Source organism: Oncorhynchus nerka, linkage group LG24 (genome assembly GCF_034236695.1).
Source record: "Oncorhynchus nerka isolate Pitt River linkage group LG24, Oner_Uvic_2.0, whole genome shotgun sequence".
NCBI lineage: Eukaryota > Metazoa > Chordata > Actinopteri > Salmoniformes > Salmonidae > Oncorhynchus > Oncorhynchus nerka.
Window position 1 is genome coordinate 97,512,458 of NC_088419.1, and position 144,179 is coordinate 97,656,636.

Consider the following 144,179-nt stretch of genomic DNA (forward strand, 5'->3'; position numbering starts at 1 on the left):
GAAACAAAACCCTGACCTTTTTTTTATGTTTAACCTTTTGTATGACTTAAAATGACACATAAATAGCAGAGCATCCTTGATAGAAAAATACAGTTTCTTTGCCTGTTGAATATTCATAATTTGAGCACCATGTGGCTCCGCCTCCTGGCAGACAGCACGGTTGATTTTCTCCTGTTAGCGTGAACTGTCTGTCTACTGTCTGTCTGTGGTGCTGAAGATACCACAGAAAGGGGCTTCTAAAAGTCACTCACAAATTCTCTACTATTTGTATTACAATTGGGATTGTGATTTGTTTTTGGGGGGGTCAAAGAAGACAGAAACCAAACGACCGTAGGATTACAATTATTTTAAAAGGAATTATCCAATGTCAACTTGAACTGAATGACTTCTGCTGTCGCAGCGTGAGGAGAGAACACAATAGGCTACAATCAGGTGGGTACAATTGCTTTAGTGGTCTCCATAGGATAGATAGTTTTAGTGTTATCTGTCACTAATCCACAGGTAGACGTGTTAACAGTAGTGGTCTCCACACCACAGATCATATATGTTAACAGTAGTGGTCTCCACACCACAGATCATACATGTTAACAGTAGTGGTCTCCACACCACAGATCCTATATGTTAACAGTAGTGGTCTCCACACCACAGATCCTATATGTTAACAGTAGTGGTCTCCACACCACAGATCATATATGTTAACAGTAGTGGTCTCCACACCACAGATCCTATATGTTAACAGTAGTGGTCTCCACACCACAGATCCTATATGTTAACAGTAGTGGTCTCCACACCACATAACATATATGTTAACAGTAGTGGTCTCCACACCATCTATCATATATGTTAACAGTAGTGGTCTCCACACCACAGATCCTATATGTTAACAGTAGTGGTCTCCACACCACAGATCATATATGTTAACAGTAGTGGTCTCCACACAATATAACATATATGTTAACAGTAGTGGTCTCCACACCACAGATCCTATATGTTAACAGTAGTGGTCTCCACACCACAGATCATACATGTTAACAGTAGTGGTCTCCACACCACAGATCCTATATGTTAACAGTAGTGGTCTCCACACCACAGATCCTATATGTTAACAGTAGTGGTCTCCACACCACATAACATATATGTTAACAGTAGTGGTCTCCACACCACAGATCATATATGTTAACAGTAGTGGTCTCCACACCACAGATCATATATGTTAACAGTAGTGGTCTCCACACCACAGATCCTATATGTTAACAGTAGTGGTCTCCACACCACATATCATATATGTTAACAGTAGTGGTCTCCACACCACAGATCATATATGTTAACAGTAGTGGTCTCCACACCACAGATCCTATATGTTAACAGTAGTGGTCTCCACACCACAGATCATATATGTTAACAGTAGTGGTCTCCACACCACAGATCCTATATGTTAACAGTAGTGGTCTCCACACCACAGATCATATATGTTAACAGTAGTGGTCTCCACACCACAGATCATATATGTTAACAGTAGTGGTCTCCACACCACAGATCCTATATGTTAACAGTAGTGGTCTCCACACCACAGAACATATCAGGTACACATATTAACAGTAGTGGTCTCCACACCACATATCAGGTACATGTGTGAAGCATGGGGGTGGCAGCATCATGTTGTGGAGGTGCTTAGCTGCAGGAGGGACTGGTGCACTTCACAAAATAGATGGCATCATGAGGGAGGGAAAATTATGTGGATATATTGAAGCAACATCTCAAGACATCACTCAGGAAGTTAAAGCTTGGTGGCAAATGGGTCTTCCAAATGGACAATGACCCCAAGCATACTTCCAAAGTTGTGGCAAAATGGCTTTAAGGAAAACAAAGTCAAGGTATTGGAGTGGCCATCACAAAGCCCTGACCTCCATCCTATAGAAAATGTGTGGACAGAACGTAAAAAGCGTGTGAGAGCAAGGAGGCCTACAAGCTGACTCAGTTACACCAGCTCTGTCAGGAGCAATGGGCTAAGATTCACTCAACTTATTGTGGGAAGCTTGTGAAAGGCTACCCGAAACGTTTGACCCAAGTTAAACAATTTTAAGGCAATAATACCAAATACTAATTGAGTGTTTGTAAACTTCTGACCCACTGGGAATGTGATGAAAGAAATAAAAACTGAAATAAATCATTCTCTCTACTATTATTCTGACATTTCACATTCTGAAAATAAAGTGCTGATCCTAACTGACCTAAAACAGGGAATTTGTTACTAGGATTAAATGTTAAAGAATGATGAAAAACTGAGTTTAAATGTTTTTGACTAAGGTGTTTGTAAACTTCCGGCTTCAACTGTAGGTCTATGTACTTGTCATGTTAGTTGAAGCTAACTATTAGTTTTACACAACGATTGTTTGCTAAGGTGTAATATTTGATTGGCTTTGCTATCTAGCAAGCTGAGCTCTCATTGCTCAAATTGGTAATCCAATGTTTTGAAAACAGCTTGCTAGCCCCCTTCTCCAGTACATAACATGCAAATATCTAATGTATATATAATATATATATATATATATATAATAAATATTTAATGTTATCCTAGCTAATGTTACTTCTCTGTACTGTTTCTTTAGGCATTGACCTGCTCTACTAGTACCAGTTTATTCCCTGATGTTGTCCATGTTCTGTAATGGACACCCTCTGTTTATACATTCAACTGATTACTCATTCATTCTCCCTTCCTTCGATGTATTCCACATTGCCCACTTCCTCACCAGACAGTATCAAAATAACGAATATTCACTCAACCTTTATTTCCTTTGTTTTTGTCATTATTTAGTCTGGTCAGGGCGTGAGTTGGGGTGGGCAGTCTGTGTTTGTTTTGTCTTTATTTAGTCTGGTCAGGGCGTGAGTTGGGGTGGGCAGTCTGTGTTTGTTTTTGTCATTATTTAGTCTGGTCAGGGCGTGAGTTGGGGTGGGCAGTCTGTGTGTGTTTTGTCTTTATTTAGTATGGTCAGGGCGTGAGTTGGGGTGGGCAGTCTATGTTTGTTTTTCTATGATTTTGGGGTATTTCTATGTTTCGGCCTAGTATGGTTCTCAATCAGAGGCAGGTGTCATTAGTTGTCTCTGATTGAGAATCATACTTAGGTAGCCTGGGTTTCACTGTTTGTTTGTGGGTGATTGTCTATGTTGATTGCTTGCTTGATTTTGTTCCTCATTTCGTTGTGTTACAGCCTGAATTTAAAATGTATTCAATTGAGATTTTGTCTCACTGATCTACACATAATACCCCATAATGTCAAAGTGGAATTATGTTTTTAGAAATGTTTTCAAATTAATAAAAAAAAATAAAAGATAATCTCTTGAGCCAATTGGTATTAACACTTTTGTTATGGCAAGGAGCCTAAATAAGTTCAGGAGTAGAAATATGCTTAACAAGTCACATAATAAGTTGCATGGTCTCATTTTTAAATGAAACTAATTAATTAAACCCCATCTCTGTACCCCACAGATACAATTATCTGTAAGGTCCCTCAGTCGAGCAGTGAATTTCAAACACAGATTCAACCACAAAGACCAGGGAGGTTTTCCTATGCCTCACAAACAATGGACCTATTGGTAGATGGGTAAAGGAAAAATAAGCAGATTTTAAATATCCCTTTGAGCACGTCGCAGTTATTAGTCTTACACTTTGGATGGTGTATCAATACACCCAGTCACTACAAAGATACCGGCGTCCTTCCTAACTCAGTTGCCGGAGAAGAAGGAAACCGCTCAGGGATTTCACCATGAGGCCAATGGTGATTTTAAAACAGTTACAGAGTTTAGTGGCTGTGATAGGAGAAAACTGAGGATGGATCAACAACATTGTAGTTACTCCACAATAGTCAAAACATTCCAAATAATGCACCCTGTTTGTAACAAGAAACTAAAGGAAAATTGCATAAAATATGGCAAATATATATTTTTTCTGGATCCAAAGTGTTATGTTTGGGGAAAATCCAACACAACACATCACTGAGTACCACTCTTCATATTGTCAAGTATAGTGGTGCCTGCATCATGTTATGGGTATGCTCGCCATCAGCAAGGACTACACAGTTTTTTAGGATAAAAAAAGAGCTAAGCACAGGCAAAAACACAGTGCCTCACATACAGCAGTCTACCCACAGTGCCTACCCACAGTGCCTACCCATAGTGCCTACCCACAGTGCCTCACATACAGCAGTCTACCCACAGTGGCTACCCACAGTGCCTACCCATAGTGCCTACCCACAGTGCCTACCCACAGTGCCTCACATACAGCAATCTACCCACAGTGCCTACCCACAGTGCCTACCCATAGTGCCTACCCACAGTGCCTACCCACAGTGCCTCACATACAGCAGCCTACCCACAGCGCCCACCCACAGCGCCCACCCACAGTGCCTACCCACAGTGCCTACCCACAGTGCCTACCCACAGTGCCTACCCAGAGTGCCTACCCAGAGTGCCTACCCACAGTGCTTACCCAGAGTGCCTACCCACAGTGCCTACCCACAGTGCCTACCCATAGTGCCTACCCACAGTGCCTACCCAGAGTGCCTACCCACAGTGCCTCACATACAGCAGCCTACCGGATATTTTAAAACTGCATTAGTGATCTCTCAGAGGGTCGGAGGACTGATCCTGTGTTGTCACACTTGTCTACAGCCTAGCATCTGATTGGATCTCGTGATGGAGTGACTGGATAGTAGTGACGACACACCTTCCAAAACCATACAGGTCTCGCTTTCATTATAACTAGCAGCTTCTGTATAGACAGACAACACTGCTTGTCCTTGATATTTTAGTCTGATGGGATTTATAGAAAAGACCATTGAAAGACTGATGAATGAATGGAACCATTCACAGACATAAGAGATAAATGCCTAGCTGTCCGTTACATTCAGATGCAGGGTTAAGGTTTCAAAACTAGGGGTTACTTTTCCAAAACGTCCAGGTCGTCCAGAAATCCCGGTCGGAAGATGCCTATGCCTCTTTTTAAGGGCCTATATCCTGATCACTGATTGGCTAACCTCTGACCTCTTACAGTGTTTGTTTTTTTCTTTCTTCGGAGTGTGGAGTCCCCTGGCCAGCAAGGTCTGAGAAGTCAGCATGGCAAAGATCTGCACAGACCAGTCCTACCCGGCAACGATCAGGCAACAGCCGCTTCTCGGCACGTCCGATGATGACCTGGACTCCATCGAGAACGGAACCTCCAGGTGACAAGTCAAGACTCCGTTGCTTATTGTCTGGCTTTGACAACGAGTAACACGGATTTGGCACGATAGCACAAACAGAGAGGCAGTCAGGCTAGGAACACACAGGCTGTCCCAATCCAATGATCTAGCTACAGTCAGGCTAGGAACACACAGGCTGTCTCAATCCAATGATCTAGCTACAGTCAGGCTAGGAACACACAGGCTGTCCCAATCCAATGATCTAGCTACAGTCAGGCTAGGAACACACAGGCTGTCCCAATCCAATGATCTAGCTACAGTCTGGCTAGGAACACACAGGCTGTCTCAATACAATGCCAGCTGCCTGTTGTCTAGCTGCCATAAAAGTCAGCGTCCTTGTGGATTGTGACTCTCACAGCGTCCTTGTGGATTGTGACTCTCTCTCTCTCTCTCTCTCTCTCTCTCTCTCTCTCTCTCTCTCTCTCTCTCTCTCTCTCTCTCTCTCTCTCTCAGGGCCAACTCAGAGTGTGAAGACACATTGTCAGAGGTTCAGGGTGCTGTCTCTGTGTTAACCAGCAGACACACAGAGTCTCACAGAGATTCTTTTACAGGGTCAGGAGCCCTGGCCAGGTATATCCCACCTCACAGCACTTGTTGCCTGGCCAGGTATATCCCACCTCACAGCACTTGTTGCCTGGCCAGGTATATCCCACCTCACAGCACTTGTTGCTTGTCCATTGTCACTTGTTGCTTGTCCATCGTCTCTTGTTACTTGTCCATTGTCACTTGTTGCCTGTCCATCATCACTTGTTGCCTGTCCATCGTCACTTGTTGCTTGTCCATCGTCACTTGTTGCTTGTCCATCGTCACTTGTTGCCTGTCCATCGTCACTTGTTGCCTGTCCATCGTCACTTGTTGCCTGTCCATCGTCACTTGTTGCCTGTCCATCGTCACTTGTTGCCTGTCCATCGTCACTTGTTGCCTGTCCATCGTCACTTGTTGCCTGTCCATCGTCACTTGTTGCCTGTCCATCGTCACTTGTTGCCTGTCCATCGTCACTTGTTGCCTGTCCATCGTCACTTGTTGCCTGTCCATCGTCACTTGTTGCCTGTCCATCGTCACTTGTTGCCTGTCCATCGTCACTTGTTGCCTGTCCATCGTCACTTGTTGCCTGTCCATCGTCACTTGTTGCCTGTCCATCGTCACTTGTTGCCTGTCCATCGTCACTTGTTGCTTGTCCATCGTCACTTGTTGCCTGTCCATCGTCACTTGTTGCCACTTGTTGCCTGTCCATCGTCACTTGTTGCCTGTCCATCGTCACTTGTTGCCTGTCCATCGTCACTTGTTGCTTGTCCATCGTCACTTGTTGCTTGTCCATCGTCACTTGTTGCTTGTCCATCGTCACTTGTTGCTTGTCCATCGTCACTTGTTGCCTGTCCATCGTCACTTGTTGCCTGTCCATCGTCACTTGTTGCTTGTCCATCGTCACTTGTCCATTGTCAGTTTCACATCATGCAAAGTCATCCGCTCCTGATTCTCTTGGTCACAACCTGTGTGTTGTTTTCTGTGATCGTCTAGGCTCTCTCACTTCCTGTTCATGCTGCGGACCTGGGCCTCTCACAAGATGCACCACGAGGTGGAGAGACCGGACTCCTTTCTGGAGCGCTTCAGGGGTCCTGAGCTCAAAGAGGCCTCCAGCAGAGAGAGCAACGCACAGTCACTGGGATACCCCGACAGAGTCCGCAAGAAGAAGTAAGTCTGGACTAGAGATGGGGATGGTCAACTGGGGTTGAAAAATTTCCTGAATGTTTTCAAAATTCCCTGATTTTTTTGCAAAAATCCCGATTGGAGTAATTCTGGACTTCCTGCTTATTCTGGGAGTCTTGGAACCCAAACCGTTATTTACGGTAAATTTGGGAATTTGGGGAAAATTCACGGAAGTTTGCCACTCTATGCTCAATGAAAAACGTTGTCTTCTTTCAAAAGAGATGTTCTGATCTCAGCGGGTCTAACCGGTTAACCTCTTCAGTCGACCCTCTACTTTTTTGAACATTCTGTTAAAAATCGCGCAACATTTCAGCGCCCTGCTACTCATGCCAGGAATATAGTATATGCATTTGCTTAGTCTGTGTGGATAGAAAACACTCAGACGTTTAAAAAACTGGTTAAATCACTGCTGTGGCTTTACCAGAACGGCATTTACATCGAAAAGCACAGGAAAAACTGATCACTGAAAATGGGGAAAATATATCCATGCGCTACTTGAACCCATTGATAAACGTGAACCACAATTAATTGACTGAGGTTGCAGTACCTACAGCTTCCACAGGGTGTCTAGAGTCTTGTCATTTCCCTTCGAGTTTTTTCTTGGTCAAACACATACAGGACACCGTATCTAATCCGGTCTAGGACCGGATATTTTCGTTGAGTTTCTAGCCGGACATTTTTCCAGACGGACAGCTAATAATCTTTACATCGCCTCCTGATGAATTTTATCGCTTATTAACGTTTACTAATACCTAAAGTTGCATTACAAACGTATTTCGAAGTGTTTTGTGAAAGTTTATCGTCGACTTTTTGAATTTTAAAAATGACGTTACGTTTTGAAACGATGTTTTTTCGTTTATCACACAGTCTACATATAACGATATCTAGGCTTTATATGGACCGATTTAATCGAAATAAAGACCCAAATAGTGTTTATGGGACATCTAGGAGTGCCAACAAAGAAGATGGTGAAAGGTAATGAATGTTTTCTATTTTATTGTGCGGTTTGTGTAACGCCGAAATGCTAATTATTTTGTTTACGTCCCCTGTGGGTCTTTTGGGGTGTTGCATGCTATCAGATAATAGCTTCTCATGCTTTCGCCGAAAAGCATTTTAAAAATCTGACTTGTTGCCTGGATTCACAACGAGTGTAGCTTTAATTCGATACCCTGCATGTGTATTTTAATGAACTTTTGAGTTTTAACTAATACTATTAGCATTTAGCGTAGTGCATTTGCATTTCCAGAGCTCTAGTTGGGACGCAAGCGTCCCGGGTAGAAGCAACAGGTTAAATGAAAACAAACCGAAAAGTTCTAACTTGGAATATCCTTGAATATACATGTGAAGATGAGTAAGTGGAACTAGAATAGAAGTAGCTCTATAGAGAGAAAGTAGAAAGTAGGAAGTAGCCTCCGATACTAGTTTATACTGGACACTGGAATTCTGAATATTATTATTATACATTTTTTTTTTTACCTCAGTTTCAACAATCTCCTGCAACCCGCCTCAACCAATGTGGTACGGATCTGGTATTTTCTATACTTTAGAACCGGAACCCCCAACAGAGGCTAGCCAGGTAACTAGCTACTAGCTAGTAGTCAGTTAGCCACTGCTAGCGGTAATCAGCTAACCTTAGCCTGATCAACTCCTGCCAGTCTGCACAGCACGTTTCAACCCAGAGCATACCGGACTGCTCTTTCTCCATCTCCTGTTTCCTACCGCAAGCTTTGAACCTTTTCACCTGAATCAGTGCAGCTAGCTAGCTGCTATCCATTTACATTACATTTAAGTCATTTAGCAGACGCTCTTATCCAGAGTGACTTACAAATTGGTGCATTCACCTTATGACATCCAGTGGAACAGCCACTTTACAATAGTGCATCTAAATCTTTTAAGGGGGGTGAGAAGGATTACTTTATCCTATCCTAGGTATTCCTTAAAGAGGTGGGGTTTCAGGTGTCTCCGGAAGGTGGTGATTGACTCCGCTGTCCTGGCGTCGTGAGGGAGTTTGTTCCACCATTGGGGGGCCAGAGCAGCGAACAGTTTTGACTGGGCTGAGCGGGAACTGTACTTCCTCAGTGGTAGGGAGGAGAGCAGGCCAGAGGTGGATGAACGCAGTGCCCTTGTTTGGGTGTAGGGCCTGATCAGAGCCTGGAGGTACTGAGGTGCCGTTCCCCTCACAGCTCCGTAGGCAAGCACCATGGTCTTGTAGCGGATGCGAGCTTCAACTGGAAGCCAGTGGAGAGAGCGGAGGAGCGGGGTGACGTGAGAGAACTTGGGAAGGTTGAACACCAGACGGGCTGCGGCGTTCTGGATGAGTTGTAGGGGTTTAATGGCACAGGCAGGGAGCCCAGCCAACAGCGAGTTGCAGTAATCCAGACGGGAGATGACAAGTGCCTGGATTAGGACCTGCGCCGCTTCCTGTGTGAGGCAGGGTCGTACTCTGCGGATGTTGTAGAGCATGAACCTACAGGAACGGGCCACCGCCTTGATGTTAGTTGAGAACGACAGGGTGTTGTCCAGGATCACGCCAAGGTTCTTAGCGCTCTGGGAGGAGGACACAATGGAGTTGTCAACCGTGATGGCGAGATCATGGAACGGGCAGTCCTTCCCCGGGAGGAAGAGCAGCTCCGTCTGCCGAGGTTCAGCTTGAGGTGGTGATCCGTCATCAACACTGATATGTCTGCCAGACATGCAGAGATGCGATTCGCCACCTGGTCATCAGAAGGGGGAAAGGAGAAGATTAATTGTGTGTCGTCTGCATAGCAATGATAGGAGAGACCATGTGAGGTTATGACAGAGCCAAGTGACTTGGTGTATAGCGAGAATAGGAGAGGGCCTAGAACAGAGCCCTGGGGGACACCAGTGGTGAGAGCACGTGGTGAGGAGACAGATTCTCGCCACGCCACCTGGTAGGAGCGACCTGTCAGGTAGGACGCAATCCAAGCGTGGGCGCGCCGGAGATGCCCAACTCGGAGAGGGTGGAGAGGAGGATCTGATGGTTCACAGTATCGAAGGCAGCCGATAGGTCTAGAAGGATGAGAGCAGAGGAGAGAGAGTTAGCTTTAGCAGTACGGAGCGCCTCCGTGATACAGAGAAGAGCAGTCTCAGTTGAATGACTAGTCTTGAAACCTGACTGATTTGGATCAAGAAGGTCATTCTGAGAGAGATAGCGGGAGAGCTGGCCAAGGATGGCACGTTCAAGAGTTTTGGAGAGAAAAGAAAGAAGGGATACTGGTCTGTAGTTGTTGACATCGGAGGGATCGAGTGTAGGTTTTTTCAGAAGGGGTGCAACTCTCGCTCTCTTGAAGACGGAAGGGACGTAGCCAGCGGTCAGGGATGAGTTGATGAGCGAGGTGAGGTAAGGGAGAAGGTCTCCGGAAATGGTCTGGAGAAGAGAGGAGGGGATAGGGTCAAGCGGGCAGGTTGTTGGGCGGCCGGCCGTCACAAGACGCGAGATTTCATCTGGAGAGAGAGGGAGAAAGAGGTCAGAGCACAGGGTAGGGCAGTGTGAGCAGAACCAGCGGTGTCGTTTAACTTAGCAAACGAGGATCGGATGTCGTCGACCTTCTTTTCAAAATGGTTGACGAAGTCATCTGCAGAGAGGGAGGAGGGGGAGGGGGAGGAGGATTCAGGAGGGAGGAGAAGGTGGCAAAGAGCTTCCTAGGGTTAGAGGCAGATGCTTGGAATTTAGAGTGGTAGAAAGTGGCTTTAGCAGCAGAGACAGAAGAGGAAAATGTAGAGAGGAGGGAGTGAAAGATGCCAGGTCCGCAGGGAGGCGAGTTTTCCTCCATTTCCGCTCGGCTGCCCGGAGCCCTGTTCTGTGAGCTCGCAATGAGTCGTCGAGCCACGGAGCGGGAGGGGAGGACCGAGCCGGCCTGGAGGATAGGGGACATAGAGAGTCAAAGGATGCAGAAAGGGAGGAGAGGAGGGTTGAGGAGGCAGAATCAGGAGATAGGTTGGAGAAGGTTCGAGCAGAGGGAAGAGATGATAGGATGGAAGAGGAGAGAGTAGCGGGGGAGAGAGAGCGAAGGTTGGGACGGCGCGATACCATCCGAGGAGGGGCAGTGTGGGAAGTGTTGGATGAGAGCGAGAGGGAAAAGGATACAAGGTAGTGGTCGGAGACTTGGAGGGGAGTTGCAGTGAGGTTAGTGGAAGAACAGCATCTAGTAAAGATGAGGTCGAGCGTATTGCCTGCCTTGTGAGTAGGGGGGGAAGGTGAGAGGGTGAGGTCAAAAGAGGAGAGGAGTGGAAAGAAGGAGGCAGAGAGGAATGAGTCAAAGGTAGACGTGGGGAGCTTAAAGTCGCCCAGAACTGTGAGAGGTGAGCCGTCCTCAGGAAAGGAGCTGATCAAGGCATCAAGCTCATTGATGAACTCTCCGAGGGAACCTGGAGGGCGATAAATGATAAGGATGTTAAGCTTGAAAGGGCTGGTAACTGTGACAGCATGGAATTCAAAGGAGGCGATAGACAGATGGGTAAGGGGAGAAAGAGAGAATGACCACTTGGGAGAGATGAGGATCCCGGTGCCACCACCCCGCTGACCAGAAGCTCTCGGGGTGTGCGAGAACACGTGGGCGGACGAAGAGAGAGCAGTAGGAGTAGCAGTGTTATCTGTGGTGATCCATGTTTCCGTCAGTGCCAAGAAGTCGAGGGACTGGAGGGGGCATAGGCTGAGATGAACTCTGCCTTGTTGGCCGCAGATCGGCAGTTCCAGAGGCTACCGGAGACCTGGAACTCCACGTGGGTCGTGCGCGCTGGGACCACCAGATTAGGGTGGCCGCGGCCACGCGGTGTGGAGCGTTTGTATGGTCTGTGCAGAGAGGAGAGAACAGGGATAGACAGACACATAGTTGACAGGCTACAGAAGAGGCTACGCTAATGCAAAGGAGATTGGAATGACAAGTGGACTACACGTCTCGAATGTTCAGAAAGTTAAGCTTACGTAGCAAGAATCTTATTGACTAAAATGATTAAAATGATACAGTACTGCTGAAGTAGGCTAGCTGGCAGTGGCTGCGTTGTTGACACTACACTAATCAAGTCGTTCCGTTGAGTGTAATAGTTTCTACAGTGCTGCTATTCGGGGGCTAGCTGGCTAGCTAGCAGTGTTGATTACGTTACGTTGCGTTAAAAGAACGACAATAGCTGGCTAGCTAACCTAGAAAATCACTCTAGACTACACAATTATCTTTGATACAAAGGCGGCTATGTAGCTAGCTATGTAGCTAGCTACGATCAAACAAATCAAACCGTTGTACTGTAATGAAATGAAATGAAAATGTGATACTACCTGTGGAGCGAAGCGGAATGCGACCGGGTTGTTGAGTGCGGAAGTTCTATTCGGTAGACGTTGGCTAGCTGTTGGCTAGCTAGCAGTGTCTCCTACGTTAAGGACGACAAATAGCTGGCTAGCTAACCTTGGTAAATTAAGATAATCACTCTAAAACTACACACTCTAAACTACACAATTATCTTGGATACGAAGACAGCAAAGACAACTATGTAGCTAGCTAACACTACACTAATCAAGTCGTTCAGTTGAGTGTAATAGTTTCTACAGTGCTGCTATTCGGTAGACGGTGGACGTTTGCTAGCTGGCTAGCTGCTGGGCAGATAGCAGTGTAGACTACGTTAGGACGACGAAATACGATAATTACGCAATTATCTTTGATACAAAGACGGCTATGTAGCTAGCTAAGAAGAAAAATTGCTAAGATTAGACAAATCAAACCGTTGTACTGTAATGAAATGTAATGAAAAGTTATACTACCTGCGGACCGAAGTGCGGATGCGACCGCTCGCTCCAACCCATTGCATTGCATCTAGTGGCTACCCCCCTGGCTAACGTCTCTGTCCAGAAGCAAGCACCAGTGAGCCTGGAACTCGACTCGTGCTAGGCCCATCTCCCAGCTAGCTGAAGAGGTCCATCAGCCACTCCTTGGGCTACAATACATATTTTGCCAATTGGCCTCGACCCCTTTTACTGCCAACACGGAGCCCCTCCGATTCCACCACGACCACCCAGCTAGGCCAGTTGAGAATAGGTTCTCATTTACAACTGCAACCTGGCCAAGATACATTCCATGTGTAACTCTGTGTTGTTGTTTTTAGTCGCACTGCTTTGCTTTATCTTGGCCAGGTCACAGTTTTAAATGAGAACTTGTTCTCAACTGGCCTACCTGGTTAAATAAAGGTGTTCTCAACTGGCCTACCTGTTTAAATGAAGGTGTTCTCAACTGGCCTACCTGGTTAAATAAAGGTGTTCTCAACTGGCCTACCTGGTTAAATAAAGGTGTTCTCAACTGGCCTACCTGGTTAAATAAAGGTGTTCTCAACTGGCCTACCTGGTTAAATAAAGGTGTTCTCAACTGGCCTACCTGGTTAAATAAAGGTGTTCTCAACTGGCCTACCTGTTTAAATGAAGGTGAAATAAAAAATAAATACAAAAAAAGCCATTTTGCCACAACTTTGGACGTATGCTTGGGGTCATTGTCTATCTGGAAGACCCATTTGCGACCAAGCTTTTTAACTTCTTGACTGATGTCTTGATATGTTGCTTCAATATATCCACATAATTTTACTGCCTCATGATGCCATATATTTTGTGAAGTGCACCAGTCCCTCCTGCAACAAAGCACCCTCACAACATGATGCTGCCACCCCCGTGCTTCACGGTGGGGATGGTGTTCTTCGGCTTGCAAGCCTCCCCCCTTTTCCTCCAAACATAATGATGGTCATTATGGCCAAACAGTTCTATTTTTGTTTCATCAGACCAGAGAACATTTCTCAAAAAGTATGATCTTTGTCCTCATGTGCAGTAGCAAACCGTAGTCTGGCATGTTTATGGCGGTTTTGGAGCAGTGGCTTCTTCCTTGCTGAGCGGCCTTTCAGGTTATGTCGATATAGGACTCGTTTTACTGTGGATAGATACTTTTGTACCTGTTTCCTTCAGCATCTTCACAAGGTCCTTTGCTGTTGTTCTGGGATTGATTTGCACTTTTCGCACCAAAGTACGTTCATCTCTAGGAGACAGAACGCGTCTCCTTCCTGAGTGGCATGACGGCTGCGTGGTTCCATGGTGTTTCTACTTGAGTACTATTGTTTGTACAGATGAACGTGGTACCTTCAGGCGTTTGGAAATTGCTCCCAAGGATCAACCAGACTTGTGGGGGTCTACAATTTTTTTCTGAGGTCTTGGCTGATTTCTTTTGATTTTCCCATGATGTCAAGCAAAGAGACACTGAGTTTGAAGGTAGGCCTTTAAATACATCCACAGGTACACCTCCAATTGACTCAAATTATGTCAATTAGCCTATCAGAAGCTTCTAAAGCCATGACATCATTATCTGGAATTTTCCAAGCTGTTTAAAAGCAAAATATACACTACATGACCAAAATATACACTACATGACCAAAATATACACTACATGACCAAAATATACACTACATGACCAAAATATACATTACATGACCAAAATATACACTACATGACCAAAATATACACTACATGACCAAAATATACACAACATGACCAAAATATACATTAATTGACCCAAATATACACTACATGACCAAAATATACACTACATGACCAAAATATACACTACATGACCAAAATATACACAACATGACCAAAATGTACATTATCAAAATATACACTACATGACCAAAATATACACTACATGACCAAAATATACATTACATGACCAAAATATACACTACATGACTAAAATATACACTACATGACCAAAATATACACTACATGACCAAAATATACACTACATGACCAAAATGTACATTACATGACCAAAATATACACTACATGACCAAAATATACACTACATGACCAAAATATACATTACATGACCAAAATATACACTACATGACCAAAATATACATTAATTGACCCAAATATACACTACATGACCAAAATATACACTACATGACCAAAATATACATTAATTTACCAATATATACACTACATGACCAAAATATACATTACATGACCAAAATATACACTACATGACCAAAATATACACTACATGACCAAAATATACACTACATGACCAAAATGTACATTACATGACCAAAATATACACTACATGACCAAAATATACACTACATGACCAAAATATACATTACATGACCAAAATATACACTACATGACTAAAATATACACTACATGACCAAAATATACACTACATGACCAAAATATACATTACATGACCAATATACACTACATGACCAAAATATACATTACTATACATTACATGACCAAAATATACATTACATGACCAATATACACTACATGACCAATATACACTACATGACCAAAATATACATTACATGACCAAAATATACACTACATTACCAAAATATACATTACATGTACACTACATGACCAAAATATACATTACGTATACAAAGTACTGTATATGGACACCCCTTCCAATGAGTGGATTTGGCTGACAGGTGTATAAAATCAAGCACACAGCCATGCAATCTCCATAGACAAACATTGGCATTGGAATGGCCTTCCTGAAGAGCTCAGTGGCTTTCTATGTGCCACCGTCATAAGATGCCACCTTTCCAACAAGTCAGTTTGTCAAATTTCTGCCCTGCTAGAGCTGTCCTGGTCAACTGTAAGTGCTGTTATTGTGAAGTGGAAACATCTAGGAGCAACAACGGCTCAGCCACAAAGTGGTAGGCCACACAGGCTCACAGAACAGGACCACCGAGTACTGAAGCGTGTATCGCATCTGTCTATCGGTTGCAACATACAATACCGAGTTCCAAAAATGCCTCTGGAAGCAACGTCAGCACAAGAACTGTTCATCGGTAGCTTCATGAAATGGTTTTCCTTGGCCAAGCAGCCGCACACAAGCCTAAGATCAGCATGTGCAATGCCAAGCGTCGGCTGGAGTGGTGATAAGCTCGCCGCCATTAGACTCTGGAGCAGTGGAAACACGTTCTCTGGAGTGATGAATCACACTTCACCATCTGGTAGTCCGGCGGAAGAATCTGGGTTTGGCGGATGCCAGGAGAACGCTACCTGCCGGAATGCATAGTGCCAACTGTAAAGTTTGGTGGAGAAGGAATAATGGTCTGGGGCTGTTTTTCATGGTTCGGGCCCCTTAGTGAAGGGAACTCTTAACGCTACAGCATACAATGACATTCTAGACGATTCTGTGCATCTAACTTTGTGGCAACAGTTTGATTTGGATTTATTAGGATCCCCATTAGTCGATGCCAATGGCAACAGCTAGTCTTACTGTGGTCCGACACATAACGAAAAAGACATTAGAGACAAAATGCTTTACAATTTACATACACTACATGTTAATGTTTTTAAGTGTTTTTGTGTGTGTGTGTGTGTGTGTGCGCATCTATCAATTACACATATACAGTGCATTCGGAAAGTATTCAGACCCCTAGACTTTTACACATTTTGTTATGTTACAGCCTAGTTCTTATGGATTAAATTGTTTTATTTCCCCATCAATCTACACACAATACCCCGTAATGACATCACAATACCCCATAATGACATCACAATACCCCATATTGACATCACAATACCCCATAATGACATCACAATACCCCATAATGGTAAAGCAAAAACAGGTTTTTAGAAATGTTTGCAAATATCACATTAACATGAGTATTCAGACCCTTTACTCAGTACTTTGTTGAAGCACCTTTGGCTGTGATTACAACCTCGAGTCTTCTTTGGTATGCTGCTTCAAGCTTGGCACACCCTTATTTGCAGATCCTCTCAATCCCTGTCAGGTTCGATGGAGAGCGTCGCTGCACAGATTTTTTCAGGTCTCTCCAGTGTCATGACTGTCCTGTGAGGATCCAGATAGGTCAGGTCAGATTTACAATGAAGGACTTCAACCAGACCCCCTCTCACCTGCAGAGGGGGGAAGAGGGAACTGGTGGGGGCTAACAACTCACGCCCTGTTGTAAAATCAAACAGAGAAGAGTCAGGTATCCCTCTCCAAATTCACCAAAGGAATGTGCTTTGTTTCAAAAATACTTTTTCCCGTCGAAACTCTAACAGATTCTAAAGTGAATACTGGAACAATATTTCTAACAGAACGTGGGGAATGGTCAGAGGCGATCTAAAGAACACTAATGTCATTTTGATTGTTATGTTGTGATGTCATTAAAAATGTTATTAAATAAATACTGTAACTTGGAAAGTATACCCACTACATGTAAGAAGTGTCCATCCTATGCGTTGTGCATGAAATATGAACAATTATGAAAGTGTTTTTGTTAAGAGAGGGATGTGATTTGACAAACGATAAGAGACATTTGTTTACATAGACTTTGAGTGAGGTCAGAGAGAGTGTCAGCCCCATTTGAACAAACTGTATAAAATGATGGGTCAAAACGTAACATATCAGACCAGAGAGATGTAGAGCTGCAGCTTTACATTTAAAGTGGTTTGGACTCTGAATCTCAACACGAGGTAGAGACGATAAACACATCTCCCGGACAATCACTGGCATGGCTGATTAGATGTCCTGAGTAAAGTATCTTCGAAAGTGAATTTAATTCTACTACTCTGTTCAAACCATCGTATTACACTACTCTCATCACCCCACTGGGAACCATTGACACGGCTGGCTAGCCTATCTTCAAAGTAGCATCTTCCAGAGCGAATTGTAGGAGAATAAACTCTGTAGTTCTGTTCAGGACAACGCAACAAGTCACTGATACCGGACAACTGCAGAGAAAAACAACAGTAGAAGACTTCCTGGAACCAATCAGAGCCTTACAAGCGTGCCGCGAACAGGCCCAACCCTCTTTCTAAGGCGGCCCGGTTCCGAGAGAGATACACGGCGAACCAAGCCATTTCACATAAATACATTCATGACTTCTTACTCCAAGCGAGCCGCAGTTTGATTTTTGTCAGAGGGTCAGGAGGCCCGGAAAATAGACCTCGTAAGTATCATGGTAGTCCATGAGGTAGTCTGCCCCGAGATGCGAAGGACAAGGTGGAGCTCCCGTAAGTATCATGGTAGTCCATGAGGTAGTCTGCCCCCGAGATGTGAAGGACAAGGTGGAGCTCCCGTAAGTATCATGGTAGTCCATGAGGTAGTCTGCCCCCGAGATGTGAAGGACAAGGTGGAGCTCCCGTAAGTATCATGGTAGTCCATGAGGTAGTCTGCCCCCGAGATGTGAAGGACAAGGTGGAGCTCCCGTAAGTATCATGGTAGTCCATGAGGTAGTCTGCCCCCGAGATGTGAAGGACAAGGTGGAGCTCCCGTAAGTATCATGGTAGTCCATGAGGTAGTCTGCCCCGAGATGTGAAGGACAAGGCACACCTGGCATCATGCTACATTAACATGAAACATAGCTCTATTCTGGTTGGAAGGGTGGGAGAGTAACACTATGTGGGTGTCGGTAAGAACACACGCAGTAGACAAGGGTAACCTTTGTACTACCAAGTCCAGGGTTTTGTCACCATTGTAGCCATTGATTTTACAATGTCAAAACACACATGAACAATGTGTTCATTGTAATGAACAGTATATGAAAGATGGTGGTCATTCTGTTACTTGATCATAATTAAATACTAGCCCTTTTGTGATGACTGAACAATCTGTGAAAAATATTTTTAAAACCTTGCTTAAAAATGAATCCGAAGTCATGTTTCAGGAAAGAGATTTGGATCATGGACCCATCAGCAGACAGATACTACAGATGGCTAACCATCATCGCAGCACCATGCTTCTACAACCTGATGATGCTAGTGACCAGGTCTGTTCTCATAGAGTACAGTTCACTTCTTCATTTATTTTTGTTGCTGAATGTTGGTTGTCTTTCTTTTGAATGTTTGTTGTGTTTAATGTTGTACATTGGTTGTTGACTATTTGTCATCCCACAGGGCATGTTTTAATGAACTCCAGAGCACGTACATAACTCTGTGGATTGTCCTGGACTACACCTCAGACTTAATCTACTACACAGACACATTCGTCAGGTCTAGAACAGGTGAGGTTCCATGTTTCTTCTACTCAAACATTCTAGAACAGGTGTGGTTCTACTACTCAAACATTCTAGAACAGGTGAGGTTCTATGTTTCTACTACTCAAACATTCTAGAACAGGTGAGGTTCTGTGGTTCTACTACTCAAACATTCTAGAACAAGTGAGGTTCTATGGTTCTTCTACTCAAACATTCTAGAACAGGTGAGGTTCTATGGTTCTACTACTCAAACATTCTAGAACAGGTGAGGTTCTGTGGTTCTACTACTCAAACATTCTAGAATAAGTGAGGTTATATGGTTCTTCTACTCGAACATTTTAGAACAGGTGAGGTTCTGTGGTTCTACTACTCAAACATTCTAGAACAAGTGAGGTTCTATGGTTCTTCTACACACACATTCTAGAACAGGTGAGGTTCTATGTTTCTACTACTCAAACATTCTAGAACAGGTGTGGTTCTACTACTCAAACATTCTAGAACAGGTGAGGTTCTGTGGTTCTACTACTCAAACATTCTAGAACAAGTGAGGTTCTATGGTTCTTCTACACACACATTCTAGAACAGGTGAGGTTCTATGTTTCTACTACTCAAACATTCTAGAACAGGTGTGGTTCTATGACTCAGACAGTCTAGAACAGGTGTGGTTCTACTACTCAAACATTCTAGAACAGGTGAGGTTCTATGTTTCTACTACTCAAACATTCTAGAACAGGTGTGGTTCTACTACTCAAACATTCTAGAACAGGTGAGGTTCAATGGTTCTACTACTCAAACATTCTAGAACAGGTGAGGTTCTGTGGTTCTACTACTCAAACATTCTAGAACAAGTGAGGTTCTATGGTTCTTCTACTCAAACATTCTAGAACAGGTGAGGTTCTATGGTTCTACTACTCAAACATTCTAGAACAGGTGAGGTTCTGTGGTTCTACTACTCAAACATTCTAGAATAAGTGAGGTTCTATGGTTCTTCTACTCGAACATTTTAGAACAGGTGAGGTTCTGTGGTTCTACTACTCAAACATTCTAGAACAAGTGAGGTTCTATGGTTCTTCTACACACACATTCTAGAACAGGTGAGGTTCTATGTTTCTACTACTCAAACATTCTAGAACAGGTGTGGTTCTACTACTCAAACATTCTAGAACAGGTGAGGTTCTGTGGTTCTACTACTCAAACATTCTAGAACAAGTGAGATTCTATGGTTCTTCTACACACACATTCTAGAACAGGTGAGGTTCTATGTTTCTACTACTCAAACATTCTAGAACAGGTGTGGTTCTACGACTCAGACAGTCTAGAACAGGTGTGGTTCTACTACTCAAACATTCTAGAACAGGTGAGGTTCTGTGGTTCTACTACTCAAACATTCTAGAACAAGTGAGGTTCTATGGTTCTACTACTCAAACATTCTAGAACAAGTGAGGTTCTATGGTTCTTCTACTCAAACATTCTAGAACAGGTGAGGTTCTATGGTTCTACTACTCAAACATTCTAGAACAGGTGAGGTTCTGTGGTTCTACTACTCAAACATTCTAGAACAAGTGAGGTTCTATGGTTCTTCTACTCAAACATTCTAGAACAGGTGAGGTTCTATGGTTCTACTACTCAAACATTTTAGAACAGGTGAGGTTCTGTGGTTCTACTACTCAAACATTCTAGAACAAGTGAGGTTCTATGGTTCTTCTACACACACATTCTAGAACAGGTGAGGTTCTATGTTTCTACTACTCAAACATTCTAGAACAGGTGTGGTTCTACTACTCAAACATTCTAGAACAGGTGAGGTTCTGTGGTTCTACTACTCAAACATTCTAGAACAAGTGAGGTTCTATGGTTCTTCTACACACACATTCTAGAACAGGTGAGGTTCTATGTTTCTACTACTCAAACATTCTAGAACAGGTGTGGTTCTACGACTCAGACAGTCTAGAACAGGTGTGGTTCTACTACTCAAACATTCTAGAACAGGTGAGGTTCTATGTTTCTACTACTCAAACATTCTAGAACAGGTGTGGTTCTACTACTCAAACATTCTAGAACAGGTGAGGTTCTGTGGTTCTACTACTCAAACATTCTAGAACAAGTGAGGTTCTATGGTTCTTCTACTCAAACATTCTAGAACAGGTGAGGTTCTATGGTTCTACTACTCAAACATTCTAGAACAGGTGAGGTTCTGTGGTTCTACTACTCAAACATTCTAGAACAAGTGAGGTTCTATGGTTCTTCTACTCAAACATTCTAGAACAGGTGAGGTTCTGTGGTTCTACTACTCAAACATTCTAGAATAAGTGAGGTTCTATTGTTCTTCTACTCAAACATTTTAGAACAGGTGAGGTTCTGTGGCTCTACTACTCAAACATTCTAGAACAAGTGAGGTTCTATGGTTCTTCTACACACACATTCTAGAACAGGTGAGGTTCTATGGTTCTACGACTCAGACAGTCTAGAACAGGTGAGTTTATATGGTTCTACTACTCAAACATTCTACAACAGGTGAGGTTCTACTACTCAGACACATTCTAGAACATATGAGGTTCTACTGCTCAGACTCATTCTAGAACAGGCGAGGTTCTACTACTCAGACACATTCTAGAACATATGAGGTTTTACTACTCAGACTCATTCTTGAACATATGAGGTTCTACTACCCATACACATTCTAGAATAGATTAGGTTTTATGGTTCTACTACTCAGACATCATCAGATTCAGAACAGGTGAGGTTCTGCTACTCAGACACATTGTCAGGTCTAGAACAGCTGAGGTTCTTCAACTGTATTTGATCAATTGTGATTTGTAAAGGAAGAGAGGCATGGCACTGAAAAATGTTATTCATGTTTTATTTGTCACATGCTTGGTAAACAACAGGTGTAGACTAACAGTGAAATGCTTACTTACGGGCCCTTCCCAAGAATACACAATAATAGAAAAATAATAATATGAGGAATGAATAGAAAATGAGTAACAAGAACTTGGCTATATACACGGGGTACCAGTACCGAGTCAATGTGCAGGGTATGAGGTAATTTTGCATATTTGGAAAAAAACAACAAAATAAATACCTTATTTACATAAGCATTTAGACCCTTTCGTATGAGACTCAAAATTGAGCTCAGGTGCATCCTGTTTCCATTGATCATCCTTCAGATGTTTCTACAACTTGATTGGAGTCCACCTGTGGTAAATTCAATTGATTGAACATGATTTGGAAAGGCACACACCTGTCTATATAAGGTCCCAGAGTTGACAGTGCATGTCACAGCAAAAAGTAAACCATGAGGTCGTAAGAATTGTTCGTAGAGCTCCGAGACAGAACCATTCTGCAGCATTGAAGGTTCCCAAGAACAAAGTGGCCTCCATCATTCTTAAATGGAAGAAGTTTGGAACCACCAAGACTCTTCCTAGAGCTGGCCGCCCAGCCAAACTGAGCAATTGGGGGAGAAGGGTCTTGTTCAGGGAGGTGACCAAGAACCCGATGGTCACTTTAAGTGAGCTCCAGAGTTCCTCTGTGGAGATGGTTGTCCTTCTGGAAGGTTCTCCCATCTCTGCAGCACTCCACCAATCAGGCCTTTATGGTAGAGTGGCTGGACGGAAGCCACTTCTCAGTAAAAGGCACATGACAGCCCACTCGGAGTTTGCCAAAAGGCACCTAAAGGACTCTCAGACCATGAGAAACAAGATTCTCTGGTCTGATGAAACCAAGATTGAACTCTTTGGCCTGAATGCCAAGCATCACGTCTGGAGAAAGCCTGGCACCATCCCTATAGTGAAGCATGGTGGTGGAAGCTTCATGGTGTGGGGATATTTTTCAGCGGCAGGGACTGGGAGACTAGTCAGGATCGAGGGAAAGATGAACGGAGCAAAGTAAAAAGAGATCCTTGATGAAAACCTGCTCCAGAGCGCTCAGGACCTCAGACACGGGCGAAGGTTCACGTTCCAACAGGACAACGACCCTAAGCACACAGCCAAGACAATGCAGGAGTGGCTTCAGGATGTGTTTCTGAATGTCCTTGAGTGGCCCAGCCAGAGCCCGGACTTGAACCCGATCGAACATCTCTGGAGAAAACTGAAAATAGCTGTGCAGCGACGCTCCACATCCAACCCGACAGAGCTTGAGAGGATCTGCAGAGAAGAATGGGAGAAACTCCCCAAATACAGGTGTGCCAAACTTTTAGCGTCATACCCAAGAAGACTCAAGGCTGTAATCGCTGCCAAAGGTGCTTCAACAAAGTACTGAGTAAAAGGTACATTTTCTAAAAACCCGTTTTTGCTTTGTCATTATGGGGTATTGTGATGTCATTATGGGGTATTGTGATGTCATTATGGGGTATTTTGTGTAGATTGATGAGGGAGATTATTTGTTTTAATCCATTTTAGAATAAGGCTGTGACGTAACAAAATGTGGAAAAAGTCAAGGGGTCTGAATACTTTATGAATTCATTGTATAGGTAAAGACTAGAACACAGGACAGATTATATCAACCAAATTCAATCACATTAATTTATAAAGCCCTTTTTACATCAGCCGATGTCACAAAGTGCTACACAGATACCCAGCCTAAAACCCCACACAGCAAGTAATGCAGATGTAGAAGCACGGTGGTTAGGAAAAACTCCATAGAAAGGCCAGAACCTAGGAAGAAACCTAGAGAGGAACCAGGCTATGAGGGGTGGCCAGTCCTCTTCTGGCTGTGCCGGGTGGAGATTATAACAGAACATGGCCAAGATGTTTAAACGTTCATAGATGACCTGCAGGGTCAAATAATAATAATCACAGTGGTTGTAGAGGGTGCAACAGGTCAGCACCTCAGCAGCATTCAGAGTTAGAGACAGCAGGTGCGTTAGAGAGAGAGAGAGTTGAAAACAGCAGGTCTGGGACAGGTAGCACGTCCGGTGAACAGGTCAGGGTTCCATAGCCGCAGGCAGAACAGTTGAAACTGGAGCAGCAGCACAGCCAGGTGAACAGGTCAGGGTTCCATAGCCGCAGGCAGAACAGTTGAAACTGGAGCAGCAGCACAGCCAGGTGAACAGGTCAGGGTTCCATAGCCGCAGGCAGAACAGTTGAAACTGGAGCAACAGCAAGTCCAGGTGGACTGGGGACAGCAAGTCATCAGGCCAGGTCGTTGTGAGGCATGGTCCCAGGGCTCAGGTCCTCCGGGATGTGAGGGAGAGAGAGAATTAGAGGGAGCATACTTAAAATTTCACAGGACACCAGATAAGACAGGAGAAGTACTCCAGATATAACAGACTGACCCTAGCACTCCGACACATAAACTACTGCAGCATAAATACTGAAGGCTGAGACAGGAGGGGTCGGGAGACACTGTGACCCGTCCGACGATACCCCCGGACAGGGCCAAACAGGCAGGATATAACCCCACCCGCTTTGCCAAAGCACAGCCCCCACATCACTAGAGGGATATCTTCAACCACCAACTTACTATCCTGAGACAAGGCCGAGAATTGACTAGGAAGATCTCCCCCACGGCACGAACCCAAGGGAGGGGAAGCGCCAACCGGGGCAGGTTGGTAGGTAGGTATGTTTGGCAGGACCAAAACAAAAAGATAGGTCGGAGCAAGCCCATGTAATGCTTTGTAGGTAAGCAGTAAAACCTTGAAATCAGCCCTTGCCTTAACAGGAAGCCAGTGTAGAGAGGCTAGCACTGGAGTAATATGATCACAGTTTTTGGTTCTAGTCAAGATTCTAGCAGCCGTATTTAGCACTAACTGAAGTTTATTTAGTGCTTTGTCCGGGTATCCGGAAAGTAGAGCATTGCAGTAGTCTAATCTAGAAGTGACAAAAGCATGGATGAACTTTTCTTCATCATTTCTGGACAGAAGGTTTCTAATTTTGCAATGTTACGTAGATGGAAAAAAACTGTCCTTGAAACAGTCTTGATATATTCGTCAAAAGAGAGATCAGGGTCCAGAGTAAATGCTTTTAGGAGGGGTCAGGAGACACTGTGACCCGTCCGACGATACAGTTTTATTTGAGACGACATCAAGATGAATTGTCAGATTCAACAGAAGATCTCTTTGTTTCTTGGGACCTAGAACAAGCATCTCTGTTTTGCCCGAGTTTAAAAGTAGAGCATTTTACATTATGTTTCCGAATGACATCACCAAGAAGTAAAATATATAGTGATAACAATAGTGGTCCTAAAACGGAACCTTGAGGAACACCAACATTTACAGTTGATTTGTCAGAGGACAAACCATATACAGAGACAAACTGATATCTTTCTGACAGATAAGATCTAAACCAGGCCAGAACTTGTCCGTGTCGACCAATTTGGGTTTCCAATCTCTCCAAAAGAATGTGGTGATCGATGGTATCAAAAGCAGCACTAAGGTCTAGGAGCACGAGGACAGATGCAGAGCCTCGGTCTAATACCATTAAAAGGTCATTTACCACCATCACAAGTGCCGTCTCAGTGCTATGATGGGGTCTAAAACCAGACTGAAGCGCTTCATATACATTGTTTGTCTTCAGGAAGGCAGTGAGTTGCTACGCAACAGCCTTTTCAAAACCTTTTGAGGGGAATGGGAGATTCGATATGGGCCGATTAGTTTTTTATATTTTCTGGGTCATGGTTTGGCTTTTTCAAGAGAGGCTTTATTATTATTGCTGCCACTTTTAGTGAGTTTGGTACACGTCCGGTGGATAGGGAGCCGTTTATTATGTTCAACATAGGAGGGCCAAGCACAGGAAGCAGCTCTTTCAGTAGTTTAGTTGGAATAGGGTCCAGTATGCAGCTTGATGTTCAACATAGGAGGGCCAAGCACAGGAAGCAGCTCTTTCAGTAGTTTAGTTGGAATAGGGTCCAGTATGCAGCTTGATGTTCAACATAGGAGGGCCAAGCACAGGAAGCAGCTCTTTCAGTAGTTTAGTTGGAATAGGGTCCAGTATGCAGCTTGATGTTCAACATAGGAGGGCCAAGCACAGGAAGCAGCTCTTTCAGTAGTTTAGTTGGAATAGGGTCCAGTATGCAGCTTGATGTTCAACATAGGAGGGCCAAGCACAGGAAGCAGCTCTTTCAGTAGTTTAGTTGGAATAGAGTCCAGTATGCAGCTTGAAGGCTTAGAGACCCTGAAGGGGGTCCAGAGTAGGGAAGGGAAACAAATGAAAATATAAAGCGGTCATTAAAAAGTTAAAACCGTAAAGTTGGCAGGAAGCAAAGTAACGTTAGCAAAACATACCCTCGTAAAACTGACCATCCTACCGATCCTTGATTTTGGCGATGTCGTTTACAAAATAGCTCCAAACACTCTACTCAGCAAACTGGATGTAGTCTATCACAGTGCCATCCGTTTTGTCACCAAAGTCCCATATACTACCCACCACTGCGACCTGTACGCTCTCATTGGCTGGCCCACACTACATATTCGTCGCCAAACCCACTGGTTCAAGGTAATCGAGAAGTCTTTGCTCGGTAAAGCCCGGTAAAGCTCGGTAAAGCCCCGCCTTATCTCAGTTCACTGGTCACCATAGCCATAGCAGCACCCACCCATAGCATGTGCTCCAGCAGGTATATCTCACTGGTCATCCCCAAAGCCAACACTTCCTTTGGCCGCCTTTCCTTCCAGTTCTCTGCTGCCAGTGACTAGATCGGATTTCAAAAATCACTGAAGCTGGAGTCTTATATCTCCCTCTCGAACTTTAAGCATCAGCTGTCAGACCAGCCTGTACACAGCCAATCTGTAAATGGCACACCCAACTACCTCATCCCCATTTTGTCCTCTTGCTCTTTTGCACCCCAGTATCTCTACTTGCACATCATCATCTGCACATCTATCGTTCCAGTGTTAATCTGCTAAATTGTAATAATTTTGCCACTTAGGCCTATTTATTGCCTTACCTCCCTACTCTTCTACATTTGTACACACTGTACATATATTTTTCTATTGTGTTATTGACTGTACGTTTGTTTATGTGGAACTCTGTGTTGTTGTTTGTGTCGCACTGCTTTGCTTTATCTTGGCCAGGTCGCAGTTGTAAATGAGAACTTGTTCTCAACTGGCCTACCTGGTTAAATAAAGGTGATCTCAACTGGCCTACCTGGTTAAATAAAGGTGTTCTCAACTAGTCTACCTGGTTAAATAAAGGTGTTCTCAACTGGCCTACCTGGTTAAATAAAGGTGTTCTCAACTAGCCTACCTGGTTAAATAAAGGTGTTCTCAACTAGTCTACCTGGTTAAATAAAGGTGTTCTCAACTAGCCTACCTGGTTAAATAAAGGTGTTCTCAACTAGTCTACCTGGTTAAATAAAGGTGTTCTCAACTGGCCTACCTGGTTAAATAAAGGTGTTCTCAACTGGCCTACCTGGTTAAATAAAGGTGTTCTCAACTAGTCTACCTGGTTAAATAAAGGTGTTCTCAACTAGTCTACCTGGTTAAATAAAGGTGTTCTCAACTGGCCTACCTGGTTAAATAAAGGTGTTCTCAACTGGTCTACCTAGTTAAATAAAGGTGTTCTCAACTAGTCTACCTGGTTAAATAAAGGTGTTCTCAACTAGCCTACCTGGTTAAATAAAGGTGTTCTCAACTGGCCTACCTGGTTAAATAAAGGTGTTCTCAACTAGCCTACCTGGTTAAATAAAGGTGTTCTCAACTAGTCAACCTGGTTAAATAAAGGTGTTCTCAACTAGCCTACCTGGTTAAATAAAGGTGTTCTCAACTAGTCAACCTGGTTAAATAAAGGTGTTCTCAACTAGTCTACCGGGTTAAATAAAGGTGTTCTCAACTAGCCTACCTGGTTAAATAAAGGTGTTCTCAACTAGTCAACCTGGTTAAATAAAGGTGTTCTCAACTAGTCTACCTGGTTAAATAAAGGTGTTCTCAACTAGTCAACCTGGTTAAATAAAGGTGTTCTCAACTAGTCAACCTGGTTAAATAAAGGTGTTCTCAACTAGTCAACCTGGTTAAATAAAGGTGTTCTCAACTAGTCAACCTGGTTAAATAAAGGTGTTCTCAACTAGTCAACCTGGTTAAATAAAGGTGTTCTCAACTAGTCAACCTGGTTAAATAAAGGTGTTCTCAACTGGCCTAACTGGTTAAATAAAGGTGTTCTCAACTGGCCTAACTGGTTAAATAAAGGTGTTCTCAACTAGTCAACCTGGTTAAATAAAGGTGTTCTCAACTAGTCAACCTGGTTAAATAAAGGTGTTCTCAACTAGTCAACCTGGTTAAATAAAGGTGTTCTCAACTAGCCCACCTGGTTAAATAAAGGTGTTCTCAACTAGCCTACCTGGTTAAATAAAGGTGTTCTCAACTGGCCTACCTGGTTAAATAAAGGTGTTCTCAACTAGCCTACCTGGTTAAATAAAGGTGTTCTCAACTGGCCTAACTGGTTAAATAAAGGTGTTCTCAACTGGCCTACCTGGTTAAATAAAGGTGTTCTCAACTGGCCTACCTGGTTAAATAAAGGTGTTCTCAACTGGCCTACCTGGTTAAATAAAGGTGTTCTCAACTAGTCTACCTGGTTAAATAAAGGTGTTCTCAACTGGCCTACCTGGTTAAATAAAGGTGTTCTCAACTGGCCTACCTGGTTAAATAAAGGTGTTCTCAACTGGCCTACCTGGTTAAATAAAGGTGTTCTCAACTAGTCTACCTGGTTAAATAAAGGTGTTCTCAACTAGTCAACCTGGTTAAATAAAGGTGTTCTCAACTAGCCTACCTGGTTAAATAAAGGTGTTCTCAACTGGCCTACCTGGTTAAATAAAGGTGTTCTCAACTGGCCTACCTGGTTAAATAAAGGTGTTCTCAACTGGCCTACCTGGTTAAATAAAGGTGTTCTCAACTGGCCTACCTGGTTAAATAAAGGTGTTCTCAACTGGCCTACCTGGTTAAATAAAGGTGTTCTCAACTAGCCTACCTGGTTAAATAAAGGTGTTCTCAACTAGCCTACCTGGTTAAATAAAGGTGTTCTCAACTGGCCTCCCTGGTTAAATAAAGGTGTTCTCAACTGGCCTACCTGGTTAAATAAAGGTGTTCTCAACTGGCCTAACTGGTTAAATAAAGGTGTTCTCAACTGGCCTACCTGGTTAAATAAAGGTGTTCTCAACTGGTCTACCTGGTTAAATAAAGGTGTTCTCAACTGGCCTACCTGGTTAAATAAAGGTGTTCTCAACTGGCCTACCTGGTTAAATAAAGGTGTTCTCAACTGGCCTACCTGGTTAAATAAAGGTGATCTCAACTGGCCTACCTGGTTAAATAAAGGTGTTCTCAACTGGCCTACCTGGTTAAATAAAGGTGTTCTCAACTGGCCTACCTGGTTAAATAAAGGTGTTCTCAACTGGCCTACCTGGTTAAATAAAGGTGTTCTCAACTGGCCTACCTGGTTAAATAAAGGTGTTCTCAACTGGCCTACCTGGTTAAATAAAGGTGTTCTCAACTGGCCTACCTGGTTAAATAAAGGTGTTCTCAACTAGTCTACCTGGTTAAATAAAGGTGTTCTCAACTAGTCAACCTGGTTAAATAAAGGTGTTCTCAACTAGCCTACCTGGTTAAATAAAGGTGTTCTCAACTGGCCTACCTGGTTAAATAAAGGTGTTCTCAACTGGCCTACCTGGTTAAATAAAGGTGTTCTCAACTGGCCTACCTGGTTAAATAAAGGTGTTCTCAACTGGCCTACCTGGTTAAATAAAGGTGTTCTCAACTGGCCTACCTGGTTAAATAAAGGTGTTCTCAACTAGCCTACCTGGTTAAATAAAGGTGTTCTCAACTAGCCTACCTGGTTAAATAAAGGTGTTCTCAACTGGCCTCCCTGGTTAAATAAAGGTGTTCTCAACTGGCCTACCTGGTTAAATAAAGGTGTTCTCAACTGGCCTCCCTGGTTAAATAAAGGTGTTCTCAACTGGCCTACCTGGTTAAATAAAGGTGTTCTCAACTGGCCTAACTGGTTAAATAAAGGTGTTCTCAACTGGCCTACCTGGTTAAATAAAGGTGTTCTCAACTGGCCTCCCTGGTTAAATAAAGGTGTTCTCAACTGGCCTAACTGGTTAAATAAAGGTGTTCTCAACTGGTCTACCTGGTTAAATAAAGGTGTTCTCAACTGGCCTACCTGGTTAAATAAAGGTGTTCTCAACTGGCCTACCTGGTTAAATAAAGGTGTTCTCAACTGGCCTACCTGGTTAAATAAAGGTGATCTCAACTGGCCTACCTGGTTAAATAAAGGTCAAATTAAAAAAAGGAAAAAAAAAATCACTAAATAAATATAATACAATTAAAAAATAATAATAATACATAAAGAATGTTTTTTTTTTTTTTTATCAGTATATTTGAGTTTAACCATGACATTTGTTGTAATATTTGTTCTATCTTTTCTGGAGGATAAAAGTGAAATTGTATTGTTTAAGAATGGGCGATACTTTAAACAAAATGTCCTTTTCAATTAGTGGGAAATGAGAAGCTGTATAAAGGCAAAAAGCCATTTAAAGGATGAGCCTTTTTTAATCCACTGGAGAACCATTTTGGGGTTCAGTATAAATGATGTATGAGTGAAGCTTTTAGTGAGAGGTTTAAAGCTTTAATATTTAATAGTTTTAGCCCCCCTAACTCATGTCCATTATATTAATAGGATGTTTAATTTTGTCTCGCTTAGCGCCATTTGTAAGTAGGTAAACTGTGATAAGGACCAAAGAGTTCGTCGATATGATTTTCAATAAACAGACAAGTATTTACCTCTCCATGGTTGCAGAATCTTTTCTATTTTTACTAACTTTCTATTGAAATTGATTGTGGTAATTTTGTGGTAATTCTTTTAGATGTGAATACCAAAAGTTTGGGGTCACTTTGAAATGGCCTAGTTTTTGAAAGAAAAGCACATTTCTTTGTCCATTAAAAGAACATAAAATTGATCAGTGTAGACATTGTTAATGTTGGAAATGACTATTGTAATGAGAAACGGCTGATTTCTTTTAATGGAATGTCTACATAGACGTACAGAGGACCATTATCAGCAACCATCACTCCCGTGTTCCAATGGCACGTTGTGTTAGCTAATCCAAGTTTATAATTTTAAAAGGCTAATTGATCATTAGAAACCCCTTTTGCAATTATGTTAGCACAGCTGAAAACTGTTGAGCTCATTAAAGAATCCATAAAACTGGCCTTCTTCAAACTAGTTGAGTATCTGGAGCATCAGCATTTGAGGGTTTGATTACAGGCTCAAAATGACCAGAAACAAAGGACATTCTTCTGAAACTTGTCAGTCTATTCTTGTTCTAAGAAATTAAGGCTATTCCATGCGAGTAGTTGCCAAGAAACTGAAGATCTCTTACAACGCTATGTACTACTCCCTACACAGAACAGCGCAAACTGGCTCTAACCAGAATAGAAAGAGGAGTGGGAGGCCCCGGTGCACAACTGAGCACGATGGCAAGTACATTAGAGTGTCTGGTTTGAGAAACAGACACCTCACAAGTCCTCAACTGGCAGCTTCATTAAATAGTACCCGCATAACACCAGTCTCAATGTCAACAGTGAAGAGGCGACTCCGGGATGCTGGCCTTCTAGGCAGAGTTGCAAAGAAAAAGCCATATCTCAGATTGGCCAATAAAAAGAAAAGATTAAGATGGGCAAAAGAACACAGACACTGGACAGAGTAATAGTTACAGGGGAGATAAATGAGCCAATTGTAAGCTGGGGATGATTAGGTGACCATGATGCTATGAAGGCAAGATTAGGAATTTAGCCATGACAGCAGAGTAAACACCCCTACTCTTACAATAAGTGCCATGGGATCTTTAAGACAACAACCTACGCAGGGCAATGTCCCCAATCACTGCTGTGGGGAATTGGGATATTTTTTGGGACCAGAAGAAAGAGTGCCTCCTACTGGCCCTCCAACAACACTTCCAGCAGTATCTGGTCTCCCATCCAGGGACTGACCAGGACCAACCCTGCCTGGCTACAGAAGCAAGCCAGCAGTGGGACCCACTACTGATCCTTATCAACTGTCCAGAGTAGACCCACTACTGATCCTTATAAACTGTCCAGAGTAGACCCACTACTGATCCTCATCAACTGTGGAGAGTAGACCCACTACTGATCCTTATCAACTGTCCAGAGTAGACCCACTACTGATCCTTATAAACTGTCCAGAGTAGACCCACTACTGATCCTCATCAACTGTGGAGAGTAGACCCACTACTGATCCGAATGGAATGAAACATTCAAATCACAGGGCTTTTGCGCCATTATTCAAATGTCATTTTCACTGCAGTTTACAGCCTAGAGTAGAATGTTGTACTCATTAGAAAACAATAATGCAGTTATTCATTGCCTTGTGGTATTGTAGGCTAGTCTTGGCAGGATCATTGTATTGTCCCTTAACAAGATAAATAGGGGAGTTTTTTGAACAGCGTGTCCTATTGTCTTCACTGTTCTTTCATACGCAATGATGCACCTGGCTTCTCCTCTGCCTATCAGCTATTCCTATTGGTTCTTGTGGATTCATATTGAAAATTGATGCAGCTTTGAATGCTTTTATGTGTGGTATGATTGCTAGTTCGCCTATTGCAGATCTGTACAAACGATCCACCTACCACTATGGATGGTGGATAGAAGGCAGAATAGACAGTTAGATTGGTAGACTATATTGACCTGTCGTATATAGTACAAGTTAGAGTGCAGAAAAAGCACAGTGCATAAGGAATAGACCAAAACACCTTGATTATAGGGGAGGTGCGCATGCAAGCAGATGAGACAATTTGGCTAGGATGGAAGAAATGATATAGTAAAACCTGCAAAAGAGGGAATTTAAATCAGGGAGAAATTTCACTACCCTCCCCTGTGCCCAATAAAAAAAGCACAACCCTCCCGAAAGCAAAAAGTAAAGTTAGACAACCCTCCCCTATTTTAGCACCCCCCCCCCAGTAAATGTAGAACTGTCCCTTATTTGGTATCACTAATTTCTCTTGAATTATTTCAACAGGTTTTCTGGAACAGGGACTGCTTGTGAAAGACGACAAGAAGCTTAGAGACAAATACAAATCAACGCCACAGTTCAAATGGGACATGATTTCAATGATACCCACAGACCTTCTGTTTCTGAAAGTGGGTTTAAACTACCCCGAGCTCCGACTGAACCGACTCGCAAAGATGAACCGTCTCTTTGAGTTCTTCGACCGCACTGAAACCAGAACCAGCTTCCCCAACGTTTTCCGAATCAGTAACCTGGTACTTTACATCCTGATCATCATCCACTGGAACGCCTGCATCTTCTTCGCCATCTCCAAGACCATCGGGTTCGGGTCCGACACCTGGGTGTACCCAAACATCAGTCATCCTGAGCACGGCCGCCTTGCCAGGAAGTACATCTACTGTCTCTATTGGTCGACCCTGACCCTGACCACCATCGGAGAAACCCCGCCACCAGTTAGAGACTTCGAGTACCTCTTTGTGGTCGTCGACTTCCTCATCGGTGTGCTGATTTTCGCCACCATCGTTGGTAACGTTGGTGCCATGATCTCCAACATGAACAAAACCCGTGCGGAATTCCAGGCTAAGATCGACTCCATCAAGCAATACATGCAGTTCCGTAAGGTCTCCAAGGATCTGGAGGTCAGGGTCATCAAGTGGTTCGACTACCTCTGGACGGAAAAGAAGACCTGCGATGAGAAGGAGGTCCTGAAGAACCTGCCAGACAAGCTGAAGGCCGAGATCGCCATCAACGTCCATCTGGACACCCTGAAGAAGGTGCGTATCTTCCAGGACTGTGAAGCTGGTCTTCTGATTGAGTTGGTACTGAAGCTGCAGCCTCAGGTGTTCTCCCCAGGAGATTACATCTGTAAGAAGGGAGACATCGGCAGAGAGATGTACATCATTAAGGAAGGGAAGCTGGCTGTGGTGGCAGACGACGGGGTGACACAGTTCGTGGTGCTCAGCGATGGAGCGTACTTCGGAGAGATCAGTATCCTGGGCATCAAGGGTTCCAAGGCTGGCAACAGGAGAACGGCCAACATCAGGAGCATAGGTTACTCTGACCTCTTCGCCCTGTCGAAAGACGATCTCATGGAGTCCCTCACTGAGTACCCCGACGCCAAGAAGGCTCTGGAAGAAAAGGGAAAGGCTATGCTGATGAAAGACAACATGATCGATGAGGACGTCGCTAACGCGGGCGCCGACCCTAAGGACATGGAGGAAAAGATCCAAAGGTTGGATAGTAATATTGAAATCATCAAGACTAAGTTGGCCAAGATCATGGCTGAGTTCACATCCAGCCAGAGCAAGATCAAACAGAGGATCACCAACATAGAGTCAACAGTCAAGTCAGTCCGGCCCGAGGATATATCTGAGGTGGTGGCCGACAACAAGACTCATTAGTCTCACAATGCAATGTATTTACCCAGAGACTTTTTCTATTGAACCTTTATATTGACAGGGAGCCATTCTGAGATCAATGATGAGCATGTAAAAAGTATACACATCAATACATAAAAAGCGAATTATACAATTATAGAAAACAAACACATTCTTCAGAAATGCCTTAGAGGCACCAACTCATCACATTTTAGAGAGTTTGGGAGATTATTATATTCCACAAATAAGGTGTAAAAATCTGTCGTTCTGTCCCTGAACAAGGCAGTTTACCCACTGTTCGCTGGTAGGCTATCATTGTAAATAAGAATTTGTTCTGACTTGCCTAGTTAAATAAAAGTAACAACAATAGATTGTTAGCTAGCTATAGCCATTTATCTTTAGCTAGCTAGCTTGACTGGCAGCAGATTGGGTGGATGTTTGTTAGCTGATCAATTTCAGTATGGCTCTGGCAGTCAACAGGTATTAACAAGATATAGTCGATTAGTAAATAGAAATAGGGAATTGATTTTCATATGAAGTCTATTATTCATGTCCGTGTTGCAATACTCCAGTGTCTCATATCCTTTACCAGCAACATTGTTTCTTTGATCACATCAGATATCATCCTCAGAATATCCAAAATACAACAGCCACAGGACAACTTTGTTAGGAAGTCGTAAAGGACCATTCGCCGAAACTGAAAAGATATAGCTAGCTAACAATCTCCTTTTCCACATGGAAAAGATGGTGTACAAAGACTTGCTAGCTACGTTAGCTGGGGTTTTCCACAAGGAATCTGCCTCCAGAGAGAAAAAAATGCTTCTCCCAAGTAGGTGTGACCCTGACCTCCTACTCCTGTTGCTTGCTTCACAGCTGCTTGGATCCCACCTGGCAATCTGTTCACTGGCCTGTCTCCCCCTGACTGGTACAGGTACCCCCGCCACACTCCCCCCTCTCTCCCGAGCTTTCGCTCACCTCCAGCACACACATACTGTTGGGGCAAATGACTCTGAACTTACAATGGCTATCCCCAAGTCGTTATATCTTTATGCTTTTTGCCTCATGACTCCTGGTTGCTTGGTTAACTATGAACTTGCTTGTTTACCCAACGTGGGACAGATTATGTTTGTTCCCACACTCGATACTCTGACTCTCTATTGGTGAAACAGACTCTTGGCCTCCCATCCTCTCAGCCGGCTTTGTATTCATGTGATGAAATTGCTGTACAATGTGATCTTGTTGCCATCAAATGCAAATTCAAATGTTATAGCTCTCCCTGTCCTCTGCCATACCCTAATTGTATTTCTGCTGATTATATCTGGAAATGTGCATGTACACCCTGGCCTATCTAGCCCCAATTCTGATTTGTGCTCTGATATCGGCTTCATGCTTGTAAAAGCCTGGGTTTTCTGCACGTTAACACTATAAGCTTTTTATACCTAAAATCTATTGAAAGTGTGGGTTCACAGCTCCAATCCAGATGTGTTGGTCATTACTGAGACGTGGTTAAGAAAGAATGTTTTGAACACTGGTGTTGACCTGTCTGGTTATAATATCTTTCAGCCAGACAGATCATCAAAGGTGGTGGAGTGGCAATCTTTACCAAGGAACACCTTCAGTGCTCGGTTGTTTCCATCAAGTCTGTCCCCAGACAATTTGATTTGCTGGTTTTACGCATTACACTTTCAAATAACTCTTTGTTGACTGTTGCTGGGTGTTATTGTCCATCATCAGCCTGTACCCTACCTGCCCTGAGCTCTCTCCTGGCCCCTTGCACTAAGTCTGAATTTGTCCTGCTTGGTGACCTAAACTGGGACATGTTTAAATCACCTGACCAAGTCCTAAAGCAATGGGACTCCCTAAATCTTTCTCAGGTTATTACCAATCCCACAAGGTATGACTCCAAACACCCAGAAAAATCTACTCTCCTCACTCCTCCTCAACCTCACAAATAATCCTGATCGGTATCAGTCTGGTGTTTTCTGTAATGACCTTAGTGATCACTGTTTTACAGCCTGTGTTTGTAATGGCTGCTCAGTGAAACAACCTGTCCTGATTTGTCATAGACGCTTGCTAAAAAAACTTTCATGAGCAAGGCTTCCTTCATGAACTGGCCTCTGTAAAATGGTATAGAATCAGCTTGATCCCTCTGTTGAAGACGCTTGGACCTTCTTTTTTTGATATTTTCAGTGATATCGTCAACAAATACGTGCCCATAAAGAAAATAAGAATTTAAAACAGGTTCAGCCCCTGGTTCGCCCATGATCTGATAGAGTTACTCCAGCTCTTGGCAAATCGCTCTGCACACGCATATTCAGGCTGACTGGCTCTCGTTCAGGCAAATTAGAAATAAGACTATCTGGAAGGCCAAGGTTAGTTACTTTAAGGAGCAGTTCTGTCTCTGTGGGTCTAACCCCAAGAAGTTCTGGAAAATGGTTAACGACCTGGAGAATAAACCCTCCTCCTCACAGCTTCCCGTGTCCAACATTTCCTCATCTCCCACCCCTTCTTATGTCTATTATCCCCGATGCTCCTCCCTCTATTTCCCCGCTACAAAATGTCTCCCTGCACGCGGTCACTGAGTCCGAGGTGCTAAGGGTAGCTCCTTAAACTTAACCCCATTATCTGGGTCAGATGGTTTAGATCCTTTCTTCTTGCTGCCCCCATCATCGCCAAGCCTAATTCTAACCTTTTTAACCTGTCTCCTCTCTGGGGAGGTTCCCATTGCTTCGAAGGCATCCATGGGGATTTAAACGGGGAGATCAAGCTGATTGTAACTGTTATAGGAATGGTTCTATTTTGCTCTGTTTGTTGACAAGTTTTTCCAACACTTTTGATAATCAACTGACTGCAGTTTATAAAGTCAGAACATCTGCTGTCTCAGCCACTGCCTCTCACCAAGGGAGTACCCCAAGGCTTGATCCTAGGCCCCACACTCTTCTCAATTTACATCAACAACATATCTCAGGCAGTAGGAAGCTCTCTCATCCATTTATATACAGATCATACAGTCTTATACTCAGCTGGCCCCACCCCGGATTTTGTGTTAAACGTTCTACAACAAAGCTTTCTTAGTGTCCAACAAGCTTTCTCTGCCCTTAACCTTTTTCTGAACACCTCCAAAGCAAAGGTCATGTGGTTTGGTAAGAAGAATGCCCCTCTCCCCACAGGTGTGATTATTACCTCTGAGGGTTTAGAGCTTGAGGTAGTCACCTCATACAAGTACTTGGGAGTATGGCTAGACAGTACACTGTCCTTCTCTCAGCACATATCAAAGCTACAGGCTAAGGTTAAATCTAGACATGGTTTCCTCTATCGTAATCGCTCCTCTTTCACCCCAGCTGTCAAACTAACCCTGATTCAGATGACCATCCTACCCATGCTAGATTACGGAGAAGTAATTTATAGATCGGCAGGTAAGGGTGCTCTCATTCGGCCATCAGATTTGCCCCCAATGCTCCTTATAAGACACATCACTGCACTCTATACTCCTCTGTGAACTGGTCATCTCTGTATACCCGTCGCAAGACCCACAGGTTGATGCTTATTTATAAATCCCTCTTAGGCCTCACTCCCCCCTATCTGAGATATCTACTACAGGCCTCATCCTCCACATACAACACCTGTTCTGCCAGTCACATTCTGTTAAAGGTCCCCAAAGCACACACATCCCTGAGTCGCACCTCTTTTCAGTTCGCTGCAGCTAGCAACTGGAACGAGCTGCAACAAACACTCAAACTGGACGATGATTTAATCTACGTTTCTTCATTCAAGACTCAATCATGGACACGCTTATTGACAGTTGTGGCTGCTTCGTGTGATGTATTGTTGTCTCACCTTCTTGCCCTTTGTGCTGTTGTCTGTGCCCAATAATGTTTATACCATGGTTTGTTCTGCTACCATGTTGTTGTTATGTTGTGTTGCTACCATGTTGTTATGTTGCTGCCATGTTGTTATGTTGTGTTGCTGCCATGTTGTTATGTTGTGTTGCTACCATGTTGTTATGTTGTGTTGCTGCCATGTTGTTATGTTGTGTTGCTGCCATGTTGTTATGTTGTGTTGCTGCCATGTTGTTGTCATGTTGTGTTGCTACCATGTTGTTGTCATGTTGTGTTGCTACCATGTTGTTGTCATGTTGTGTTTCTACCATGTTGTTATGTTGTGTTGCTACCATGTTGTTGTCATGTTGTGTTGCTACCATGTTGTTGTCATGTTGTGTTTCTACCATGTTGTCATGTTGTGTTGCTACCATGTTGTTGTCATGTTGTGTTTCTACCATGTTGTTATGTTGTGTTGCTACCATGTTGTGTTGCTACCATGTTGTTGTCATGTTGTGTTGCAACCATGTTGTTGTCATGTTGTGTTTCTACCATGTTGTCATGTTGTGTTGCTACCATGTTGTTGTCATGTTGTGTTGCTACCATGTTGTTGTCATGTTGTGTTGCTACCATGTTGTTGTCATGTTGTGTTTCTAGCATGTTGTGTTGCTACCATGTTGTGTTGCTACCATGTTGTTGTCATGTTGTGTTGCTACCATGTTGTTGTCATGTTGTGTTGCTACCATGTTGTTGACATGTTGTGTTGCTACCATGTTGTTGTCATGTTGTGTTTCTACCATGTTGTCATGTTGTGTTGCTACCATGTTGTCATGTTGTGTTGCTACCATGTTGTTGTCATGTTGTGTTTCTACCATGTTGTTATGTTGTGTTTCTACCATGTTGTTATGTTGTGTTGCTACCATGTTGTTGTCATGTTGTGTTGCTACCATGTTGTTGTCATGTTGTGTTGCTACCATGTTGTTGACATGTTGTGTTGCTACCATGTTGTTGTCATGTTGTGTTGCTACCATGTTGTTGTCATGTTGTGTTGCTACCATGTTGTTGTCATGTTGTGTTTCTACCATGTTGTTATGTTGTGTTGCTACCATGTTGTTGTCATGTTGTGTTGCTACCATGTTGTTGTCATGTTGTGTGCTACCATGTTGTTGACATGTTGTGTTGCTACCATGTTGTTGTTATGTTGTGTTGCTACCATGTTGTTTTTATGTTGTGTTGCTACCATGTTGTTGACATGTTGTGTTGCTACCATGCTGTGTTTTCATGTGTTGCTACCATGTTGTCATGTTGTGTTTCTACCATGTTGTGTTGCTACCTTGTTGTTGTCATGTTGTGTTGCTACCATGTTGTTGTCATGTTGTGTTGCTACCATGTTGTCATGTTGTGTTGCTACCATGTTGTTGTCATGTTGTGTTGCTACCATGTTGTTGTCATGTTGTGTTTCTACCATGTTGTTATGTTGTGTTGCTACCATGTTGTTGTCATGTTGTGTTGCTACCATGTTGTTGTCATGTGTTGCTACCATGTTGTTATGTTGTGTTGCTACCATGTTGTTGACATGTTGTGTTGCTACCATGTTGTTGTCATGTTGTGTTGCTACCATGCTATGTTGTTGTCTTAGGTCTCTCTTCCTGTAGTGTTGTGGTGTCTCTCTTTATGTAGTGTTGTGGTGTCTCTCTTTATGTAGTGTTGTGTTGTCTCTCTTTATGTAGTGTTGTGGTGTCTCTCTTTATTCAGTGTTGTGGTGTCTCTCTTTATGTAGTGTTGTGGTGTCTCTCTTTATGTAGTGTTGTGGTGTCTCTCTTTATGTAGTGTTGTGTTGTCTCTCTTTATGTAGTGTTGTGGTGTCTCTCTTTATTCAGTGTTGTGGTGTCTCTCTTTATGTAGTGTTGTGGTGTCTCTCTTTATGTAGTGTTGTGGTGTCTCTCTTTATGTAGTGTTGTGGTGTCTCTCTTTATTCAGTGTTGTGGTGTCTCTCTTTATTCAGTGTTGTGGTGTCTCTCTTTATGTAGTGTTGTGGTGTCTCTCTTTATGTAGTGTTGTGGTGTCTCTCTTTATGTAGTGTTGTGGTGTCTCTCTTTATGTAGTGTTGTGGTGTCTCTCTTTATGTAGTGTTGTGGTGTCTCTCTTTATGTAGTGTTGTCTCTCTTTATGTAGTGTTGTGGTGTCTCTCTTTATGTAGTGTTGTGGTGTCTCTCTTTATGTAGTGTTGTGGTGTCTCTCTTTATTCAGTGTTGTGGTGTCTCTCTTTATTCAGTGTTGTGGTGTCTCTCTTTATGTAGTGTTGTGGTGTCTCTCTTTATGTAGTGTTGTGGTGTCTCTCTTTATGTAGTGTTGTGGTGTCTCTCTTTATGTAGTGTTGTGGTGTCTCTCTTTATGTAGTGTTGTGGTGTCTCTCTTCCTGTAGTGTTGTGGTGTCTCTCTTTATGTAGTGTTGTGGTGTCTCTCTTTATGTCGTGTGGTCTCTCTTTATGTAGTGTTGTGGGGTCTCTCTTTATTCAGTGTTGTGTTGTCTCTCTTTATGTAGTGTTGTGGTGTCTCTCTTTATGTAGTGTTGTGGTGTCTCTCTTTATGTAGTGTTGTGGTGTCTCTCTTTATGTAGTGTTGTGGTGTCTCTCTTTATGTAGTGTTGTGGTGTCTCTCTTTATTCAGTGTTGTCTCTCTTTATTCAGTGTTGTGGTGTCTCTCTTTATGTAGTGTTGTGGTGTCTCTCTTTATGTAGTGTTGTGGTGTCTCTCTTTATGTAGTGTTGTGGTGTCTCTCTTTATTCAGTGTTGTGGTGTCTCTCTTTATGTAGTGTTGTGGTGTCTCTCTTTATGTAGTGTTGTGGTGTCTCTCTTTATGTAGTGTTGTGGTGTCTCTCTTTATGTAGTGTTGTGGTGTCTCTCTTTATGTAGTGTTGTGGTGTCTCTCTTTATGTAGTGTTGTGGTGTCTCTCTTTATGTAGTGTTGTGGTGTATCTCTTTATGTAGTGTTGTGTTGTCTCTCTTTATGTAGTGTTGTGGTGTCTCTCTCTATTCAGTGTTGTGGTGTCTCTCTTTATGTAGTGTTGTGGGGTCTCTCTTTATTCAGTGTTGTGGTGTCTCTCTCTATGTAGTGTTGTGGTGTCTCTCTCTATTCAGTGTTGTGGTGTCTCTCTTTATGTAGTGTTGTGGTGTCTCTCTCTATTCAGTGTTGTGGTGTCTCTCTTTATGTAGTGTTGTGGTGTCTCTCTTTATTCAGTGTTGTGGTGTCTCTCTCTATGTAGTGTTGTGGTGTCTCTCTCTATTCAGTGTTGTGGTGTCTCTCTTTATGTAGTGTTGTGGTGTCTCTCTCTATTCAGTGTTGTGGTGTCTCTCTTTATGTAGTGTTGTGGTCTCTCTTTATGTAGTGTTGTGTTGTCTCTCTTTATGTAGTGTTGTGGTGTCTCTCTTTATTCAGTGTTGTGGTGTCTCTCTTTATGTAGTGTTGTGGTCTCTCTTTATGTAGTGTTGTGGTCTCTCTTTATGTAGTGTTGTGTTGTCTCTCTTTATGTAGTGTTGTGGTGTCTCTCTTTATTCAGTGTTGTGGTGTCTCTCTTTATGTAGTGTTGTGGTGTCTCTCTTTATGTAGTGTTGTGGTCTCTCTTTATGTAGTGTTGTGGGGTCTCTCTTTATGTAGTGTTGTGTATCTCTCTTTATGTAGTGTTGTGTATCTCTCTTTATGTAGTGTTGTGGTGTCTCTCTTTATGTAGTGTTGTGGTCTCTCTTTATGTAGTGTTGTGGTGTCTCTCTTTATGTAGTGTTGTGGTGTCTCTCTTTATGTAGTGTTGTGGTGTCTCTCTTTATGTCGTGTGGTCTCTCTTTATGTAGTGTTGTGGTGTCTCTCTTTATGTAGTGTTGTGTTGTCTCTCTTTATGTCGTGTGGTCTCTCTTTATGTAGTGTTGTGGTGTCTCTCTTCCTGTAGTGTTGTGGTGTCTCTCTTTATGTAGTGTTGTGGTGTCTCTCTTTATGTCGTGTGGTCTCTCTTTATGTAGTGTTGTGGTGTCTCTCTTCCTGTAGTGTTGTGGTGTCTCTCTTTATGTAGTGTTGTGGTGTCTCTCTTTATGTAGTGTTGTGGTGTCTCTCTTTATTCAGTGTTGTGGTGTCTCTCTTGTTGTGATGTGTGTTTTGTCCTATTTTTAATCCCACCCCCCATCGCTGCAGGAGGCCTTTTGCCTTTTGGTAGGATGTCATTATAAATAAGAATGTGTACTTAATTGACTTGCCAGGTTAAATAAAGGTAAAGGTTCACAAATTGAGGTCCACACAGAAATAGTGAAAAAAAAACATCAACAACATAGGAATCATTTCAAAACTTTGTATGACCTCTTATACACTCTATTAGGCCAAGCCTTTCCTAGATATGGCTACTATGTTGTGATCACTACATCCAATGCAAATATCTGCAGAATTAGTAAAGATGTGATCAATACATTGTTACGTTCCCCAGTTTATGTGTTGTAGTTTGTGTTTGTGCATGTGTTTATTTCAGGAAATGGCTCCGGAAATCCCTCAAGCAGCTGATTGGTCGACTCCATGGCTAATTGGAGAGCTGACTCCGCCCCCTCGTCAAGACAGCTGTCTCCAATTACCCATTCCATCTGAAGATATATAAATGCCAGTGTTCTGTTCAGGAGGTAGAGCTTTTTGTAGAGAGATTTTGCTAGAGGTGGATTTTGCTGAGAGTTGGTATATTTTGTGAGTTTGTTGCTCAGATAGAGCTTATTTGATGTCGTTTGTTTGAAAATGGTTTAATATTCTGTTTCATTTGTTCCCAGGGGGGAAGGGGAAGGCACCTTGGGAGTGCTTAGGCAAGAGGCCCGCGGGCATACATATACCCGTAGTATATTCGCTGTCTAGGCACACTAGGTAAGACCTGGGCGGACCACCCCCTGTATTTTGGTTAGGGCACCAGGTGGTGCTAAATTAGGTAAGTAGTGGGTAGGCAGGTAAGATAGGAGAGGGGGGGTTTGAGATTTACTTTCTTTGCTTTGGTTCCGTCCAGCCCCTTTTTCCCCATATTACCGTGTAAAGGAATAAAGTCCTTGTAAACGGTACCACATTCTGCTTGTTGTCATTTTTACTCGCACCTACAGACCTTTTTCGCTTCACAGAGAGTTTAGTTGTAGCAGGGTGTTGCGTTCCCTCTTCATAGAGGCGTGCGTAACACCTGTGCTGTTTGTAACTACCCTGGTAAGTTGACTGATAACCTGATCCCGGTTGCAGGCACTGGTTGAAGCTTTTTCCTGAGTGATGATGAAAACCAGTCAATATTTATATCAACCAGTAAATATACCTCTCTATTGATATCACATACATTATCCAGCATTTCACACATGTTATCCAGATACTGACTGTTAGCACTTGGTGGTCTATAGCAGCTTCCCACCAGAATGGGCTTTAGGTGAGGCATATGAACCTGTAGCCATATTACCTCAACAGTATTTAACATTATTGACTGTTAGCACTGGTCTATAGCAGCTTCCCACCAGAAGGTGCTTTAGGTGAGGCAGATGAACCTGTAGCCATATTACCTCAACAGTATTTAACATTATCCAGATACTGACTGGTCTATAGCAGCTTCCCACCAGAAGGTGCTTTAGGTGAGGCAGATGAACCTGTAGCCATATTACTACAACAGTATTTAACATTATCCAGATACTGACTGGTCTATAGCAGCTTCCCACCAGAATGGGCTTTAGGTGAGGCAGATGAACCTGTAGCCATATTACCTCAACAGTATTTAACATTATCCAGATACTGACTGGTCTATAGCAGCTTCCCACCAGAATGGGCTTTAGGTGAGGCAGATGAACCTGTAGCCATATTACTTCAACAGTATTTAACATTATCCAGATACTGACTGTCTATAGCAGCTTCCCACCAGAATGGGCTTTAGGTGAGGCAGATGAACCTGTAGCCATATTACTTCAACAGTATTTAACATTATCCAGATACTGACTGTCTATAGCAGCTTCCCTCCAGAATGGGCTTTAGGTGAGGCAGATGAACCTGTAGTCATATTACTACAACAGTATTTAACATTATCAAGATACTGACTGGTCTATAGCAGCTTCCCTCCAGAATGGGATTTAGGTGAGGCAGATGAACCTGTAGTCATATTACTACAACAGTATTTAACATTATCCAGATACTGACTGGTCTATAGCAGCTTCCCACCAGAATGGGCTTTAGGTGAGGCAGATGAACCTGTAGCCATATTACTACAACAGTATTTAACATTATCCAGATACTGACTGGTCTATAGCAGCTTCCCACCAGAATGGGATTTAGGTGAGGCAGATTAACCTGTAGCCATATTACTACAACAGTATTTAACATGAGATCCTCTCTAAGCTTTACAGGAATGTGGTTCTGAATATAAACAGCAGCACCTCCACCTTTGGCATTTCTGTAGATGTTATAACCATGTATTGCTACCACTGTATCATCAAAGGTAATGTCTAAGTGAGTTTCAAAGATATCAAATAAAATCTCATTAGTCACATACACAGCGGGGTACCAGTACAGAGTCAATGTGGAGGCTATATACAGGGGGTACCGGTACAGAGTCAATGTGGAGGCTATATACAGGGTATTACGGTACAGAGTCAATGTGGAGGCTATATACAGGGTGTACCAGTACAGAGTCAATGTGGAGGCTATATACAGGGGGTTACCGTTACTAAGTCAATGTGGAGGCTATATACAGGGGGTACCGGTACAGAGTCAATGTGGAGGCTATGTTACGGTACAGAGTCAATGTGGAGGCTATATACAGGGTACAGAGTCAATGTGGAGGCTATATACAGGGGTACCGGTACAGAGTCAATGTGGAGGCTATCTACAGGGGGTACCGGTACAGAGTCAATGTGGAGGCTATATACGGGGGGTACCGGTACAGAGTCAATGTGGAGGCTATATACAGGGTGTTGAAGGTAGAGTTATTAAAGTGACATAGATGAAAACAAAGAGTAGCAGTGATGTAAAAGGGGGGGTGCAATGCAAATAGTCTGGGAATGCAAATTTAATTAGGTGATCAGGAGTCTTATGGCTTGGAGGTAGAAGCTGTTTAGAAGTCTCTTGGACCTAGACTTGGTGCTCCGGTACCGCTTGCCGTGAGGTAGCAGAGAGAACAGTCTATGATTAGGGTGGCTGGAGTCTTTGACCATTTTTTGGGCCTTCCTCTGACACCGCCTGGTATAGAGGTCCTGGATGGATGGCAAGCTTGGCCCCAGTGATGTACTGAGCCGTTCACACTACCCTCTGAAGTGCCTTGTGGTCGGAGGCCGAGCAGTTGCCATACCAGGCAGTGATGCAACCAGTCAGGATGCTCTCGATGGTGCAGCTGTGGAACCTTTTGAGGATCTGAGGACACATGCCAAATCTTTTCAGTCTCATGAGGGGGAATAGGTTTTGTCGTGCCCTCTTCATGACTGTCTTGGTGTGCTTGAACCATGTTAGTGATGTGGACACCAAGGAACTTGAAGCTCTCAACCTGCCCCACTGCAGCCTCGTCGATGAGAATGGGGGCGTGCTCGGTCCTCTTTTTCCTGTAGTTCACAATCATCTCCTTTGTCTTGATCACGTTGAGGGAGATATTGTTCTCCTTGCACTACACGGCTGAAGGAGGTTGCTGTCAGAATATGAATGTCATCTGTTACTAGCTGTTACGAATCCCTTTTGGCCCGACCGTCTAGGGGAGATGGCAACGAGACCCGTAACATAACTCATGCAAATTATAATAGTGAAAAAGTAAAAGTGAGAACGAAATAACCCCAGACAACTAAACACATGGTTTATTAGAAAACACACGGTAATGGGGGGGGGGGCAGGATAAGGGGCTGAGCTGGACCCAAGGAAAGAAACAATAAGCATCCAAAACACCCCTAAGCTAGACTAGCCTATTTCAACAACAGCTAACTAACCAAAAATACAGTGGGTGGTCCGCCCAGTTCTAACTAGTGTTTTTAACAAAGTTTACCTACGGGTAGTGTATGCCCATGGGCGACTTGTATTGGTTCCCCCTTTTCCCACCAGCAAACAAACACCATAACCAAAAACAATACTCACATGTGATGACAAAGTGATACCCTACCACTGAGGAAGTACAGTTCCCGCTCAGCCCAGTCAAAACTGTTCGCTGCTCTGGCCCCCCAATGGTGGAACAAACTCCCTCACGACGCCAGGACAGCGGAGTCAATCACCACCTTCCGGAGACACCTGAAACCCCACCTCTTTAAGGAATACCTAGGATAGGATAAAGTAATCCTTCTCACCCCCCCCCCCTCCCCCCCCTTAAAAGACCTAGATGCACTATTGTAAAGTGGCTGTTCCCCTGGATGTCATAAGGTGAAAGCACCAATTTGTAAGTCGCTCTGGATAAGAGCGTCTGCTAAATGACTTAAATGTAAATGTAAATGTAATATGGAGGTGCTCAAACAAAAGATAGCTCAATACATAAAGAGACATAGTAGGAGAGGGTGAAACAGAGCGATCTACAGACATATGGCATTTACAGAGAGATTGAGCTCTAGAGAAAACAATTGACAGGGAGAATGAACTGTGATTGGGTAGGAAACAGGAGGAGGTGTGTCTTCTGATTGGTGATTGATTGGTGAGTGATGATTTTCACCTGTGAGGGGAGAAGGAGAGAAAAGAACACAGGACACCTGTATCCGTAACACGAACACAAATGATTGATTTCATGAACCTTGTTTCTTAAACTACACATATTAACGTGGGCTATTTTGAGCACTTGTCTTCTGAGATGCTTACTTGCTTTCATTGCTTTACAGGGAAGCTTAGCAGCAGTAGATGTGCTTATGTTCTTTATGTTTGTGCAGGGTGAGCTGTTCACAGTGGACCTACTCCCAGGGAACACCAGCTTAGTGCTAACAGTATAAATCTGGTTCATAGACACATGATTACTGCATACAATAGCTGTAGGATCAGCAGAGGCATTCAGAGCAGGCAGAGGGACATACATTAGGTTACATTGTGTCTACTGACACCCCTGGTATCATGTACATTTACTGAAGCATTATGATGACTCAGGGACACAATGGTAGAGATTAGCTGAGCTGGACTTTGGGTCATTGATAAGTCACTGTCTCAACGCAGCCTGATAATGCTGTGAAAGGATCCAGGAACCCAAATGATTTGGGTGGATCCCATCCTCCTTATAAAACGTCTTTTCTTTGTTACAAAAAGTATTGAAATTGTCAACAAAAGTTACACCCATTGAGCTGCAATAATCACGTAGCCAGTTGTGAGGAGAAAGAATCCTGCTAAAGCGTTCAATGCCTCGATTCAGAGAGGACACAGGGCCAGATATGATGGGTCTTTTGTTAGTGTCTAGCAGAGAGTCAATGAGCTCTTTAAAATCCAGTTTCAACTTTTCCAAACTGCCCTTCATAATGTCATTAAGACCCACATGGACTAGGATAGAATTGATTGCCATGTCCTGACGTTGTACATTCAGGAGCAGCGTAGTGACGTCATTTACTCGGGCTCTGGGAAAATACATTGTTTTTTGCACCAGGAACATTTCTTACAATGGAGCTGTCCAGAATCACGGCTGGCGAGAAGGACGAGGAAATCCGCCCACTCCCACGCTTCTCAGGATTCGGAGAACCCTTTATGGACGGGTGAGAGGCAGGATAGCTTGAGCATGTTGCTCGCGGCACCTGTGGCAGGCCTCTGACAGATGGAGAAGCTCGATTCAGAGCAGGGGCGGAAGGTTGTCGACGTCGACTTGGAAGTAGTAGGCACTGCGGCCGCAGATACAGGCGACGAAGATACAGGCGACGAAGATACAGGCGACGAAGACACAGGCGACGAAGACACAGGCGACGAAGATACAGGAAGATCAGGCTCCAGGATAAACTATTCATTGTTTGTATCCTCTCCAGGGCTCTTGTTGGGAGTGTGGACTGCTTTGGGGTAGGTCGTTGTCTTCGGCTTCCACGGCTCGTGACCATCGTTGATTGTCTTGCTACTCTTGCTGTGTTCCTTCAGATGGGGGCGCCCCGGGCAACACCGACCAGTCGGATAACGACAAACGACAAGGCGGAGATGCATCCAACAAGCGCGAACGCCATCCAGCCACCAGCGTAGAAAAGGTCAACATTCCACTCTGCGTTTTCCCCAGTTTCTTACGTTGGCTGGCTACCTGCTTGATCAAGGAAGACACTTTGAGCCTATAATCCTCGGCAAGTAAACAATTGCTGCATTGGAACTCTGAGTGATCCAGTTTGTCCTGAAACAGTGCGTAGTACATACAGATCCTACAGTGCTGGAACCGGTCATTTAACTCTCCAGACAAAGCTCCATTGGAAAACTCATCTGGTACCAACTTCGTTAGCTTGATGGCTAACAGCTTAGCGTCTCTGTCAAGCAGGATTGCGGGATTCCCTGTCGAGCAGGATTGCGGGATTCCGTGTCGAGCAGGATTGCGGGATTCCCTGTCGAGCAGGATTGCGGGATTCCCTGTCGAGCAGGATTGCGGGATTCCCTGTCGAGCAGGATTGCGGGATTCCCTGTCGAGCAGGATTCCAGGACAAGAAATAGTGGTCCAAGCTGTCAAAAGCTAACCGTGTTTTTGCGGAATCCTCACATTAACAAGTTCTGTATTCGTTCTGTATTCGTATTTAATTAAATCAAACATAACAAACTGAGTGTTTTCCAGCATACAATGTTCAGCTGCGCACTCTGATGACATGTGATGTTTAACAGCAGATACAGAGGAAGAGAAGGTAGAGAGGGAGTGAAATGTCCTCCTTAATTTCAGCATAGCCTGAAATTAACTCAAAGTTCTTGACCGCAAATCGGCAGTTCAGGTATAGAAAACACACACACACATAGTTGAGAAACCGTTTCGGCAACGAGACCACAACTGACATGACCACCGCTTAAACTTGCCGCTCAGAAACCAGGGGAGACTGAAGAGCACAACCTCTCTGTACTAATTGGTGATTGTCTAGGAGAGGAGAAACCACTCTCTCTCCAATACAGCCACCGATTACAAAACAAGTCACAAATTCCCCTGTCCCTTTATCCTGGTTGATGTGTCAACAATCATCTACAAGTTATGAGCAGTCAGCAGTTCACACACCAACTAGGCTACAGGGAAGACAGTCAGCAGTTCACACACCAACTAGACTACAGGGAAGACAGTCAGCAGTTCACACACCAACTAGGCTACAGGGAAGACAGTCAGCAGTTCACACACCAACTAGGCTACAGGGAAGACAGTCAGCAGTTCACACACCAACTAGACTACAGGGAAGACAGTCAGCAGTTCACACACCAACTAGACTACAGGGAAGACAGTCAGCAGTTCACACACCAACTAGACTACAGGGAAGACAGTCAGCAGTTCACACACCAACTAGGCTACAGGGAAGACAGTCAGCAGTTCACACACCAACTAGGCTACAGGGAAGGAAGTTCACACACCAACTAGGCTCAGGGAAGACAGTTCACACACCAACTAGGCTACAGGGAAGACAGTCAGCAGTTCACACACCAACTAGGCTACAGGGAAGACAGTCAGCAGTTCACACACCAACTAGACTACAGGGAAGACAGTCAGCAGTTCACACACCAACTAGGCTACAGGGAAGACAGTCAGCAGTTCACACACCAACTAGGCTACAGGGAAGACAGTCAGCAGTTAAAGTAGATGGCCCTAGCTAGCAAAAAGACTACTAGACCAGAGATGAAGGCAAAAAATAAATGTATCACTCCTGGAGATATCAGGAGTCCTCTAACTATAGAAGGAAATGCAACACAACAATATCATAATACATGGAGTGTCTCGGATTTACGTACAGGATAATCCACAATGCTCTGAGACCAGGTTGGTCCTCAGGAAGTGTTCTTACCAGTCAGCGCCATGCAGAAAGCTAGCTATTGGCTGAGGATACTTCAGGCTGAGGAGTGCTATGTGCTACACATCTACAGCAGCTGGAAGGAGACACACCACATGTTTTTGTTAGTGGTTGGGATTTATAAAACATTACAACTGTGCAGTTGAAACTACACTTAGTATACAAAACATTAAAACACAACAGCTGCTCTTTCCAGCTGAATGCTATGATCCCTTATTGATGTAACTTGTTAAATCCACTTCAATCCGTGAAGGGGATGAGACAGGTTATAGAAGGATTTTTAAGTCTTGAGATAAATGAGTTATTGCTTGTGTATGTGTACCATTCAGAGGATGAATGGGCAAGACAAAGACTGAAGTGCCTTTGAACAGGGTATGGTAGTAGGTGCCAAGCGCACCGGTTTGTGTCAAGAACTGCACCACCCAAAGGACATCAGCCAACTTGACACAACTGTCGGAAGCATCGGAGTCAACATGCCAGCATCCCTGTGGAACACTCTTCCGACACTTTATAGAGTCCACGCCCCGACAAATCGAGGCTGTTCTGAGGGCAAAGGGAAGGGTGGAACTCAATATTAGAAAGGTGTTCCTAGTGCTTGGTATACTCAGTGTATAATTCACAGAAGGGGAATTAAAGTGAAGCATTTTGTCATAAGAATGTCAGTGAAGATGGAGTTGAATGTTAATATGATGAGAATGACAGTGTAGAGTTAATACAGTGTCCACAGATACGATTACACAGAGAGGGTTAAAAATGTCTTATTTTTTTTATTTTGCATTATGTTGACAAAATCAAGTGTTTAATTCAAATGTTTGTACTTTCCTTAATTTCCATTATATCAAAATAAACCAGGCAGCAAACAACTAAATACAACCGCATTCAGAAAGTTTTCACAGCCGTTGGACTTGATCCACATTTGTTCTCACAGCCTGAATTGGATTAAATAGAGATTCTTCACCATGAGGCCAATGGGGACTTTAAAACAGTTTGAGTTTAATGGCTGTGATAGGAGAAAACTGAGGATGGATCAACAACATTGTAGTTACTCCACAATACTAATCTAAATGACAGAGTGAAAAGAAGTAAGCCTGTACGGAATAAAAACTATTCCAAAACATGGATCATGTTTGCAATAAGGCAAATAATAATAATAATAATAAAAAAAAGTAAAACTGCAAAAAAAATGTGGCAAAGAAATTCACTTTATAACCTGAATAAAAAGTGTTTGGGGCAAATTTAACACATCACTAACTAAGTACTAATCTTCATATAATCAATATGTGTTATGCATAGTGGCGGTTGCATCATGTTATGGGTATGCTTGTCATCAGGAAGGACTAGAGAAAACCTGGTTCAGTCTACTTTCCAACAGACACTGGGAGACAAATTGACCTTTCAGCAGGAGAATAACTGAAAACACAAGGCCAAATGTATACTGGAGTTGCTTACCCAAGATGACATTGAAGGTTCCTGAGTAACCTAGTTACAGTTTTGACTTAAAATCTGCTTGAAAATCTACGGCAAGACGTTCAAGTGGCTGTCTAGCAATTATAAACAACCAATTGACAGAACTTTAACAATTTTTTAAAGAATGTGCAAATATTGTACGATCCAGGTGTGCAAATCTCTTACAGACTTATTCAGAAACGGGATTTCTGACATGTATTGATTTAGGGGTGTGAATACTGATGTAAATTGCATCGATTTTATTTAATACATTTGCTAAAATTGTAGGGTATTGTATGTAAAAGGGTGGGAAAAAAATAATTCATATTGAATCTATTTTGAATTCAGGCAGTAAAACAGGGGAATGAATCCTTTATGAATGAACTTTCCTGCCAAGACTGTTGTACACATCACAGGATATCAAACCAAACCATTAAACCCTTCCTGCCAAGAATGTTGTACACATCACAGGATATCAAACCAAACCATTAAACCCTTCCTGCCAAGAATGTTGTACACATCACAGGATATCAAACCAAACCATTAAACCCTTCCTGCCAAGACTGTTGTACACATCACAGGATATCAAACCAAGCCATTAAACCCTTCCTGCCAAGACTGTTGTACACATTATTGGATATTAAACCAAAAATATTCTGCATGGCTTGGCAGGCTTTCAGGTGTATAGCATAATGAAAACCAAACCACAGTCACACCAAATCAAACACCAACAAACCAAAAAATACTTCAGAGAATAACACACTGTTCTGAGCATTGATGTGGCACATCAATTCAGTGTTATTATTATAAAACACTTTTCTCCAAGTCAATATTTCACATTATATGGGTCAGATGAACTGTGAAGTCAGATTAGGGTTGCAGAATGCTGCTAACGTTCCCAGGTTTCAGATGAACTGTGAAGTCAGATTAGGGTTGCAGAATGCTGCTAACGTTCCCAGGTTTTCCAAAACTCCTGGTTGGAAGATTCTGGATTTCCTCTTTATTCCCTCCAGATTCTGGGACTCTTCCAACCAGGATTTCTGTAAAACCAAGGGATTTCTGTAAAACCAAGGGATTTCTGTAAAACCAAGGGCTTTCTGGAAAACCAAGGGCTTTCTGGAAAACCAAGGGCTTTCTGGAAAACCAAGGGCTTTCTGGAAAACCAAGGGCTTTCTGGAAAACCAAGGGCTTTCTGGAAAACCAAGGGCTTTCTGGAAAACCAAGGGCTTTTGGGTAAAGCATTTCCCCCCCAAATGTTTTTGCAACTGTAAGTGAGAGTACAGCTACCAAAGAACTAGCATGACTTGACAATTCACTGGAGCTTTTGTAAAGCTAATGACTTACTTTGTGTCTGTAACCATGCATTAAAATAAAATACAAAAAACTGAAAGCACTCCGTCAGGGCTAAGAGAGAGTGTGCTCTGTTCTGTCTGGCATACAAAATGAACATTGCAAAAAACATATAGGTATTGAACAGCAAGCTATTCAACACATTAGAAAGAGTGCAGGACCGCAGCCAAAAGTAGCAGGGAGATTTGCCAAAGAGGCAGCAGGTACAGATGACGATGCAACGCCATCATACATAAGGGTTGCGCCCCAAATGGCACCCTATTCCCTATGTAGGGGCCCTGGTGAAAAGTAGTGCACTATGTAGGGAATAGGGTGCCACTTGCATAGCTTACAGCAGAGCAGGAACACTGTGTTAGTGTACTGGTTAGAATAGTCCTGTGCCTTACGCGACACCACGCTAACACGTCATATGAACACCCCCCCCTTCAAGTACAATGAAAAAGTATTTCACAGTACTTGTGCACGTGACAATAAAACTTGAAACAAAGCATTATAGAGGTCTATGAGCAGCTATAAAACACCTGGAAGGCATTATTATGCATTATGCATTATAAATTAAATTATCATTATAAATGTACTTTTCAATGCATTATGAAGAGGGTATTATATTAGGAAGTGTTACCGACAACACTGCTGGCATTAAAGAATATCATAAACTAACAAAATGTCCTAAGACGGCAGTATACAGTAATGTATATACCATTCACTAACATTCAGAAGGTCTAGTTAAGTGCACTTTCACAACAATAAATGATAACCTGCTTCCTCTTCTTTATTGTTTTTTTACACATCAAATAAAACCAAGCGAGCTCCAGTAAGAATTATAACTGATTTCAACAGCTTGAATAACCTAGAATGTAAGGAGAGGTTCTACGTATATTAAATGGATCTGAGGGGGGGCTAGATCGAATGTCTTGCTAGTTGAGTCTATTTGCTGTTCAGGCACACAGTCTCTGGAGCACTTCCTTGTCGTAATGCCACATCAATTTCAACTGTTGCATCATTGTATAATTCCTACCTTCTCCATTACAAAACATAAAACCATTGAACTGAAGCCAGGAAGTTTTTGTTTTGTTTTTGCAGAGTTGTCATTTTTGCTTGTTTCACAGCATTCCAAATCCTTTGGCATAAGTGATGGCTTTGAGAAGTCTCTCCTTCAGTTTCTCCTTTGAATCGTATTCAGGGAGCAGCAAAGCATTAAAACACGTGTGAGAAGTAGGTAACCTGACGAGACAGAGAGAGGGACAGAGAGAGAGAGAGAGAGGGACAGAGAGAGAAAGGGACAGAGAGAGAGAGAAAGGGACAGAGAGAGAGAGAAAGGGACAGAGAGAGAGAGAAAGGGACAGAGAGAGAGAGAAAGGGACAGAGAGAGAGAGAAAGGGACAGAGGGACAGAAGAGAGAGAGAGAGAGACAGAGAGAGAGAGAGAGAGAGAGAGAGAGAGAGAGAGAGAGAGAGAGAGAGAGAGAGAGAGAGAGAGAGAGAGAGAGAGAGAGGGACAGAGAGAGAGAGAGAGAGAGGGACAGAGAGAGAGAGAAAGGGACAGAGAGAGAGAGAAAGGGACAGAGAGAGAGAGAGAGGGACAGAGAGAGAGAGAGGGACAGAGAGAGAGAGGGACAGAAGTTACAGATCTATCCAAGTAATCTGGGAGGCCCCAATGAAACAGGTCAGGTAAGAGATATGATTCTGCATCCAAAATGACACCCTACTGCAGGGTTCCCCAACTGGCGGCCCGCGGACTGAATTTGGCCCCAGGGTGGTTTTATTTGGCCCCCCAAACTTTTCTGAGCAAAAAATAAAGAAATACTTTTAACATTTTCATTGTTGGACATAAAAGATGGTAAAAACACCAGGAAATAGGCTGATTTTAATTTAACACATCTGTATTCCAAGTTTTCCCACGCATAATAGACAGACATTTACAAATGTAAGCATGGTTTGAAAGAATTAGGTTTTAGTGGTCTTCTTGCAGTGAATGTGCAGACTACAAATTATTGTGCAGGACCATCCGCACAAGAAAAAAAATGGTCCCCTGCTGAATCTAGTAGTTGATTCCTGCTCTAGATGTTGTAATCTAGTTGATTCCTGCTCTAGATGTTGTAATCTAGTTGATCCCTGCCCTAGTTGTTCTAATCTAGTAGTTGATCCCTGCTCTAGTTCTAATCTAGTAGTTGATCCCTGCTCTAGTTGTTCTAATCTAGTAGTTGATTCCTGCCCTAGTTGTTCTAATCTAGTAGTTGATCCCTGCCCTAGTTGTTCTAATCTAGTAGTTGATCCCTGCCCTAGTTGTTCTAATCTAGTAGTTGATTCCTGCTCTAGTTGTTCTAATCTAGTAGTTGATTCCTGCCCTAGTTGTTCTAATCTAGTAGTTGATTCCTGCCCTAGTTGTTCTAATCTAGTAGATGATCTCTGCTCTAGTTGTTCTAATCTAGTAGTTGATTCCTGCTCTAATCTAGTAGTTGATCCCTGCTCTAGTTGTTCTAATCTAGTAGTTGATCCCTGCTCTAGTTGTTCTAATCTAGTAGTTGATCCCTGCCCTAGTTGTTCTAATCTAGTAGTTGATCCCTGCTCTAGTTGTTCTAATCTAGTAGTTGATCCCTGCTCTAATCTAGTAGTTGATTCCTGCCCTAGTTGTTCTAATCTAGTAGTTGATCCCTGCCCTAGTTGTTCTAATCTAGTAGTTGATCCCTGCCCTAGTTGTTCTAATCTAGTAGTTGATTCCTGCCCTAGTTGTTCTAATCTAGTAGTTGATTCCTGCCCTAGTTGTTCTAATCTAGTAGTTGATTCCTGCCCTAGTTGTTCTAATCTAGTAGTTGATTCCTGCCCTAGTTGTTCTAATCTAGTAGTTGATTCCTGCCCTAGTTGTTCTAATCTAGTAGTTGATTCCTGCCCTAGTTGTTCTAATCTAGTAGTTGATCCCTGCTCTAGTTGTTCTAATCTAGTAGTTGATTCATGCCCTAGTTGTTCTAATCTAGTAGTTGATCCCTGCTCTAGTTGTTCTAATCTAGTAGTTGATTCCTGCTCTAGTTGTTCTAATCTAGTAGTTGATCCCTGCCCTAGTTGTTCTAATCTAGTAGTTGATCCCTGCTCTAATCTAGTAGTTGATCCCTGCTCTAGTTGTTCTAATCTACAGTGCATTCGGAAAGTTTTCAGACCCCTTGACTTTTTCCACATTTTGTTACGTCACAGCCTTATTCTAAAATGTATTAAATAAAAAAACAATCTACACACAGTACCCAATACTGACAAAGTGAAAACAGGTTAATATTTTTTTCAAATTGATAAATTATAAAAAACAGAAATACCTTATTTACATAAGTATTCAGACCCTTTGCTATGAGACTCGAAATTGAGCTCAGATGCATCCTGTTTTCATTAATCATCCTTGAGATGTTTGTACAAATTGATTTGAGTCCACATGTGGTAAATTCAACTGATTGGACATGATTTGGAAAGGCACACACCTGTCTGTATCTGTCTGTAAGTTCCCACAGCTGACACTGCATGTCAGAGCAAAAACCAAGACAAGATGTCAAATTAATTAAATGTCCGTAAAGCTCCAAAACAGGATTGTGCCGAGAGACATATCCAGGGAAAACATTTCTGCTGCATTTAAGGTCCCCAAGAACACAGTGGCCTCCATCATTCTTAAAGGGAAGAAGTTTGGAACCACCAAGACTCTTCCTAGAGCTGGCTGCCCGGCCAAACTGAGCAATCGGGGGAGAAGGGTCTTGTTCAGGGAGGTGACCAAGAGCTGTGGAGCTCTGGTCACCCTGACAGAGCTCCACAGTTCCTCTGTCGAGATGGGAGAACATTCCAGAAGGACAACCATCTCTGCAGCACTCCACCAATCAGGCCTTTTTGGTAGAGTGGCCAGACGGAAGCCACTCCTCAGTAAAAGACACATGACAGCCCACTTGGAGTTTGCCAAAAGGCACCTAAAGACTCTCAGACAATGAAAAACAAGATTCTCTGGTCTGATGAAACCAAGATTGAACTCTTTGGCCTGAATGCCAAGAATCTTGTCTGGAGTAAACCTGGCACCATCCCAACGGTGAAGCATGGTGGTGGTAGCATCATGCTGTGGGGATGTTTTTCAGCAGCAGGGACTGGGAGACTAGTCAGGATCGAGGGAAAGATTAACAGAGCAAAGTACAGAGAGATCCTTGATGAAAAACTAGCCCAGGAACTCAGACTGGGGAGAAGATTCAGCTTCCAACAGGACAACGACCCTAAGCACAAGGCCAAGACAAGGCAGGAGTGGCTTTGGGACAAGTCTCTGAATGTCCTTGAGCGGCCCAGCCAGAGCCAGAACTTGAACCCGATCGAACCCATCTCTCTGGAGAGACCTGAAAAAAATTGTGCAGCGACGCTCCCCATCCAACCTGACAGAGCTTGAGAGGATCTGCAGAGAAAAATGGGAGAAACTCCCCAAATACAGATGTGCCAAGCTTGTAGCGTCATTCCCAAGAAGACTCCAGGCTGAAATCACTGCCAAAGGTTCTTCAACAAAGCACAGAGTAAAGAGTCTGAATACTCATAGAAATGTGATCCGTTTTTTAAATTTGTGTGTGCAGCCGTCTTCATCGACCTGGCCAAGGCTTTCGACTCTGTCAATCACCATATTCTTATCGGCAGACTCAGTAGCCTCGGTTTTTCTGATGACTGCCTCGCCTGATTCACCAACTACTTTGCAGACAGAGTTCAGTGTGTCAAATAGGAGGGCATGCTGTCCGGACCTCTGTGAAAGTCTATGTGGGTACCACAGGGTTCAATTCTCGGGCCAACTCTTTTCTCTGTATATATCAATGATGTCGCTCTTGCTGCGGGCGATTCCCTGAACCACCTCTACGCAGACGACACCATTCTGTATACTTCTGGCCCTTCTTTGGACACTGTGTTAACTAACCTCCAAATGAGCTTCAATGCCATAAAACACTCCTTCCGTGGCCTCCAACTGATCTCTACTCAGCAAACTGGATGCAGTCTATCACAGTGCCATCCATTTTGTCACCAAAGCACCTTATACTACCCACCACCACGACTTGTATGCTCTAGTCGGCTGGCCCTCGCTACATATTCGTCGCCAGATCCACTGGCTCCAGGTCATCTATAAGTCTATGCAGGTAAAGCTCCGCCTTATCTCAGTTCACTGGTCACAATAACAACACCACCCGTAGCACGCGCTCCAGCAGGTGTCTCACTGATCATCCCCAAAGCCAACACCTCATTTGGCCGCCTTTCCTTCCAGTTCTCTGCTGCCAGTGACTGGAACGAATTGAAAATCGCTGAAGTTGGAGACTTTTATTTCCCTCACCAACTTTAAACATCAACTATCTGAGCAGCTAACCGATCGCTGCAGCTGTACATAGTCTATTGGTAAATAGCCCACCCAATTTACCTACCGCATCCCCATACTGTTTATATTTATTTACTTTTCTGCTCTTTTGCACACCAATATCTCTACCTGTACATGACCATCTGATCATTTATCACTCCAGTGTTAATCTGTTAAATTGTAATTATTCGCTCCTATGGCCTATTTATTGCCTACCTCCTCATGCCTTTTGAACACTGTATATAGACTTTCTTTTCTCTACTGTGTCATTGACTTGTTTATTGTTTATTCCATGTGTAACTCTGTGTTGTTGCCTGTGTCACACTGCTTTGCTTTATCTTGGCCAGGTCGCAGTTGCAAATGAGAACTTGTTCTCAACTGGCCTACCTGGTTAAATAAAGGTGTTCTCAACTGGCCTACCTGGTTAAATAAAGGTGTTCTCAACTGGCCTACCTGGTTAAATAAAGGTGTTCTCAACTGCCCGACCTGGTTAAATAAAGGTGTTCTCAACTGGCCTACCTGGTTAAATAAAGGCGTTCTCAACTGGCCTACCTGGTTAAATAAAGGTGTTCTCAACTGGCCTACCTGGTTAAATAAAGGTGTGAGAAATGTGAAAAAAATAAAACCCGTTTTTGCTTTGTCATTGTGGGTTATTGTGTACTACATTTTAGAATGAAGCTGAAACGAAACAAAATGTGGAAAAAGGGGTCTAAATACTTTCGAATACACTGTATGGATTAGGGTACCATCTCAGACATAAAGTCTGAGCTATGTCCCAACTGGCATAATAAACACCCGTTTGGGTCAAAAGCAGGACTCTGGTCAGTAGTCGTGCACCATATAGGGACCATGATGCCATTTGGCACCCGAGGCCTGGTCTCACCTGTCTGTGTCGGGGCCGTTCTTGGCGATGATCATCTTTAACTTGCCCAGGCCTCCTACGGGTGCTCTGTCAGTCCCCGTAGTAAACTGGAGGAACAGTCTCTTATCCTCCTCGCCAAACGAATGCACCGTCTCCCAGAAGTCTCTATGAGTGAGAAATAAAGGAAAACAATTAAAAATGTTTTTTTTTGTTGGTCTGGGTGAATGTGGAATCTGTATTCCACGTTTTTCTAATAAAAACAGCAGTAGCTTCGGTATGTGACAAAACACACACACACACACAAAATGGTCAAAAGTATGTGGACACCCCTTCAAATTAGTTTGATAGAATGTCCACAAACTTTTGAACATTTAGTGTGTGTGTGTGTGTGTGTGTGTGTGTGTAATAAGGCCCGAGAAGGTATATGGCCAACGGGGCTGTTCTTCTGCACGACGCAACGTGGAGTCCTTAGCCGTGGTATATTGGCCATATACCACAATCCCCCAAGATGCCTCATATAATAAACTGGTTACCAACATAATTAGAGCGGTAAAAATAAATGTTTTGTCATACCAGTGGAATTCGGTCTGGCTGATATACCATTAACGTTACAGCATACAACAACATTCTAGACGATTCTGTGCTTCCAACTTTGTGGCAACAGTTTGGGGAAGGCCATTTCCTGTTTCAGCATGACAATGCCCCAGTGCACAAAGTGAGATCCATACAGAAATGGTTTGTCGAGATCGTTGTGGAAGAACTTGACTGGCCTCCACAGAGCCCTGACCCCAACCCCATCGAACACCTTTGGGATGAATTGGAACGTCGACTGGCCTAATCACCAAACATCAGTGCCCGACCTCACTAATGCTCTTGTGGCTGAATGGAAGCAAGTCCCTGCAGCAATGTTCCAACATCTAGTGGAAAGCCTTCCCAGAAGAGTGGAGGCTGTTATAGCAGTAATGTTCCAACATCTAGTGGAAAGCCTTCCCAGAAGAGTGGAGGCTGTTATAGCAGCAATGTTCGAACATCTAGTGGAAAGTCTTCCCAGAAGAGTAGAGGCTGTTATAGCAGCAATGTTCCAACATCTAGTGGAAAGCCTTCCCAGAGGAGTGGAGGCTGTTATAGCAGCAATGTTCCAACATCTAGTGGAAAGCCTTCCCAGAAGAGTGGAGGCTGTTATAGCAGCAATGTTCCAACATCTAGTGGAAAGCCTTCCCAGAGGAGTGGAGGCTGTTATAGCAGCAATGTTCCAACATCTAGTGGAAAGCCTTCCCAGAAGAGTGGAGGCTGTTATAGCAGCAATGTTCCAACATCTAGTGGAAAGTCTTCCCAGAAGAGTGGAGGCTGTTATAGCAGCAATGTTCCAACATCTAGTGGAAAGTCTTCCCAGAAGAGTAGAGGCTGTTATAGCAGCAATGTTCCAACATCTAGTGGAAAGTCTTCCCAGAAGAGTAGAGGCTGTTATAGCAGCAATGTTCCAACATCTAGTGGAAAGCCTTCCCAGAAGAGTAGAGGCTGTTATAGCAGCAATGTTCCAACATCTAGTGGAAAGTCTTCCCAGAAGAGTGGAGGCTGTTATAGCAGCAATGTTCCAACATCTAGTGGAAAGCCTTCCCAGAAGAGTGGAGGCTGTTATAGCAGTAATGTTCCAACATCTAGTGGAAAGCCTTCCCAGAAGAGTGGAGGCTGTTATAGCAGCAATGTTCCAACATCTAGTGGAAAGTCTTCCCAGAAGAGTGGAGGCTGTTATAGCAGCAATGTTCCAACATCTAGTGGAAAGCCTTCCCAGAAGAGTGGAGGCTGTTATAGCAGTAATGTTCCAACATCTAGTGGAAAGCCTTCCCAGAAGAGTGGAGGCTGTTATAGCAGCAATGTTCCAACATCTAGTGGAAAGCCTTCCCAGAAGAGTGGAGGCTGTTATAGCAGCAATGTTCCAACATCTATGTTCCAACATCTAGTGGAAAGCCTTCCCAGAAGAGTGGAGGCTGTTATAGCAGCAATGTTCCAACATCTAGTGGAAAGTCTTCCCAGAAGAGTGGAGGCTGTTAAAGCAGCAATGTTCCAACATCTAGTGGAAAGTCTTCCCAGAAGAGTAGAGGCTGTTATAGCAGCAATGTTCCAACATCTAGTGGAAAGTCTTCCCAGAAGAGTAGAGGCTGTTATAGCAGCAATGTTCCAACATCTAGTGGAAAGCCTTCCCAGAAGAGTGGAGGCTGTTATAGCAGCAATGTTCCAACATCTAGTGGAAAGCCTTCCCAGAGGAGTGGAGGCTGTTATAGCAGCAATGTTCCAACATCTAGTGGAAAGCCTTCCCAGAAGAGTGGAGGCTGTTATAGTAGCAATGTTCCAACATCTAGTGGAAAGTCTTCCCAGAAGAGTGGAGGCTGTTATAGCAGCAATGTTCCAACATCTAGTGGAAAGTCTTCCCAGAAGAGTAGAGGCTGTTATAGCAGCAATGTTCCAACATCTAGTGGAAAGTCTTCCCAGAAGAGTAGAGGCTGTTATAGCAGCAATGTTCCAACATCTAGTGGAAAGTCTTCCCAGAAGAGTGGAGGCTGTTATAGCAGCAATGTTCCAACATCTAGTGGAAAGCCTTCCCAGAAGAGTGGAGGCTGTTATAGCAGTAATGTTCCAACATCTAGTGGAAAGCCTTCCCAGAAGAGTGGAGGCTGTTATAGCAGCAATGTTCCAACATCTAGTGGAAAGTCTTCCCAGAAGAGTGGAGGCTGTTATAGCAGCAATGTTCCAACATCTAGTGGAAAGCCTTCCCAGAAGAGTGGAGGCTGTTATAGCAGTAATGTTCCAACATCTAGTGGAAAGCCTTCCCAGAAGAGTGGAGGCTGTTATAGCAGCAATGTTCCAACATCTAGTGGAAAGCCTTCCCAGAAGAGTGGAGGCTGTTATAGCAGTAATGTTCCAACATCTAGTGGAAAGCCTTCCCAGAAGAGTGGAGGCTGTTATAGCAGCAATGTTCCAACATCTAGTGGAAAGTCTTCCCAGAAGAGTGGAGGCTGTTAAAGCAGCAATGTTCCAACATCTAGTGGAAAGTCTTCCCAGAAGAGTAGAGGCTGTTATAGCAGCAATGTTCCAACATCTAGTGGAAAGTCTTCCCAGAAGAGTAGAGGCTGTTATAGCAGCAATGTTCCAACATCTAGTGGAAAGCCTTCCCAGAAGAGTGGAGGCTGTTATAGCAGCAATGTTCCAACATCTAGTGGAAAGCCTTCCCAGAGGAGTGGAGGCTGTTATAGCAGCAATGTTCCAACATCTAGTGGAAAGCCTTCCCAGAAGAGTGGAGGCTGTTATAGTAGCAATGTTCCAACATCTAGTGGAAAGTCTTCCCAGAAGAGTGGAGGCTGTTATAGCAGCAATGTTCCAACATCTAGTGGAAAGTCTTCCCAGAAGAGTAGAGGCTGTTATAGCAGCAATGTTCCAACATCTAGTGGAAAGTCTTCCCAGAAGAGTAGAGGCTGTTATAGCAGCAATGTTCCAACATCTAGTGGAAAGCCTTCCCAGAAGAGTAGAGGCTGTTATAGCAGCAATGTTCCAACATCTAGTGGAAAGTCTTCCCAGAAGAGTGGAGGCTGTTATAGCAGCAATGTTCCAACATCTAGTGGAAAGCCTTCCCAGAAGAGTGGAGGCTGTTATAGCAGCAATGTTCCAACATCTAGTGGAAAGCCTTCCCAGAAGAGTGGAGGCTGTTATAGCAGCAATGTTCCAACATCTAGTGGAAAGCCTTCCCAGAAGAGTGGAGGCTGTTATAGCAGCAATGTTCCAACATCTAGTGGAAAGTCTTCCCAGAAGAGTGGAGGCTGTTATAGCAGCAATGTTCCAACATCTAGTGGAAAGCCTTCCCAGAAGAGTGGAGGCTGTTATAGCAGTAATGTTCCAACATCTAGTGGAAAGCCTTCCCAGAAGAGTGGAGGCTGTTATAGCAGCAATGTTCCAACATCTAGTGGAAAGCCTTCCCAGAAGAGTGGAGGCTGTTATAGCAGTAATGTTCCAACATCTAGTGGAAAGCCTTCCCAGAAGAGTGGAGGCTGTTATAGCAGCAATGTTCCAACATCTAGTGGAAAGTCTTCCCAGAAGAGTGGAGGCTGTTATAGCAGCAATGTTCCAACATCTAGTGGAAAGTCTTTAGAGGCTGTTATAGCAGCAATGTTCCAACATCTAGTGGAAAGTCTTCCCAGAAGAGTAGAGGCTGTTATAGCAGCAATGTTCCAACATCTAGTGGAAAGCCTTCCCAGAAGAGTGGAGGCTGTTATAGCAGCAATGTTCCAACATCTAGTGGAAAGTCTTCCCAGAAGAGTGGAGGCTGTTATAGCAGCAATGTTCCAACATCTAGTGGAAAGCCTTCCCAGAAGAGTGGAGGCTGTTATAGCAGTAATGTTCCAACATCTAGTGGAAAGCCTTCCCAGAAGAGTGGAGGCTGTTATAGCAGCAATGTTCCAACATCTAGTGGAAAGCCTTCCCAGAAGAGTGGAGGCTGTTATAGCAACAATGTTCCAACATCTAGTGGAAAGCCTTCCCAGAAGAGTAGAGGCTGTTATAGCAGTAATGTTCCAACATCTAGTGGAAAGCATTCCCAGAAGAGTGGAGGCTGTTATAGCAGTAATGTTCCAACATCTAGTGGAAAGCCTTCCCAGAAGAGTGGAGGCTGTTATAGCAGTAATGTTCCAACATCTAGTGGAAAGCCTTCCCAGAAGAGTGGAGGCTGTTATAGCAGCAATGTTCCAACATCTAGTGGAAAGTCTTCCCAGAAGAGTGGAGGCTGTTATCGCAGTAATGTTCCAACATCTAGTGGAAAGCCTTCCCAGAAGAGTGGAGGCTGTTATAGCAGTAATGTTCCAACATCTAGTGGAAAGCCTTCCCAGAAGAGTGGAGGCTGTTATAGCAGCAATGTTCCAACATCTAGTGGAAAGTCTTCCCAGAAGAGTGGAGGCTGTTATAGCAGCAATGTTCCAACATCTAGTGGAAAGCCTTCCCAGAAGAGTGGAGGCTGTTATAGCAGTAATGTTCCAACATCTAGTGGAAAGCCTTCCCAGAAGAGTGGAGGCTGTTATAGCAGCAATGTTCCAACATCTAGTGGAAAGCCTTCCCAGAAGAGTGGAGGCTGTTATAGCAGTAATGTTCCAACATCTAGTGGAAAGCCTTCCCAGAAGAGTGGAGGCTGTTATAGCAGCAATGTTCCAACATCTAGTGGAGAGCCTTCCCAGAAGAGTGGAGGCTGTTATAGCAGCAATGTTCCAACATCTAGTGGAAAGCCTTCCCAGAAGAGTGGAGGCTGTTATAGCAACAATGTTCCAACATCTAGTGGAAAGCCTTCCCAGAAGAGTAGAGGCTGTTATAGCAGTAATGTTCCAACATCTAGTGGAAAGCCTTCCCAGAAGAGTGGAGGCTGTTATAGCAGTAATGTTCCAACATCTAGTGGAAAGCCTTCCCAGAAGAGTGGAGGCTGTTATAGCAGTAATGTTCCAACATCTAGTGGAAAGCCTTCCCAGAAGAGTGGAGGCTGTTATAGCAGCAATGTTCCAACATCTAGTGGAAAGTCTTCCCAGAAGAGTGGAGGCTGTTATCGCAGTAATGTTCCAACATCTAGTGGAAAGCCTTCCCAGAAGAGTGGAGGCTGTTATAGCAGCAATGTTCCAACATCTAGTGGAAAGCCTTCCCAGAAGAGTGGAGGCTGTTATCGCAGCAAAGGGGGGGGACCAACTCCTTATTAATGTCCATGATTTTGGAATGAGATGTTAGACGAGCAGATGTCCACAGACTCTTGGTCATGGTGTATATATACACAGAAACAAAAATATAAATGCAACAATTTCAAAGACTTTACAGAGTTGCAGCTCATATGAGGAAATCAGAAATAAATTAATTAGGCTCTATGGATTAGACATGACCGGGAATACAGATATGCATCTGTTGGTCACAGATACCTTATAAAAAAAAATAAAAAAAAAAAAAGCAAATTAATTACTTAAAAATCATACAATGTGATTTTCTGGATTTTAGTTTTAGATTCCGTCTCTCACAGTTGAAGTGTACCTATGATAAAAAATTACAGACCTCCACATGCTTTGTAAGTAGGAAAACCTGCAAAATTGGCAGTGTATCAAATACATGTTCTCCCCACTGTATGTATATATATATATATAATATAATGAAAGTGATATATGCAGATCTATTATTCAAGAGAGAAATTGAAAGAGATCTTTGTATAAAAGTATAGAAATCATTGTCACAACATGGTAATAAATGACATCAAAAACATGTTTTTTTACGTGATAATGCGACAATCCTTGCTGTAGCCTCCGTCATACTCTGTCGTTTCTTCAAGCGCTTGAAAGTCCAAATTCTGAGGAGGTAAGAACACAAGAGACAGTTAGATCAAGCTACATCAGGTGGCAAAAAACAAGGTAGGTAGAAAACAATAGTGCAGCTATGGATTTAATTGTCATATTTTATTGACACAAAATACTCTAATGTCAGAGTGGAAGAAAAAATTATAACATTTGTAAAAAAAAAAAAAGAATTATAATTTAAAAAAAAAAAAGAATAATATATCTTGATTAGATAAGTATTCAACACCCTGAGTTAATACATGTTAGAATCACCTTGGGCAGTGATTATAGTGGCCGAGTCTTTCTGGGTAAGTCTCTAAGAGCGTTCCACACCTGAATTGTGCAACATTCTTCAAGCTCTGTCAAATTGGTTGTTCGTCATTGCTAGACAATCATTTTCAGGTCTAGCTATAGATTTTCAAGCGGATTTATGTCAAAACTATCTTGGACACTCAGGAACATTCACTGTTTTCTTGGTAAGCAACTCCAGTTTAGATTTGGCCTTGTGTTTTAGGTTAATGTCCCGCTGAATAGGTGAATTCAGCTCCTAGTGTCTGGTGGAAAGCAGACTGAACCAGGTTAATGTCCCGCTGAAAGGTGAATTCATCTCCCAGTGTCTGGTGGAAAGCAGACTGAACCAGGTTATTGTCCTGCTGAAAGGTGAATTCATCTCCCAGTGTCTGGTGGAAAGCAGACTGAACCAGGTTAATGTCCTGCTGAAAGGTGAATTCATCTCCCAGTGTCTGGTGGAAAGCAGACTGAACCAGGTTTTCCTCTAGGATTTTACCCTAAGCTTAGCTTAACTTTCTTCTCCCCAGTCCTTAACAATTACAAGCATACCCATAACATGATGCAGCCACCACTATGGTTGAAAATATGGAGAGTGGTACTCAGTAATGTGTTGTATTCAAATAATGTGTTGTATTCAAGATAAAAAGTGAATTGCTTTGTGTTTATGTTTTTGCAGTATTACTTTAGTGCCTTGTTGTAAACAGGATGTATGTTTTTATTCTGCACAGGCTTCCTTTTCACTCTGTCATTTAGGTTAGTAGTGTGGAGTAACTACAATGTTTTTATTTAACCTTTATTTAACTAGGCAAGACAGTTAAGAACAAATTCTTATTTACAATGACGGCCTACCCCGGCCAAACCCTAACCCAGAAACGCTGGGCCAATTGTGCGCCGCCCTATGGGCCTCCCAATCACGGATGGTTGTGATACAGCCTAGAATCGAACCAGGGTGTCTGAAGTGACGCCTCTAGCACTGAGATGCAGTGCCTTAGATCGCTCGGGAGCCTGTGTGTTGTTGATCCATCCTCATACTACTAAGCTATACGGAATTGTTTTAATAAGGTCACACCAAGGATCATTTTGCTATTTGATTGACCTAATTCTGCCCATAGAAACACATTGAATAACAGATTCACTACAGAAAATATTTTAAAATATATATATCGAACGGAAGTTTGTTCTGAAGTGTCTGTCTTGTATCTGAGAGATAGAAGATCAGGAAAGACATTTAACGCCTCATTGTCACTAGCCTCCATATACAGTGCATCAGAATGTATTCAGACCCCTTGACTTTTTCCACATTGTTACATTACAGCCTTACACCCAGTCTTCTTGGGTGTGACGCTACAAGCTTGGCACACCTATATTAGGGTAGTTTCTCCCATTCTTCTCTGCAGATCCTCTCAAGCTCTGCCAGGTTGGATGGGGAGCGTCGCTGCACAGCTATTTTCAGGTATCTCCAGAGATGTTCGATCAGGTTCAAGTCCAGGCTCTGTCTGGGCCACTCAAGGACATTCAGAGACTTTCCCCGAAGCCAATACTGCGCTGCCTTGGCTGTGTGCTTAGGGTCATTGTCCTGTTGGAAGGTGAACCTTTGCCCCAGTCTGAGGTCCGGAGCGCTCTGGTGCAGGTTTTCATCAAGGATCTCTCTGTACATTGTTACGTTCATCTTTCCTTCGATCCTGACTAGTCTCCCAGTTCCCACCACTGAAAAAACATCCCCCACAGCATGATGCTGCCACCATGCTTCACCGTAGGGATGGTGTCAGGTTTCCCCCAGATGTGATGCTTGGCATTCAAGCCAAGGTTTCATCAGAACAGAGAATCTTGTTTGTCATGGTCAGAGTCCTTTAGGTGCCTTTTGGCAAACTCCAAACGGACTGTCATGTGCTTTTTACTGAGGAGTGGCTTCCGTCTGGCCATTCCACCATAAACGCCTGATTGGTAGAGTGCTGCAGTCCTTCTGGAAGGTTCTACCACCTCCACAGAGGAACTCTGGAGCTCTGTCAAGAGTGACCATCGGGTTGTTGGTCACCTCCCTGACCAAGGACATTCTCCCTCGATTGCTCAGCGGCCAGCTATAGGAAGGGTCTCGGTGGTTCCAAACTTCTTCTATTTAAGAATGATGGAGGCCACTGTGTTCTTGTGGACCATCAATGCTGCAGAAATGTTTTGGTACCCTTCCCCAGATCTGTGCCTCGACACAGATCTGGGGAAGCTCTACGGACAATTCCTTCGACCTTATGGCTTGGTTTTTGCTCTGACATACACTGACAGGGAAGTAAGATAAGGTAAATTAAGGAAATAAATAGGCCGCAGTGGCGAAGTAATTACAATTTAGCAATTAAACACTGGAGTGATAGATGTGCAGAAGATGAATGTGCAAGTAGAGATACTGGGGTGCAAAGGAGCAAAAAATAAATAACAATATGGGGATGAGGTAGTTGGACGGCCTACTTACAGATGGGCTATGTACAGGTGCAATGATCTGTGAGCTGCTCTGACAGCTGATGCTTGAAGTTAGTGAGGGAGATATGAGTCTCCAGCTTCAGTGATTTTTGCAATTTGTTCCAGTCATTGGCAGCAGAGAACTGGAAGGAAAGGCAGCCAAAGGAGGAATTGGCTTTGGGGGTGACCAGTGAAATATACCTGCTGGAGCGCGTGCTACGGGTGGGTGCTGCTATGGTGACCAGTGAGTTGAGATAAGGCGGAGCTTTATCTAGCAAAGACTTATAGATGACCTGGAGCCAGTGGGATGGCGATGAATATGAAGCTAGGGCCAGCCAACGAGAGCATACAGGGCTTTGGTGACAAAACGGATGGCACTGTGATAGACTGCATCCAAATTGCTGAGTAGAGTGTTAGAGGCTATTTTGTAAATGATGTCCCCAAAGTCAAGGATTGATTTGACACACTGAACTCTGTCTGAGAAGTAGTTGGCGAACTAGGCGAGGCAGTCAATTGAGAAACCAAGGCTGTTGAGTCTGCCGATAAGAATGCTGTGATCGACAGAGTCGAAGGCCTTGGCCAGGTTGATGAAAACAGCTGCACAGAACTGTATTTTATCGATGGCGGTTATGATATCCTTTAGGGATATGGTCACTAGTGTAACCAGAAGGAGAGGCCTCATTAAATACAGTAAATTCATTATCCTTAAGCCATGTTTAAGTCAGGCCAATCACATCAAGATTACGATCAGGATTAGTTCATTGACTATAACTGCCTTGGAAGTGAGGGATCTAACCTTGAGCGGAGGAGCACCCAAGACCAACTCGGAAACCAGATTGCATAGCGGAGGACGTATGGTGGGATTCAAAATGGTCGGTGATCTGTGTGTTGACTTGTCTTTCAAATACCTTAGAAAGGCAGGGTAGGATACATATAGGTCTGTAACAGTTTGGGTCTAGAGTGTCTCCCACTTTGAAGAGGAGGATGACCACGGCAGCTTTCCAATCTTTCGGGAATCTCAGATGATACGAAAGAGAGGCTAGTAATAGGGGTTGCAACAATTTCGGCAGATGATTTTAAAAAGAAAGGATCCAGATTGTCTAGCCCAGCTGATTTGTAGGGGTCCAGATTGTCTAGCCCAGCTGATTTGTAGGGGTCCAGATTGTCTAGCCCAGCTGATTTGTAGGGGTCCAGATTGTCTAGCCCAGCTGATTTGTAGGGGTCCAGATTGTCTAGCCCAGCTGATTTGTAGGGGTCCAGATTTTGCAACCATTTCAGATCATCCGCTATCTGGATTTGGGTGAAGGAGAAATGGGGAGGCTTGGGCAAGTTGCTGTGGGAGGTGCAGGGCTGTCGACCAGGGTAGGGGTAGCCAAGTGGAAAGCATGGCCAGCCGTAGAAAAATGCTTATTGAAATTCTCAATTTGTGAATTTATCGGTGGTGACAGTGTTACCTAGCCTCAGTGCAGTGGGCAGCTGGGAGGAGGTGCTCTTATTCTCCATGGACTTTACAGTGTCACAGAACCTTTTGGAATTTGTGCTACAGGATGCAAATTTCTGTTTGAAAAAGCTAGCCTTTGCTTTCCTAACTGCCTGTGTATATTGGTTTCTAACTGCCCTGAAAAGTTGCATATTGCGGGGGCTATTCGATGCTAGTGCAGTACGCCACAGGATGTTTTTCTGCTGGTCAAGGGCAGTCAGGTCTGGGGCGGCAGGGTAGCCTAGTGGTTAGAGCGTTGGACGAGTAACCGGAAGGTTGCAAGTTCAAACCCCCGAGCTGACAAGGTACAAATCTGTCGTTCTGCCCCTGAACAGGCAGTTAACCCACTGTTCCTAGGCCGTCATTGAAAATAAGAATTTGTTCTTAACTGACTTGTCTGGTTAAATAAAGTTCAAATAAAGGTAAAATAAATGTAAAATAAAGGTAAAATAAATTAAACTACAGGAGGTTTGTGACTGATTTTCGGGACGTCTCATGGTCTTAACAAACGCTGTTCTAGCTCGGTTACCTTTCCCCGCAGAAGTGTTACAGATATCTATAGCTTAAAGTGACAGATTGTTACGGGGATTTTTTATTATTATGCTAATTTTGATTTCCGTGCCGGAAGGGGGTTAACCAGTTAAGACTAGGGCTGAATACTGCCCCCTTTGGAGGAAGTGCGTGCCCATAGTAAACTGAAAATATTTTTTCACAAAATTGCTAATATATGCATATAATAATAATTATTGAATAGAAAACACTCTAAAGTTTCTAAAACCGTTTAAATTATGTCTGTATGTAAAGCAGAACTCTCAGGGCAGCCATTCTCCCAAACTCTCTGTTGGCAACAGAAAAGTTGGGTCAACTTTGACGTCATCGCCCCCACCCTTCCCAAGCAGCTACCGATCTGGGAACAGTTTGTATGCGTTCAGCGCGATTGCCAAAAATAATTCCCTGAAATGATTTAGGCTTGCCATAACAAAGGGTTTGAATACTTATTGACTCAAGACATTTCAGCTTAAAAATATTTTATTAATTTGTACAAATTTTCGGGAAAAAATAATTCGCACTTTGACATTATGGGGTATTGTGTGTAGGCCAGTGACATTTATTTATTTTTTTATTTTTCAAATCTCAGTAATAATCCATTTTATGTTCAGGATGTAACAACAAAATGTGGAAAAAAGTCAAGGGGTGAGAATACTTTATGAGGCACTGCCTTCATGCCTATTTCTGTTTTTTAGGCTTAAAGTGAAATTCCTAAGAAAAATCCTACTTACCCTGCTTCCACAGATCAGTAGCTCCACCTCCTCAGGTCTAAATAAACACTTGAGAGGCGACTCGTTGGTGACCATCTGGAAGCCCCTCCTGAAGGCTTTGAACTGGCGCTTCACACTCTTATTAAGTATGTAATCACTATACAGAGACACAAACTCCTGGAGATCACAGATAGGAAACAGTCAAAACAATGTCATCATTCACTTCAGTCCTGTGATAGACTAGATACTTCAGTGGTCCTGTGATAGACTAGATACTTCAGTGGTCCTGTGATAGACTAGATACTTCAGTGGTCCTGTGATAGACTAGATACTTCAGTGGTCCTGTGATAGACTAGATACTTCAGTGGTCCTGTGATAGACTAGATACTTCAGTGGTCCTGTGATAGACTAGATACTTCAGTGGTCCTGTGATACACTAGATACTTCAGTGGTCCTGTGATAGACTAGATACTTCAGTGGTCCTGTGATACACTAGATACTTCAGTGGTCCTGTGATAGACTAGATACTTCAGTGGTCCTGTGATAGACTAGATACTTCAGTGGTCCTGTGATAGACTAGATACTTCAGTGGTCCTGTGATAGACTAGATACTTCAGTGGTCCTGTGATAGACTAGATACTTCAGTGGTCCTGTGATAGACCAGATACTTCAGTGGTCCTGTGATAGACTAGATACTTCAGTGGTCCTGTGATAGACTAGATACTTCAGTGGTCCTGTGATAGACTAGATACTTCAGTGGTCCTGTGATAGACTAGATACTTCAGCAAAGTAGCCATGTGATAGACTAGATACTTCAGCAAAGTAGCCATGTGATAGACTAGATACTTCAGCCAGTGGTCCTGTGATAGACTAGACAACAACAGTGGTCATCTTACTAGATTTCATTGTCCTGCATGATAACAGGTATCTTCAGTGGTCTTTGATAGATTGTCCCTTCAGTGGTAACAGGTATCTCATCTTCATTGTCCTGTGATTAACAGGTATCTCATCTTTCTATTGTCCCCATTAACAGGTATCTCATCTTTCTATTGTCCTGTGCATTAACAGGTATCTCATCTTTCTATTGTCCCCATAGACAGGTATCTCATCTTTCTATTGTCCCCATTAACAGGTATCTCATCTTTCTATTGTCCGCATTAACAGGTATCTCATCTTTCTATTGTCCGCATTAACAGGTATCTCATCTTTCTATTGTCCGCATTAACAGGTATCTCACCTTTTCTATTGTCCGCATTAACAGGTATCTCATCTTTCTATTGTCCCCATTAACAGGTATCTCATCTTTCTATTGTCCCCATTAACAGGTATCTCATCTTTCTATTGTCCCCATTAACAGGTATCTCACCTTTCTATTGTCCCCATTAACAGGTATCTCACCTTTCTATTGTCCCCATTAACAGGTATCTCACCTTTCTATTGTCCCCATTAACAGGTATCTCATCTTTCTATTGTCCGCATTAACAGGTATCTCATCTTTCTATTGTCCCCATTAACAGGTATCTCACCTTTCTATTGTCCCCATTAACAGGTATCTCACCTTTCTATTGTCCACATTAACAGGTATCTCATATTTCTATTGTCCGCATTAACAGGTATCTCATCTTTCTATTGTCCCCATTAACAGGTATCTCACCTTTCTATTGTCCCCATTAACAGGTATCTCACCTTTCTATTGTCAGGTATCTCACCTTTCTATTGTCCCCATTAACAGGTATCTCACCTTTCTATTGTCCCCATTAACAGGTATCTCATCTTTCTATTGTCCTCATTAACAGGTATCTCATCTTTCTATTGTCAGGTATCTCACCTTTCTATTGTCAGGTATCTCATCTTTCTATTGTCCCCATTAACAGGTATCTCACCTTTCTATTGTCCCCATTAACAGGTATCTCACCTTTCTATTGTCCTCATTAACAGGTATCTCATATTTCTATTGTCAGGTATCTCACCTTTCTATTGTCAGGTATCTCACCTTTCTATTGTCCCCATTAACAGGTATCTCACCTTTCTATTGTCCCCATTAACAGGTATCTCACCTTTCTATTGTCCCCATTAACAGGTATCTCACCTTTCTATTGTCCCCATTAACAGGTATCTCACCTTTCTATTGTCCCCATTAACAGGTATCTCACCTTTCTATTGTCCCCATTAACAGGTATCTCACCTTTCTATTGTCCCCATTAACAGGTATCTCACCTTTCTATTGTCCCCATTAACAGGTATCTCATCTTTCTATTGTCCCCATTAACAGGTATCTCATCTTTCTATTGTCCCCATTAACAGGTATCTCATCTTTCTATTGTCCGCATTAACAGGTATCTCACCTTTCTATTGTCCCCATTAACAGGTATCTCACCTTTCTATTGTCCCCATTAACAGGTATCTCACCTTTCTATTGTCAGGTATCTCATCTTTCTATTGTCCCCATTAACAGGTATCTCACCTTTCTATTGTCCCCATTAACAGGTATCTCACCTTTCTATTGTTCCGCATTAACAGGTATCTCACCTTTCTATTGTCCCCATTAACAGGTATCTCACCTTTCTATTGTCCCCATTAACAGGTATCTCACCTTTCTATTGTCCCCATTAACAGGTATCTCACCTTTCTATTGTCCCCATTAACAGGTATCTCACCTTTCTATTGTCCCCATTAACAGGTATCTCACCTTTCTATTGTCCCCATTAACAGGTATCTCACTTTTCTATTGTCCCCATTAACAGGTATCTCATTTTTCTATTGTCCCCATTAACAGGTATCTCACCTTTCTATTGTCCCCATTAACAGGTATCTCACCTTTCTATTGTCCCCATTAACAGGTATCTCATCTTTCTATTGTCCCCATTAACAGGTATCTCACCTTTCTATTGTCCCCATTAACAGGTATCTCATCTTTCTATTGTCAGGTATCTCACCTTTCTATTGTCAGGTATCTCATCTTTCTATTGTCCTCATTAACAGGTATCTCATCTTTCTATTGTCCCCATTAACAGGTATCTCATCTTTCTATTGTCCCCATTAACAGGTATCTCACCTTTCTATTGTCCCCATTAACAGGTATCTCACCTTTCTATTGTCAGGTATCTCATCTTTCTATTGTCCCCATTAACAGGTATCTCATCTTTCTATTGTCCTCATTAACAGGTATCTCATCTTTCTATTGTCCCCATTAACAGGTATCTCATCTTTCTATTGTCCCCATTAACAGGTATCTCATCTTTCTATTGTCCCCATTAACAGGTATCTCACCTTTCTATTGTCCCCATTAACAGGTATCTCACCTTTCTATTGTCAGGTATCTCATCTTTCTATTGTCAGGTATCTCACCTTTCTATTGTCCTCATTAACAGGTATCTTGTCCCCGTTTTCCTTCAGGTCATAAGTGATGGGGTCTCCAAACAGGTCAGTCTGTGAGATCTGGAAGGTGATCATCATGTCCTCCTCCACATCCCCCTCGTAGTCCAGCAGCTCCTTCAGACTCTGGTACAGAACCTGGCAGAGAACCATAGAGATAGTTAGAGGCCATAGAGAACCATAGAGATAGTTAGAGGCCATAGAGAAACATAGAGATAGTTAGAGGCCATAGAGAACCATAGAGATAGTTAGAGGACTCAACGCTGTATCTGTCCTGTTGTGGCGTCTGCGAGAGCATGGGCATCTCCATTTTGAAGTAGTCCATGTTCTTCTTCTACTATTTCTAATGAAAGTGTGCTGCCATGTGGAGTTTGAACATGTATTTACTAAATCTGCAAAAATATTAGTGGGTGTGTTCAGATCTAAAAGGTGTGTGTGTGTGGGGGGGGGGGGGGTTAAAAAGGTAACGTTGCCCTTCCTAACAGAGTGTAGGGTGGTATAACACACACACACACGTCAGCTCAGAGAGATCCAATTCAAAGAGGCCCAGCCCATGAACTTCCATCAGCAGCAGCTTTTGAATTTAGAAAAGTAAATGGATGCGTTTATGCTATAATGTTAGTGCATCGATTCGTTCTTCCAAATCAAACTGAATCACTACATGTTCCTGTATGTATCGGAGCCCATGTATCTAGATACGTATCCAATCGTTTTGAAAAGGAAAGACGCCCATTCCTAATAATAATATTATTATCATATGACATTTAGCAGACGCTTTTTATACAAAGTGACTTCCTTTTTTCCCCCTCTTTAAAAAAAAACAACTTATGGGCAACTCTATAAAAAAAATGACATCGGCCTATATCATATTGGCCCTGCGATAAGACTAGTGTCTTGTCCAAGGGTTGTACTTGTGTATCAAGCTACTCACGCTCGGTGGTGTAAAGTACTTAAGTAAAAAATACTTTAAAGTACAACTTAAGTCGGGTATCTGTACTTTACTATTTATATTTCTGACTACTTTTACTTTCCTTGAGAAAATATATTATATATTATATATTATATTATACTTTTTACTCCTTACATTTTCCCCCGACACCCAAAAGTACTCGTTACACTTTGAATGCTTAGCAGGACAGGAAAATAGTCAAATTGACGCACTTATCAACGAAATATCCCTGGTCATCCCTACTGCCTCTGATCTGGAGGACTCACTAAACAGAGAATATCCCTGGTCGTCCCTACTGCCTCTGATCTGGAGGACTCACTAAACAGAGAACATCCCTGGTCATCCCTACTACCTCTGATCTGGAGGACTCACTAAACAGAGAACATCCCTGGTCATCCCTACTGCCTCTGATGTGGAGGACTCACTAAACAGAGAACATCCCTGGTCGTCCCTACTGCCTCTGATGTGGAGGACTCACCAAACAGAGAACATCCCTACTGCCTCTGATCTGGAGGACTCACTAAACAGAGAACATCCCTGGTCATCCCTACTGTCACTGATCTGGAGGACTCACTAAACAGAGAACATCCCTGGTCATCCCTACTGCCTCTGATCTGGAGGACTCACTAAACAGAGAACATCCCTGGTCATCCCTACTGCCTCTGATCTGGAGGACTCACTAAACAGAACATCCCTGGTCATCCCTTCTGATCTGGAGGACTCACTAAACAGAGAACATATCTGGTCATCCCTACTGCCTCTGATCTGGAGGACTCACTAAACAGAGAACATCCCTGGTCATCCCTACTGCCTCTGATCTGGAGGACTCACTAAACAGAGAACATCCCTGGTCATCCCTACTGCCTCTGATCTGGAGGACTCACTAAACAGAGAACATCCCTGGTCATCCCTTTCTGATGTGGAGGACTCACTAAACAGAGAACATCCCTGGTCATCTCACTACTGCCTCTGATCTGTGGACTCACTAAACAGAGAACATCCCTGGTCATCCCTACTGTCCTCTGATCTGGAGGACTCACTAAACAGAGAACATCCCTGGTCATCCCTCATCTCTGATCTGGTGGACTCACTAAACAGAGAACAGGTCATCCTAATGCCTCTGATCTGGAGGACTCATTAAACAGAGAACATCCCTGGTCATCCCTACTTTCTGATCTTGAGGACTCATAAACAGAGAACATCCCTGGTCTATTGTCCCTACTGCATCTGATCTGGAGGACTCACTAAACAGAGAACATCCCTGTCGTCCTACTGCCTCTGATCTGGAGGACTCACTAAACAGAGAACATCCCTGGTCATCCCTACTTCTGATCTGTGGACTCACTAAACAGAGAACATCCCTGGTCATCCCTATTGCCTCTGATCTGGAGGACTCACTAAACAGAGAACATCCCTGGTCATCCCTACTGCCTCTGATGTGAGGACTCACTAAACAGAGAACATCCCTGGTCATCCCTGTGCCTCTGATGTGGAGGACTCACTAAACAGAGAATATCCTGGTCATCCCTACTGCCTCTGATCTGGAGGACTCACTAAACAGAGAATATCCCTGGTCATCCCTACTGCCTCTGATCTGGAGGACTCACTAAACAGAGAACATCCTGGTCGTCCCTACTGCCTCTGATCTGGAGGACTCACTAAACAGAGAACATCCCTGGTAGTCCTACTGCCTCTGATCTGGAGACTCACTAAACAGAGAACATCCCTGGTCAGTCCCTACTGCCTCTGATCTGGTGGACTCACTAAACAGAGAAACATCCCTGGTCATCCCTACTGCCTCTGATCTGGAGGACTCACTAAACAAGAACATCCCTGGTCATCCCTACTGCCTATTTCTGATCTGAGGACTCACTAAACAGAGAATATCCTGTCATCCCTATTTACTCTGATCTGGAGGACTCACTAAACAGAGAATATCCCTGGTTATCCCTACTGCCTCTGATCTGGAGGACTCACTAAACAGAGAACATCCCGTTATCCCTTCCTCAGAGTCTGGTGGACTCACTAAACAGAGAACATCCCTGGTCATCCCTACTGCCTCTGATCTGGAGGACTCACTAAACAGAGAACATCCCTGGTCATCCCCTGCCTCTGAGGACTCACTAAACAGAGAACATCCCTGGTCATCCCTACTACCTCTGATCTGGAAAGTAAATGGAGAACATCCCTGGTCATGTTAGTGCCTCTGATGTGGAGGACTCACCAAACAGAGAACATCCCTGAATCCCTACTGCCTCTGATGTATGGAGGACTCATCCAAACAGAGAACATCCTACTGCCTCTGATTGGAGGACTCACTAAACAAGAACATTGGTCATCCCTACTACATTCTGATCTGGAGGACTCACTAAACAGAGAACATCCCTGGTCGTCCCTTTAAAAAAAAACTGCCTCTGATGTGGAGGACTCATAAAAAAAATCCCTGGTCGTCCCTACTGCCTCTGATCTGGGGACTCATAAACAGAGAACATCCCTGTCTTGTCCCTACTGCCTCTGATCTGGAGGACTCACTAAACAGAGAACATCCCTGGTCGTCCCTACTGCCTCTGATCTGGTGGACTCACTAAACAGAAACATCCCTGGTCATCCCTACTGCCTCTGATCTGAGGACTCACTAAACAGAGAACATCCCTGGTCATCCCTACTTTCCTCTGATGTGGAGGACTCATAAACAGAGAACATCCCTGGTCATCCCTACTGCCTCTGATCTGGAGGACTCACTAAACAGAGAATATCCCTGGTCATCCCTACTGCCTCTGATCTGGAGGACTCACTAAACAGAGAATATCCCTGGTTATCCCTACTGCCTCTGATCTGGAGGACTCACTAAACAGAGAACATCCCTGGTTATCCCTACTGCCTCTGATCTGGTGGACTCACTAAACAGAGAACATCCCTGGTCATCCCTACTGCCTCTGATCTGGAGGACTCACTAAACAGAGAACATCCCTGGTCATCCCTACTGCCTCTGATCTGGAGGACTCACTAAACAGAGAACATCCCTGGTCATCCCTACTACCTCTGATCTGGAGGACTCACTAAACAGAGAACATCCCTGGTCATCCCTACTGCCTCTGATGTGGAGGACTCACTAAACAGAGAACATCCCTGGTCGTCCCTACTGCCTCTGATGTGGAGGACTCACCAAACAGAGAACATCCCTACTGCCTCTGATCTGGAGGACTCACTAAACAGAGAACATCCCTGGTCATCCCTACTACCTCTGATCTGGAGGACTCACTAAACAGAGAACATCCCTGGTCGTCCCTACTGCCTCTGATGTGGAGGACTCACTAAACAGAGAACATCCCTGGTCGTCCCTACTGCCTCTGATGTGGAGGACTCACCAAACAGAGAACATCCCTACTGCCTCTGATCTGGAGGACTCACTAAACAGAGAACATCCCTGGTCATCACTACTGCCTCTGATCTGGAGGACTCACTAAACAGAGAACATCCCTGGTCATCCCTACTGCCTCTGATCTGGAGGAATAACTAAACAGAGAATATCCCTGGTCATCTCTACTGCCTCTGATCTGGAGGACTCACTAAACAGAGAACATCCCTGGTCATCCCTACTGTCTCTGATCTGGAGGACTCACTAAACAGAGAACATCCCTGGTCATCCCTACTGCCTCTGATCTGGAGGACTCACTAAACAGAGAACATCCCTGGTCATCCCTACTGCCTCTGATCTGGAGGACTCACTAAACAGAGAACATCCCTGGTCATCCCTACTGCCTCTGATCTGGAGGACTCACTAAACACACATGCTTCCTTTCTAAATTATGTCCGAATGTTGGGAGTGTGCCCGTGGCTTTCCATAAATAAATCAAATAAAATGGTGCCATCTGGTATGCTTAATATAAGGAATTTGAAATGATTTGCTTTTAATACTTAAGTATAGTTTAAACCAAATTCTTTTACTCAAGTAAAGTTTTACTGGGTGACTTTTACTCGAGTCATTTTCTATGAAGGTATTTTTTTTTAACCTTTACTCAAATAGTTGGGCACCATTTCCACCACTGTTAGAGAAGCTCGGAAGACGTTCTGGCACAAAGCCTACTTACTATATCGTAACAGGTTTAAACACGACATTACAAATCACATTGAAACACGTTGAAATATGTTCCAGTACCGGGTGTGAGTCTGTCAGGTCCAGATAGGTGCCTTTCTTCCCCATCAGTTTCCTGTAGACCACCATGGGAAAGTGAACATCCAGGATACAGTTGTTGTAGATGGCCAGGCCCAAGACGATGCCTATCAGGGTGAACTGGGCCTCGTTCTCCAGAGAGGGCGGGTTGAACCAGAACAGCTTGGTGGACTCGTCGTACGTAAACATGCCTGAAGGAAGGAACACATTTCATTCATTCATTAGTTTTTATTTATGTAGCCACAAATTGTCCACTCAGTAACACTTGCTACGGTCTCTCCTCTCTCTCCTCCCCTCTCCTCTCCTCTCCTCTCTTCTCCGTCTGTCTATCCAGGGACCCATTAAAATCTATATTACAGTGACTGTCTAAAAAAATAAATAAAAATAAAAACACCATGAGGACAGTTGGACCGTTTGCTGATGAATAAATAATACTAATAAACACCTCAGTGAGACGTGTCGTAAACATGTTTTGTCCTAATCTTCAAAAATGTTAAAGTAGAAGAACATCTTACCAATATCAGGATTGAACATCTCCTCGAGGACGAGCTGGAAAAACTCTTTAGACACTCCTCCCTCGTCGACGCCCTGCTCTCCTTCAAACTCTACAAACAGCTGCTTCCTCAGGTCCGCTGGGTTCTCCATGGCGATCATCTCCAACTGTAGGACGCAGAAAACCAGGTTAGGAGAAACAGCAAGATACACCACATGACCAAATGTATGTGGAACACCTGCTCGTCCAACATCTCATCCCAAAATCATGGGCATTAATATAGAGTTGGTCCCCCCTTTACAGCTATAACAGCCTCCATTATTCTGGGAAGGCATTAATATGGAGTTGGTCCCCCTTTACAGCTATAACAGCCTCCACTCTTCTGGGAAGGCTTTCCACTAGATGTTGGAACATTGCTGCTATAACAGCCTCCACTCTTCTGGGAAGGCTTTCCACTAGATGTTGGAACATTGCTAAGGGGACTTCCTTCCATTCAGCCACAAGAGCATTAGTGAGGTCGGGCACTGATGTTGGGCGATTAGTCCTGGCTCGCAGTCGGCGTTCCAATTCACCCCAAAGGAGTTCGATGAGGTCAGGGTTCTGAACAGGCCAGTCAAGTTCTTCCACACCGATCTCGACAAACCATTTCTTTTTTGAACCTCGCTTTGTGCACAGGGGCATTGTCATGCTGAAACAGGAACGCGCCTTCCCCAAACTGTTGCCACAAAGTTGGAAGCACAGAATCGTCTAGAATGCAATTGTATGCTGTAGTGTTAAGATTTCCCTTCACTGGGAGGCCTAGTCCAAACGATGAAAAACAGCCCCAGACCATTATTCCTCCTCCACCAAACTTTACAGTTGGCACTGTGCATTCGGGCAGGTAGCGTTCTCCCGGCATCCCTCAAACCCAGATTCTTCCATCGGACTGCCAGATGGTGAAGCGTGATTCATCACTCCAGAGAACGCTTTTCCACTGCTCCAGAGTCCAATGGTGGCGAGCTTTACACCACTCCAGCTGATGCATGGCATTTGCACACGGTGATCTTTGGTTTGTGTGCGGCTGCTTGGCCATGGAAACCCATTTCATGAAGCTCGCACTGAACAGTTCTTGTGCTGACGTTTGATTCCAGAGGCAGTTTGGAACTCAGAAGTGAGTGTTGCAACTGAGGAGATGCAGACTATGTGCTTAACTTCTTGGTGACAGGGGGGCAGTATTGAGTAGCTTGGATGAATAAGGTGCCCAGAGTAAACTGCCTGCTACTCTGTCCCAGATGCTAATATATGCATATTAGTAGTATTGGATAGAAAACACTCAAGTTTCTAAAACTGTTTTAATGATGTCTGTGAGTATAACAGAACTGATGGCAGGCGAAAACCTGAGAAAAATCCAACCAGGAAGTGGGAAATCTGAGTCTTGTAGTTTTTTAAAACTCAGCTCCTATTGTAGATACAGTGGGATATTGGCTATGTTGCACTTCCTAAGGCTCATCCATATATTTATATGTACATATTCTCATTCACCCCTTTAGATTTGTGTGTATTAGGTAGTTGTTGGGGAATTGTTAGATTACTTGTTAGATATTACTTCATGGTCGGATCTAGAAGCACAAGCATTTCGCTGCACTCGCTACACTCTGCTAACCATGTGTATGTGACAAATAAAATTTGATTTTGATTTAAAAATAGCTGTGAAGCAAATAGCTGTCCCAATCCAACCTGACAGGGTTTGAGAGGATCTGCAGAGAAGGATGGGAGAATAATTGTAATTAATAATAATTAAATGTAATTGCTGCCAAAGGTGCTTCAACAAAGTACTTGGTAAAGGGTCTGAATATTTATGGAAATGTGATAATAAATTACCAAAAATGTCTAAAACACGGGTTTTGCTTTGTCATTTTGGGGTAATGTGTGTAGATTGATCAGGGGGAAATAATGATTTAATCAAATTTAGAATAAGGCTCTAAACTAACAAAATGTGGAAAACGTCAATGGGTCTGAATCCTACGTCAATGGGTCTGAATGCTAGTCAATGGGTCTGAATCCTACGTCAATGGGTCTGAATCCTACGTCAATGGGTCTGAATCCTACGTCAATGGGTCTGAATCCTACGTCAATGGGTCTGAATCCTACGTCAATGGGTCTGAATCCTACGTCAATGGGTCTGAATCCTACGTCAATGGGTCTGAATGCTAGTCAATGGGTCTGAATCCTACGTCAATGGGTCTGAATCCTACGTCAATGGGTCTGAATCCTACGTCAATGGGTCTGAATCCTACGTCAATGGGTCTGAATCCTACGTCAATGGGTCTGAATCCTACGAAGGTACAGTATTTCATGTCGTCCTCATTATATCCTGTTATAGTCCTATCAGCAGAGAGACATGTAGTCCTCATTATATCCTGTTATAGTCCTATCAGCAGAGAGACATGTAGTCCTCATTATATCCTGTTATATTCCTATCAGCAGAGAGACATGTAGTCCTCATTATGTCCTGTTATATTCCTATCAGCAGAGAGACATGTAGTCCTCATTATATCCTGTTATAGTCCCATCAGCAGAGAGACATGTAGTCCTCATTATATCCTGTTGTAGTCCTATCAGCAGAGAGACATGTAGTCCTCATTATATCCTGTTATAGTCCTATTGCAGAGAGACATGTAGTCCTCATTATGTTCTGTTATAGTCCTATCAGCAGAGAGACATGTAGTCCTCATTATATCCTGTTATAGTCCTATCAGCAGAGAGACATGTAGTCCTCATTATGTCCTGTTATAGTCCAGGGAGGAACCCTGTGTATTCTGAACCAGGATCAGTCAATATGGGGAGGGAGGAACCCTGTGTATTCTGGACCAGGATCAGGTATCAGTCAATATGAAGAGGGAGAAACCCTGTGTATTCTGGACCAGGATCAGGTATCAGTCAATATGGGAGGGAGAAACCCTGTGTATTCTGGACCAGGATCAGTCAATATGAGGAGGGAGAAACCCTATGTATTCTGGACCAGGATCAGTCAATATGGGGAGGGAGAAACCCTGTGTATTCTGGACCCGGATCAGTCAATATGAGGAGGGAGAAACCTTGTGTATTCTGGACCAGGATCAGTCAATATGAGGAGGGAGAAACCCTGTGTATTCTGGACCAGGATCAGTCAATATGAGGAGTGAGAAACCCTGTGTATTCTGGACCAGGATCAGTCAATATGAGGAGGGAGAAACCCTGTGTATTCTGGACCAGGATCAGTCAATATGGGGAGTGAGAAACCCTGTGTATTCTGGACCAGGATCAATATGAGGAGGGAGAAACCCTGTGTATTCTGGACCAGCATCAGTCAATATGGGAGGGAGAAACCCTGTGTATTCTGGACCAGGATCAGGTATCAGTCAATATGAGGAGGAAGAAACCCTGTGTATTCTGGACCAGCATCAGTCAATATGGGAGGGAGAAACCCTGTGTATTCTGGACCAGCATCAGTCAATATGGGGAGTGAGAAACCCTGTGTATTCTGGACCAGCATCAGTCAATATGGGGAGTGAGAAACCCTGTGTATTCTGGACCAGCATCAGTCAATATGGGAGGGAGAAACCCTGTGTATTCTGAACCAGGATCAGTCAATATGGGAGGGAGAAACCCTGTGTATTCTGGACCAGGATCAGTCAATATGGGGAGGGAGAAACCCTGTGTATTCTGGACCAGGATCAGTCAATATGGGGAGGGAGAAACCCTGTATATTCTGGACCAGGATCAGGTATCAGTCAATATGAGGAGTGAGAAACCCTGTGTATTCTGGACCAGGATCAGGTATCAGTCAATATGGGGAGGGAGGAACCCTGTATATTCTGGACCAGGATCAGTCAATATGAAGAGGGAGAAACCCTGTGTATTCTGGACCAGGATCAGTCAATATGAGGAGTGAGAAACCCTGTGTATTCTGGACCAGGATCAGTCAATATGGGGAGGGAGAAACCCTGTGTATTCTGGACCAGGATCAGTCAATATGGGGAGGTTTACTCTGACAGACAGGCTTGATACTGACACTTCTTCTATGGTTTTATGTAAAGGATGGTTTATTCTACATGGACCCTACATTATCAAAACACTTAGTTTATAATATCTACATACATTTAGGGAATTCTTCTCATATGACTCTGTAGACGACGGACCAATTCAACACTTCCTCTGGCATCTCACCGTACATCTGCCTGTAGTTAGTGAACTCTGAACCCTGGTGCTAGAGGGGGTACACTACTGGATCTCTGGCATCTCACCGTACATCTGCCTGTAGTTAGTGAACTCTGAACCCCGGTGCTAGAGGGGGTACACTACTGGATCTCTGGCATCTCACCGTGCATCTGCCTGTAGTTACTGAACTCTGAACCCTGGTGCTAGAGGGGGTACACTACTGGATCTCTGGCATCTCACCGTACATCTGCCTGTAGTTACTGAACTCTGAACCCTGGTGCTAGAGGGGGTACACTACTGGATCTCTGGCATCTCACCGTACATCTGCCTGTAGTTAGTGAACTCTGAACCCTGGTGCTAGAGGGGGTACACTACTGGATCTCTGGCATCTCACCGTACATCTGCCTGTAGTTACTGAACTCTGAACCCTGGTGCTAGAGGGGGTACACTACTGGATCTCTGGCATCTCACCGTACATCTGCCTGTAGTTACTGAACTCTGAACCCTGGTGCTAGAGGGGGTACACTACTGGATCTCTGGCATTTCACCGTGCATCTGCCTGTAGTTACTGAACTCTGAACCCTGGTGCTAGAGGGGGTACACTACTGGATCTCTGGCATCTCACCGTACATCTGCCTGTAGTTAGTGAACTCTGAACCCTGGTGCTAGAGGGGGTACACTACTGGATCTCTGGCATTTCACCGTGCATCTGCCTGTAGTTACTGAACTCTGAACCCTGGTGCTAGAGGGGGTACACTACTGGATCTCTGGCATCTCACCGTGCATCTGCCTGTAGTTAGTGAACTCTGAACCCTGGTGCTAGAGGGGGTACACTACTGGATCTCTGGCATCTCACCGTACATCTGCCTGTAGTTACTGAACTCTGAACCCTGGTGCTAGAGGGGGTACACTACTGGATCTCTGGCATCTCACCGTGCATCTGCCTGTAGTTACTGAACTCTGAACCCTGGTGCTAGAGGGGGTACACTACTGGATCTCTGGCATCTCACCGTGCATCTGCCTGTAGTTACTGAACTCTGAACCCTGGTGCTAGAGGGGGTACACTACTGGATCTCTGGCATCTCACCGTACATCTGCCTGTAGTTAGTGAACTCTGAACCCTGGTGCTAGAGGGGGTACACTACTGGATCTCTGGCATTTCACCGTGCATCTGCCTGTAGTTAGTGAACTCTGAACCCTGGTGCTAGAGGGGGTACACTACTGGATCTCTGGCATTTCACCGTGCATCTGCCTGTAGTTAGTGAACTCTGAACCCTGGTGCTAGAGGGGGTACACTACTGGATCTCTGGCATTTCACCGTGCATCTGCCTGTAGTTAGTGAACTCTGAACCCTGGTGCTAGAGGGGGTACACTACTGGATCTCTGGCATCTCACCGTGCATCTGCCTGTAGTTACTGAACTCTGAACCCTGGTGCTAGAGGGGGTACACTACTGGATCTCTGGCATCTCACCGTGCATCTGCCTGTAGTTACTGAACTCTGAACCCTGGTGCTAGAGGGGGTACACTACTGGATCTCTGGCATTTCACCGTACATCTGCCTGTAGTTAGTGAACTCTGAACCCTGGTGCTAGAGGGGGTACACTACTGGATCTCTGGCATCTCACCGTACATCTGCCTGTAGTTACTGAACTCAACCTGCAGGAGGTTTGTTGTGACTGAGTGGAGAGGAAACCGCTGCGGACTAGGTTCTGACAGATGGGGTGTGTCTTGGTGGTGGCAAGGACACACCCACATCAAACCACACCCCCAAGCCAACTCGCGTTTTGGCTTCCGTCATGGCCGCGTAATAAGGAGCAAGGCCCCCCAACAAAAAAAACGAGGCCAAATCAGCAGGTGCAGTTCCCCTTCGACATTACACCAACAAGTGTGTGTGTGCGTGTGTGTGTGTGTGTGACTCACCCTGACGAGGGCGTCGTCGATGATGTGGTCTCGTCGTACTTTGAGCCTGAGGTATGGGTTGAGCTGCTGTCCTTGTACCAGGCTGTAGAGCGCTGTGATCCTCCTCTCGCTGTACATGCTGATGCGGTTGTCGTAGTACAGTCCCAGGCTCTTGGTGCAGGCGTTGAGGATGAAGGGACAGCTCTGGAAGGAGAACTTACTCTCCGAGTCCACCTTGAAGAAGGTGAAGTCCTTGTCCATCTCTAGAACATCGTTCAACGGCTCGTTGACAAACTCCTCGAAGGGGATGAGGGGTCGTCTGCAGTCCAGGGTCCTGACGCCCAGCTCCTTTTCAATTGATTTGATTTGAAATATATTGTATTTAAAACATTGTGGATAACACAGAAACCAGAACAATGTATTTCCATTGAGGTCGTCTCACCTTCTCCAAAGGGTCGACCCGGGGCCCCTTCTTGTTACTCCTCTCCTCCCCCAGGAGCTCCTGCAGGGTGAGCTCGCTGGACTCTGATGCAGGCTCCTCCTCCTCCTCATTGTGACCCGTATCCAGGTCTCCTCCCAGGACGTTGGCGTAGAACACCAGCTTCAAAAACAAATCAAACTTTATTTAACATGCATTAAAACGCTTTACAGTAAAACAAGATTTTTTTTTTTTTCAAGACAGATACCCAATCGGGTGGCTCACACTTTTCTCGTCAATGATTTTGAAAAAAACTGGAAAGCAAATGATCCTCCATCACTACGCGTGCAGCAGCATAGCCTAGTGGTTAGAGTGTAGAGGCAGCAGGGTAGCCTAGTGGTTAGAGTGTAGAGGTGGCAGCATAGCCTAGTGGTTAGAGTGTAGAGGCAGCAGCATAGCCTAGTGGTTAGAGTGTAGAGGTGGCAGCATAGCCTAGTGGTTAGAGTGTAGAGGTGGTAGGGTAGCCTAGTGGTTAGAGTGTAGAGGTGGCAGGTAGCCTAGTGGTTAGAGTGTAGAGGTGGTAGGGTAGCCTAGTGGTTAGAGTGTAGAGGTGGTAGGGTAGCCTAGTGGTTAGAGTGTAGAGGCGGCAGCATAGCCTAGTGGTTAGAGTGTAGAGGTGGCAGGTAGCCTAGTGGTTAGAGTGTAGAGGTGGCAGGTAGCCTAGTGGTTAGAGTGTAGAGGCGGCAGCATAGCCTAGTGGTTAGAGTGTAGAGGCGGCAGCATAGCCTAGTGGTTAGAGTGTAGAGGTGGCAGCATAGCCTAGTGGTTAGAGTGTAGAGGTGGTAGGGTAGCCTAGTGGTTAGAGTGTAGAGGTGGTAGGGTAGCCTAGTGGTTAGAGTGTAGAGGTGGTAGGGTAGCCTAGTGGTTAGAGTGTAGAGGAGGCAGGGTAGCCTAGTGGTTAGAGTGTAGAGGCAGCAGCATAGCCTAGTGGTTAGAGTGTAGAGGTGGCAGCGTAGCCTAGTGGTTAGAGTGTAGAGGTGGTAGGGTAGCCTAGTGGTTAGAGTGTAGAGGTGGCAGGTAGCCTAGTGGTTAGAGTGTAGAGGCGGCAGGTAGCCTAGTGGTTAGAGTGTAGAGGTGGTAGGGTAGCCTAGTGGTTAGAGTGTAGAGGTGGTAGGGTAGCCTAGTGGTTAGAGTGTAGAGGTGGTAGGGTAGCCTAGTGGTTAGAGTGTAGAGGTGGTAGGGTAGCCTAGTGGTTAGAGTGTAGAGGTGGTAGGGTAGCCTAGTGGTTAGAGTGTAGAGGTGGTAGGGTAGCCTAGTGGTTAGAGTGTAGAGGTGGTAGCGTAGCCTAGTGGTTAGAGTGTAGAGGTGGTAGGGTAGCCTAGTGGTTAGAGTGTAGAGGCAGCAGCATAGCCTAGTGGTTAGAGTGTAGAGGTGGTAGGGTAGCCTAGTGGTTAGAGTGTAGAGGTGGTAGGTAGCCTAGTGGTTAGAGTGTAGAGGAGGTAGGGTAGCCTAGTGGTTAGAGTGTAGAGGTGGTAGGGTAGCCTAGTGGTTAGAGTGTAGAGGCAGCAGCATAGCCTAGTGGTTAGAGTGTAGAGGTGGTAGGGTAGCCTAGTGGTTAGAGTGTAGAGGTGGTAGGGTAGCCTAGTGGTTAGAGTGTAGAGGCGGCAGGGTAGCCTAGTGGTTAGAGTGTAGAGGTGGTAGGGTAGCCTAGTGGTTAGAGTGTAGAGGTGGTAGGGTAGCCTAGTGGTTAGAGTGTAGAGGTGGTAGGGTAGCCTAGTGGTTAGAGTGTAGAGGCAGCAGCATAGCCTAGTGGTTAGAGTGTAGAGGTGGTAGGGTAGCCTAGTGGTTAGAGTGTAGAGGCGGTAGGGTAGCCTAGTGGTTAGAGTGTAGAGGCAGCAGCATAGCCTAGTGGTTAGAGTGTAGAGGTGGTAGCGTAGCCTAGTGGTTAGAGTGTAGAGGTGGTAGGGTAGCCTAGTGGTTAGAGTGTAGAGGTGGTAGGGTAGCCTAGTGGTTAGAGTGTAGAGGTGGTAGGGTAGCCTAGTGGTTAGAGTGTAGAGGTGGTAGGGTAGCCTAGTGGTTAGAGTGTAGAGGTGGTAGGGTAGCCTAGTGGTTAGAGTGTAGAGGTGGTAGGGTAGCCTAGTGGTTAGAGTGTAGAGGCAGCAGCATAGCCTAGTGGTTAGAGTGTAGAGGTGGTAGGGTAGCCTAGTGGTTAGAGTGTAGAGGTGGTAGGGTAGCCTAGTGGTTAGAGTGTAGAGGCAGCAGCATAGCCTAGTGGTTAGAGTGTAGAGGTGGTAGGGTAGCCTAGTGGTTAGAGTGTAGAGGTGGTAGGTAGCCTAGTGGTTAGAGTGTAGAGGCAGCAGCATAGCCTAGTGGTTAGAGTGTAGAGGAGGTAGGGTAGCCTAGTGGTTAGAGTGTAGAGGTGGTAGGGTAGCCTAGTGGTTAGAGTGTAGAGGCGGCAGGGTAGCCTAGTGGTTAGAGTGTAGAGGTGGTAGGGTAGCCTAGTGGTTAGAGTGTAGAGGTGGTAGGGTAGCCTAGTGGTTAGAGTGTAGAGGTGGCAGGTAGCCTAGTGGTTAGAGTGTAGAGGCAGCAGCATAGCCTAGTGGTTAGAGTGTAGAGGTGGTAGGGTGGCCTAGTGGTTAGAGTGTAGAGGTGGTAGGGTAGCCTAGTGGTTAGAGTGTAGAGGCGGCAGGGTAGCCTAGTGGTTAGAGTGTAGAGGTGGTAGGGTAGCCTAGTGGTTAGAGTGTAGAGGTGGTAGGGTAGCCTAGTGGTTAGAGTGTAGAGGCAGCAGCATAGCCTAGTGGTTAGAGTGTAGAGGTGGTAGGGTAGCCTAGTGGTTAGAGTGTAGAGGTGGTAGGGTAGCCTAGTGGTTAGAGTGTAGAGGCAGCAGCATAGCCTAGTGGTTAGAGTGTAGAGGTGGTAGGGTAGCCTAGTGGTTAGAGTGTAGAGGTGGTAGGGTAGCCTAGTGGTTAGAGTGTAGAGGTGGTAGGGTAGCCTAGTGGTTAGAGTGTAGAGGTGGTAGGGTAGCCTAGTGGTTAGAGTGTAGAGGTGGTAGGGTAGCCTAGTGGTTAGAGTGTAGAGGTGGTAGGGTAGCCTAGTGGTTAGAGTGTAGAGGCAGCAGCATAGCCTAGTGGTTAGAGTGTAGAGGTGGTAGGGTAGCCTAGTGGTTAGAGTGTAGAGGTGGTAGGGTAGCCTAGTGGTTAGAGTGTAGAGGTGGTAGGGTAGCCTAGTGGTTAGAGTGTAGAGGCAGCAGCATAGCCTAGTGGTTAGAGTGTAGAGGTGGTAGCGTAGCCTAGTGGTTAGAGTGTAGAGGTGGTAGGGTAGCCTAGTGGTTAGAGTGGTTAGAGTGTAGAGGTGGTAGGGTAGCCTAGTGGTTAGAGTGTAGAGGTGGCAGGTAGCCTAGTGGTTAGAGTGTAGAGGTGGTAGGGTAGCCTAGTGGTTAGAGTGTAGAGGTGGTAGGGTAGCCTAGTGGTTAGAGTGTAGAGGCAGCAGCATAGCCTAGTGGTTAGAGTGTAGAGGTGGTAGGGTAGCCTAGTGGTTAGAGTGTAGAGGTGGTAGGGTAGCCTAGTGGTTAGAGTGTAGAGGCAGCAGCATAGCCTAGTGGTTAGAGTGTAGAGGTGGTAGGGTAGCCTAGTGGTTAGAGTGTAGAGGTGGTAGGGTAGCCTAGTGGTGGTTAGAGTGTAGAGGTAGAGGTGGCAGGGTAGCCTAGTGGTTAGAGTGTAGAGGTGGTAGGGTAGCCTAGTGGTTAGAGTGTAGAGGTGGTAGGGTAGCCTAGTGGTTAGAGTGTAGAGGCGGCAGGGTAGCCTAGTGGTTAGAGTGTAGAGGTGGTAGGGTAGCCTAGTGGTTAGAGTGTAGAGGTGGTAGGGTAGCCTAGTGGTTAGAGTGTAGAGGTGGCAGGTAGCCTAGTGGTTAGAGTGTAGAGGCAGCAGCATAGCCTAGTGGTTAGAGTGTAGAGGTGGTAGGGTAGCCTAGTGGTTAGAGTGTAGAGGTGGTAGGGTAGCCTAGTGGTTAGAGTGTAGAGGCGGCAGGGTAGCCTAGTGGTTAGAGTGTAGAGGTGGTAGGGTAGCCTAGTGGTTAGAGTGTAGAGGTGGTAGGGTAGCCTAGTGGTTAGAGTGTAGAGGTGGTAGGGTAGCCTAGTGGTTAGAGTGTAGAGGCTAGTGGTTAGAGTGTAGAGGTGGTAGGGGCAGGTTAGAGTGTAGAGGCCTAGCCTAGTGGTTAGAGTGTAGAGGGTAGCCTAGTGGTTAGAGTGTAGAGGTGGTAGGGTAGCCTAGTGGTTAGAGTGTAGAGGTGGTAGCGTAGCCTAGTGGTTAGAGTGTAGAGGTGGTAGGGTAGCCTAGTGGTTAGAGTGTAGAGGTGGTAGGGTAGCCTAGTGGTTAGAGTGTAGAGGTGGTAGGGTAGCCTAGTGGTTAGAGTGTAGAGGTGGTAGGGTAGCCTAGTGGTTAGAGTGTAGAGGTGGTAGGGTAGCCTAGTGGTTAGAGTGTAGAGGTGGTAGGGTAGCCTAGTGGTTAGAGTGTAGAGGTGGTAGGGTAGCCTAGTGGTTAGAGTGTAGAGGTGGTAGGGTAGCCTAGTGGTTAGAGTGTAGAGGTGGTAGGGTAGCCTAGTGGTTAGAGTGTAGTGGAGGTGGTAGGGTAGCCTAGTGGTTGGTTAGAGTGTAGAGGTGGTAGGGTAGCCTAGTGGTTAGAGTGTAGAGGTGGTAGGGTAGCCTAGTGGTTAGAGTGTAGAGGTGGTAGGGTAGCCTAGTGGTTAGAGTGTAGAGGCAGCAGCATAGCCTAGTGGTTAGAGTGTAGAGGTGGTAGGGTAGCCTAGTGGTTAGAGTGTAGAGGTGGTAGGGTAGCCTAGTGGTTAGAGTGTAGAGGTGGTAGGGTAGCCTAGTGGTTAGAGTGTAGAGGCAGCAGCATAGCCTAGTGGTTAGAGTGTAGAGGTGGTAGGGTAGCCTAGTGGTTAGAGTGTAGAGGTGGTAGGGTAGCCTAGTGGTTAGAGTGCAGCAGCAGCATAGCCTAGTGGTTAGAGTGTAGAGGTGGTAGGGTAGCCTAGTGGTTAGAGTGTAGAGGTGGTAGGGTAGCCTAGTGGTTAGAGTGTAGAGGCAGCAGCATAGCCTAGTGGTTAGAGTGTAGAGGTGGTAGGGTAGCCTAGTGGTTAGAGTGTAGAGGTGGTAGGTAGCCTAGTGGTTAGAGTGTAGAGGCAGCAGCATAGCCTAGTGGTTAGAGTGTAGAGGTGGTAGGGTAGCCTAGTGGTTAGAGTGTAGAGGTGGTAGGGTAGCCTAGTGGTTAGAGTGTAGAGGCGGCAGGGTAGCCTAGTGGTTAGAGTGTAGAGGTGGTAGGGTAGCCTAGTGGTTAGAGTGTAGAGGTGGTAGGGTAGCCTAGTGGTTAGAGTGTAGAGGTGGCAGGTAGCCTAGTGGTTAGAGTGTAGAGGCGGCAGCATAGCCTAGTGGTTAGAGTGTAGAGGCGGCAGCATAGCCTAGTGGTTAGAGTGTAGAGGTGGCAGCATAGCCTAGTGGTTAGAGTGTAGAGGTGGTAGGGTAGCCTAGTGGTTAGAGTGTAGAGGCGGCAGCATAGCCTAGTGGTTAGAGTGTAGAGGCAGCAGCATAGCCTAGTGGTTAGAGTGTAGAGGTGGCAGCATAGCCTAGTGGTTAGAGTGTAGAGGCAGCAGCATAGCCTAGTGGTTAGAGTGTAGAGGTGGTAGGGTAGCCTAGTGGTTAGAGTGTAGAGGTGGTAGGGTAGCCTAGTGGTTAGAGTGTAGAGGCAGCAGCATAGCCTAGTGGTTAGAGTGTAGAGGTGGTAGGGTAGCCTAGTGGTTAGAGTGTAGAGGTGGTAGGGTAGCCTAGTGGTTAGAGTGTAGAGGTGGTAGGGTAGCCTAGTGGTTAGAGTGTAGAGTTGGTAGGGTAGCCTAGTGGTTAGAGTGTAGAGGTGGTAGGGTAGCCTAGTGGTTAGAGTGTAGAGGCAGCAGCATAGCCTAGTGGTTAGAGTGTAGAGGCGGCAGGTAGCCTAGTGGTTAGAGTGTAGAGGCGGCAGGGTAGCCTAGTGGTTAGAGTGTAGAGGCGGCAGGTAGCCTAGTGGTTAGAGTGTAGAGGCAGCAGCATAGCCTAGTGGTTAGAGTGTAGAGGTGGCTGGGTAGCCTAGTGGTTAGAGTGTAGAGGTGGCAGGGTAGCCTAGTGGTTAGAGTGTAGAGGTGGCAGGTAGCCTAGTGGTTAGAGTGTAGAGGTGGCAGGGTAGCCTAGTGGTTGGTTAGAGGCAAGTAGCCTAGTGGTTAGTTAGAGGCAAGTAGCCTAGTGGTTAGAGGCAGGTAGCCTAGTGGTTGGTTAGAGGCAGGTAGCCTAGTGGTTAGAGTGCAGGTAGCCTAGCGTGGTTAGAGTGTTGGGCTAGGGTAACCGAAAGGTTGCAAGATCAAACCCCGAGCTGACAAAGTACTCTGGGCAGGTGTGATGTCATTGATGTGCGCGGTAGCAGTGAGCAGCATAGCCTAGTGGTTAGAGTGTAGAGGTGGTAGGGTAGCCTAGTGGTTAGAGTGTAGAGGTGGTAGGTAGCCTAGTGGTTAGAGTGTAGAGGCAGCAGCATAGCCTAGTGGTTAGAGTGTAGAGGAGGTAGGGTAGCCTAGTGGTTAGAGTGTAGAGGAGGTAGGGTAGCCTAGTGGTTAGAGTGTAGAGGTGGTAGGGTAGCCTAGTGGTTAGAGTGTAGAGGCAGCAGCATAGCCTAGTGGTTAGAGTGTAGAGGTGGTAGGGTGGCCTAGTGGTTAGAGTGTAGAGGTGGTAGGGTAGCCTAGTGGTTAGAGTGTAGAGGCGGCAGGGTAGCCTAGTGGTTAGAGTGTAGAGGTGGTAGGGTAGGCTAGTGGTTAGAGTGTAGAGGTGGTAGGGTAGCCTAGTGGTTAGAGTGTAGAGGCAGCAGGTAGCCTAGTGGTTAGTGGAGTGTAGAGGTGGTAGGGTAGCCTAGTGGTTAGAGTGTAGAGGTGGTAGGGTAGCCTAGTGGTTAGAGTGTAGAGGTGGTAGGGTAGCCTAGTGGTTAGAGTGTAGAGGTGGTAGGGTAGCCTAGTGGTTAGAGTGTAGAGGTGGTAGGGTAGCCTAGTGGTTAGAGTGTAGAGGTGGTAGGGTAGCCTAGTGGTTAGAGTGTAGAGGTGGTAGGGTAGCCTAGTGGTTAGAGTGTAGAGGCAGCAGCATAGCCTAGTGGTTAGAGTGTAGAGGTGGTAGGGTGGCCTAGTGGTTAGAGTGTAGAGGTGGTAGGGTAGCCTAGTGGTTAGAGTGTAGAGGCGGCAGGGTAGCCTAGTGGTTAGAGTGTAGAGGTGGTAGGGTAGCCTAGTGGTTAGAGTGTAGAGGTGGTAGGGTAGCCTAGTGGTTAGAGTGTAGAGGCGGCAGGTAGCCTAGTGGTTAGAGTGTAGAGGTGGTAGGGTAGGCTAGTGGTTAGAGTGTAGAGGTGGTAGGGTAGCCTAGTGGTTAGAGTGTAGAGGCGGCAGGTAGCCTAGTGGTTAGAGTGTAGAGGTGGTAGGGTGGCCTAGTGGTTAGAGTGTAGAGGTGGTAGGGTAGCCTAGTGGTTAGAGTGTAGAGGCGGCAGGGTAGCCTAGTGGTTAGAGTGTAGAGGTGGTAGGGTAGGCTAGTGGTTAGAGTGTAGAGGTGGTAGGGTAGCCTAGTGGTTAGAGTGTAGAGGCGGCAGGTAGCCTAGTGGTTAGAGTGTAGAGGTGGTAGGGTAGCCTAGTGGTTAGAGTGTAGAGGTGGTAGGGTAGCCTAGTGGTTAGAGTGTAGAGGTGGTAGGGTAGCCTAGTGGTTAGAGTGTAGAGGTGGTAGGGTAGCCTAGTGGTTAGAGTGTAGAGGTGGTAGGGTAGCCTAGTGGTTAGAGTGTAGAGGTGGTAGGGTAGCCTAGTGGTTAGAGTGTAGAGGCAGCAGCATAGCCTAGTGGTTAGAGTGTAGAGGTGGTAGGGTAGCCTAGTGGTTAGAGTGTAGAGGTGGTAGGGTAGCCTAGTGGTTAGAGTGTAGAGGCAGCAGCATAGCCTAGTGGTTAGAGTGTAGAGGTGGTAGGGTAGCCTAGTGGTTAGAGTGTAGAGGTGGTAGGGTAGCCTAGTGGTTAGAGTGTAGAGGTGGTAGGGTAGCCTAGTGGTTAGAGTGTAGAGGTGGTAGGGTAGCCTAGTGGTTAGAGTGTAGAGGAGGTAGGGTAGCCTAGTGGTTAGAGTGTAGAGGCAGCAGCATAGCCTAGTGGTTAGAGTGTAGAGGCGGCAGGTAGCCTAGTGGTTAGAGTGTAGAGGCGGCAGGTAGCCTAGTGGTTAGAGTGTGGAGGCAGCAGCATAGCCTAGTGGTTAGAGTGTAGAGGCGGCTGGCGTAGGCTAGTGGTTAGAGTATAGCGGCTGCAGCGTAGCCTAGTGGTTAGAGTGTAGAGGCGGCAGCGTAGCCTAGTGGTTAGAGGCAGGTTGCCTAGTGGTTAGAGGCAAGTAGCCTAGTAGTTAGAGGCAAGTAGCCTAGTGGTTAGAGGCAGGTAGCCTAGTGGTTAGAGGCAGGTAGCCTAGTGGTTAGAGGCAGGTAGCCTAGCGGGTAGAGCGTTGGGCTAGTAACCGAAAGGTTGCAAGATCAAACCCCGAGCTGACAAAGTACTCTGGGCAGGTGTGATGTCATTGATGTGCGCGGTAGCAGTGAGAACATGTGGAGTCTGAGCAGGTGTGATGTCATTGATGTGCGCGGTAGCAGTGAGAACATGTGGGTCTGAGCAGGTGTGATGTCATTGATGTGCGCGGTAGCAGTGAGAACATGTGGGTCTGAGCAGGTGTGATGTCATTGATGTGCGCTAGTGGTAGCAGTGAGAACATGTGGGTCTGGGCAGGTGTGATGTCATTGATGTGCGCGGTAGCAGTGAGAACATGTGGGTCTGGGCAGGTGTGATGTCATTGATGTGCGCGGTAGCAGTGAGAACATGTGGGTCTGGGCAGGTGTGATGTCATTGATGTGCGCGGTAGCAGTGAGAACATGTGGGTCTGAGCAGGTGTGATGTCATTGATGTGCGCGGTAGCAGTGAGAACATGTGGGTCTGAGCAGGTGTGATGTCATTGATGTGCGCGGTAGCAGTGAGAACATGTGGGTCTGAGCAGGTGTGATGTCATTGATGTGCGCGGTAGCAGTGAGAACATGTGGGTCTGGGCAGGTGTGATGTCATTGATGTGCTAGTGCGGTAGCAGTGAGAACATGTGGGTCTGAGCAGGTGTGATGTCATTGATGTGCGTGGTAGCAGTGAGAACATGTGGGTCTGAGCAGGTGTGATGTCATTGATGTGCGCGGTAGCAGTGAGAACATGTGGGTCTGGGCAGGTGTGATGTCATTGATGTGCGCGGTAGCAGTGAGAACATGTGGGTCTGAGCAGGTGTGATGTCATTGATGTGCGCGGTAGCAGTGAGAACATGTGGGTCTGAGCAGGTGTGATGTCATTGATGTGCGCGGTAGCAGTGAGAACATGTGGGTCTGAGCAGGTGTGATGTCATTGATGTGCGCGGTAGCAGTGGAGAACATGTGGGTCTGGGCAGGTGTGATGTCATTGATGTGCGCGGTAGCAGTGAGAACATGTGGGTCTGGGCAGGTGTGATGTCATTGATGTGCGCGGTAGCAGTGAGAACATGTGGGTCTGAGCAGGTGTGATGTCATTGATGTGCGCGGTAGCAGTGAGAACATGTGGGTCTGAGCAGGTGTGATGTCATTGATGTGCGCGGTAGCAGTGAGAACATGTGGGTCTGGGCAGGTGTGATGTCATTGATGTGCGCGGTAGCAGTGAGAACATGTGGGTCTGAGCAGGTGTGATGTCATTGATGTGCGCGGTAGCAGTGAGAACATGTGGGTCTGAGCAGGTGTGATGTCATTGATGTAGAGGCGGTAGCAGTGAGAACATGTGGGTCTGAGCAGGTGTGATGTCATTGATGTGCGCGGTAGCAGTGAGAACATGTGGGTCTGGGCAGGTGTGATGTCATTGATGTGCGCGGTAGCAGTGAGAACATGTGGGTCTGAGCAGGTGTGATGTCATTGATGTGCGCGGTAGCAGTGAGAACATGTGGGTCTGAGCAGGTGTGATGTCATTGATGTGCGCGGTAGCAGTGAGAACATGTGGGTCTGAGCAGGTGTGATGTCATTGATGCGCGGTAGCAGTGAGAACATGTGGGTCTGAGCAGGTGTGATGTCATTGATGTGCGCGGTAGCAGTGAGAACATGTGGGTCTGAGCAGGTGTGATGTCATTGATGTGCGCGGTAGCAGTGAGAACATGTGGGTCTGGGCAGGTGTGATGTCATTGATGTGCGCGGTAGCAGTGAGAACATGTGGAGTCTGAGCAGGTGTGATGTCATTGATGTGCGCGGTAGCAGTGAGAACATGTGGGTCTGAGCAGGTGTGATGTCATTGATGTGCGCGGTAGCAGTGAGAACATGTGGGTCTGAGCAGGTGTGATGTCATTGATGTGCGCGGTAGCAGTGAGAACATGTGGGTCTGAGCAGGTGTGATGTCATTGATGTGCGCGGTAGCAGTGAGAACATGTGGGTCTGAGCAGGTGTGATGTCATTGATGTGCGCGGTAGCAGTGAGAACATGTGGGTCTGAGCAGGTGTGATGTCATTGATGTGCGCGGTAGCAGTGAGAACATGTGGGTCTGAGCAGGTGTGATGTCATTGATGTGCGCGGTAGCAGTGAGAACATGTGGGTCTGAGCAGGTGTGATGTCATTGATGTGCGCGGTAGCAGTGAGAACATGTGGAGTCTGAGCAGGTGTGATGTCATTGATGTGCGCGGTAGCAGTGAGAACATGTGGGTCTGAGCAGGTGTGATGTCATTGATGTGCGCGGTAGCAGTGAGAACATGTGGGTCTGAGCAGGTGTGATGTCATTGATGTGCGCGGTAGCAGTGAGAACATGTGGGTCTGGGCAGGTGTGATGTCATTGATGTGCGCGGTAGCAGTGAGAACATGTGGGTCTGAGCAGGTGTGATGTCATTGATGTGCGCGGTAGCAGTGAGAACATGTGGGTCTGAGCAGGTGTGATGTCATTGATGTGGTAGTCTCTTGTATGGTTGTTATTGTTTGAAAATACAAATTAAATCAAATTTTTTAAAAGTCTACAAAAAAATATTTAAAAAATACAGAAATCTTTCATTAAAAGGACAGTAACATCATTGTTAAAACCTTGACTGTGTCTGTACCTCTTACCTGACAGGGCAAGTCGTTCCATAGCTGTGGGGCGAGAGTCTTCTGCTCCCAGCCTTGGTTCTACTCCGAGATAATGCTAATGGAACTTGGTTCTACTCCGAGATAATGCTAATGGACCTTGGTTCTACTCCTAGGTATTGCTAACAGACCTTGGTTCTACTCCTAGGTATTGCTAACGGACCTTGGTTCTACTCCTAGGTATTGCTAACGGACCTTGGTTCTACTATCAGAACAGTTTCAGATCAGAACAGTTTCAGATCAGTTTCAGATCAGTTTCAGATCAGATCAGTTTCAGATCAGAACAGTTTCAGATCAGTTTCAGATCAGAACAGTTTCAGATCAGTTTCAGATCAGATCAGTTTCAGATCAGATCAGTTTCAGAACAGATCAGTACCTTCAGACACTTGGCTGCAGCCACCACACACTCATCGTCGTTGACCAGACTGTCGCTGTCGTACTCGTTGCTGATTACCTTAATAAATGAGAATAATACATTTAAACATGTGTATAACAGCTAAGCGTTTCACTGTACTGTTTACACCTGCTGTATCCTGTGCATGTGACAAATCACTTCTGGTTTAGATTGAGTTAGCACTATTCATTACAGAGGAATCAAACTCTAGGTAGGTAGACAATGACAAAATGAATAGAGAATATTGAGCATGGAACTGTGCATTCTGTACAATTCAGTCTGGTCGACTGTGAACATGAATGAAAAAAAAAAAAAAGAAGCTTAAAATCAGGTAAAGAATGTCACGTTACCGTGTAGGTGATGAGCTGCTGAAAGGTCTCCATCATACGTCTGATGCGCTCTACACTGTACTGAGACCACAGGCGCGTCAGCTTGGCCAGGGCAGGCAGAGGGAGTTTACTCATACACTTACAGAACAGAGGCATGGCCATCTCCAGGTACTCTGGGCTGTGGAGGCTGCTGTTCTCCATCACGATGATGAAGATGTTTAGGTAGTCTGGGTTGGTGTCGTACACGTCTAGATAGGTTAGATCCAGCTCTACGTTGGGAGTTAGGTAGACCAGGGCGTTGAGGAAGGCTGATTCCATCTTCTCGTTGGAGAGGAGTCTGTCGTACACTCTCCTCACAGCTTCTATGTCCACTGAGACCTCCACAGGACCCAGTCTGTTCTCCGTCGATCCCGTCGCTCCCTCCATGGACGCCGAGGCCTCTGATTCCTGCTCCATGGCGGTGGTTCTCTCCTTGTCGTCCTCGTCCTTGTCCTCATCTTTGACCTGGTGGGTCTTACGCTGCTCCTTGGTGTTGGGGTGCTGCTCCTTGGTGTTGGGGTGCTGCTCCTTGGTGTTGGGGTGCTGCTCCTTGGTGTTGGGGTGCTGCTCCTTGTCCTTCCTGAAGCTCTGCACCAGCCCGTCAGCGCTGGAGAAGATCCTCCCGATGACTCGGATCAGAGGAGAGTAGTCCTTCTTCCCCTCACAGATACTCAGGATCTCATAGACTTTCTCCTCGGTCAGGTAATGCACCTCTGGACACAGAGAGATCACAGGGAAAATGAACCATTTGATTCTCTCTCAAATGAATACATGGGCAACCATTTGATTCTCTCTAAAATGAATACATGGGCAACCATTTGATTCTCTCTAAAATGAATACATCAGCAACCATTTGATTCTCTCAAATGAATACATGGGCAACCATTTGATTCTAAAATGAATGCATGGGCAACCATTTGATTCTAAAATGAATACGTCAGCAACCATTTGATTCTAAAATGAATACATGGGCAACCATTTGATTCTCTCAAATGAATACATCAGCAACCATTTGATTCTAAAATGGGCAACCATTTGATTCTAAAATGAATGCATGGGCAACCATTTGATTCTAAAATGAATACGTCAGCAACCATTTGATTCTCTCTAAAATCAATACGTCAACAACCATTTGATTCTTTCTAAAATGAATACATGAGCAACTATTTGATTCTGTCTAAAATGAATACGTCAGCAACCATTTGATTCTCTCTAAAATGAATACGTCAGCAACCATTTGATTCTCTCTAAAATGAATGCATGGGCAACCATTTGATTCTCTCTCAAATGAATGCATGGGCAACCATTTGATTCTCTCTAAAATGAATGCATGGGCAACCATTTGATTCTCTCTCAAATGAATGCATGGGCAACCATTTGATTCTCTCTCAAATGAATGCATGGGCAACCATTTGATTCTCTCTCAAATGAATACATGGGCAACCATTTGATTCTCTCTAAATGAATACATGGGCAACCATTTGATTCTCTCTAAATGAATACATGGGCAACCATTTGATTCTCTCTAAAATGAATGCATGTGCAACCATTTGATTCTCTCTAAAATGAATACATGGGCAACCATTTGATTCTCTCTAAAATGAATGCATGGACAACCATTTGATTCTCTCTAAAATGAATGCATCAGCAACCATTTGATTCTCTCTCAAATGAATACATGGGCAACCATTTGATTCTCTCTAAATGAATACATGGGCAACCATTTGATTCTCTCTAAATGAATACATGGGCAACCATTTGATTCTCTCTAAAAATGAATGCATGGGCAACCATTTGATTCTCTCTAAAATGAATACATGGGCAACCATTTGATTCTCTCTAAAATGAATGCATGGGCAACCATTTGATTCTCTCTAAAATGAATGCATGAGCAACCATTTGATTCTCTCTATAATGAATACATGGGCAACCATTTGATTCTCTCTAAAATGAATGCATGAGCAACCATTTGATTATCTCTATAATGAATACATGGGCAACCATTTGATTCTCTCTAAAATGAATGCATGAGCAACCATTTGATTCTCTCTATAATGAATACATGGGCAACCATTTGATTCTCTCTAAAATGAATACATGGGCAACCATTTGATTCTCTCTCAAAATGAATACATGAACAACCATTTGATTCTCTGGAGGAAAAAGGTCACACAGGGCAGTGCACTATACAGGGTGCCATTTTGGGCCTGTCCAAAGTATTGTGTTTACCTCTGAAGTCTTCCCTAGGAGGAAACAGGTTGTCTTCGTGGTCTGGCATCTTCCCGTGACGGTCGCCCAATAAGGTAGGGTGGGTTTCTTTGGCACTGCTGTTGTCAGGGAAGGCAGCAGAGTGACGACCACACAGTTTGGCATTCATTTTATAGAGCTCCAGGGCTCTGATGGCCGCCGCGTTGTGATCCAGCGGTTGAAAACCAAGACACGAAGCACAGAACTCATTCGTGCAGGCCCCATTTCCACAGCCCTCTGTTAACTGGCCAAAGTAGCACTCAATTAGATGCTTTGCAGCCGCTCTCTTCCTGTTCAAACAGGAAGTGACATTCAAACAGGAAGTGACAAGGTTTTAGTACGATGACCATTGAAAATGAAGCTTGCTCATCACATGACTAACAAATCACACATAGAAGATACAATGTTATTTAAAAAGCACAAAAAAAAATCATAACAGTCAGAATAAACTAGCGATGCAACAGTTATGCTAAATGTACTAATCGTAAGTTAGTCACAGCATTGCATGCATTTGGAGGAAAATGTAGCAGGCCCATGATTTGGCTCCAATGTTGCAAATGGATCCATATTATCTAATGATAATATCTATCCTTACATCACAACGTCATGTCAGAATGATAATATCTATCCTTACATCACAATGTCATATCAGAATGATAATATCTATCCTCACATATCAGAATGATAATATCTATCCTCACATCACAATATATCAGAATGATAATATCTATCCTTATGATAATATCTATATATATCAGAATGATAATATCTATCCTCACATCACAATGTCATATCAGAATGATAATATCTATCCTTATATATCAGAATGTCATATCAGAATGATAATATCTATCCAATGTATATATCAGAATGATAATATCTATCCTCACATCACAATGTCATATCAGAATGATAATATCTATCCTATATATCAGAATGTCATATCAGAATGATAATATCTATCCTTACATCACAATGTCATATCAGAATGATAATATCTATCCTCACATCACAATGTCATATCAGAATGATAATATCTATCCTCACATCACAATGTCATATCAGAATGATAATATCTATTACATCACAATGTCATATCAGAATGATAATATATCTATCTCAATGTCATATCAGAATGATAATATCTATCCTTATATATCAGAATGATAATATCTATCCTCACATCCAATGTCATATCAGAATGATAATATCTATCCTTACATCACAATGTCATATCAGAATGATAATATCTATCCATATCAGAATGATAATATCATATCAGAATGATAATATCTATCCTCATTATATATCAGAATGAATGATAATATCTATCAGAATGATAATATCTATATATCAGAATGATAATATCTATCCTTATATATCAGAATGATAATATCTATCCTTACATATCAGAATGATAATATCTATCCTCACATCACAATGTCATATCAGAATGATAATATCTATCCTCACATATCAGAATGATAATATCTATCCTTATATATCAGAATGATAATATCTATCCTTACATCACAATGTCATATCAGAATGATAATATCTATCCTCACATCACAATGTCATATCAGAATGATAATATCTATCCTCACATCACAATGTCATATCAGAATGATAATATCTATCCTCACATATCAGAATGATAATATCTATCCTTACATCACAATGTCATATCAGAATGATAATATCTATCCTCACATATCAGAATGATAATATCTATCCTCACATATCAGAATGATAATATCTATCCTCACATATCAGAATGATAATATCTATCCTTATATATCAGAATGATAATATCTATCCTTACATCACAATGTCATATCAGAATGATAATATCTATCCTCACTATCCTCTTACATCACAATATATCAGAATGATAATATCTATCCTTACATCACAATGTCATATCAGAATGATAATATCTATCCTTACATCACAATGTCATATCAGAATGATAATATCTATCCTTACATCACAATGTCATATCAGAATGATAATATCTATCCTTACATCACAATGTCATATCAGAATGATAATATCTATCCTTACATCACAATGTCATATCAGAATGATAATATCTATCCTTACATCACAATGTCATATCAGAATGATAATATCTATCCTCACATCACAATGTCATATCAGAATGATAATATCTATCCTCACATCACAATGTCATATCAGAATGATAATATCTATCCTTACATCACAATGTCATATCAGAATGATAATATCTATCCTCACATCACAATGTCATATCAGAATGATAATATCTATCCTACATCACATCACAATGTCATATCAGAATGATAATATCTATCCTCACATCTCAATGTCATATCAGAATGATAATATCTATATATATCAGAATGATAATATCTATCCTTATATATCAGAATGATAATATCTATCCTTACATCACAATGTCATATCAGAATGATAATATCTATCCTTATATATCAGAATGATATATATCAGAATCAGAATGATAATATCTATCCTTATATATCAGAATGATAATATCTATCCTTACATCATCAATGTCATATCAGAATGATAATATATCACAAGAATCAGATAATATCTATCCTTACATCACAATGTCATATCAGAATGATAATATCTATCCTTACATCACAATATATATCAGAATGATAATATCTATATACATATCAGAATGATAATATATCAGAATGATAATATCTATCCTTACATCACAATGTCATATCAGAATGATAATATCTATCCATCACAATATATATCAGAATGATAATATCTATCCTCATCACAATGTCATATCAGAATGATAATATCTATCCTTACATCACAATGTCATATCAGAATGATAATATCTACATCCAATGTCATATCAGAATGATAATATCTATGTCATATCAGAATGATAATATCTATCCTCACATATCAGAATGATAATATCTATCCTCACATCACAATGTCATATCAGATATTTCACAATACATGTTCAGTCCAAATAGGAATTGCAGAACAATTGTTTTCAAAAAACTGTGTGCCAAATGAGGTGTCTCATGGAAATATGGGGCATTAGTAGTAGTAGTAACATGCCTGTACCTGCCACTTACATTCGGCTTGGTTTAGTGTGCTCTGTGATGTAGGTAACTGGACTCTGAAACGGACGAGATGGGAGGAAGTTAGAGAACTAACCTTTCCGAGGATCATCTTTATATTAGGCTTTCCAAAATAAACGTCCGTAATTAGTCGGGAATAATAAGTCATGAAAAAGACAGAAAATTAAAACAGGTATACAGTTCAACTACCTCATATTCATGTGCTTCCTTCGACATAGTGAGTATTTTGCTTCGTCATTCAGAATATGGTTCGTGCTTACATGGAAGATAGTATTCTACAGCACCCGGATGTCAACAAACTCATTACAATTGTTGCAACATTATTTTATTTAGGTTGGGGTGTATTCATTACAGAAACCGTTTACCGTTTTAAGAACCAAAACGGAAGCTAACGGAACGACACGGGGAGGGACCTACTGGGGAATTTGTCCAATGGAAACTCTCGTTCGCGTTTCCCATTTAGACTAAAACGGTTTCTGTTGCCAAAATGCTTTGCAACGGTATCGGCGTAATGATTACACCTCTGGTTACATGTCATGTTGTCAGTATGCGTAATGAGTACAATCAGTATCGGCGTAATGAGTACAATGTTGCAACAGTATCGGCGTAATGAGTACAATGTTGCGACAGTATCGGCGTAATGAGTACAATGTTGCGACAGTATCGGCGTAATGAGTACAATGTTGCGACAGTATCGGCGTAATGAGTACAATGTTGCGACATTGTTACATTGTTGACAAACACAAGCTAGTCGGACGTTAGTTCACATCAAACGGGCCCCTGAACTGTCACCACAGCAGCAGCGAGTTGAGAAGAAGCTAGATGATTCTAGTTCAATCGAAGTGAAACCCATATTATGTCAAACTGGACATGTCAACAACTGGAGGGTGGACACGGAGTTTAAAAAAATAAGAAAAAAGTCAAATCACTGCAAACGTGTATGAATATTTTGGAGATGTTTTTCCACGCTGTTTACGGAATCACCTCGGACAGTAAATTGCAGTCCAATCCCGGTATCCCCGGTGTTAGCTAGCTAGCGTTAGATAGATTTGGTATACTACCGACCTGTGAGCGGTAGCCGAGTCATTCAGGGGCGGACTTTCTGTTTGTGGCCAAATCAGCTTTCCTTCGACAGTCTTGCTCTCACGTGTCCTTCCTAGAACACTATATTCGGCACTTACTATATACTATTCCAATGGATGTTCTGCGTGCCAAATAATACGATACAAGTTTGGTTTTTAGGCCTGCTAAACTCCCAGGTCACAAAATATACTCGACCATTTTGTGTCAACACGGAGATGTATCCCGGCATGCAGCGCATGGTCATCCCCAAACAGAACATTTGGAATTAGAATACTAGAAGGGTCATGAACCTTGTTATGACTGGATGTAAACCATTTTGTTCAGGGAGTTGGTCAACCAGTAATTTACCAGTGCTGTGATAAAACATTTGTGATAACAATGAATTTGACCTTTGTGTTTGTTAGCTAGCCAGACAATTTTAGAAGAATGATTCCATTCATGTTTTTAATTAACTCTGTTCAAACAATGCAATCAATAGATGAGGTCAATGACAAGTAGACAACTTCATAGTTAGGTGGGACTTGCAACGCATTATTCTCCTTATTCTTCTGCACGCTACTGTAAACTAGAAATGCCATTCAACATTTCAAAGTGTGCAGACTAATCTGGAATGGTGTGCTAGAAATACATGTGTGTATGTGTGCTATATGTATGTGTGCTATATATACATACACATACCCATATATATACACACACATACCCATATATATACACACACATACCCATATATATACACACACATACCCATATATATACATACACATACCCATATATATACATACACATACCCATATATATACACACACGTACCCATATATATACACACACATACCCATATATATACATACCCATATATATACACACACATACCAATATATATACACACACATACCCATATATATACATACCCATATATATACACACACATACCAATATATATACATACACATACCCATATATATACACACACATACCCATATATATACACACACATACCCATATATATACATACCCATATATATACACACACATACCAATATATATACATACCCATATATATACATACACATACCCATATATATACATACACATACCCATATATATACATACACATACCCATATATATACATACACATACCCATATATATATATACACATACCCATATATATACACACACATACCCATATATATACATACACATACCCATATATATATATATACATACACATACCCATATATATACATACACATACCCATATATATACACACACACCCATATATATACACACATACCCATATATATATATATACACACACATACATACCCATATATATACACACACATACCCATATATATACACACACATACCCATATATATACATACACACTTTCTTTTCTTGAATATATCTTTATTATTCCCCAAACCCTACCGAATATATCTGTATTATTCCCCAAACCCTACCGAATATATCTGTATTATTCCCCAAACCCTACCGAATATATCTGTATTATTCCCCAAACCCTACCGAATATATCTGTATTATTCCCCAAACCCTACCGAATATATCTGTATTATTCCCCAAACCCTACCACCCCTCCCCCAATTGGAGTAAGCTAATAAACAACAACACTTAGGCTTCTACGTCCAGCAAACGTTCTGAACCTATATACATTTGACAGACCCTGTATGTTTTACATTGGTTATCTTGTTGTTATTAGTCCCACCCTTCAGCTCCATTCAGCCCCTCCCATCTATCTCTTAACACCATCCAGTCCCACCCTTCAGCTCCATTCAACCCCTCCCATCTTTCTCTCAACACCATCCAGTCCCACCCTTCAGCTCCATTCAACCCCTCCCATCCAGTCCCCCTTCAGCTCCATTCAACCCCTCCCATCTTTCTCTCAACACCATCCAGTCCCACCCTTCAGCTCCATTCAACCCCTCCCATCTTTCTCTCAACACCATCCAGTCCCACCCTTCCATCCATTTTGGATTTCTATTTGCCATACATGTTTCTACTGTGCTGTGATGCTTCACAAAAGTACTGAACCTTTCTATTCTCATAGTTTCTCATTTCTACAGATTGTAAATTAACGATAATTTTTTTTGCTAAAATAATTAGTATCTTATTGTAAATGAGAATGTGTTCTTAACTGACTTGCCTAGTTAAATAAAGGTTCAATAAAACATAACAAATAAATAAAAAACATTTAGATGGCTCCAGTTGTCATTGAAGTAGATTTCACTTTGTACATTTTCTAAATCTCATTCCAACCCAGATATTCATATAGGGAATCATGTCCTACAGTAATTAGACTTTTACATTAGTAAACTCAGTCCCTACACTCATCCACAATGGACAGGAACCATGGTCTGTGACAGACAGGAACCATGGTCTGTGACAGTACCTTGGACAGGAACCATGGTCTGTGACAGTAACTTGGACAGGAACCATAGTCTGTGACAGTAACTTGGACAGGAACCATAGTCTGTGACAGTAACTTGGACAGGAACCATAGTCTGTGACAGTAACTTGGACAGGAACCATGGTCTGTGACAGTAACTTGGACAGGAACCATAGTCTGTGACAGTACCTTGGACAGGAACCATGGTCTGTGACAGTACCTTGGACAGGAACCATGGTCTGTGACAGTAACTTGGACAGGAACCATGGTCTGTGACAGTAACTTGTACAGGAACCATGGTCTGTGACAGTAACTTGGACAGGAACCATGGTCTGTGACAGTAACTTGGACAGGGACCATGGTCTGTGACAGTAACTTGGACAGGAACCATGGTCTGTGACAGTAACTTGGACAGGAACCATAGTCTGTGACAGTAACTTGGACAGCAACCATAGTCTGTGACAGTAACTTGGACAGGAACCATAGTCTGTGACAGGAACGTGGACAGGAACCAATGTCTGTGACAGTACCTTGGACAGGAACCATAGTCTGTGACAGTACCTTGGACAGGAACCATAGTCTGTGACAGTAACATGGACAGGAACCAATGTCTGTGACAGTACCTTGGACAGGAACCATAGTCTGTGACAGTAACTTGGACAGGAACCATGGTCTGTGACAGTAACTTGGACAGGAACCATGGTCTGTGACAGTACCTTGGACAGGAACCATAGTCTGTGACAGTAACATGGACAGGAACCAATGTCTGTGACAGTACCTTGGACAGGAACCATAGTCTGTGACAGTAACTTGGACAGGAACCATGGTCTGTGACAGTAACTTGGACAGGAACCATAGTCTGTGACAGTAACGTGGACAGGAACCAATGTCTGTGACAGTACCTTGGACAGGAACCATGGTCTGTGACAGTAACTTGGACAGGAACCATAGTCTGTGACAGTAACATGGACAGGAATGTCTGTGACAGAACCAGTACCTTGACAGGAAATGTCTGTGACAGTACCTTGGACAGGAACCATAGTCTGTGACAGTAACTTGGACAGGAACCATGGTCTGTGACAGTAACTTGGACAGGAACCATAGTTTGTGACAGTACCTTGGACAGCAACCATAGTCTGTGACAGTAACTTGGACAGGAACCATGGTCTGTGACAGTACCTTGGACAGGAACCAATGTCTGTGACAGTAACTTGGACAGGAACCATAGTCTGTGACAGTACCTTGGACAGGAACCATGGTCTGTGTCAGTAACTTGGACAGGAACCATAGTCTGTGACAGTAACATGGACAGGAACCAATGTCTGTGACAGTACCTTCGACAGGAACCATAGTCTGTGACAGTAACTTGGACAGCAACCATAGTCTGTGACAGTAACTTGGACAGGAACCATGGTCTGTGACAGTAACTTGGACAGGAACCATAGTCTGACAGTAACTTGGACAGCAACCATAGTCTGTGACAGTAACTTGGACAGGAACCATCGTCTGTGACAGTACCTTGGACAGGAACCATAGTCTGTGACAGTACCTTGGACAGGAACCATGGTCTGTGACAGTAACTTGGCAATCAATTGATCTCAGCTCTGCTATCAATTTCTGGAGGTCTGGTCGAACAGAGAACCTCAAAAGGGCTGTGGTCAAATTAGCCTCGGCTTCCAGGCTCCGCTCATGGTGTGTGAGAACTTTAGACTTCCGAGGCTATGGTCAAATAGAGGAAAACACAAGATGTTGGGAGGGGAGTGTTGAGTTATTTTGGAGGGGGAATCCATCAGGTTATGAGGATTACTGCTGTAGAACAACATAAATGAAGATCAACCACCACCCCCACCTCCTCCTCCTCCTCCTCCTCCTCCTCCTCCTCCACCTCCTCCTCCACCCTATCCTCCTCCTCCTCCACCTCCTCCTCCACCTCCCTCCTCCACCTCCACCTCCTCCCTACCAAATTAAGGCTCGCTCATGGTGTGTGAGAACCTCCCCCTCCTCCACCTCCTCCTCCTCCTCCTCCTCCTCCACCTCCTCCTCCACCTCCTCCTCCACCTCCTCCTCCTCCACCTCCTCCTCCACCCTCCTCCTCCTCCTCCACCTCCACCTCCTCCTCCACCTCCTCCTCCTCCACCTCCTCCTCCTCCTCCTCCACCTCCTCCTCCTCCTCCACCTCCTCCTCCTCCACCTCCTCCTCCTCCACCTCCTCCTCCTCCACCTCCTCCTCCACCTCCTCCACCTCCTCTCCCTCCACCTCCTCCTCCTCCACCTCCTCCTCCCACCTCCTCCTCCTCCTCCTCCTCCACCTCCTCCTCCTCCACCTCCTCCACCTCCTCCTCCTCCACCTCCTCCACCTCCTCCACCTCCTCCACCTCCACCTCCTCCTCCTCCTCCTCCTCCTCCACCTCCTCCACCTCCTCCTCCTCCTCCACCTCCTCCTCCACCTCCTCCTCCTCCCTCCTCCTCCACCTCCACCTCCACCTCCTCCACCTCCTCCTCCTCCTCCTCCACCTCCTCCTCCTCCTCCTCTCCTATTTAAAATGCATGTTGAAACATGCTACCATTGACCTTTCAGTAAGAGAGGACAGCTATATTTATCAGGTCCTCTATGACTCTACATTAGTTTGAATGGCCTTTTAAGGACGGCATATTTAAAAATGAGGGCTATGGTCGAAACTAAGGCCTATAATTTAGCCAGAGGCTCAGTAGCTTCTTGCTTAGCTGTGGATTGTGTATAGCCCAATAACAAGGCCTGTCGAATTCTTATGCTGTAGGCTACCAACATATTTGATCAATTATTTTGAGACAGGCTTTTGACAGGAATTGTATCGGCCTTCACCGGCGAGTGAGCTGCGCATAATTGGGTGAGTCAGTGAAACTGGAAAGCATTTTTCAGACTATAATTTTCTCCTCATATTGTAGTCTACAATATGCGTCTCCACACACATCAAGGCCTGGGCTGTTGATGGATCAAGACAAGGTGGTTTTTATTGATCTCAGATCCTCAGTTTGTAAGTGTCAAAGTAGCCTGTCAATTCCATCATTTGTTCAGTATTAAAAAATATTCTGCCCAAAGTCTCCAGTCATGTAAAATGACTTAGAATTGCATGAAATTAATTGGCAAAAGGCCACATTTTCGGGATCCTAGGCTACGAAAACTATTCCACAAGTGTGCAAATTCTGTGATGTTTAAAACTCTAGAGAGGTTTAATGTTCTGCTCAGATCTTTAGACTCTAGAGAGGTTTAATGTTCTGCTCAGACCTTTAGACTCCAGAGAGGTTTAATGTTCTGCTCAGACCTTTAGACTCTAGAGAGGTTTAATGTTCTGCTCAGACCTTTAGACTCTAGAGAGGTTTAATGTTCTGCTCAGACCTTTAGACTCTAGAGAGGTTTAATGTTCTGCTCAGACCTTTAGGCTCTAAAGAGGTTTAATGTTCTGCTCAGACCTTTAGACTCCAGAGAGGTTTAATGTTCTGCTCAGACCTTTAGACTCTAGAGAGGTTTAATGTTCTGCTCAGACCTTTAGACTCTAGAGAGGTTTAATGTTCTGCTCAGACCTTTAGGCTCTAGAGAGGTTTAATGTTCTGCTCAGACCTTTAGGCTCTAGAGAGATTTAATGTTTCACACTGCTCTGACACTACATGGGGATTCTATAGTATTTGGGTACAGTTAAGATGTAGTCTAGTTAAACATGTAAACTATAGTTCATCTCCAATGTTTATTTAAAACATACATTTCATTTAACTAGGCAAGTCACTTAAGAACAAATATGTAATTACAACGACAGCCTACCCTGGCCAAATGTAACCTGGACGATGCTGGGACAATTGTGCACCACCCTATGGGACTCCCAATCACGGCTGAAATCGAACCAGGGTCTGCACTCCCAATCATGGCCAATCACAGCCTGGAATTGAACCAGGGTCTGCAGTGATGGCTTTAGCAGTGAGATGCAGTGCCTTAGACCACTGTGCCACTCGGGAGCCCCCCTAAATGATGTTGCACGATGAGCACTTCTCTCGTTACAGTTGTTGGTTAGCTAGAGAGTTAGCAAATTTTACCATAGGTCGACGTGACATCAGTCAAAACAACTTAATAACAAAACACCTCAAAACACACCTCAAAATAAAACACCTCAAAACACACCTCAAAATACAACACCTCAAAACACACCTCAAAATAAAACACCTCAAAACACACCTCAAAATAAAACACCTCAAAACAAGACCTACTTTTGCCCAGAGTGGAGTTGGCATTTCACTTCCTTGTGTTATAAAATGCATTTTAACAAGACAAATATGATTCTTCATGTTCTGAATCGTTCAGTGGGGTCTTTCGCTAACATATCATTTTCATTATATCCAAAAAAGTCTGATTTCGTAACCTAATACATCCCATAATAAGCACCGGCTCCCAAAACTTTTGAGGATTTTACATTTTGTTGTTGTCTTCTTCCAAGTTCTTTCCTCGCAAATAGCAAAATTAGCATGATATGACCTGAATTAAATGTAAAAGGCCTTTTTTTTGTGAGAATTCTTTGAAAAAAGAACCGAAACCTTGCATAAATATGAACAGCGTATACTGAAATATGTCTCAAAATCAACATCTATTGTTTTATGTTCTCTGGATTTGAGAAGAAAAATGGTGAATGCAATGCTAATTCTGCCGGGTAGTCATAATTCTTGCATCCGGGCCTAGCTAACGCCGTGCTCTTTTTCCAGACAAAATAAATAAAATCTCTGGCCTCCACGGATTTCATTTTGACCAATCTACAAGGGTAAAAAAGAGACAAGAGGTTTGGACCGACGATTATCTACACAAGTATTATATTATTTTATTTTTTATTTTTATTTTTTTGGGGGGAAAAAAAGATTTGTTTTTGATTGGACATTATGGTATCAAGAACAAGATCAAACTTACGATCCACCAGCAGTTTCATTTCATTGTTGCCATCCAGCCATCCAGGGACCGGTTTGTCACGTTCTGACCTTAGTTCTTTGGTTATATTGTTTTAGTATGGTCTGGGAGTGAGTTGGGTGGGTTGTCTATGTTAGTTTTTCTATGATTTGCTATTTCTGTGTTTGGCCTGGTATGGTTCTCAATCAGAGGCAGCTGTCAATCGTTGTCCCTGATTGAGAACCATATTTAGGGAGTCTGGTTTCTATTGTGTTTGGTGGGTGATTGTTTTCTGTTTCCTATTGTGTGTCTGCACCAGACAGAACTGTTTCCTGTTGTGTGTCTGCACCAGACAGAACTGTTTCCTGTTGTGTGTCTGCACCAGACAGAACTGTTTCCTGTTGTGTGTCTGCACCAGACAGAACTGTTTCCTGTTGTGTGTCTGCACCAGACAGAACTGTTTCCTGTTGTGTGTCTGCACCAGCCAGAACTGTTTCCTGTTGTGTGTCTGCACCAGCCAGAACTGTTTCCTGTTGTGTGTCTGCACCAGCCAGAACTGTTTCCTGTTGTGTGTCTGCACCAGACAGAACTGTTTCCTGTTGTGTGTCTGCACCAGACAGAACTGTTTCCTGTTGTGTGTCTGCACCAGCCAGAACTGTTTCCTGTTGTGTGTCTGCACCAGACAGAACTGTTTCCTGTTGTGTGTCTGCACCAGCCAGAACTGTTTCGGTCTTTGTGTATTTTGCACCAGCCAGAACTGTTCATTTAATAAATGTGGTCTGCACCAGACAGAACTGTTTTGGTTTCCAGACAGATCTGTTTTGTTCATCAATAGAACCTGCACCAGCCAAAACTGTTTTAGAAAGGCCAACTTGTTTGCACCAAAGCCAGACCTTTATTTGTGTTGTGTGTTGCAAAAGACAGATAATTATATATTTGTGTCAAAAAAACACAACGAATGACACATACAAACAAAAATGAATTAAATCCTGTTGTGTGTCTGCACTCAGCCAGAAGGTGTCAATCAGCTTTTCGAAGGCGCTAATATTTTGTTATTTCAGGGAACGCTGCAGATTGTTCCATACATGTACCACGCTGTAAAAGCTGTTTCTGGAGAAGCACAGTTTGTTGATCTGGTGAACCTACTACTGTAGGTAAGTGAACAAGTCAGGTAATGTGGGACTTTTCTTTACCAAAGGGCTTTAAAAAATGCACGTGTTTCGAGGTCAAAGAGGGCCGTCCGACTTTCTGATAGAATATATGAGTGCAAAACCTGTCGCCAGTGATACAACAAATTTGCACTATTTAAATTGTAAAAACTTTAATGAATGACAGCATTCAGACAAAAAATCAGGAAGGAAGGAATACTGATTGATCTAAATCAATAGAGAGGCATGACCTGTTTCTATGGAAGCCCATTTTTATGCACAAATTCTTAGTTAACTCATCAATATACTTTTAAAAAAAAGACAGTTTATTGTCTCTCCAAATGCCCAGATATTTGTAAGCAGGGAGACGATCAATGGGAAATTAAAGGTACGTCTGTAAATCATGAAAGCAGATTTTTTTGTTCAGATAGATCCTAGAAAACACCATAGATGTTGTTATACCTGTGTTCAATACCAAGGAAAATAAAGGTTGTCTGTAAAACAATGAAAGCAGACTGTAGTTCAGATAGATCCTGGTCAACCGCAGGATCCTGGTCAACCGTAAGATCCTGGTCAACCGTAGGATCCGGGTCAACAGTAGGTTCCGGGTCAACAATAGGTTCCTGGTCAACCGTAGGATCCGGGTCAACAGTAGGATCCGGGTCAACAACAGGTTCCGGGTCAACAATAGGATCCGGGTCAACAGTAGGATCCGGGTCAACAATAGGATCCGGGTCAACCGTAGGTTCCTGGTCAACCGTAGGATCCTGGTCAACGTAGGATCCTGGTCAACCATAGGATCCGGGTCAACAATAGGTTCCGGGTCAACAATAGGTTCCTGGTCAACCGTAGGGGCAACAGAATACATAGCAGTATTGTCCATATACAGGTGCATGTCATTTTTTAAATTTTTTTACAGACAAACCGATAATGTTTATGTATACAGTAAAACGTACTGGTCCAGTACTGACCCCTGCAGGACAAAAAATGAGAAAGGACAGAACATATCAAAATAGGAGGTGATCATTGAAACACAGTAGGAATATAAATGGATCAAATGTGACAACATAATTCCTCTGATTCAGAGGGGTTGGGGTAAATGCGGAAGACACTTTTCGGTTTGAATGCATTCAGTTGTACTTGTATGATCATGGTGTTAATAAGCAGTGAGAAAGAAACCTTGCAGTTCTGCACATGGCCACTGGGAGGCACTGTCGACTCATAGAATCACAGGGTTCTATCCACTGACACTAGACAAACTCAACCTCACTCTGTCCCCTGAGGACTCGTCAATTTGAAATGTTATTCCGTGAATGATCACACGTAATTTGTTTCAATACAGTTTGATCTGAATTGTAGCGTAGTGGAATCAGCATCAGAGCCTGTGGGTCGCCTGAGGAGACCAGAGCAGACATAAATCAGCTGTCTCAGTATGAGTGATAATCTAGGCCAGGTCCCCAGCATATTACCTCTTCAGTATGAGTGATAATCTAGGCCAGGTCCCCAGCATATTACCTCTTCAGTATGAGTGATAATCTAGGCCAGGTCCCCAGCATATTACCTCTTCAGTATGAGTGATAATCTAGGCCAGGTCCCCAGCATATTACCTCTTCAGTATGAGTGATAATCTAGGCCAGGTCCCCAGCATATTACCTCTTCAGTATGAGTGATAATCTAGGCCAGGTCCCCAGCATATTACCTCTTCAGTATGAGTGATAATCTAGGACAGGTCCCCAGCATATTACCTCTTCAGTATGAGTGATAATCTAGGCCAGGTCCCCAGCATATTACCTCTTCAGTATGAGTGATAATCTAGGACAGGTCCCCAGCATATTACCTCTTCAGTATGAGTGATAATCTAGGCCAGGTCCCCAGCATATTACCTCTTCAGTATGAGTGATAATCTAGGCCAGGTCCCCAGCATATTACCTCTTCAGTATGAGTGATAATCTAGGCCAGGTCCCCAGCATATTACCTCTTCAGTATGAGTGATAATCTAGGCCAGGTCCCCAGCATATTACCTCTTCAGTATGAGTGATAATCTAGGCCAGGTCCCCAGCATATTACCCTTCTTCAGTAGGAGGTGATACCTCTTCAGGACAGGTCCCCAGCATATTACCTCTTCAGTATGAGTGATAATCTAGGCCAGGTCCCCAGCATATTACCTCTTCAGTATGAGTGATAATCTAGGCCAGGTCCCCAGCATATTACCTCTTCAGTATGAGTGATAATCTAGGCCAGGTCCCCAGCATATTACCTCTTCAGTATGAGTGATAATCTAGGCCAGGTCCCCAGCATATTACCTCTTCAGTATGAGTGATAATCTAGGCCAGGTCCCCAGCATATTACCTCTTCAGTATGAGTGATAATCTAGGCCAGGTCCCCAGCATATTACCTCTTCAGTATGAGTGATAATCTAGATCCAGGTCCCCAGCATATTACCTCTTCAGTATGAGTGATAATCTAGGCCAGGTCCCCAGCATATTACCTCTTCAGTATGAGTGATAATCTAGGACAGGTCCCCAGCATATTACCTCTTCAGTATGAGTGATAATCTAGGCCAGGTCCCCAGCATATTACCTCTTCAGTATGAGTGATAATCTAGGACAGGTCCCCAGCATATTACCTCTTCAGTATGAGTGATAATCTAGGCCAGGTCCCCAGCATATTACCTCTTCAGTATGAGTGATAATCTAGGCCAGGTCCCCAGCATATTACCTCTTCAGTATGAGTGATAATCTAGGCCAGGTCCCCAGCATATTACCTCTTCAGTATGAGTGATAATCTAGGCCAGGTCCCCAGCATATTACCTCTTCAGTATGAGTGATAATCTAGGCCAGGTCCCCAGCATATTACCTCTTCAGTATGAGTGATAATCTAGGCCAGGTCCCCAGCATATTACCTCTTCAGTATGAGTGATAATCTAGGCCAGGTCCCCAGCATATTACCTCTTCAGTAGGAGTGATAATCTAGGACAGGTCCCCAGCATATTACCTCTTCAGTATGAGTGATAATCTAGGCCAGGTCCCCAGCATATTACCTCTTCAGTATGAGTGATAATCTAGGACAGGTCCCCAGCATATTACCTCTTCAGTATGAGTGATAATCTAGGACAGGTCCCAGCATATTACCTCTTCAGTATGAGTGATAATCTAGGACAGGTCCCCAGCATATTACCTCTTCAGTATGAGTGATAATCTAGGCCAGGTCCCCAGCATATTACCTCTTCAGTATGAGTGATAATCTAGGCCAGGTCCCCAGCATATTACCTCTTCAGTATGAGTGATAATCTAGGACAGGTCCCCAGCATATTACCTCTTCAGTATGAGTGATAATCTAGGCCAGGTCCCCAGCATATTACCTCTTCAGTATGAGTGATAATCTAGGACAGGTCCCCAGCATATTACCTCTTCAGTATGAGTGATAATCTAGGACAGGTCCCCAGCATATTACCTCTTCAGTAGGAGTGATAATCTAGGACAGGTCCCCAGCATATTACCTCTTCAGTATGAGTGATAGTGTAGGCCAGGTCCCCAGCATATTACCTCTTCAGTAGGAGTGATAATCTAGGACAGGTCCCCAGCATATTACCTCTTCAGCATGAGTGATAATCTAGGCCAGGTCCCCAGCATATTACCTCTTCAGTATGAGTAGGCCAGGATATTACCTCTTCTGAGTGGACAGGTCCCCAGCATATTACCTCTTCAGTAGGAGTGATAATCTAGGACAGGTCCCCAGCATATTACCTCTTCAGTATGAGTGATAATCTAGGCCAGGTCCCCAGCATATTACCTCTTCAGTAGGAGTGATAATCTAGGACAGGTCCCCAGCATATTACCTCTTCAGTATGAGTGATAATCTAGGCCAGGTCCCCAGCATATTACCTCTTCAGTATGAGTGATAATTTAGGCCAGGTCCCCAGCATATTACCTCTTCAGTATGAGTGATAATCTAGGCCAGGTCCCCAGCATATTACCTCTTCAGTATGAGTGATAATCTAGGCCAGGTCCCCAGCATATTACCTCTTCAGTATGAGTGATAATCTAGGCCAGGTCCCCAGCATATTACCTCTTCAGTATGAGTGATAATCTAGGACAGGTCCCCAGCATATTACCTCTTCAGTAGGAGTGATAATCTAGGACAGGTCCCCAGCATATTACCTCTTCAGTATGAGTGATAATGTAGGCCAGGTCCCCAGCATATTACCTCTTCAGTATGAGTGATAATCTAGGACAGGTCCCCAGCATATTACCTCTTCAGTATGAGTGATAATCTAGGACAGGTCCCCAGCATATTACCTCTTCAGTATGAGTGATAATCTAGGACAGGTCCCCAGCATATTACCTCTTCAGTATGAGTGATAATCTAGGACAGGTCCCCAGCATATTACCTCTTCAGTATGAGTGATAATCTAGGACAGGTCCCCAGCATATTACCTCTTCAGCATGAGTGATAATCTAGGCCAGGTCCCCAGCATATTACCTCTTCAGTATGAGTGATAATCTAGGACAGGTCCCCAGCATATTACCTCTTCAGTAGGAGTGATAATCTGTTACAGGTCCCCAGGATATTACCTCTTCAGTATGAGTGATAATCTAGGACAGGTCCCCAGCATATTACCTCTTCAGTAGGAGTGATAATCTAGGACAGGTCCCCAGCATATTACCTCTTCAGTATGAGTGATAATGTAGGCCAGGTCCCCAGCATATTACCTCTTCAGTAGGAGTGATAATCTAGGACAGGTCCCCAGCATATTACCTCTTCAGTATGAGTGATAATCTAGGACAGGTCCCAGCATATTACCTCTTCAGTAGGAGTGATAATCTAGGACAGGTCCCCAGCATATTACCTCTTCAGTATGAGTGATAATCTAGGCCAGGTCCCCAGCATATTACCTCTTCAGTATGATTGATAATCTAGGCCAGGTCCCCAGCATATTACCTCTTCAGTATGAGTGATAATCTAGGCCAGGTCCCCAGCATATTACCTCTTCAGTATGAGTGATAATCTAGGACAGGTCCCCAGCATATTACCTCTTCAGTATGAGTGATAATCTAGGACAGGTCCCCAGCATATTACCTCTTCAGTATGAGTGATAACAGGTCCCCCTCTTCAGTATGAGTGATAATCTAGGCCAGGTCCCCAGCATATTACCTCTTCAGTATGAGTGATAATCTAGGCCAGGTCCCCAGCATATTACCTCTTCAGTATGAGTGATAATCTAGACCAGGTCCCCAGCATATTACCTCTTCAGTATGAGTGATAATCTAGACCAGGTCCCCAGCATATTACCTCTTCAGTATGAGTGATAATCTAGGACAGGTCCCCAGCATATTACCTCTTCAGTATGAGTGATAATCTAGGACAGGTCCCCAGCATATTACCTCTTCAGTATGAGTGATAATCTAGGACAGGTCCCCAGCATATTACCTCTTCAGTATGAGTGATAATCTAGACCAGGTCCCCAGCATATTACCTCTTCAGTATGAGTGATAATCTAGGCCAGGTCCCCAGCATATTACCTCTTCAGTATGAGTGATAATCTAGGCCAGGTCCCCAGCATATTACCTCTTCAGTATGAGTGATAATCTAGGACAGGTCCCCAGCATATTACCTCTTCAGTATGAGTGATAATCTAGGCCAGGTCCCCAGCATATTACCTCTTCAGTATGAGTGATAATCTAGGCCAGGTCCCCATTATATTACCTCTTCAGTATGAGTGATAATCTAGGCCAGGTCCCCAGCATATTACCTCTTCAGTATGAGTGTTAATCTAGACCAGGTCCCCAGCATATTACCTCTTCAGTATGAGTGATAATCTAGGCCAGGTCCCCAGCATATTACCTCTTCAGTATGAGTGTTAATCTAGGCCAGGTCCCCAGCATATTACCTCTTCAGTATGAGTGATAATCTAGGACAGGTCCCCAGCATATTACCTATTAATTCTAATCTAAAAGGCTAAACAGATTTAGGTCGGTGTCAGAGGTGGAACAAATTGGTGAGCAGTGGCTCTGGCGATCATTGTCACGAAGCCACAGCCCTCCCACTCATGTTAAGGCTTCAGCATGCTTCAGTTTTGCTGACACCTAGCCGAACTTTGACTACCCGGACTCGGCTAGGCGAACCGAGCGAGTGTGCTCACATACACCCCTAAAATACCTTTAAATAAAATAAAAAATACTGGTTATATATATAAAAAATACCTTCACTTGAAAAACCAGAAAAAAGCATCAATAGTTATGTTTGTTCATTTGGGCCACCGTAGCCAGTAGCCATTTCCTCAAAGTTGTCAGAATTCATATTTTTTTAAATTATTTTTTAGCTTTATTTAACTAGGCAATACAGTTAAGAACAAATTCTTATTTACAATGACGGCCTACCCCGGACGACGCTGGTTCTGTCGTGACGCCTTTAGCACTGAGATGCTGTGCCTTAGACCGCTGCACCACTCGGGAGCCCCTAAGGTAACTCAATAAATATGTCATACATTTTTACGTTCTTGATGAGGAGATCTTAGTTGCGCAATTTTACATCTAGCTAAGATGTTTGGTGCAGTATTTCTCAATAGAAAAATGTGCATGAGAAGGAGTCAAACACTTAATTGAAGAATCCCTGTCGACCAATCACAGAAGGGGCGTTGACGTCGGCTTCCGATCTTTGGCTTCGAGATAGATTGTTGTGCCCTAACAGACCAGAAAAAACCTTTCCAAAGACGAAAATGAACTAAAACGACACAAAATGTCCAACCTGACAGAGTTTGAGAGGATCTGCAGAGAAGGATGGGAGAAACTCCCCAAATACAGGTGTGCCAAGCTTGTAGCGTCATACCCAAGAAGACTCGAGGCTGTAATCGCTGCCAAAGGTGCTTCAACAAAGTACTAAGTAAAGGGTCTGAATACTTATGTAAATGTGATATTTCAGTTTGTTATTTTTTAATAAATTAGCAATAATTTCTTAAAATTTTTTTTTTTGCTTTGTCATTATGAGTTATTGTGTGTAGATTGATGAGAAAAAAAACTAACAATTTAATCAGTTTTACAATAAGGCTGTAACGTAACAAAATGTATGAAAAGTCAAGGGGTCTGACTCCTTTCAGAAGGAACTGTATAAGTGTTTCGGATGGGAAGCTTGCGGACGCCGTTAGAAGTTCAGAACCAGAACCAGAACCAGAACCAATAGGCTGTATAGAAATCATTGGGCTCAAATTGAAAAACTATTCAACTAAATAATAGGGATGGATGTGGATTTACATCTCACATGACAGTGTTGGAACAGTGTAAACAAGGCTGCATGAGATTTCTGTTAATACGACTCCATGCAGCCAATGGCAATGTCCGCTTTAGGTGTAATGCCGGGAGCTGCTCGTGGATTTGACAGCTCTAAGGCAGTTTCACCTCCGACACCGTCAGAACAACTGCTGTGCGGACGTCGACTAAAGGGGATCAGATTGAATAAAGCCCTAAATCAGCAGCCCTACAGTATATATATATATATATAGGTACAGTACTGTGTTTGAGTCTTTGATATTTATTACATCCAAAAGGGGTAGGCAAGAGAATGGTCCAGGAGGTACAGAGGGGCAGACAGGCTCGAGGTCAGGGCAGACAGGCTCGAGGTCAGGGCAGACAGGCTCGAGGTCAGGGCAGACAGGCTCGAGGTCAGGGCAGACAGGCTCGAGGTCAGGGCAGACAGGCTCGAGGTCAGGGCAGACAGAAAGGTCAGGGCAGACAGGCTCTAGGTCAGGGCAGACAGGCTCGAGGTCAGGGCAGGCAGAAAGGTCAGGGCAGACAGGCTCGAGGTCAGGGCAGACAGGCTCGAGGTCAGGGCAGGCAGAAAGGTCAGGGCAGACAGAAGGTCAGGGCAGACAGGCAGAGGTCAGGCAGACAGGCTCGAGGTCAGGGCAGACAGGCTCGAGGTCAGGGCAGGCAGGAAGGTTAAGGCAGACAGGCTCGAGGTCAGGGCAGACAGGCTCGAGGTCAGGGCAGGCAGGAAGGTCAAGGCAGACAGGCTCGAGGTCAGGGCAGACAGGCTCGAGGTCAGGGCAGGCAGAAAGGTCAGGGCAGACAGAAAGGTCAGGGCAGACAGGCTCGAGGTCAAGGCAGACAGGCTCGAGGTCAGGGCAGACAGGCTCGAGGTCAGGGCAGGCAGGAAGGTTAAGGCAGACAGGCTCGAGGTCAGGGCAGACAGGCTCGAGGTCAGGCTCGAGGCAGGCAGGAAGGTCAAGGCAGACAGGCTCGAGGTCAGGGCAGACAGGCTCGAGGTCAGGGCAGACAGGCTCGAGGTCAGGGCAGACAGAAAGGTCAGGGCAGACAGAAAGGTCAGGGCAGACAGGCTCGAGGTCAGGGCAGACAGGCTCGAGGTCAGGGCAGACAGGCTCGAGGTCAGGGCAGGCAGGAAGGTTAAGGCAGACAGGCTCGAGGTCAGGGCAGACAGGCTCGAGGTCAGGGCAGGCAGGAAGGTCAAGGCAGACAGGCTCGAGGTCAGGGCAGACAGGCACGAGGTCAGGGCAGGCAGAAAGGTCAGGGCAGACAGAAAGGTCAGGGCAGACAGGCTCGAGGTCAGACAGGGCAGAGGGCAGACAGGCTCGAGGTCAGGGCAGGCAGGCAGACAAGGTCAGGGCAGACAGGCTCGAGGTCAGGGCAGGCAGGGGCAGACAGGCTCGAGGTCAGGGCAGACAGGCTCGAGGTCAGGGCAGACAGGCGAGGTCAGGGCAGGCAGAAAGGTCAGGGCAGACAGGCTCGAGGTCAGGGCAGACAGGCTCGAGGTCAGGGCAGACAGGCTCGAGGTCAGGGCAGTCAGGGCAGGCAGAAAGGTCAGGGCAGACAGGCTCGAGGTCAGGGCAGACGGGCTCGAGGTCAGGGCAGACAGGCTCGAGGTCAGGGCAGGCAGAAAGGTCAGGGCAGACAGGCTCGAGGTCAGGGCAGACAGAAAGGTCAGGGCAGGCAGAAAGGTCAGGGCAGGCAGGTACAGAGTCCAGAAAAACAGGCAAGGGTCAAAACCGGGAGGACTAGTAAAAGAGAATAGAAACGGCAGGAGAACGGGGAAAAACGCTGGTTGACTTGAAACATACAAAACGAACAAACACAGAGAGAGACAGGAAACAGGGATAAATACACCAGGGATAACAAGCGACACCTGGAAAGGGGGTGGAGACAATAACAAGGACAGGTGAAACTGATTCAGGGTGTGACAACACTAATACGGCCCCTGAGCTTGTCAACCCCGGGCCACTCAGCCCATCAAACTGACTATTAGACAGTGTTTAATGACATCTAATGCTGCTCTAAGAATAATTCATGTCCCCTGCAGACTCTCCACAAAGCTACGAAAGGGTCAGAATGAATTCCCGTGGAGCTTTGGAAAACCTAAATTAGCATATTTACAATGTGAATGATAAGAGACCTTGTATCCAGCATTGACAGTACAATTTTTTGAAAAAGCAACGGCGCAATGCGGCCTGCCGGGAGTAATGCACGTTCACCGGGATTACAACTGTGATTTAGTGCCATCCGCTCTGAACCCAGCCCTCCTACCCATCACTCTCTCCTCTCCTCCATCCCACTCTCCTCCCCTCCAGCCCTCTCTCCTCCCCTCCAGCCCTCTCTTCTCTCCTCCATCCCTCTCTTCTCTCCTCCATCCCGCTCTCCTAGCCTTCATCGCTCTCTCCTCTCCTCCATCCCTCTCTCCTCTCTTCCATTCCTCTCTCCTGTCCTCCTCCCCTCTCTCCTGACCTCCCCTCACTCCTCTCCACCATCTCTCTCTCCTCCCCTCCGTCCGTCTCTACTCCATCTCTACCTCTCTCCTAGCCTCCATCCCTCTCTCCTCCATCCCTCTTTCCTCTCCTCTGTCCCTCTCTCCTCTCCACCAGCCCTCTCTCCTCTCCACCAGCCCTCTCTTCTCTCCTCCATCCCTCTCTCCTCTCCTCCAAACTCTCTCCTCCCCTCCTCCCCTCACTCCCTCTCCACCATCTCTCTCTCCTACCCTCCATCCCTCACTCCTCCATCCCTCTTTCCTCTCCTCTGTCCCTCTCTTCTCTCCTCCATCCCTCTCTCCTCTCCTCCATCCCTCCCTCCTCTCCTCTCCTCCTCCTCCCCTCTCTCCTCTCCTCTCCTTCATCCCTCTCTCCTCTCTTCCATTCCTCTCTCCTGTCCTCCTCCCCTCTCTCCTCACCTCTCTCCTCTCCTCTCTTCTCTCCTTCATCCCTCTCTTCTCTCCTCCATCCCTCTCTCCCTCTCTCCATCCCTCCCTCCTCTCCTCTCCCTCCCTCCTCTCCTCTCCTCTCCTCTCCCTCTCCCTCCTCTCCTCTCCTCTCCTCTCCTCTCCTCTCCTCTCCTCCTCCCCTCTCTCCTCTCCTCTCTCCTTCATCCCTCTCTCCTCTCCTCCATCCCCCGTTCCTCTCCTCTATCCCTCTCTCACATTGAAGAGACCTTAAATCATGTCTAACAATTAAAAAAATGTGAAAAGGTGTCATTTCACATCTTTAAAATAGCTGATTACAGCATCTACAATGATTCCATAAATTACCCTTTGATAACAATATGATGACTACACTGCATAATTCTCTATGTTCAACAGAGAACCAGGCAGGGGAGGAGGGGGGCTACAGGCACGGGGAGGACGGGGGACTACAGGCACGGGGAGGAGGGGGGGGGACTACAGGCACGGGGAGGAGGGGGGGACTACAGGCATGGGGAGGAGGGGGGACTACAGGCACGGGGAGGAGGGGGGGACTACAGGCATGGGGAGGAGGGGGAGACTACAGGCACGGGGAGGAGGGGGGGACTACAGGCATGGGGAGGAGGGGGGACTACAGGCATGGGGAGGAGGGGGGACTACAGGCATGGGGGGAGGAGGGGGACTACAGGCATGGGGAGGAGGGGGGACTACAGGCATGGGGAGGAGGGGGAGGACTACAGGCACGGGGAGGAGGAGGGGGGATGACAGGCTGGCTGAGAGGAGGGGGAGGACTACAGGCTGGCTGAGAGGAGAGGAGGGGGGACTACAGGCTGAGAGGGAGAGGAGGGGGATGACAGGCACGAGAAGGAGGGGGAGGACTACAGGCTGGCTGAGAGGAGAGGAGAGGACTACAGGCTGGCTGAGAGGATAGGAGGGGGAGGACTACAAGATGGCTGAGAGGAGAGGGGAGGACTACAGGCTGGCTGAGAGGAGAGGAGAGGACTACAGGCTGGCTGAGAGGAGGGGGAGGACTACAAGCTGGCTGAGAGGAGAGGGAGAGGACTACAGGCTGGCTGAGAGGAGAGGAGAGGACTACAGGCTGGCTGAGAGGAGGGGGAGGACTACAGGCTGGCTGAGAGGGAGAGGAGGGGGATGACAGGCTGGCTGAGAGGAGAGGAGAGGGGGATGACAGGCACAAGAAGGAGGGGGAGGACTACAGGCTGGCTGAGAGGAGAGGAGAGGACTACAGGCTGGCTGAGAGGATAGGAGGGGGAGGACTACAAGATGGCTGAGAGGAGAGGGGGAGGACTACAGGCTGGCTGAGAGGAGAGGAGAGGACTACAGGCTGGCTGAGAGGAGGGGGAGGACTACAAGCTGGCTGAGAGGAGAGGGAGAGGACTACAGGCTGGCTGAGAGGAGAGGAGAGGACTACAGGCTGGCTGAGAGGAGGGGGAGGACTACAGGCTGGCTGAGAGGGAGAGGAGGGGGATGACAGGCTGGCTGAGAGGAGAGGAGAGGGGGATGACAGGCACGAGAAGGAGGGGGGAGGACTACAGGCTGGCTGAGAGGAGAGGAGAGGACTACAGGCTGGCTGAGAGGAGAGGAGAGGACTACAGGCTGGCTGAGAGGAGAGGAGAGGACTACAGGCTGAGAGGAGAGGAGAGGAGGGGGGGATGACAGGCATTCATTTTTAGGCATAGATAATAAACAGTGAGTAGCAGTAGTGTAAAAACCTAGGGGGTATCCTCTGACACAGCCTAGGAGGTCCTGGATGTCAGGAAGCTTGGCCCCAGTGATATACTCTGTAGCACCACATGGTCGGATGCCGAGCAGTTGCCATACCAGGTGGTGATGCAACCGGTCAGGATGCTCTCGATGGTGCAGCTATAGTACTTTTGAGGATCTGGGGACCTATACCAAATCTTTTCAGTCTCCTGAGGGGGAAAAGGCGTTGTCGTACCCTCTTCACGACTCTCTTAGTGTGTTTGGACCATGATAGTTTGTTGGTGATGTGGAAACTCTCGACCTGCTCCACTACATGTGAATCGGGGCATGTTGGGCCCTCCTTTTCCTATAGTCCATGATAAGATCCTTTGTCTTGCTCACGTTGAGGGAGAGGTTCTTCTCCTGGCATCACACTACCAGGACGCTTTCGCATCGTTGTCGGTGATCAGGTCTACCACTCTTGTGTCGTCAGCAAACTTAATGATGGTGTTGGAGTTGTGTGTGGGTGAACAGGGAGTACAGAAGGGGATTTAGCACGCACCCCTGAGGTGTCCCGGTGTTGAGGATCAGCGTGGCAGATTTGTTATTGCCTACGCTTACTAACTGGGGGGCGGCCCGTCAGGAAGACCAGGATCCAATTGCAGAGGGAGGTGTTTAGTCCCAGGGTCCTTCGCTTAGTGATGAGCTTTGTAGGCACTATGGTATTGAACGCTGAGCTGTAGTCAATGAACAGCATTCTCACGTAGGTGTTCCTTTTGGGAAAGGGAATGCTTCATCTGTTGATCTGTTAGGGTGGTATGCAAATTTTAATCTAGGGATTCCGGGATGATGGTGTTGTGATCCATGACCAGCCTTTCAAAGCATTTCATGGCTACAGACGTGAGTGCTATGGATCGTTAGTCATTTAGGCAAGTTACCTTAGTGTTCTTGGGCACAGGGACTATAGTGGTCTGCTTGAAACATGTTGGTATTACAGACTCGTTCAGGGAAAGGTTGAAAATGTCAGTGAAGACACTTGCCATTTGGTCCGCGCATGCTCTGAGTACACGTCCTGGTAATCCGTCTGACCCCGCGACCTTGTGAATGTTGACCTGTTTAAAGGACTTGCTCACATCGGCTACGGAGGGCGTGATCACACAGTCGTCTGGATTCGCCGGTGGTCTCGTGCATGTTTCAGTGTTACTTGCCTTGAAGCGAGCATAAAAGGCATTTAGCTCGTCTGGTAGGCTCACGTCACTGGGCAGCTCGCGGCTGGGTCTCCCTTTGTATTCCGTAATAGTTTTCAAGCCCTGCCACATCCGACTTGTAGCCAAACAAGTTTTAGTTATGCCTAGTGTGTCAAGAGATCAAGCAAGACTTCGGCTGACGCCCTGCAATAAAAACATTTAAAAATATTTATTTGTGCACAACGCTAACAGAGATGAAGTAGAAAAGAAACACATGCTTTTACTTTTTTGTTCAAGTCAAACACCCTTTGGAATATCTCTCCTTGACTGCACAGGAAGACAGGCACTGTAATAGTACTGAGTCAAGAGACAAGCAGCATCTGCAGCAGCAAGCGAAACTATTCCAGACACATCTACCCTCACAGAGCTCACATACATAACACAGTGTTATTTAAAAAGGCATAATGGCCACATATGATTATCATCAGAACATCCGACGAACATCAGAACATCCAACGAACATCAAGAACATCCGAAGAACATCAAGAACATCCGACGAACATCCGACGAACATCAAGAACATCCGACGAACATCAGAACATCCGACGAACATCAGAACATCCGACGAACGACGAACATCAGAACATCCGACGAACATCAAGAACATCCGACGAACATCAAGAACATCCGACGAACATCAGAACATCCGACGAACATCAAGAACATCCGACGAACATCAAGAACATCAGAACATCCGACGAACATCAGAACATCAGAACATCCGACGAACATCAGAACATCCGACGAACATCAGAACATCAGAACATCCGACGAACATCAGAACATCAGAACATCCGACGAACATCAGAACATCAGAACATCCGACGAACATCAGAACATCAGAACATCCGACGAACATCAGAACATCCGACGAACATCAGAACATCAGAACATCCGACGAACATCAGAACATCCGACGAACATCAGAACATCCGATGAACATCACACACCTGGTTCCAATCTCCATCACCGTATATATATTATCCCTCTACCAGTTCTCTTTCTGGGACATTGTAAATGTTTTGCTGAGAGGAATCTCTCCTACTATTTCCTGAGTACTTTATTATTATTTTTTCATTTTAGGTTTCGTCCTGCTTTTTTATATATATATATATATATAGTGCTTAAATAAATTCAGTAGTTGCGACTGCCTCCTGCCTACTAAACGGTTCTGATAGCCAGAAGCTTTTGTCATAAGAGACGTAAGCTGCAACATTATGTACAAAATAAATGACAAAGAATGCAGAAAAAACTGCACTTAAAAACACAATTAGTTAGCAGCCAATAAAACTGTAGCCATCCCCTCTGCCATTATACTACAGAGCATCTTCCCCTGAGAATAACACACTATATAACACACCACTATATAATCCAGGGCTCTGCAATAGATGTACTTCTGAAGACTACTACCACTGGCTTTGGTTTATAGACATAATACTGACTATGTCAGCAGGTGTTATTATAATCCTCACCTCTACAGTTGAACAACTAAGCCTATGAGGACTAACAGTGCCCATAGCCACCGTGTACCATTCACCCTTGAACACGGACTTTTCAGACAAACGGTGCCCTATTCCCTATATAGTGCCCTGCCTTTGACCAGACCACCTATACTTCACTGACCTGTAGTCCTACGGGCCCTGGTGAAAAGTAGTGCACTATATAGGAAGTAGGGTTGCAATTTTGGATACATTCATGTGAAATATGTTCCTGTCACGGTATTTCCTGATGAAGGACAGAAACTGGGAATGTTTTCTCATCACCGTTAAGTAGTTACTGGAAACATGCCACGGGACTGGGACACAGCTCTCTCTCTCTGTAGCTCTCTCTCTCTGTAGCCCTCTCTCTCTCTGTAGCTCTTTCAATATGTAACTCTTCCTCTCTCTTTCTTTCTCTCTCTCTGTTGCACTCTCTATGTAGCTCTCCATGTAGCTCTCTATGTAGCTCTCCATGTAGCTCTCTATGTAGCTCTCTCTCTATGTAGCTCTCTATGTGGCTCTCTCTCTGTAGCTCTCTGTAGTTCTCTGTGTAGCTCTCTGTAACTCTCTCTCTGTGTGTAGCTCTCTGTGTAGCTCTCTGTGTAGCTCTCTCTCTCTCTGTGTAGCTCTCTGTGTAGCTCTCTCTCTCTGTAGCTCTCTCTCTCTCTGTAGCCCTCTCTCTCTCTAGCTCTCTGTAGCTCTCTCTCTCTGTAGCTCTCTCTCTCTGTAGCTCTCTGTGTATGTCTCTGTAGCTCTCTCTCTGTAGCTCTCTCTCTCTCTGTAGCTCTCTGTGTATCTCTCTGTAGCTCTCTCTCCCTCTGCATCTTTCTCTCTGTATATCTCTCTCTGTAGCTCTCTCTCTGTAGCTCTCTCTCTCTCTGTAGCTCTCTCTCTCTGTAGCTCTCTGTGTATGTCTCTGTAGCTCTCTCTCTCTGTAGCTCTCTGTCTCTCTATAGCTCTCTGTAGCTCTCTCTGTAGCTCTCTCTCCCTCTGCATCTTTCTCTCTGTATATCTCTCTCTGTAGCTCTCTCTCTCTCTGTAGCTCTCTCTATCTGTAGCTCTCTGTGTATGTCTCTGTAGCTCTCTCTCTCTGTAGCTCTCTCTCTCTCTGTAGCTCTCTGTAGCTCTCTCTCCCTCTGCATAATTCTCTCTGTATATCTCTCTCTGTAGCTCTCTCTCTCTCTCTGTAGCTCTCTGTGTAGCTCTCTGTAGCTCTCTCTCTCTCTCTGTAGCTCTCTCTCTCTGTAGCTCTCTCTCTCTCTCTGTAGCTCTCTGTGTAGCTCTCTGTAGCTCTCTCTCCCTCTGCATCTTTCTCTCTGTATATCTCTCTCTGTAGCTTTCTCTCCATAGAGCTCTCTCTCACTCTCTCTGTAGCTCTGTAACAAACTCTCTCTGTCTCTCTCTCTCTCTGTGTAGCTCTCTGTATAGCTATTTCTCTCTCTCTCTCTCTCTCTCTCTCTGTAGCTTTCTCTCCATAGAGCTCTCTCCCTCTCTGTGTAGTTCTCTGTATCTCTCTCTCTCTCTCTCTCTGTAGCCCCCTCTCTCTCTGTATCTTTCTCTCCACAGAGCTCCCTCTCTCTGTGTAACTGTCTGTAGCACTCTCTGTAGCTCTCTCTGTATCGCTCTCTCTGTAGGTCTTGCAGGTGACTGTGGACAGCAGTGGAGGTCAGCATCTCTCTCAGGTGACACACTTCCATTCTGAGGGTATGTTTGTCCTCCTGCAGTTCTCTTGTGGCTGACTGTAGCTCCCTGATCACACTGTGCTGCTGTTCCACCTGATTCACCAGGCTGGTCTCCTCCTCCAGTTCTCTTGTGGCTGATTGTAGCTCCCTGATCACACTGTGCTGCTGTTCCACCTGATTCACCAGGGTGGTCTCCTCCTCCAGTTCTCTTGTGGCTGATTGTAGCTCCCTGATCACACTGTGCTGCTGTTCCACCTGATTCACCAGGCTGGTCTCCTCCTCCAGTTCTCTTGTGGCTGATTGTAGCTCCCTGATCACACTGTGCTGCTGTTCCACCTGATTCACCAGGCTGGTCTCCTCCTCCAGTTCTCTTGTGGCTGACTGTAGCTCCCTGATCACACTGTGCTGCTGTTCCACCTGATTCACCAGGGTGGTCTCCTCCTCCAGTTCTCTTGTGGCTGACTGTAGCTCCCTGATCACACTGTGCTGCTGTTCCACCTGAATCACCAGGCTGGTCTCCTCCTCTGTCAGATGTTGACTGCGGTCCTGCTCTGGCAGGTCAAGGATTTCTCTCTGAACTCAACAAAGTCTCATTCTAGAAAAGATAGACTGTCTCTAAGAGATTTGACGTCGGAGGAGAGTCTTGGAGAGACGGGGCTGCTTTCAGGGCTTGGAGGGGTCAGGGCTGTCAGGGCTTGGAGGCATCGTCTTCTCATGGATTTTGGTCTGTGGAGAGGATTGGGGAGACGGGGCTTCGGTCAGGGCTTGGAGGGGTCAGGGCTGTCAGGGCTTGGAGGCATCGTCTTCTCATGGATTTTGGTCTGTGGAGAGGATTGGGGAGACGGGGCTTCGGTCAGGGCTTGGAGGGGTCAGGGCTGTCAGGGCTTGGAGGCATCGTCTTCTCAAGGCTTTTGGCCTGTGGAGAGGATTGGAGAGACGGGGCTGCTGTCAGGGCTTGGAGGGATTGTCTTCTCATGGATTTTGGTCTGTGGAGAGGATTGGTGTCACACCCTGACCATAGTTTGCTTTGTATGTTTCTATGTTTTGGTTGGTCAGGGTGTGAGCTGAGTGGGCATTCTATGTTACATGTCTAGTTTGTCTAGTTCTATATTTGGCCTGATATGGTTCTCAATCAGAGGCAGGTGTTCGTCATTGTCTCTGATTGGGAACCATATTTAGGTAGCCTGTTTGGTGTTGGGTTTTGTGGGTGATTGTCCTTGTTACTGTATCTGTGTTACTTTGCACCAGTATTAGGCTGTTTCGGTTTTCGTGTTACGTTTATTGTTTTTGATTCGTGTGTACTTTGTTTCATTAAACATGGATCGCAATAGCCACGCCGCATTTTGGTCTGACTCTCTTTCACCTAAGGAAAACCGTGACAATTGGAGAGATGGGGCTTCGGTCAGGGCTTGGAGAGACGGGGCTTCGGACAGGGCTTGGAAGGGGTTGTCTTCTCATGCCTTTTGGCCTGTGGAGAGGATTGGAGAGACAGGGCTTCGGACAGGGCTTGGAAGGTGTTATGTTCTCATGCCTTTTGGCCTGTGGAGAGGATTGGAGAGACAGGGCTTCGGACAGGGTCGGAAGGGGTTGTCTTCTCATGCCTTTTGGCCTGTGGAGAGGATTGGAGAGACAGGGCTTCGGACAGGGCTTGGAAGGTGTTATGTTCTCATGCCTTTTGGCCTGTGGAGAGGATTGAGAGACAGGGCTTCGGACAGGGTGTTATGTTCTCATGCCTTTTGGCCTGTGGAGAGGATTGAGAGACAGGGCTTCGGACAGGGCTTGGAAGGGGTTGTCTTCTCATGCCTTTTGGCCTGTGGAGAGGATTGGAGAGACAGGGCTTCCGACAGGGCTTGGAAGGGGTTGTCTTCTCATGCCTTTTGGCCTGTGGAGAGGATTGGAGAGACAGGGCTTCGGACAGGGCTTGGAAGGTGTTATGTTCTCATGCCTTTTGGCCTGTGGAGAGGATTGGAGAGACAGGGCTTCGGACAGGGCTTGGAAGGGGTTATGTTCTCATGCCTTTTGGCCTGTAGAGAGGATTGGAGAGACAGGGCTTCGGACAGGGCTTGGAAGGGGTTATGTTCTCATGCCTTTTGGCCTGTGGAGAGGATTGGAGAGACATGGCTTCGGACAGGGCTTGGAAGGGGTTGTCTTCTCATGCCTTTTGGCCTGTGGAGAGGATTGGAGAGACGGGGCTTCGGACAGGGCTTGGAAGGGGTTGTCTTCTCATGGAGTTTGGCCTGTGGAGAGGCTTGGAGAGACGGGGCTTCGGTCAGGGCTTGGAAGGGGTTGTCTTCTCATGGAGTTTGGCCTGTGGAGAGGTTTGGAGAGACGGGGCTTCGGTCAGGGCTTGGAAGGGGTTGTCTTCTCATGGAGTTTTGCCTGTGGAGAGGCTTGGAGAGACGGGGCTTCGGACAGGGCTTGGAGAGACGGGGCTTCGGACAGGGCTTGGAAGGGGTTGTCTTCTCATGCCTTTTGGCCTGTGGAGAGGCTTCTTAGCTTCTTCTCTGAGGGACTGGAAGTCTTCCTGGAACTCCCTCAGGCTGCTTTCTGACCCCTGAACCATGATGGTGTCATTATGGTAGACATTATGAGGAGGCAGGGGCAGTTTTCATCATTGTCCTCATTGATTGTTATCTGTCTGCCTTTTCCATTACTGATCTTTCTATGTGTTGGGTATTTGGTGCAGTGTGCCAGGCTGACGGGCTCCCAGAATGAAACGAGATTTGTTGTTGTTTTTCTTCTCCTCTAGTATTGAACAGTCTGTCACCGAGGTCTTGGGTGACGCTCACATTACTTTATTTTTAAAGTTGTTCTTGGAAGAGCAGACATCTGTAGCATATACGTCATCTCCGTTTAGATTTTCTCCACAGCTATCTTTGAAAACAAACAATTGATTCGCTCCATCTCTCTCTCCTACAGAGGCCTGACAGTCTTCCCTCTATCTCTCGCTCTCTCTCTCCCCGTTCTCTCTCTCTCTCTCTCTCTCTTCTACACAGCCCCAGAGGCCTGACAATCTCCCTCTTATCTCCCTTTCTCTCTCTCCCCGTTCTCTCTCGCTCTCTCTCTCCCTTCTATACAGCCCCAGAGGCCTGATAATCTCCCTCTATCTCCCTTTCTCTCTCTTCCCGTTCTCTCTCTCTCTTCTACACAGCCCCAGAGGCCTGACAATCTCCCTCTATCTCCCTTTCTCTCTCTTCCCGTTCTCTCTCTCTCTTCTACACAGCCCCAGAGGCCTGATAATCTCCCTCTCTGATCTACCTAATTAATTACATTTACATTACATTTAAGTCATTTAGCAGACGCTCTTATCCAGAGCGACTTACAAATTGGTGCATTCACCTTATGACCTCCAGTGGAACAGTAGTGCATCTAAATCTTTTCAGGGGAGGGGGTGAGAGGGATTACTTTATCCTATCCTAGGTATTCCTTAAAGAGGTGGGGTTTCAGGTGTCTCCGGAAGGTGGTGATTGACTCCGCTGTCCTGGCGTCGTGAGGGAGTTTGTTCCACCATTGGGGGGCCAGAGCAGCGAACAGTTTTGACTGGGCTGAGCGGGAACTGTACTTCCTCAGTGGTAGGGAGGCGAGCAGGCCAGAGGTGGATGAACGCAGTGCCCTTGTTTGGGTGTAGGGCCTGATCAGAGCCTGGAGGTACTGAGGTGCCGTTCCCCCTCACAGCTCCGTAGGCAAGCACCATGGTCTTGTAGCGGATGCGAGCTTCAACTGGAAGCCAGTGGAGGGAGCGGAGGAGCGGGGTGACGTGAGAGAACTTGGGAAGGTTGAACACCAGACGGGCTGCGGCGTTCTGGATGAGTTGTAGGGGTTTAATGGCACAGGCAGGGAGCCCAGCCAACAGCGAGTTGCAGTAATCCAGACGGGAGATGACAAGTGCCTGGATTAGGACCTGCGCCGCTTCCTGTGTGAGGCAGGGTCGTACTCTGCGGATGTTGTAGAGCATGAACCTACAGGAACGGGCCACCGCCTTGATGTTAGTTGAGAACGATAGGGTGTTGTCCAGGATCACGCCAAGGTTCTTAGCGCTCTGGGAGGAGGACACAATGGAGTTGTCAACCGTGATGGCGAGATCATGGAACGGGCAGTCCTTCCCCGGGAGGAAGAGCAGTTCCGTCTTGCCGAGGTTCAGCTTGAGGTGGTGATCCGTCATCCACACGGATATGTCTGCCAGACATGCAGAGATGCGATTCGCCACCTGGTCATCAGAAGGGGAAAGGAGAAGATTAATTGTGTGTCGTCTGCATAGCAATGATAGGAGAGACCATGTGAGGTTATGACAGAGCCAAGTGACTTGGTGTATAGCGAGAATAGGAGAGGGCCTAGAACAGAGCCCTGGGGACACCAGTGGTGAGAGCACGTGGTGTGGAGACGGATTCTCGCCACGCCACCTGGTAGGAGCGACCTGTCAGGTAGGACGCAATCCAAGCGTGGGCCGCGCCGGAGATGCCCAACTCGGAGAGGGTGGAGAGGAGGATCTGATGGTTCACAGTATCGAAGGCAGCCGATAGGTCTAGAAGGATGAGAGCAGAGGAGAGAGAGTTAGCTTTAGCAGTGCGGAGCGCCTCCGTGATACAGAGAAGAGCAGTCTCAGTTGAATGACTAGTCTTGAAACCTGACTGATTTGGATCAAGAAGGTCATTCTGAGAGAGATAGCGGGAGAGCTGGCCAAGGACGGCACGTTCAAGAGTTTTGGAGAGAAAAGAAAGAAGGGATACTGGTCTGTAGTTGTTGACATCGGAGGGATCGAGTGTAGGTTTTTTCAGAAGGGGTGCAACTCTCGCTCTCTTGAAGACGGAAGGGACGTAGCCAGCGGTCAGGGATGAGTTGATGAGCGAGGTGAGGTAAGGGAGGAGGTCTCCGGAAATGGTCTGGAGAAGAGAGGAGGGGATAGGGTCAAGCGGGCAGGTTGTAGGGCGGCCGGCCGTCACAAGACGCGAGATTTCATCTGGAGAGAGAGGGGAGAAAGAGATCAGAGCACAGGGTAGGGCAGTGTGAGCAGAACCAGCGGTGTCGTTTGACTTAGCAAACGAGGATCGGATGTCGTCGACCTTCTTTTCAAAATGGTTGACGAAGTCATCTGCAGAGAGGGAGGAGGGGGGGGGAGGGGGAGGAGGATTCAGGAGGGAGGAGAAGGTTGCAAAGAGCTTCCTAGGGTTAGAGGCAGATGCTTGGAATTTAGAGTGGTAGAAAGTGGCTTTAGCAGCAGAGAGAGAAGAGGAAAATGTAGAGAGGAGGGAGTGAAAGGATGTCAGGTCCGCAGGGAGGCGAGTTTTCCTCCATTTCCTCAATTAAGATGTCTTCTCGCTAACTGTACACCTACGCCCCAAAAAGCACCCTGTTCCCTATACACTAACTTTGACCAGAGGTGAAACAGCAGCATAGTGAGATCAAGGAATCAACCACGAGAGAACTGGGAGGAGGACAACCATGATGGAAGTGCTTCAGAGTCCTGGTCAAAATAAGTGTCCTACGTAGGGAATAAGGTGCCATTTGGGACTGCGTCTCAGACCAACAGCTCATTAGGCTTCTATTTCAGCTTCATTCAGTGTTTTCCAGCAGGACAAACGTGGCATTCTGACAGCAGCTGAAACTCTGCAGTGAATGGGCCAAAAAAGCTAACAAGTGTACGTCCCAAATGGAATCCTATTCCTCTATGGGCCCTGATCAAAAGTAGTCCACTAAATAGAGAATAGGGTGCCATTTGGGACATATCGTAAAGGGTCAGACACACAGATGATAGGTACTTAGCACCTCTGCCCGGTGTCGGCAGTTCACTGTTTTGTTGTTCACATAGAACCGTTTGGTTTCATATGAAGAGTGTGCGACTGCCTGGCTCAGCTAGAAAGCTAACGTCAGCTAGTTAGCTAACTAATGAGTTGATGCACATTATCAAACTGAACGTAACAACAATACATATTCAGGCACAAAACTCCTTTAGCGAGATGTAACAGATGAGGAAGACTGGCTCTACATCAGGGACATCTCTTGTTCTAGCAAGATAAAGAATGGCCTCCTGCAGTGTATCACTTGGGCTGAGCTCCCTGCCATCCAGGACCTCTATACCAGGCGGTGTCAGAGGAAGGCCCTAAAAATGGTCAAAGACTCCAACCTCCCAAGTCATAGACTGTTCTCTCTGCTACTGCACGGCAAGTGGTACCAATAATGCACCACGTTTGGAACCAACAGGACCCTGAACAGCTTCTATCCCCAAACCATAAGAAAGTATTCATCCCCCCCCTGGATTTCTTCCTATTTTGTTGCCTTACATCCTGGAATTAAAATAGATTTTTGGGGGATTTGAATTATTTGATTTACACAACATGCCTACCGCTTTGAAGATGCAAAATATATTTTACTGTGAAACAAACAAGAAATAAGACAAAAAAATAACTTGACGTGCATAATTATCCACCCCCCCAAAGTCAATATTTTGTAGAGCCACCTTTTGCAGCAATTACAGCTGCAAGTATCTTGGGGTATGTCTCTATAAGCTTGGCACATCTAGCCACTGGGATTTTCTCCCAGTCTTCATGGCAAAACTCCTACAACTCCTTCAAGTTGGATGGATTCCACTGGTGTACAGCAATCTTCAAGTCATACCACAGATTCTCAATTGGATTGAGTTCTGGGTGTTGAATAGGCCATTCCAAGACATTTAAACGTTTCCCGTTTCCCAGTCTCTCAAATCTCTGGAAGACTGAAACAGGTTTGCCTCAAGAATTTTAGCGCCATTCCTTCAATTCTGACCAGTTTTCCTGCCGATGAAAAAACATCCCCAAAGCATGATGCTGCCACCACCATGCTTCATTGTGGGGATGATATTCACGGGGTGATGAGAGGTGTGGGTTTGCGCCAGACATAGTGTTTTCCTTGATGGAGTACCTTCATCCATATGTTTGGGGAGTCTCCCACATGCCTTTTGGTGAACACAAAACATGTTTGCTTATTTCTTTCTTTAAGCAATGGCTTTTTTTCTGGCCACTCTTCCTGTCTGTGGAGTGTACGTCTTAAATAGGTCCTATGGACAGATACTCCAATCTCCGCTGTGGAGCTTTTCCTTCAGGGTTATCTTTGGTCTCTTTGTTGCCTCTCTGATTAATGCCCTCCTTGCCTGGTCTGTGAGTTTTGGTGGGCGGCCCTCTCTTGGCAGGTTTGTTGTGTTGCCATATTCTTTCCATTTTTTATTCATGGATTTATTAATGGTTTGTTGTTGCTCCGTGGGATGTTCAATGTTTTTTTTATAACTCAAACCTGATCTGTACTTCTCCACAATTTTGTCCCTGACCGGGTTTGGAGAGCTCCTTGGTCTTCATGGTGCCGCTTTCTTGGTGGTGCCCCTTGCTTAGTGGTGTTGCAGACTCTGGGGCCTTTCAGAGCAGGTGTATAAATACTGAGATCATGTGACACTTAGATAGCACACAGGTGGACTTTATTTAACTAATTATGTGACTTCTGAAGGTAATTGGTTACACCATGTCTTATTTAGGGGCTTCATAGCAAAGGGGGTGAGGTGAATACATATGAACGCACCACTTTTCAGGTTTTTGTATTTTTTTGAAACAAGTAATTTTTTGAATTTCACTTCACCAATTTGGACTATTTTGTGTATGTCCGTTACATGAAATCCAAATAAAAATCCATTTAAATTCAAGTGCAGGTGTATATTTAGTAAAGGACCACAGGAGGAGGCAGGTAGCAGGGTCCAGGGAGAGGCAAAAGGTCATACACAGGGAATCCAAAAGGTAACAGTACAGGCAGGGGAAAAAGCTAATAACATAGTCTGGAAGATTAACCAGAGGGTTAGGATGACAGGAAATCTGCAAAAGTACAGGAAGGGCAACAAGGCATCGTTAGTGAGGATGACCAAAAACTATGATACACAGGAGGACTAATATGGAAAAAAAATAAGAGCTCCGAATAGAATGTGTATCAAAACAAACAATAACTGACGATGATGAGGTGCAAAGAACTGAACTAAATAGTGTGTGATTAAGACATACAGGTGTGTGAACAAGTGACCAGAATTCAGGTGATTGGGATCTGGACAGTGAACTGCGTTCAGGGCATCTACGTGTTTGAGAGTGAGAGCAGGAAGCAGACGTTACAGTTGTAATACAACAAAATAGGAAAAACACCAAGAGGGAAGAATAGTGTTGCAAGGCACTCGTACCCCTGCACATCGACTCAGTACTGGTACCCTGTGTATATAACCATGTTATTACCTCGTACCCGTGCACATCTACTCAGTACTGGTAGCTGTGTATATAACCATGTTATTACCTCATACCCCTGCACATCTACTCAGTACTGGTAGCTGTGTATATAACCATGTTATTACCTCGTACCCCTGCACATCTACTCAGTACTGGTACCCTGTGTATATAACCATGTTATTACCTCATACCCTGCACATCTACTCAGTACTGGTACCCTGTGTATATAACCATGTTATTACCTCGTACCCCTGCACATTGACTCAGTACTGGTACCCTGTGTATATAACCATGTTATTACCTCGTACCCCTGCACATCTACTCAGTACTGGTACCCTGTGTATATAACCATGTTATTACCTCGTACCCTGCACATCTACTCAGTACTGGTAGCCTGTGTATATAACCATGTTATTACCTCATACCCCTGCACATCTACTCAGTACTGGTAGCTGTGTATATAACCATGTTATTACCTCGCACATCCCTGCACATCTACTCAGTACTGGTACCCTGTGTATATAACCATGTTATTACCTCGTATTACCTCATACCCTGCACATCTACTCAGTACTGGTACCCTGTGTATATAACCATGTTATTACCTCGTACCCTGCACATCTACTCAGTACTGGTACCCTGTGTATATAACCATGTTATTACCTCGTACCCCTGCACATTGACTCAGTACTGGTACCCTGTGTATATAACCATGTTATTACCTCGTACCCCTGCACATCTACTCAGTACTGGTACCCTGTGTATATAACCATGTTATTACCTCATACCCCTGTACATCTACTCAGTACTGGTACCCTGTGTATATAACCATGTTATTACCTCATACCCCTGTACATCTACTCAGTACTGGTACCCTGTGTATATAACCATGTTATTACCTCATACCCCTGCACATCTACTCAGTACTGGTACCCTGTGTATATAACCATGTTATTACCTCGTACCCTGCACATCTACTCAGTACTGGTACCCTGTGTATATAACCATGTTATTACCTCGTACCCTGCACATCTACTCAGTACTGGTACCCTGTGTATATAACCATGTTATTACCTCATACCCCTGCACATCTACTCAGTACTGGTACCCTGTGTATATAACCATGTTATTACCTCGTACCCCTGCACATCTACTCAGTACTGGTACCCTGTGTATATAACCATGTTATTACCTCGTACCCCTGCACATTGACTCAGTACTGGTACCCTGTGTATATAATTATGTTATTACCTCATACCCCTGCACATCTACTCAGTACTGGTACCCTGTGTATATAACCATGTTATTACCTCGTACCCCTGCACATTGACTCAGTACTGGTACCCTGTGTATATAACCATGTTATTACCTCGTACCCCTGCACATCTACTCAGTACTGGTACCCTGTGTATATAACCATGTTATTACCTCGTACCCGTGCACATCTACTCAGTACTGGTACCCTGTGTATATAACCATGTTATTACCTCGTACCCCTGCACATTGACTCAGTACTGGTAGCTGTGTATATAATTATGTTATTACCTCATACCCCTGCACATCTACTCAGTACTGGTACCCTGTGTATATAACCATGTTATTACCTCATACCCTGCACATCGACTCAGTACTGGTACCCTGTGTATATAACCATGTTATTACCTCGTACCCCTGCACATCTACTCAGTACTGGTACCCTGTGTATATAACCATGTTATTACCTGTACCCTGCACATCTACTCAGTACTGGTACCCTGTGTATATAACCATGTTATTACCTCGTACCCTGCACATCTACTCAGTACTGGTACCCTGTGTATATAACCATGTTATTACCTCGTACCCCTGCACATCTACTCAGTACTGGTACCCTGTGTATATAACCATGTTATTACCTCGTACCCCTGCACATTGACTCAGTACTGGTACCCTGTGTATATAATTATGTTATTACCTCATACCCCTGCACATCTACTCATTACTGGTACCCTGTGTATATAACCATGTTATTACCTCGTACCCCTGCACATTGACTCAGTACTGGTACCCTGTGTATATAACCATGTTATTACCTCGTACCCCTGCACATCTACTCAGTACTGGTACCCTGTGTATATAACCATGTTATTACCTCATACCCCTGCACATCTACTCAGTACTGGTACCCTGTGTATATAACCATGTTATTACCTCGTACCCTGCACATCTACTCAGTACTGGTACCCTGTGTATATAACCATGTTATTACCTCGTACCCTGCACATCTACTCAGTACTGGTACCCTGTGTATATAACCATGTTATTACCTCATACCCTGCACATTGACTCAGTACTGGTACCCTGTGTATATAACCATGTTATTACCTCATACCCCTGTACATCTACTCAGTACTGGTACCCTGTGTATATAACCATGTTATTACCTCGTACCCTGCACATCTACTCAGTACTGGTACCCTGTGTATATAACCATGTTATTACCTCTGCACATCTGACTACCCCTGCACATCTACTCAGTACTGGTACCCTGTGTATATAACCATGTTATTACCTCATACCCTGCACATTGACTCAGTACTGGTACCCTGTGTATATAACCATGTTATTACCTCGTACCCCTGCACATCTACTCAGTACTGGTACCCTGTGTATATAACCATGTTATTACCTCATACCCCTGCACATTGACTCAGTACTGGTACCCTGTGTATATAACCATGTTATTACCTCATACCCCTGCACATCGACTCAGTACTGGTACCCTGTGTATATAACCATGTTATTACCATACCCCTGCACATCTACTCAGTACTGGTACCCTGTGTATATCACCATGTTATTACCTCATACCCTGCACATCTACTCAGTACTGGTACCCTGTGTATATAACCATGTTATTACCTCATACCCTGCACATCGACTCAGTACTGGTACCCTGTGTATATAACCATGTTATTACCTCATACCCCTGCACATCGACTCAGTACTGGTACCCTGTGTATATAACCATGTTATTACCTCGTACCCCTGCACATCTACTCAGTACTGGTACCCTGTGTATATAACCATGTTATTACCTCATACCCCTGCACATCTACTCAGTACTGGTACCCTGTGTATATAACCATGTTATTACCTCATACCCCTGCACATCTACTCAGTACTGGTACCCTGTGTATATAACCATGTTATTACCTCATACCCCTGCACATCTACTCAGTACTGGTACCCTGTGTATATAACCATGTTATTACCTCATACCCTGCACATCTACTCAGTACTGGTACCCTGTGTATATAACCATGTTATTACCTCATACCCTGCACATTGACTCAGTACTGGTACCCTGTGTATATAACCATGTTATTACCTCATACCCCTGTACATCTACTCAGTACTGGTACCCTGTGTATATAACCATGTTATTACCTCGTACCCTGCACATCGACTCAGTACTGGTACCCTGTGTATATAACCATGTTATTACCTCGTACCCTGCACATCTACTCAGTACTGGTACCCTGTGTATATAACCATGTTATTACCTCATACCCTGCACATTGACTCAGTACTGGTACCCTGTGTATATAACCATGTTATTACCTCGTACCCCTGCACATCTACTCAGTACTGGTACCCTGTGTATATAACCATGTTATTACCTCATACCCTGCACATTGACTCAGTACTGGTACCCTGTGTATATAGCCATGTTATTACCTCGTACCCTGCACATCGACTCAGTACTGGTACCCTGTGTATATAACCATGTTATTACCTCGTACCCTGCACATCTACTCAGTACTGGTACCCTGTGTATATAACCATGTTATTACCTCATACCCTGCACATCTACTCAGTACTGGTACCCTGTGTATATAACCATGTTATTACCTCATACCCTGCACATCGACTCAGTACTGGTACCCTGTGTATATAACCATGTTATTACCTCGTACCCCTGCACATCTACTCAGTACTGGTACCCTGTGTATATAACCATGTTATTACCTCGTACCCTGCACATCTACTCAGTACTGGTACCCTGTGTATATAACCATGTTATTACCTCTCATACCCTGCACATCTGACTCAGTACTGGTACCCTGTGTATATAACCATGTTATTACCTCATACCCCTGCACATCTACTCAGTACTGGTACCCTGTGTATATAACCATGTTATTACCTCGTACCCCTGCACATTGACTCAGTACTGGTACCCTGTGTATATAACCATGTACCCTGCACATCTACTCAGTACTGGTACCCTGTGTATATAACCATGTTATTACCTCGTACCCCTGCACATCTACTCAGTACTGGTACCCTGTGTATATAACCATGTTATTACCTCGCACCCTGCACATCTACTCAGTACTGGTACCCTGTGTATATAACCATGTTATTACCTCATACCCCTGCACATCTACTCAGTACTGGTACCCTGTGTATATAACCATGTTATTACCTCATACCCTGCACATTGACTCAGTACTGGTACCCTGTGTATATAACCATGTTATTACCTCATACCCCCACATCTACTCAGTACTGGTACCCTGTGTATATAACCATGTTATTACCTCATACCCTGCACATCGACTCAGTACTGGTACCCTGTGTATATAACCATGTTATTACCTCGTACCCTGCACATCTACTCAGTACTGGTACCCTGTGTATATAACCATGTTATTACCTCGTACCCCTGCACATCTACTCAGTACTGGTACCCTGTGTATATAACCATGTTATTACCTCATACCCTGCACATTGACTCAGTACTGGTACCCTGTGTATATAACCATGTTATTACCTCATACCCCTGCACATCTACTCAGTACTGGTACCCTGTGTATATAACCATGTTATTACCTCGTACCCCTGCACATTGACTCAGTACTGGTACCCTGTGTATATAACCATGTTATTACCTCGTACCCCTGCACATCTACTCAGTACTGGTACCCTGTGTATATAACCATACCCCTGCACATCTACTCAGTACTGGTACCCTGTGTATATAACCATGTTATTACCTCACTACCCCTGCACATCTACTCAGTACTGGTACCCTGTGTATATAACCATGTTATTACCTCGTACCCTGCACATCTACTCAGTACTGGTACCCTGTGTATATAACCATGTTATTACCTCATACCCTGCACATTGACTCAGTACTGGTACCCTGTGTATATAACCATGTTATTACCTCATACCCCTGTACATCTACTCAGTACTGGTACCCTGTGTATATAACCATGTTATTACCTCGTACCCTGCACATCTACTCAGTACTGGTACCCTGTGTATATAACCATGTTATTACCTCGTACCCCTGCACATCTACTCAGTACTGGTACCCTGTGTATATAACCATGTTATTACCTCATACCCTGCACATTGACTCAGTACTGGTACCCTGTGTATATAACCATGTTATTACCTCGTACCCCTGCACATCTACTCAGTACTGGTACCCTGTGTATATAACCATGTTATTACCTCATACCCCTGCACATTGACTCAGTACTGGTACCCTGTGTATATAGCCATGTTATTACCTCGTACCCCTGCACATCGACTCAGTACTGGTACCCTGTGTATATAACCATGTTATTACCTCGTACCCCTGCACATCTACTCAGTACTGGTACCCTGTGTATATAACCATGTTATTACCTCATACCCCTGCACATCTACTCAGTACTGGTACCCTGTGTATATAACCATGTTATTACCTCATACCCTGCACATCTACTCAGTACTGGTACCCTGTGTATATAACCATGTTATTACCTCATACCCCTGCACATCGACTCAGTACTGGTACCCTGTGTATATAACCATGTTATTACCTCGTACCCCTGCACATCTACTCAGTACTGGTACCCTGTGTATATAACCATGTTATTACCTCGTACCCCTGCACATCTACTCAGTACTGGTACCCTGTGTATATAACCATGTTATTACCTCATACCCTGCACATCTACTCAGTACTGGTAGCTGTGTATATAACCATGTTATTACCTCGTACCCCTGCACATCTACTCAGTACTGGTACCCTGTGTATATAACCATGTTATTACCTCGTACCCCTGCACATCTACTCAGTACTGGTACCCTGTGTATATAACCATGTTATTACCTCGTACCCCTGCACATCTACTCAGTACTGGTACCCTGTGTATATAACCATGTTATTACCTCATACCCTGCACATTGACTCAGTACTGGTACCCTGTGTATATAACCATGTTATTACCTCATACCCCTGTACATCTACTCAGTACTGGTACCCTGTGTATATAACCATGTTATTACCCTGCCATCTGCACATCTACTCAGTACTGGTACCCTGTGTATATAACCATGTTATTACCTCGTACCCTGCACATCTACTCAGTACTGGTACCCTGTGTATATAACCATGTTATTACCTCATACCCTGCACATTGACTCAGTACTGGTACCCTGTGTATATAACCATGTTATTACCTCGTACCCCTGCACATCTACTCAGTACTGGTACCCTGTGTATATA

General features: G+C 44.7%; 2 protein-coding genes across 6 annotated transcripts; one reads left to right on the forward strand and one right to left on the reverse strand.

The window, feature by feature from the left end:
* The first annotated feature begins 5,112 nt into the window (after nucleotides 1–5,112).
* On the forward strand, nucleotides 5,113–34,272 carry LOC115123320 (cyclic nucleotide-gated cation channel alpha-3-like). Its single transcript, XM_065008533.1, has 6 exons — nucleotides 5,113–5,219; nucleotides 5,691–5,807; nucleotides 6,756–6,929; nucleotides 18,618–18,719; nucleotides 18,847–18,953; nucleotides 32,882–34,272. The coding sequence occupies exons 1-6, from the start codon at nucleotides 5,113–5,115 to the stop codon at nucleotides 34,270–34,272; spliced, it is 1,998 nt and encodes a 665-aa protein (XP_064864605.1).
* A 12,122-nt stretch (nucleotides 34,273–46,394) lies between these two features.
* Nucleotides 46,395–104,882, reverse strand: LOC115123321 (ubiquitin-protein ligase E3A-like). Of its 5 annotated transcripts, none has more exons than XM_065009371.1 (14): nucleotides 103,765–103,868; nucleotides 103,570–103,613; nucleotides 100,433–100,740; nucleotides 98,186–98,916; nucleotides 97,818–97,895; nucleotides 86,305–86,463; nucleotides 85,884–86,210; nucleotides 79,806–79,950; nucleotides 79,276–79,481; nucleotides 74,141–74,305; nucleotides 70,814–70,969; nucleotides 65,255–65,328; nucleotides 58,995–59,138; nucleotides 46,395–46,719 (listed from the first exon to the last, which is right to left on the reverse strand). In XM_065009371.1, the coding sequence occupies exons 1-14, from the start codon at nucleotides 103,789–103,791 to the stop codon at nucleotides 46,716–46,718; spliced, it is 2,568 nt and encodes an 855-aa protein (XP_064865443.1). In that variant the 5' UTR covers nucleotides 103,792–103,868; the 3' UTR covers nucleotides 46,395–46,715. The 5 variants fall into 5 exon arrangements, with proteins under 5 accessions (XP_064865443.1, XP_064865442.1, XP_064865445.1 ...); XM_065009370.1 differs by lacking the exons at nucleotides 46,395–46,719; nucleotides 103,765–103,868 and adding exons at nucleotides 50,726–53,998; nucleotides 104,641–104,882; XM_065009373.1 differs by lacking the exons at nucleotides 46,395–46,719; nucleotides 103,765–103,868 and adding exons at nucleotides 50,726–53,998; nucleotides 104,641–104,881 and having other exon boundaries at nucleotides 100,433–100,530.
* Between the last annotated feature and the right edge of the window lie 39,297 nt (nucleotides 104,883–144,179).

Excerpts from the sequence above, each read along its gene's own strand:
- LOC115123320 (XM_065008533.1), top strand. The coding sequence starts at position 5,113 with ATGGCAAAGATCTGCACAGACCAGTCCTACCCGGCAACGATCAGGCAA. Across the intron at positions 5,220-5,690 it reads ATCGAGAACGGAACCTCCAG|GGCCAACTCAGAGTGTGAAG; the intron begins GTGACAAGTCAA and ends TCTCTCTCTCAG. Across the intron at positions 5,808-6,755 it reads GGGTCAGGAGCCCTGGCCAG|GCTCTCTCACTTCCTGTTCA; the intron begins GTATATCCCACC and ends GTGATCGTCTAG.
- LOC115123321 (XM_065009369.1), bottom strand. The coding sequence starts at position 103,791 with ATGTCGAAGGAAGCACATGAATATGAG. Across the intron at positions 100,741-103,569 it reads CACACTAAACCAAGCCGAAT|GAAGAGAGCGGCTGCAAAGC; the intron begins GTAAGTGGCAGG and ends CTGTTTGAACAG. Across the intron at positions 86,464-97,817 it reads CTGCAGCCAAGTGTCTGAAG|CTGGTGTTCTACGCCAACGT; the intron begins GTACTGATCTGT and ends TTGTTTTTGAAG.